At 31.5% G+C, this 137,635-nt stretch overlaps 14 protein-coding genes and 1 non-coding gene across 37 annotated transcripts; 8 read left to right on the plus strand and 7 right to left on the minus strand.

The window, feature by feature from the left end:
* The first annotated feature begins 8,256 nt into the window (after positions 1–8,256).
* LOC106720771 (glutamate-gated chloride channel) lies at positions 8,257–38,866 on the plus strand. Of its 13 annotated transcripts, XM_045679142.1 has the most exons (16): positions 8,257–8,381; positions 25,374–25,463; positions 28,565–28,663; positions 29,788–29,876; positions 30,856–30,920; positions 31,031–31,183; positions 31,347–31,497; positions 31,923–32,063; positions 32,552–32,626; positions 33,211–33,363; positions 33,601–33,753; positions 34,616–34,830; positions 35,574–35,624; positions 37,364–37,426; positions 37,733–37,855; positions 38,107–38,866. In XM_045679142.1, exons 1-16 carry the CDS (start codon positions 8,263–8,265, stop codon positions 38,251–38,253), a joined length of 1,887 nt encoding a protein of 628 aa, XP_045535098.1. In that variant the 5' UTR covers positions 8,257–8,262; the 3' UTR covers positions 38,254–38,866. The 13 variants fall into 13 exon arrangements, with proteins under 13 accessions (XP_045535098.1, XP_045535099.1, XP_045535100.1 ...); XM_045679143.1 differs by lacking the exons at positions 32,552–32,626; positions 33,601–33,753 and having other exon boundaries at positions 37,745–37,855; XM_045679144.1 differs by lacking the exons at positions 32,552–32,626; positions 33,601–33,753; positions 37,364–37,426.
* A 5,352-nt stretch (positions 38,867–44,218) lies between these two features.
* Positions 44,219–44,328, minus strand: LOC123721213. The gene has a single exon (XR_006756180.1). It is a non-coding gene; the product is annotated as a U6 spliceosomal RNA (small nuclear RNA).
* A 396-nt stretch (positions 44,329–44,724) lies between these two features.
* On the plus strand, positions 44,725–45,949 carry LOC106720701 (ELMO domain-containing protein 2). The gene is made up of 2 exons (XM_014515449.2): positions 44,725–45,347; positions 45,428–45,949. The coding sequence occupies exons 1-2, from the start codon at positions 44,829–44,831 to the stop codon at positions 45,848–45,850; spliced, it is 942 nt and encodes a 313-aa protein (XP_014370935.2). The 5' UTR covers positions 44,725–44,828; the 3' UTR covers positions 45,851–45,949.
* Positions 45,950–46,812: 863 nt separating this feature from the next.
* LOC106720681 (thioredoxin domain-containing protein) lies at positions 46,813–51,659 on the minus strand. Its single transcript, XM_014515426.2, has 6 exons — positions 51,392–51,659; positions 50,981–51,166; positions 50,710–50,848; positions 50,032–50,193; positions 47,322–47,447; positions 46,813–47,167 (listed from the first exon to the last, which is right to left on the minus strand). Exons 1-6 carry the CDS (start codon positions 51,516–51,518, stop codon positions 46,969–46,971), a joined length of 939 nt encoding a protein of 312 aa, XP_014370912.2. The 5' UTR covers positions 51,519–51,659; the 3' UTR covers positions 46,813–46,968.
* A 472-nt stretch (positions 51,660–52,131) lies between these two features.
* Positions 52,132–71,121, plus strand: LOC106717692. Of its 3 annotated transcripts, none has more exons than XM_045679157.1 (14): positions 52,132–52,156; positions 53,292–53,491; positions 53,981–54,175; positions 54,433–54,543; positions 54,825–54,878; positions 56,044–56,155; positions 56,424–56,541; positions 57,031–57,166; positions 63,999–64,138; positions 68,054–68,172; positions 69,292–69,446; positions 69,526–69,655; positions 70,217–70,389; positions 70,889–71,121. In XM_045679157.1, exons 2-14 carry the CDS (start codon positions 53,326–53,328, stop codon positions 71,002–71,004), a joined length of 1,725 nt encoding a protein of 574 aa, XP_045535113.1. In that variant the 5' UTR covers positions 52,132–52,156; positions 53,292–53,325; the 3' UTR covers positions 71,005–71,121. The 3 variants fall into 3 exon arrangements, with proteins under 3 accessions (XP_045535113.1, XP_045535112.1, XP_045535114.1); XM_045679156.1 differs by lacking the exon at positions 52,132–52,156 and adding an exon at positions 52,897–53,017; XM_045679158.1 differs by lacking the exons at positions 52,132–52,156; positions 54,825–54,878 and adding an exon at positions 52,897–53,017.
* On the minus strand, positions 58,497–65,223 carry LOC106719059. Of its 7 annotated transcripts, none has more exons than XM_014513345.2 (4): positions 65,122–65,223; positions 59,644–59,820; positions 59,190–59,377; positions 58,497–58,862 (listed from the first exon to the last, which is right to left on the minus strand). In XM_014513345.2, the coding sequence occupies exons 2-4, from the start codon at positions 59,778–59,780 to the stop codon at positions 58,672–58,674; spliced, it is 516 nt and encodes a 171-aa protein (XP_014368831.2). In that variant the 5' UTR covers positions 59,781–59,820; positions 65,122–65,223; the 3' UTR covers positions 58,497–58,671. The 7 variants fall into 7 exon arrangements, with proteins under 7 accessions (XP_014368831.2, XP_014368840.2, XP_014368824.2 ...); XM_014513354.2 differs by lacking the exon at positions 65,122–65,223 and adding an exon at positions 61,030–61,094; XM_014513338.2 differs by lacking the exon at positions 65,122–65,223 and adding an exon at positions 60,718–60,867.
* A 6,156-nt stretch (positions 71,122–77,277) lies between the features above and the next one.
* LOC106718461 lies at positions 77,278–79,349 on the minus strand. Its single transcript, XM_014512553.2, has 3 exons — positions 78,829–79,349; positions 77,975–78,114; positions 77,278–77,661 (listed from the first exon to the last, which is right to left on the minus strand). Exons 1-3 carry the CDS (start codon positions 78,987–78,989, stop codon positions 77,471–77,473), a joined length of 492 nt encoding a protein of 163 aa, XP_014368039.2. The 5' UTR covers positions 78,990–79,349; the 3' UTR covers positions 77,278–77,470.
* A 3,181-nt stretch (positions 79,350–82,530) lies between these two features.
* Positions 82,531–87,345, minus strand: LOC106718296 (transcription initiation factor TFIID subunit 13). 3 transcript variants are annotated; one of them, XM_045678989.1, is made up of 5 exons: positions 87,176–87,345; positions 86,910–87,088; positions 85,065–85,222; positions 83,466–83,483; positions 82,531–82,606 (listed from the first exon to the last, which is right to left on the minus strand). In XM_045678989.1, exons 1-4 carry the CDS (start codon positions 87,215–87,217, stop codon positions 83,479–83,481), a joined length of 384 nt encoding a protein of 127 aa, XP_045534945.1. In that variant the 5' UTR covers positions 87,218–87,345; the 3' UTR covers positions 82,531–82,606; positions 83,466–83,478. The 3 variants fall into 3 exon arrangements, with proteins under 3 accessions (XP_045534945.1, XP_045534944.1, XP_014367849.2); XM_045678988.1 differs by lacking the exon at positions 83,466–83,483 and adding an exon at positions 84,701–84,751; XM_014512363.2 differs by lacking the exons at positions 82,531–82,606; positions 83,466–83,483 and adding an exon at positions 84,588–84,751.
* A 135-nt stretch (positions 87,346–87,480) lies between these two features.
* LOC106718482 (RNA-binding motif protein, X-linked 2) lies at positions 87,481–88,702 on the plus strand. Its single transcript, XM_045679013.1, has 5 exons — positions 87,481–87,670; positions 87,809–87,961; positions 88,089–88,218; positions 88,326–88,481; positions 88,580–88,702. Exons 1-5 carry the CDS (start codon positions 87,657–87,659, stop codon positions 88,685–88,687), a joined length of 561 nt encoding a protein of 186 aa, XP_045534969.1. The 5' UTR covers positions 87,481–87,656; the 3' UTR covers positions 88,688–88,702.
* Positions 88,703–89,306: 604 nt separating this feature from the next.
* On the minus strand, positions 89,307–90,928 carry LOC106718335 (inositol polyphosphate 1-phosphatase). The gene is made up of 4 exons (XM_014512395.2): positions 90,342–90,928; positions 90,128–90,272; positions 89,797–89,999; positions 89,307–89,593 (listed from the first exon to the last, which is right to left on the minus strand). The coding sequence occupies exons 1-4, from the start codon at positions 90,781–90,783 to the stop codon at positions 89,361–89,363; spliced, it is 1,023 nt and encodes a 340-aa protein (XP_014367881.2). The 5' UTR covers positions 90,784–90,928; the 3' UTR covers positions 89,307–89,360.
* A 6,781-nt stretch (positions 90,929–97,709) lies between these two features.
* Positions 97,710–106,396, plus strand: LOC106718139 (arylsulfatase B). Its single transcript, XM_014512154.2, has 8 exons — positions 97,710–97,897; positions 102,411–102,516; positions 102,677–102,836; positions 103,406–103,632; positions 104,724–104,832; positions 105,004–105,156; positions 105,237–105,905; positions 105,983–106,396. Exons 1-8 carry the CDS (start codon positions 97,872–97,874, stop codon positions 106,357–106,359), a joined length of 1,827 nt encoding a protein of 608 aa, XP_014367640.2. The 5' UTR covers positions 97,710–97,871; the 3' UTR covers positions 106,360–106,396.
* Positions 106,397–110,205: 3,809 nt separating this feature from the next.
* Positions 110,206–113,167, plus strand: LOC106717960 (arylsulfatase B). Its single transcript, XM_014511955.2, has 8 exons — positions 110,206–110,281; positions 110,478–110,592; positions 110,773–110,932; positions 111,095–111,321; positions 111,418–111,523; positions 111,730–111,882; positions 111,983–112,651; positions 112,872–113,167. The coding sequence occupies exons 1-8, from the start codon at positions 110,244–110,246 to the stop codon at positions 113,096–113,098; spliced, it is 1,695 nt and encodes a 564-aa protein (XP_014367441.2). The 5' UTR covers positions 110,206–110,243; the 3' UTR covers positions 113,099–113,167.
* Positions 113,168–113,780: 613 nt separating this feature from the next.
* LOC106718383 lies at positions 113,781–115,711 on the plus strand. Its single transcript, XM_014512458.2, has 5 exons — positions 113,781–114,807; positions 114,876–114,975; positions 115,068–115,172; positions 115,409–115,564; positions 115,641–115,711. The coding sequence occupies exons 1-5, from the start codon at positions 114,038–114,040 to the stop codon at positions 115,692–115,694; spliced, it is 1,185 nt and encodes a 394-aa protein (XP_014367944.2). The 5' UTR covers positions 113,781–114,037; the 3' UTR covers positions 115,695–115,711.
* Positions 115,712–119,167: 3,456 nt separating this feature from the next.
* LOC106707244 lies at positions 119,168–120,442 on the plus strand. Its single transcript, XM_014502128.2, has one exon. It carries the CDS (start codon positions 119,168–119,170, stop codon positions 120,440–120,442), a length of 1,275 nt encoding a protein of 424 aa, XP_014357614.2.
* A 7,617-nt stretch (positions 120,443–128,059) lies between these two features.
* LOC106717710 (odorant receptor 10a-like) lies at positions 128,060–130,082 on the minus strand. The gene is made up of 5 exons (XM_014511628.2): positions 129,319–130,082; positions 128,976–129,075; positions 128,702–128,806; positions 128,407–128,562; positions 128,060–128,113 (listed from the first exon to the last, which is right to left on the minus strand). Exons 1-5 carry the CDS (start codon positions 130,080–130,082, stop codon positions 128,060–128,062), a joined length of 1,179 nt encoding a protein of 392 aa, XP_014367114.2.
* Positions 130,083–137,635: the final 7,553 nt, after the last annotated feature.

Genomic DNA, 137,635 nt, shown 5'->3' on the forward strand with positions numbered 1-137,635 from the left:
GATACCTTCAAGCGTCCATCTATCCATCCATCCATCGAAACTTTCGCATTTATAATATTAGTAAGATGAAGTTTCTCATAAAACTTCAAGTATAAAGTACTTTTTATTTGTGAATATTTCGAGAGTTAATTATTATTTAATAAGATAATTATGAATAAAAGTGTCAAGACTAATACACTGACGAATAATTAAACAGCATCATCTAAAAGCAGACTGCTCGTTGAAATTCCGTTTTAAATTTCAAAGCTAAAATATATTACACAGTCTAAGGTTATGTTAAATAATATAAAATTATCTACTTGATTAAAGAAATTAATTTCGGGTATATCGCTTATTATTTTGTTAGTACTTATCTAATAAATTAACGATTTTTAGCTAAATTGATACATAAAATTAAAACTATGGTTCATTACCAAAAGTTTATTGCATTTTTATATTAATTTCGGGAAAATTCTGTACTAAAATTTTTCCTGACTTCGGCCCACTCGTTAAAGTTTTCATGTTTTTATCTCGCGGTTCTAGCGGTCAAGTTCTCTACTGCCGAGTCGAGAGTTGTGGCCTATTTGCAAAGCAAATTATTTGCACTTCTAGCTTTAATTGTTAGCTCCAACAACTCTGAGCTTTAGCTATGTATAATATACGCTTCAAAGTTGTTGTGTTTTTATAAAAAAACATTGTTTTGTTTCCGTTGTTTCCTTTCGACGCAGAGGTTACGAGCGGCAGCCAAACGACCTATTGGCCGGGGATTGCGTTCTAATTTCAGTTACGACACTTCCCGAACACCCATTTGTCTAATTGGCTAGTTAGCGAACTACTTCTACTGTTTAATTATTCAATAAAATGTTTGATTGAGCATTCCCAAACTTCCAGTAGCAGTAATCAAATGTAATAACACTTGTATACTTAGAATTTACTGAAATATAAAATGTTCATTGACTTGCACACATCTCACTGGCATTTTAACTTCTTATGACCGACACTGATATAGTAAGCACTACTCTTTACTTTAATTTTCGTACCTAACAAAAATGTTTCAGTGTCGCTAACAGTCCTTGCGTATGCGCATGTTATTTAATTCATAAACATTCAAACTTTAGTTTCGATTACATTACATAACTTAAACATTATCGCTAAAATACCATTATAAGAACTTGGCACACGTAAATGAAACGCAAACACGAAGGAAAAGTATCTCAAAGTATTATAAATAAGCACATTAGTCATTGACAAAGATTATACGACACACGTTGCAAACAATATAACAACGGCCGAGTGCATCGCAGCCGCACCTCACTCGTCACAGAATGTCAAACTGTTATAATTAGACGAGAAGTGGCCACCAACCTCGCCCTTGAATAATTGTATAGGCTACTACGTTATATAAAAAAAGAATGAACCGATGTTCAACCTTTCTCAACTCTGTGGGTTGTTAGTAAACTTATATAATCAATGAAATTTTCTTTCTAAATATTGTGTAACGCTTCAGTAGGCCGGAACGTAATCATACTGATACACTTCCCACAATGTCATATTGATCGAAGACGACGTTTGACAACTATATCGACAGCTGGCAATAAATCATTATTTTTTTCAATATCCACAGCCAAAATGAATATTGCTTTATAAAGCGTATTCAGTAATATTTCAACAGTTCATCAATTAGAACAATATTACATTTTATTTTCCTCACCTTTCAATAAAATAAAGTTTTACATACATCTATATATATAAAAGAAAGTTGTGTTAGTTACGCTATTTATAACTCAAGAACGGCTGAATCGATTTGACTGAAAATTGGTGGGCAGGTAGCTTAGGACCAGGAAAAGGACATAGGATAATCTTTACCCCGTTTTCTATTTTTTTTTATTCCGCGCGGACGGAGTCGCGGGTAAAAGCTAGTTTTAAATAACCAAATTAAGTAACGTTCACAAGCTCATTTTAGGATGGATTTAACACTGTTCTCTTTCTAATATTACTGAAGTGCTATTATTTGTAAGTTACTTTAATTAAAATACGAGTACTACATTTAAATTATATCAACACGATAAAAACTGTAATGCCAATCGTATCCAGAACCGTAGCTTAACATGATTCTTGAATTTGCAGTGGAGCGTATTTATTCAACGATAATTTATGAAGTTGTTTTTGTGACCTATTTTCTTAGCTCTTACATAAACTCTTGTTGAAAATGACCCTTGTCTATACCAAGATAACTTCCAACCTCGTTTGAGAACAGAAATGTAAGCTTAAGTTTATTGTAATGTTACACATAACTTGCCTTTGTAATATTATCATCGTGATTTATCGTTCCTTTATATGTAGTTACTTTGTAATGAAAACGTACGTTTTTATTAATAACTAGCGGTTGCCCGCAACTTCAGCGTAGAATTTAAAAAAAAGTAGCCAAGAATAAAAGCGGCCTTGCGTACAGACAGACAAAAAATTTTAAAAGTTGGTTCTTCGTTATCAGCAACGCAAACACAAAGTTTACGAAATATATATTTTTAATATTGTATTTTCCATATATAGATGAGAAATCGTAAATTGAGAAATAAATCTATAATGTTACTATGATATACATTATGTTTACAAAGTTTAGATATATAGCTTTATTAATTCCTTGTGTAGCTTCGAAGCCTGAGGAATTTCTAAATTAGTACACGAAACCCTGAGACGAATCTCTATTACTATGACAGGTATTTGCAGTATCTAATAAGACGCAATTAAGGACACAATTTTAATCAGACTCTATGTTAATATTTGTAGATAAATTTGGAATAAGGCTTTATCAAACATGTTAATGATAATTATCAAAACTAAATTCAAAGTAATAGATAATTTATGGTATGTTACATATCTAAAATCAATAACAACAAATTTTACTTTTTTCTAAAGGGAATTAATAGCCAAATATACTATCACAATGAAATAAAACTGGAACATAGTATATGTTAAACTAGAAACTTTACGTTTTTATGTATGTTAAACTAGAAACTAAACCATTCTCATAATCAAGCAAAAACATTAGTTGTGCATAAAAACGAGTTCACAATTTTCTGGGTTAACACAACACATTTGATGATAGAAAAAGTTTTTTTTTTATTATATATTCATAAATCAGATAAAAGCAGAACTGATGTTTTTATATGTGCACACTACTTTGTCCGTGTAATTAAGAGTTTGTTTTAAAAAACTATGACCTTTTATACAAGTAATTTAAATTCGAGGAGGTTTTTCCTACGGACAAAATTTACTCGTCTATTATCTCGAGTAGACGATGTAAAACGCGTTGCAATCAACCAATAGAAGGCGTTCGTGTATAGCGTGTTCTCAACTCATTATCTTTCATTCTACGCAGCTAACATGTGTAGAATTTTGCAAACATGTAACGATCTTTCGATTACGTATAATTGAAGTTGACATTTAGTTATTCACCATTATAGTCAAAAAAGGATATGTGGCACTGTAACTGAGGCACTGCTGTCGCGGTTAATATTATCTCAATATATATAAAACCTACTTAGGCACAGAAAGTACGATAAAAGAAAAATGCAGGACAGCTATTAACCGACAAGGTTATTTGAATCGGTGGGCATAAGTCAAACTAAATTATGACAGCTCACTAGCGACCCTCTGACAACGTCAAAAAATGTTACAAGATCATTTGCCAGTCTCTTTAATACAAGAATAAAACTATAAACACTTAACACTGGCTCAATCCGCTAAGGGAGAGCCATAATCAAGAAACTGTTACAAGATCATCTTTGTACTATAGCTGTTATGTCGTTTTCTTCTTTTATGTCATTTTTTATGCCTGAGTCAGTCTTATATATTTATATTGTGACAGAACCAACCGCGATTGCAGCGCCTCACTCACCGGTTCAAATATCTTTGTCTGACTATACAATACAACAAGGATCTTGTGACACCTTATTGACTTTGACAGAGTGTCGCTAGTGAGCAGTCATAATTTCGTATGACACGCGACACTGGCGAAACAATCGGTGCCCAGTTGGTACACCTAAAAGCCACTGCTTGGAAATTGAATTGAATTCGTATGACTTATGCCTACCGGGTTAGATATACTTTTCGGTCTGAAGTAAAAGAGAAGCGTGACAATATTATAGTTATACGGGTGTTACAGTGGAAAGTCTTTAAAGAAACAAAAAATGATTTAATAACAAAGATTTAAAATTTTACAAGAATGCCTCTATCCTATCATTATCTAGAGTAAACTGAAATATAAAAAAAAACATAAAAAAAATTGAATTACAACAACAAAAATCATACATCAAAACCAATAATAAAATGTTATTTTAATTGTTCGACACAATTTCTACAGAATACTATTGATACAAAGCAAACTTTATTATTTGTTAATGTAATGAAAATGTGCGAACCCACAAACAATTCATGGACATAACAAATGACAAACGAATTCAGTAAAATAAATGTTAATTTTAATCGAAGTAACTTTTATAAAAGCTTCGTTAATAGTATATTCATTAAATAAATTTTTACATATTAAATACAATCAAAAAATTTTATAGATGGTTGGTATTTAACCTGTAAGTAAATTAATAACGAGTTTATTAAGTAAATAAAATTATTTTTTATTAAAGATAAACATCGATAGCTGATAAAATATAAAAAAAGAAAATTTGTATAAATTCCTCTATCACTCCGTCACTTTAAAATGTTAAAGTGTGTAATCTTAATATACTAATATTTTAAATGCAAATGTTTAGATGGATGGATGTTTGTTTGAAGGTGTCTCCGGAAGGGCTCAGCGGATCTTGATGAAATTAAGCACAGATGTAGAACATAGTCTGGAAGAACACATAGGCTACTTATTACGTTTTTTATAATTGCGCGCGGACAGAGTCCCGGGCTATATCTAGTATTATATAATTAAAACTTTAGCTTACTAATAATACATGATAATTATGATTCAGATTCAATTCATAATAGACAAAGAGATTATTAATTCAATTAACAAGTTGGTTAATAATACACAAATGGGATCCCTTCGTTAACTGTATCGTTCTCACGCATAATTATGTCATCAACGAAAATAATAGTACACATATAACATCATAAATTCTTAGGCCAATCCACTTGTTATTCTTTCCGAGAAACAATATCTTAAACAAGCTTAAGATTTTAATTCACTTTAATCTTCTAAAACGATCCTCAAGGCGACAAGAGATGATTCAAGCGACAATTTAAATGTTGTTGTTTCGGAAATGGACCTAAATATAGACAAAGAAGATTAAGAAGATTTGTCTTTTTACGGTGAACAATATAAAATAAATTACTTTTAATTTACACAGATACTAGCCAACATTTGTCTTGTTTAGTACATTTTTATAACTATATCTGTTAATTTATTTGGAGCCCCAAAATATGTAGCCTCAGTGTTTATAATAAACATATTTATGTTAATATTTTTCAAGATTAAGGCTACATTTTCGTCTGTAAAATACGATAAAAAAAATTGTAATGTCACACCCATTTCTCAGCAAACATTTCGTACTTTTATTAAAATATACGGCATTTGGCTGAATAACACATAACGAGACAAATCGGGCTTATGATGAAAGGGCCAGCTCCAGACTCGCGTAATGAATGATAATTATTATTACTAGTATATATTAGAAATTGTACAGTACAAAATGTAAGTAACCCATCTTCACCTCTAACATACTTTGTATAATCAAATTACAAAAAATATTCACTAAAAAACAATTTAATTTTTTTACAAGAAACTATGAATATATCACACATTTAGCCATTTTTCTTTGTTCACAAACCTTGAGCAATGGTCAAATAGGGATTGTAAGTGAGTTGTAACGAATTCAAAGCTATTCAGCACATGCGAAGCGCTGTGTGCGGTCGATACCTGCCTCTACGAAAACCGTAGACCCGCACAGCTTTTTGCTTTGCTACGCCATTTGCTACGGTGAGTAGGCCTCTTTGTTATCTAATTTAACAAACATGAAGAGGATTTTGGTTTTATTCAATAATAATTTAAAACGAAATTGATGAGAAATTTTTATGATTTGATTTAATGTATATTATTTTAAATATAACTTCTCTAATTAGCACTATATATAACTGTTTCTTTATCCGCAAGTAAGTACTACATAACTATATTTCATCCCATCATTATAAGTTTACTGTAAATGTATCAAGTATATAGCTTTTTATTTTTATTACTAGTTCACTTTACAAAGAAGCTCGTTGTACACTTGTAATCGATTAGTTACTCTATCATTAGTCTCTTCATTACTGATGCAATCGATAAAGTAGACGACCTCGTTTATACTTTATTAAAAATAAAAGTAGATTAATTTGAGTCTTTTAATCTAACATGACTAGTGACGATTAGGTTTATGATATATAGTATGTATATGTATATAAGCGGATACATTTATCATCCCCACCTCCATATGTGAGTGAAAAAAGAGTCTCTATTCAATTGACAACAGGATCTGTGACTTTCAAGACAAATAAGGAAAATACACTCTCTGAGGCGACTAAAAAACTTAGCTTAAATAAAGAAAATAATAATTTCCATTCCGTATCACACTGAGTTTTTTTTAATGTTCAGAACAAAGAATTTATCTATCTAGAAACTTGAACTTAATAAAAATAAACCAGTTTACAACATCTAAAATAAAATCTCCAGAAACACGCCAAAATAAAGATGAAAAAACTGCCTCAACCTAACAGTTCCCCGGAGGAAAAGTAACGGAAACATTCGACGTCGCAGATTTATCTCATGCGAAGTTGAGTTTTGTTTTAAAAATTAAGAAACATCCCAAACGCAAAATTATACAATAGCAAATATTTTTTTGTTATTACATCTATATTTTTATCTTATTCAATTTTGGGAAGACACAAAAATTCCTTCACATATTGAATCTGTATTGAATTCATTAATCTTAACACCAATTTTCATTGATTTGAAAATCAAGTTATAAAACATATTAGCTAAAAGATTGACTCTTACTAATTAAATTATAAATGCGAATGTTTGGATGGATGGGGCATAGGCTACTAATTATGTTTTTTTTATTGTGCGCGGACGAAGTCACGTTCGACAGCTAGTATTTAATAAGTATACACAACATAGGTAATCAAAAATTAACAACTGCTATCAAACTATATGTAATTATATCACCGGTTTAGGCATAATTAATCATCACATTTGGTTAGTTAACAAATGTGTTTGAATTAGTGGTCATTCCGCGGATTGCCGGTAATAACTGCTAACAAAACAACCGGACTTCTCTCTAACAATGAATAAATTAATCAGCACTGTTGAAACGCAACCAACTGTTTCCGTTTTAATTAAATCTGATTTTAGCTAAACCTAATTACATTGACAGATATTTTGAGCGAGAATAATTGTAATGAAAACAACGATTAGATCCTAATAGTTTTATTACTATATTAATTTCTAATTTATTTTCAGAATTGTAAAAATTAAATGCTTTTAATAATCTTATTTGTTTGCCAAGTAGGGTTGGCGATAGGCAGACGACCGGTCGTAAAAAACTTAAGGCAAAACTTTAAGGTTTATAAAGCCTTGAGTGAAAAGGGCAGGAAGATGATGATGATGAATCTTATTTTTTTTAAAAACCATGAAACTTACTTCTGCAGTACCGCTATGACCTAATATAGTAACGCTATGAAAATGTATAACTAATTAATTATTTAACTTTATTTTAATTCTCCAAAATTAACTTTTTATTATTTCAAACGTATTTTTTTAATATTGAAAAACATTTTTTAAATCCATGATTGCATTTTCCAATTATCTTACAAACTGCATCAATGGAACACAAAATAGACTACGAAGTTAAATCTCTTAATCAATATGTGTGCATCAAATTATCGTTTTTCCAGCTACTGAGTTCAAATCCTAGTGTAATCGTATTAACTCGAACCTCTGTCGATTAATCTCTGACCTAACGTATTAACGTAGGATTTAGTTGTACAATGAATAAATTTTATCAAATTGTGCTTATATTATACGAAAATAACAAAATTATTAATATTTACTTGTTGATTTTGCTAATGATATTACAAACTATTTCAATTTATAAATATCAGATTAATGAAAAAGATTGAAAAAGATATGTTATAATTAAAATGGCCAAATTTCCTTTCAATAAACAAAAGTAAATTTTTCAAATAAGAGAGAAATGAAGACGAATTTTAAAAATATGGATAACATTACAAGATAACATAACAATGGATATGTGGAATGTTGAGTGTACCCATTCAAAAGACTACGTGCTTTGTATGGTATGCAATCGCTCGCTTCCCACGCCGACGTCTCACGAACACTCCCCAACAATAAGCACCACAATGTAAGCTCCCTTTGATGTTTACATAAATGTTGAAGTGTTACACAAGTTTGAACCTTATTAACTATATGATGCACCAGATTTTGTTATACACTAGGTTATTAAAAAAATTGATAAAGAATATTTAGGTTATGTGTCTTGAATAAAACCTTAGTAAGTACTTAAACATATCTAATAGCATCGAAACTTACTTTTACCTTAAAAAAACATCCCTTTATAAATGCACTAATATCGAAATAGCTTGCTTATAAAATAAATAAATAAATACCCACTTTTGCTTGTACTGAGAATACTGTCCTATCCTGTGCCCTAATAACATAGTAAAATATATTTTGACTATTTTGGTTTCCGTTACCAATCGTTCTGGATACAAAAACCTATATTATTTTAAAATATCAAATTCGCTATTGTGTAGATAACCTAAATAAATCCACGATTCACTGATCAAAGTGATATTGGTCGCAAAAATTTGGCCCAAACGTGACCCCGATTTGTTCACATTATGTTCTTTTTACAACCGACGATGGCACATTCGACTTCCATTCTTCATGAATAGTAATAAAGTAACCGATATATATCACATATAGAAGAATTTATTTCTGAAACGAACACAAATCTTAATAACCAATTGAATATGTATTAAAAAGAAAAGTAAACTATGAAAACATAAATACGGGTTTTAAACATTTTTAAGTAATTTAATTGAACAATTAAAAATGAATTTTGATAAATCGTCAATATCGTACATTCGATGTCAATTAAAATGTTTTCTGATGTACAAGCAATGACCTTTATACATGGACAGGCGGTAAATAGTGTTTTTTGTGCCTATTTGATTTTCGCTATTTTGGCGCTGATGGTTGTGGTTGTTAGCGGTGGTAAGAATTTGAACTAACAATAGAGATGGAATTACTACCAGGAACAACAACAGGCGCGTTTAAGTCATCCATGTCATTCTGTTCATCCATAGAGATCAGTGTATTCAAAAAGTTATTAAGGATAATAAGTGTACACCACACTATCACAAAACTAATAAAAATCCAAGTAATATATAAGTATCACATTCTCATTATATTTGTAAATTATATTTTTTTGGCCTATATCACAGTATCGCATCACAAACAACTCGAATAAAAACGAATAGCGAATAAAGTACAAAAAAAATTGGCACAAAAGAATAGAACTGGAACAGTCTAAGTTAAGTCTGAATGTGACGGATACGCCGCCTAGACGTCTAGAATTTGGGTCGATATGTGAGCACTTAATTTCTTATTCTATCTTAAACGTTATTCACGTTCTCGATACTGAGTTTCATTAAGTAACATGCTCGAATCCAACGCAATAAAAATAAGTTAATTTGCTGTGTATATATCCTGCTAACAAAATACTAGGCGACATAAAATCCTTCCTGAAGATTAACTGAAGAAAGTTTACTACCTTTGTAAATATTATATTGTTTAGAACTTAAAAAAATACGCTTTCAAACAATAATGATTAAGGCAAACGTCGATAAGAAATAACATATTTAAAAAATTACAAGTCAAAAGCCATTGTGAAAACAAAATATACGGATATTAACTTGTAATAACATTGTCATAAAGCCAGTGCCATTTGTCTGCGTCATACAATAATGTGTCGGCTTTGCCAACAATAGGTTGCAGACTTCCATTACATCTTGCGACGCGAACACGTTTCACATTAGAGAAAAGAAATACAATAATGATCTGGTAACTGCAGAATAACACAAAAATGAAATAATTTATAGCTAAACAACTTTATATATATCTTTATTTTTATAAATAGTATATGTCGGATAAGCACCGCCCGAAGTGTTTGAAAAACACACAACGTCAGTGGTGTAGCACCACTAACATTATTTTTAGCATTGCTCATCCTTAAATGAAACGCAGCCTTTGATGAATATCCTTATATTTCTCAGCAGAGTTTTTGCCTCCTTAAAGAGCTCTGAACACTCCGGCGGTCGTACTGAGACTGCCTCTGTGCCGCCGGAACATTCTTATTTATACCTTTATACCTTGTATGACCTGTAATTTATATATTACCAATAAAATTGTAATTGTAATTGTACCCTCATGAGACTTACAATAAAGTGTTTGAATTTAGTAATCATTTGTAAATTAATCTAAAAATTACAATAAATGAAGTTTTAATCAATTAATCGATTGTAAGAACGTATTTACAAGAGTTATTTAATTGATAATGACAATGAGATAATTTATTAGGGATGTTCACGCCGATATATACATTTTATCACTATTTCAGATAGCTGCATTGTTTTAATCACTGCACATGACATAGTTTACTTTAATAGTTGATGGAATTGTTACTCGTAATATCGATAAAATTACACTGATCCGATGCTTTATCTGCGGAAGGCATTGGAGAAGACCTATGTTCAGTATTGGGCTGACAAAGGCTGATGATGCTTTAATATACCGATTTAAGCATTTTACTTGATATTTAAAGGAGAGTAAATTTATAAAAATAATTAGGAAAACTTACAACGAAAAATATTAATTAAGGTTTATCGCTTATATATCTGTAATAAAAGGCAAATACAGTTGAACCTAGATATGCGAGAAACCTCTATAAGCAAGAGTCATTGTCCGGTCTCGACGGACGACCTCCATTAGCGTGAAACTCAAGTTAGGTTAAGCGAAAAAAATGTTGCGGTCTTTTGAACTCTCGCTTATCCAGGTTCGACTGTATAAAACATATAAAAACAGGGAAGTTAATACTTACGTTTGTTATAAATCCGTGTTTCGGTTAAGAAGCCGCAATACAACCACATAAGCTCCAATTACCTCCCGCAGCGTTCGCTCGTAAAAACCAATTTAGAGTATTGTTCTTGGTATGTATTTGCACAAAAAATCTGATTTACTCCATTGTGTAGGCTTTATACTTATTGTAAAGACTCTGAAGTGTATTTCAAATCAAGGCGTTGTAAGCTAGTAAGCGTTTTATGTTACTTGCATAACTATGACATTTCTTAATAATTTGTATAATTCAATTATGTTGGCTTTCATAAGCTACCTCATTTTTGCACGTTTGTTTTAACGTTTGACAATGGTTTGAAAAATATATAGATTGAATAAGACAAGTGAAAGTTTAATTTGAATTAAGTGGAACTTAAGTGACGTGTTTTCGCCTACATTTTCGTACATAATTTATGATTCGTCAATTAGAAGATATCTAGCCAATCTTATATCTCAGGGTGAAGAACAAGAACAATGTACAGCAATGTAAGACTATATATAGTTTAATTACAGTAATGCGTCTTATATAGGAAGACTTATAACTTGTACCTAAACAAACTTATGTGATAAAATATAGACTGGTGTAAAAATAGTTAAGTACTACTATCTTGCACGTATCTAATAACGTGTTTAATTTAAATGATAAAGTGTGTTTTAAACACGTGCACGAACTTAGCGAAAGACTGTTTTGTAAAATAATTATTAAATGACATTAGAACTTTCATTGCGGGTGGTACACGGACGATGGAAGTGAAATTTCTTAATGTCATAATTAGAATAAAGAAATACAATTTACATTTTAAAACAGTCACTATTTATTATGTATTGTGAATTATATAATTTGTGTTACATAATTCGCAATAGCAGTTTCACTAAGTAATATTGATGCAGATATTTTTAAAAAATGAAAAGTAAAATATGTTCGAGCAATCACTTAAAAGCTTTTGAAATGATTACTTAAAAAATCAATACTGATCTTCTAATGTTTAATGCAAAACCGTACCGATATATATAACGTACCTTTTTACCGAAATAATTTGTTACTAATATTATAAATGCGAATGTTTGTATGTTTGTTTGAAGATATCTCCAGAACAGCTCCACTTATCTCGAGGAAATTTGGCACAGATGTAGATCATAGTCTGAAAGAACACATAGACTACTTATTATGATTTTCTTAAATTCCGCGTGGACGAAGTCACGTGCGACAGCTATTAAGTTATATAAACAACTTAAGAATTTACAATCGTTTAAAAATGCAATTATCGGAGGAATATTCAAACACTTATCAAAAATAAATTTTATATATCTTTATGAAATCTACTCTAAAATATAGAAAAAAATATTTAGCATTGTAAATAAGTTTTGGCGAGTGTGATTCGTCGTTTATATTCGTTTTGCTAAGATGTAATAACCTTATGGCACTCCGAGGAACAAGACGAATCGAATGATACGTCAGTCGTTTAGGCTCTGTGCCGTCATAATGGAATTTGTATTCATAAAAACCATAATACATAAAACAAACATACTCGAGAAAAACATTACACTCTTGTCAGTCGGGTAAAAAGAAAAATTAACATCATATTATAAAACAACCGACACTTCACAAAGACCTCGGAATACAAAGCGGCCATCGGAACTCGATCGACTTTAACGTCTATTTTTAAATTGGTCGGACGTGTGCCAAAACATGTGTCCACTTCCGAAACTATAAATACATCTAATCCTATCTAGATCTCATTTCTTTGTAATTTTGTCAGTAGATCAGAAAAAAGACTTGCGGATAAGATATTTTACCCTAGATAAGGTTACAAAATAAATCTTAAATTATAAGAGAGGGAGAGATTTGACCCTCGAAATATAAAATATTCAAACCCAAATAACACACTAAAACTCGGATCTTCAAATTGAAGACTCCATTGAAGTGAGATTTGTTTACTTTTGTTTTTATTTCATACTAGCTTTTACCCGCGACTACGTCCGCGCGGAATAAAAAATAGAAAACGGGGTAAAAATTATCCTATGTCCGTTTCCTGGTTCTAAGCTACCTGCCCACCAAAATTCAGTCAAATCGATTCAGCCGTTCTTGAGTTATAAATAGTGTAATTAACACGACTTTCTTTTATATATATACTAGCTTTTACCCGCGACTCCGTCCGCGCGGAATAAAAAAAAAAGAAAAGAAAACGGGGTAAAAATTATCCTATGTCCGTTTCCTGGTTCTAAGCTACCTGCCCACCAATTTTCAATCAATTCGATTCAGCCGTTCTTGAGTTTTAAATAGTGTAACTAACACGACTTTCTTTTATATATATAATACTAGCTTTTACCCGCGACTCCGTCCGCGCGGAATAAAAAAAAAGAAAAGAAAACGGGGTAAAAATTATCCTATGTCCTATTCCTGGTTCTAAGCTACCTGCCCACCAATTTTCAGTCAAATCGATTCAGCCGTTCTTGAGTTATAAATGGTGTAACTAACACAACTTTCTTTTATATATATAGATAGATAGAGAAGATTGTCATCCCTGTCATTCTTTTCGACAAAAAACCTACAATATGTATCAATACAAGCGTTGGTGCAGTTGAAACACAGTTACAACTATCCATGTTAGAAAAAAAAAAATTGTATCTTGCTTATTTATTAAATGAGTTAGTGACCCACAAACAATTAAATGTTTAAATTACTGCGAACAATTGCCGTATTTTTTAAATCTACGTTCAAAGCCCCGTAACCTACATAACCAGCCGGCGTTAAACTGATTGAAGCAGAAAAACAAGCTTAAATTTTTATTCCTTTGCTAAAATTTTATAAATCAAAAATTTTACCAAATTAAAAGTAAACTGGTGAAAAAGGTCTAATTGACGGTATAAAATAATGGGTTTATAGATCGATAAAATTAACTAAGCCGGCTTGCCAAGTTGGCTAGGGCGCCCGTGACCGCCGGCGCGACCATGCACTGTACTCACGCTATTATTCTTCGACTTGGACAAGGGCTTCTGCTTTTATATCTTTTCCAATTATTACTTATAACTATAAACCATCCACAACCGTGCCAAGCAAAACTAACAAAAAACTACATTTTGGTCAAATACATGGTTCGAATATATATTACCCTCGCATGGTGCTCTTTAAATGGAGGTAACTATGCTTTTAAAATATCTATGCCTAAGAGAATAAACTTCTTTTATGCTAGTCACAGCAAATTAGATGGTTACACATCCCAAAAAAAATAACTCTTTGGTACATACTATAGTTAACTTTTTCTACTTTTTCTCTAAACCCAACTAACTTTTTACTTCTAGTCAAAACTAACAATAGATTTTAAATATCTAGTTTTTTCTTTCAAGTCCTATAGCAGTTGGATTGTATAAAGCACTTAAAGTTGCAAACAAGAGTTATAGCAGTAAGCCAAGTCTAGATGTAACTTTGATGCCAGAATTTTGTTTAGTTTGTTTTAATTGATATAGGTCAAGTTGAGAAACTCTATTCAACATTCAATTGGAAACACTATTTTAACCAAGTTGATATACCGACGTGTTTAAAAATATATTAATAATGTGTGTGAAATATACAAAATTTGATTTAAAACACGGCGATACAATCGGACGTTAACGTACAGTATAAATGGTAAGAAAATAAGACTTTGCCACTACAACGCATGCCAAGTTCAGATAGACTTAGATAGGCGCTAGCAACAACAACATCTGTTGCTCGAATGGGCCAGCTCACGACCACACAGAAGGCGGGCTTGAAGTGGAAGTAATTCCGCGTTTCTTCTAATAAATGTGGTGCCGAAGGTCTAATTTTGGTCTTCTTTCCCTTTCCATCCTTTTCTTATGAAGAAAGGATCGGAAGGGGACGTCAATTTGATGGAGGAGGAGATGGACAGGAAAGGGAAATATTCTCTCTCTCTTGTCTCGTCCTCCGTCGATTAAAGGTAAACAACGCATCTGTAATTCCGGATATCTATGGATAGCGGTCGCTTCGCCATTTCGGTGAATTCAGGTAGCCGCTTTCTCGTTTGCCACCTTGAATCTCCCCAACAAACGCATACCTACAAAGTGCCTGACATTTCCACTATTCATTGAAAGGGCGTTTAATGCGAACGTTCAAAAGGTTATAATCGATCAAAGCGATGACGCTTTGAGCAGAAAAATAACATTTACCGCTCATTCACACGGGCGCTTTTTTATCGTCGCGATAAAACTCCTGCTGGCGGCTCTCGAAAGACGAACGCTTTACATCTCCATTGTTCCGTTCACCCAACGCTCAAAGTAGAACACTAGGCGGTAAAAAAGCGTCGCGTTATAAAAGCGCTGCCATGGAAATGCATTTGTATTATTTGAACGCCTTTTTATCGTACAATATACATATACACTTACTACATGTTTTAGTAAAATTTTCGATTTTTTGTAAATTTGGTCACGGGAGCTGATTTTATATAATTAAACAACAGTTACATAAATTATCCTTTTATCTATTTTCACCAAAGCTCGAAAAAATATTAAAACATCATTAAAAAAATTTAATGGTTCAACGAAATTTTATTATACAACTTATAACAAACAAACAAACTGCCTGTTTGAAAATATGTAGAATAAAAATATTTTACTGTAACAAATGAAAATTTAAAAAGAGGTAAATACAAACCAGCAGTTCTTTGTGTGGAAACATAAGTTGTTGTTTTCTGGGTTAATTTAAGGCCGCACAAAACAAGCTCGGGTCGACGATTTGTATTCATTTTATCGCCATACTGACCAACGAGTAGACATTTTGTTTCGTTTGTGTTAAATGCTCGCAAAAAAGGTATCACTTTTTTCATACATTGAAAATGTTGTCATGAAGAAATTTAATACTCTTTTTTATGCCACTAGGAAATGAGTACCCAAACAACACCTAAATATTGACAAAAGTATACTAACTTGTATAAATCAAAGAAGCTGCAGTGTACAGTTATAAAGATTATATAAAGATTCTGAGAAAGCCAAAACTAGAGCTCCGGCAAGCACGATCATGAGAGGAAACGCAGAGTTGCTTCCACTTTAAACCTGTCTTCTGTGTGGTTGTGGTATTTCACTGATCGAGCCGGCCAATTCGTGAAACTGATGTTGTTGTATTGATTGATTGTGGTGTATAATTTTATAAACATCTGGTTTATCCCATACCTCACTAATAAAAAAAATCCAATTAATCCAAGCACAAACTCGTTAAAGTCATTCGCGTATTGACACGGGGAATGTTTTTCATCTGCGTATTCTCTCTCCGGGGATTGCACCGGCTGAATTGAAAATCTCTTCATCAAGGTCGAAGGGCTGAAAACAAAGTATTGCCGACTGAATTATTTAGTATTTAGAAGATCTCTACTCAACTCTTACAATATTCACAACTACTCTCCTTTTTTTTGTTATCTTTTATTTAGAATTACAATATTTTTTATACAGGTGATACAAATACAGATTTTGTACGATGTTTTGTATAAATTACAGAATTAAATAAATATTCTCCACATGGGAGCATAATAATTGGCACCATCTAAATGGCGCATATTAATACAATAGCGGAGCGCGTGATCTCATCCATAATATCAACATATCACACGACAAATCGATTGTTAGCGAGTATTTAGCTGTCTATTAAAAGGGCGGCTCGTGTTTAGGCAACCTTTGCCAGGGGAAATGGATATTCATATGCCCATTTTTATACACTATAGAGAACCTTCTTTTGGATAACTGAAGTATGCCAAATAAATTAAGATGTAACGTTGTACTACAAGCCATTTTTATCGAATTAAAATAGCATCTTTAAATTATTTTTAATATCATCAGTAATTATCGGTGGTTAGTTCGAAGCACGTTACAGCTAAATCTACCCTAACTAATCAAACATATTCCGGTACTAATAAAAGTAAATTAAAAAGGACTTGCATCGTTAAATAATTGTTTCGTTAATATTACAGAACGTAATCTCCATTCAAAGGAAATAGAGCACGATCTAACAATGTGTGATAATCCTTAAAGTCTCTACTTACCGCTCTTACATCGATCCGATCCTGAGATACGGAACGGAGTAGAGCTTAAGTACGTCCAGACTTATCACATTATCGCACTGCAAGTAACCTTAGTAACGATACGATAACAGACCAGGATATTCTGAAAATATGCTAAAACAAAAATGTATTTTTAATTTGTAAAAAACTTTAATCCGTGATGTTTACATTTTATTGTAATATTAAATTACATATCATGTAATCATCAATAACTCCCTTCTTACGCATATAGTGCAAATCTTATGATCATATTTAGCAATACTAGCTGTCGCCCGTGACCCCATTCGCACGCTATTAAAAAAACGTAGTATTTAAGTAGGCTATGTGTTCTTCCAGACTATATTGTATATCTGTGCCAAATTTCATCAAGATCCTTTAAACCGTTCTGGAGATACCTTGTAACAAACATCCATTCAAACATTCGCATTTATAATATTAGTAAAATAGAACGGTTTCTGATAAATTATTTTAAAATTGTAATTTTGATTCTATTATTAATTTATTTTCTCTTTATATCTATTTCTCGAGTATACTTAATTAAGCTTAACCAGAATAAATGCGACACGGTGCAACACTGCGTAGCATAGATTAATTCGCGTCCGACAAGTTCCGACAGAGAGCCGCCGCCGCTCTCTACTAATGTGTTAGCTGTCCTTGGCATACATTCCCTTTGATTTACAATATTTTTACAATTGCATTTCAATAGCAACGATTTGAAATTACGTACACTACGAGATACCTACTTGTTTTAATTATTCGCCCAAATTCGATTGTTATTTTGAAACAACACCATCGAAAATTTAATAATAGAACCGCCGGAACCACGCGGCTCACCCATAAAAAATATTACCTATTTTCGGGTAGAGAGTACAGATTCTAAAAATGGCATTAAACTTGTATATATTTAATACATAAAAAGATACTTGTGAATCGCGGCTTCGAATGCTGGAGCACATTATTATGATACATTAAAACAGAAATGTGTTCAAGCACTTAGCGTTGTTTGTCGATTTTTATACTACGACTTTTTCCATCTAAACAGCGCCTTATGATATTTAAGTCAAAATTTTATTCTATTTTCCCATCAAGAATACTTTTTAAATAGTTTGAAGGTGAAGCTGAATTGGGAATTGTTACGGCAGATAAATGGAAGTGGTGATCTTAAATTTTATTATTATCAAATTTATTTCAAATTATAGTTAATAATGACGCCTATTAATCCTTCCTCGAAAAGGCAGAATTTGTAACACCAAAGAACTTTGGCACTATGGTAAAACGTTTGTGCTTGACTTTGGTAGTAGTAGTTGAATATTTCATATGTACGAGTACGTGGAGCGTTTTATTACGTAGTCGATTCACCCGCTCCTTCGATACTCATGAATGTTACATGAAGAGCTATGACATCGCAACACACGTTCAAAATAAACCCTTTGTATATCTCCATCAACGCTATTTGAAATAAATTACTGAGGGATGCACAGATTACTGACCTAAACACCGCAGGATTTAACTACATACACACTATATACACTCATCTTTTTCCTATTAAAAGATTTTCAAAACTTTTTAACATTTCTTTTGTTTTTGATGCATAAATTTACTGAGTGTTGTCATTTGCGTATGTTATATCTAAGGCTTTAAATTATTTTTTCTTCAGATTATTTATATGTAAGTTTAGTATATAATATAACAAAAAGTAACATTTAGAATAGTAGGGTAAACAAACTAATCACATCGTCTACATAAGTACACAAGACTGCTTCACTTAAAAGCCAACGCGCCCATCGGTCGGCCGCACAAAATAAATCACAAGCTTCATTTAACCCACTTTCAGCGCTTAAGCTATAGACGTAACACATATTAAAACAATATTTCTCATACAGTATTCAAACAACTACAAAACACTAATTTATTTAGTTAAAAGGAGTATCTTTTTCTTTTGAAATAACACTTCATGTTTGTAACCACAGCATTATTGTTATTTTATTCCAAGAAAGTTAAAACATTTCAGAGCACGCATATCTGCTTAATTAATGCAAAATAAAATACCATTTTTCATGAATCAAGCTCATTAAAGAACTTTATAACTAAGTTGTCTTGAAAGTTAAAATTATTACAGTCATTATAACGAAACTAAAACGATTTCAACTTCATGTCGAAGACAGTTAATGTTAAACGGCAAAATTATTCAGAATTTATTATAAATCTTTTTTCTTGGTTTACAGTATTTTTTGTAGTAATAGCTCGTAGCATGTAGCTATTAGCACGTAGCTCGTAGCATATAGCATATAGCTACGAAGCCAAACATTTCTATCATATCTTTACCAAAATTCCAAATGCAAAATATACAAATAAAGAATTTCCTTGTAATGTTTAACACCGATTTTTTTGTACATTTTAAACAAGAAATTGAAGAAAACCCTCTTTTTTTTAAAAAGAAGTGCATGTAATTTATGTTTTATACAACGACCTCTACGACTGAAAACAAATGTTTGCTGTAATTACTTAAACAAAAGTTGTATGCCTCTGACAATGATCAACGATGTTTAATTATTTTTAATAACCCCGGTGGCCATTGTTAAGGAATAGTTTTATTTCTAAATTTACATTTCCCTTGTCTTTCTTGCACCAACTATAATTAGAAAATAATAAAGAAAATAATTTTTGATATCCAAAAATACAGTGAATTAAATTACTTTAAAATAAAACTACGCAAATCTTATAGATGAAAAATAATATTATATCATACTCTATAAACATAATATTTAATAAACCTTAACCACATTTCCTCATTATTAAGTCAAAAAAATCACAACCGAAATAATTACCCAAATCTAATATGTAACTCGTAAACAAGTGTAATTATTTCTAAAGCTGTTATATATTTTGAACCTTGAGAAGTTGATAAAGTTTTACCGGTCACGACATTCTATTAAATTGCCATGATATTAATGGCAAACTTTGTGATGCAATCTGCCACGGAGTTTGCTGCAAGCTGGCGGCAGATAAATAGATAGCTCGATATTAGTAAGTTGTCGTTTACTTTAACTTTAACGTCATGTATTGTATATTATTAGTGATATAAATGAACATAAAGTTCACAAGGCATATTGAGTTAACTTAGAATAGTGGAAATTACTATCTCTTTTTATCCTAAAAATTGGAAAAGAAATAACTACTGCTACTACTATTAATATTAACAATAATAAGTATGACACTGTTAGCTACTATATTATTTATTGACCAAGTTATTGAATGAAGAATTTTAAATCATCGTTCCTCGTATGTATTGCAAAGGATTGGAACAAGTTCACAATGTCAGTTTTTCCGTCCAAGTTTGACATGGGAGAGCCTGAATAGAGTAAATAGGCATTTATTAAGCGAGCGTGTACCATCTTTCGACAACGTCATCACTTAACATCAGGTGACATCGTGGTCAAGCGCTGGATTATTAAATTAAAATAAAATTGCCTTGCTTTAATACTTCCAATTCCATAAATACGCGGTCGCCAATTTGATATTCTTCTCCCTTTCCTTTTTCTACGACTGTTTAGTGACCTAGTTCCTTTCAATCAGACCAATCATTTCGTGCTTAAATTTACTTCAGATAAATAAATCTACCATTTTATGAGAAATAAAACGCACGCAAACGCCGCCACTTCTTTCAATAAAAATGCCTTGTTACCAATGACATTGCTATGTAGGTTAACTTAGGATAATCTAATGAAGCCATTGTAAACTCAAGAAAAGTCTATCTCGATATGATTAAGACGTTATGCACAAGTTTTATTTACACTCCAGCGCGTTCTACTTTTATTGGATTCAACCTTGAAAATAAGTTAATCCGCCCTTGTAGGCATTGTGTCACCTTAACTAGAAAAAGAAGCGGCCTGGAACAAACTTGTAAGAAACTTTTATTTGAATTATTAAATTGTATAAAAAGTTACAGAGGTTGTTTAAGTTATACAAGTAAGGAAATTAATTTGCTTAAACTTTCGTGAGAAATTATCATAATACTAATTAACTAATTATGAATGTCGGTGCCATCACCAGACGATCGATCATACATGAGTTAAGCCGTTCTTAATTAATTTTAGCGAAGAAAACATTTAACTCTAGACTCAACGAAATGCATTTTTCATTATATCGTTCAGCTTAAAGCTAAAAACTAATGTACTTTCTAAACAACTATAATTGACATTTTAAAACGAAATTCTAAAACAAAGCACTTTTACTTATTCATTTTAATACCAGAAAAAAGAGCTTACAAATTTAAAAACTAAGATATAATAAGTACGGCTTATTCCCATGAGAATTAAGACACGAATATTATTTGCTTTTACAATGGCGTCAGGGAGTAGAATATCGAATGATAATTTAAATTTACGCTTTAACGTGTATTAACGTCATTGTATATCAATTTTATTCTTTAATTAAGCAAAGGCAAATTTAAATATCTTAACGTATGATTAAAATAAATTTGAATTGAAATGCGTTGAATATAAATGTTATCATTTCAAGAATCCTTATTAAATTTTAATTAATTTTATAGCATTTTGATCACAAGTTTCGTTAACACCGAATTCGTGTAAAATTAAATGTAGAACAAATGTTATCCTAAGCTTTACGGAGTGCGCAAACGTTTTATTATATTTGCTGAAGCTTAAAGCGTTCGAATGTTGTTTCGGAATAATTGCGGTCTGCCTGTTTTTTTAAAAAGTTTAACGGAGCATAAATTTTTGGGTTTAGTAATTTCCGAGAAATTTACATTGCGAGCAACGAAACGTGTTTTATATTGAGATGTTTTTTAGAAATAAAAATATTTAATTACTATATATAACCAATAAATGTTGAAATGTAAATATGAAGACCATATAAAAAAGATCATAATATACTTTGCTAGATTTTTTATAAACAATAATACCATTTAAGGGTAAATTCAAAGAAATAATATCATGAAAGAAAATATTAGCGGTTCACGCTTACTAATAGCTGACAGACGCCCCATTTTCAGGGTTATTTAGATCGCGGAAACACTAAATGAGCAGAAACATCAGGAACAAATGAACGTCGACACGCAACATAACATAAATATAAACATATCAAGTTCCTGACCAAAAGAAACATAGGATAGCATTCTGCAAGTCACTGTTAGTTTTATTCTGCTTACTTTGTAGGTCGTACTATTTAATTCCAAGAAAGGATAATATAATCCTTCAATTTATCTTAAACATAAGTTTAATATTTTTTTCGTTTGTTGTTGAGTGTTGGTCGTAGTACGAAATCCTAGTCAGGCAACATCCAAAAGTGAACAGAACTTGCGAGTGCTGTCTAATTGTTCCACCTCGCAAAAATCGGTTAAAATAGGGAGAACTGACCGCCAACGTTCGCTTATTGGAGAGGCACCGCAAGAAGAAGAAGAAGAATCTTTATTTTAATTCAATATAATTATCATGATGATATTAGATAAAAGTTGTCTACGCGCATACGTGAATAATGATAGAATTATGGAAAATACGTTTCGTAGTACGTTAGTTAGTTCGTACGGTAGTTTCGTAGCACGTACGTTACTACGCCACAAGTTTCATTTCTTCGGAATAGACATATTTTATGAAAATAAATTTTGTTTTTTGAAACTAAACAATATACAAAGGTTAAAATTTTATGACTTATAGAAGATCAGTATTATGTGAGTAATTGGTCAAGCTCCAGCGAATTGGCTATACTAGTTCTTGAGAATTTAGTATTCTAATAGGTTGATTATTATAGTATAACGTAATATGAGCATGTTTTATACACTAATATAGAAAATAAAATATAATACAACACAAAACATAATGTTAGCGTTGAAATATAAAATGTTCATGTTGTATAAACCGTATATTTCATAGAAGCCTAGGTAGATAGTTAAATTGTATATTTCTAAAGCAATGTTAGTTAAAGTCAGTGTGTCATTGCGGACTTATAAAAGTCAAGCATACAATGGACGTTCATTAGCAACGTTATGAAGGTAATTGACCCAATACAGTTTAATTCAACATATGAGTATAGTCACGTTACTATCAAAATAACATTAATATTTTAATATTTAATATAAATTTGCAAGATTTTGTATATAATGTCTATGAATTTTGCTTGACTTTCGCTATAAAATAATGTTGATGTTGTGAAAACTGTCACGTCATAGAAGTTATTTGCGGGGTGTCAAAACTTGTTCCTTTCGGCTTTACGACAGACGTAAAAACAAAGTTTTAGGCGCCTCTGAGAGCGTGACAAGCAATGTAAACGTGATAGAAGTCTCTAATGCCTGTTAACTAAGAACTTTAATTTACTTTCTGCCTCACTTAGAGTCATATAAACAGGCCTTAATTAAAAATTTTCATACTAAATCTACATTAAATTTCGCCCCTAATGACCATTGAACTACGGTTCTGTTACAACACAAAATGGTACATGGAACCAAATAGTTTAACGCCTCTGAAGTGTCAATAAAATCGAAATCCAGTTAGAGTTATCAAGTACAGTCGAGTCTGGACAATCGAGAAACCTCTGAAAGCGATAATCATTGTCTAGTTCCTACGGAAGACCACCTAAAGCGAGAAAAAAGGGTTAGAGAAAAACCTTTATATCGCGGTCACTTGGAGCCTCACATATCTAGGTTCGACTGTACTTAATTAGATACACGAAATTATTATAAAACAATGGTATACGTATTTATTTTTATGAACAAAAAAAATTGTATCCTAAGGTTTTGTATATTTTTTCCGGTATTACATTGCATAGGATAAACTCGTGAGAGTTTACTTAAGGCAATATATTTTAACTGTTCACTCCAAAATACAGCTATAATTCAGCCTTCTTTGTTACAGCAAAGAGTTTTATGACCGTTGTAGGAATGTATCTAGGTAGAGGAAAACATTGCAGAAAATAAAAATCACCGAACCGTACTATAATTTTCTGTATACATATTTTATAATTGAAATTTGTACGTCAAATTCAGCCTTTTGTAAAATAAATTCAGACGTATCCATTTCCACTTGATTGGATGAAGAAAGACAACATTGAGATCATTTTTTTTAAAATTATGAGTCTTAGAAGTCTTGGAATTGGTATTTACTATTGTAGGTGTCTTAAATAAGTTGGCAAAATTGGCGATTGAAATTGATTCTTAGATTTGTACGAAAATTAATTATTTATAAATTTAAAACAATGGATTTCGAAAAGTTTTAATTGTTACAAAGCTTTCATTGTTTAAGAAGCTTAAAAGTATAATGGAAACAGACTTAATCACATTTCAACCTCATTTGTACAAGTTATTGTTCTTAAAAACGAGGACAATTTTCCAAAGGTTTCAAACAAAACCGACATTAGCATAACCGTCTTAGGGTGGCAGCGAACCGCCCGCAACCTTTTATTTCCTCGCATAAACATTTTTGTTTAATAACAGAAGCGACGGAAATTTTATGAACTCAATCTCCCGCGTAGCAAAAAAGAAAAGCAAAATATTTTATATTTATATTACATAATATTCCAAAGTATTCTTACTGACTTATTAACCCTTATAAGTTCGTGACTTACATACATAGCTACATTTTGAAACAATACTTAGTTTTTATTAGACATAATTATGAGAAATAAACATGGATGTAATTTAAATATAATACATAAAAACAAAAAAAATTGTCATTAAAAGGTGTCCCTTTAGGCAAGGCTCTGAAGATACTGGTAACGTTCCCCCTTTGAATGGCTAGACTAATTCTTTGTCCGAGTTAGCTGTCAGCTCTTCGGTCTCCTGTGATGTCGACTAACCTTTTATTTCATTTTACTATGCATAAAGTATAATAAGTTCTGATAACTTGGGTGGTCTAGAATTTTTAAAAATAATGTGCTTTTAAATTCTGTCGTTGTCTTAAAAGAAAACATTGAGGACGGAGGACGAAAACATCCTACGATCATCGAGATCGATTCTAAAATTAATTTAAGTACTTTGTTTAAAACGGAGTACAAAAGATATTCGATTAATAGAAAAGATAATTTTCCCTGTCACTGCTTTCTTTAGATCGGTCAAATTTTAACCAAATAAATGTAAATTAATAACACTGCAGATAAATAAAAAATGTTTGGTGATTGAATAATGATTTCGGCAGATAACGTGTTAACTTACTTTGCAGAACGCTGCGACATGTGGCGGCGGATGCTGAGGTCGTGGACGAGTTAATCATCTCTCCACATGCCGACAACACTCTGCAGTCAGCAGAAAGGTACCTACGTACACAATCATAATTATTCCAATTTATATCATTTCTTAGAGCTGTAAACGTCTACAACTACGAATTAAGTAACATTGGATCGATTAAAATGTTAACGAGTTTGTTATCTTTACTTACACTTATTAATAGTGCGAAAGTTAATAAATATATTTCAACTAACTTTAAACTTACAAAATTTATTTAATTTCAATGAAGAATAATAATTTTTATTTATGCTCTTATATTTATTAAACTTGAATTTACAGAATAGAAATACAATACTTGTAGTATATCTCTGTTATTTTGCTGTTTTATAAAATTCACTTAGGCATGAGGCAAGTTTCCATTCAATTGTTAAAGTTGATAAAGTGGTTCGAGTCGGCGAGGTCCCCAGGGCCGGTCGCATGCGAATTGACCCCTACTACCCGTCAATCTAATAACAATGGTTTATATATGAGATCATATCAACTACGACGTAAACAGTATTCTAAAACTAACAAACTTATTATTATTTCAGTGTCTTTTACCGTTGAAATAATTTTTTCCTCCCCATAGAAAATTAGTGGCTGCCAACAATAACATAGAAAATAATAAAAAAGATATATATTAGGTCCTTACATATGAAATTGGCGTTTTGTATGGGAGGAACAAAAAGTCGAATATTTTTTAATATAATATATTTAATTAATCAAAGTATGAACCATTATTTTCTATGCACTTTTGCCATCTCATAGGTAGTTCATTGATCCCTTTACTAAAAAAACCAGTCGGACGGGAATCAATAAAATCTTTGAAGGCGATTTGGACTGCCCCATCGGAGTTGAATTTTTTCCCTTGCAAGAAGTTATCCAAATTTCGAAAAAAATGGTAATCTGTTGGAGTAAGGTCCGGGGAGTACGGAGGATGTCTTAGACTTTCCAATTGAAGCTCTTCTAATTTAGTAGCCGTCTGTTGCGCAGTGTGTGGTCTAGCGTTGTCGTGAAGCAGCAGTGGCGTGGAGCGATTGACCAGCCTAGGTTGTTTAGCCGCTAGCTTTTCCATCATGGTTTGCAATTGCTGACAATAGACATCAGCCGTAATAGTCTGGCCAGATTTGAGAAAACTGTAATGAACAATACCGGCACTAGTCCACCAAACGCTTACAAGTAACTTTTTTGGGGTTAATTTTCGCTTGGGGCAGGATTTGGCTGGCTGGCCAGGATCCAACCATTGCGCTGAGCGCTTCCGATTATCGTAAAGAACCCATTTTTCATCACAGGTAATGATTCGGTTTAAAATACCTTCATTATTGTGCCGGTTTAGTAATGTAACGCAACAGTCGACGCGCGTTTGCCGGTTTGCTTCAGTCAATTCGTGAGGTACCCACCTTTCAAGCTTTTTAATCTTCCCAATTTGCTTCAAGTGAATTAAAACAGTTTTATCACTAACATCGCAGCCTGCAGCTAACTCGGACGTGGTTTGCGATGGATCCGCTTCCACAATAGCAACTCTTCATTATCAACTTGAGTCTCAGGCCGTCCACGGCGCTTGTTCTGCAGATCGAAATTTCCAGAACGAAAACGTTGGAACCAAAAACGAACTGTTTTCTTTTGCAACACGACCGCCATACACATCATTCACCCTTCGAGTCGTTTCCGCAGCACTAGTGCCACGGCGGAACTCGTACTCGTAAATAATGCGATATTTTAAGTTTTCCATTTTGTAAAATGAGTGACGCAAACAGAAAAAAACAGAAGAAAAAAAAACAAATGAATGACGGTCATCGAACCACAAATACATGAGTCTATAGCTGTACAAATTTGAATTTGGAATTCCTTACCAAAGAGGAGAAATTCGTGATTAAAGTGGCCAGTACGAAAAACGCCAATTTCATATGTAAGGACCTAATATATATATATTTACCATCTCTTCGGTATGTTTGATATTGTGAAGATGGAATAGCGCAGCACTAGTTTATAACTTTATTGACGTCATAAAAATTAGATTGGTTAGAAAAAAACTAGGCCATGTTTTCAGTTGAACAGCAAAAAGTATCATGTTCCAAGCTGTCCTTGCCTCACGCCATACATTCGTGTATTACTCTGTTTTACCACTAAAACAGAACTTTTTAAAAATTACCTATGCATTCTAACTCGACATTGACTAAAACACGCTAAACTTGTGTTGTTATAAAAATATTTATAATTCGTAATTACAATTACCGTTTTTATGAATTGCAGGATTTTACAATTAAATATTTAACTTACACAACGATTTTAACTACACTAATATATCGTTGTACTAATATACACTAATGTAACGTTGAAAAATTGTATTAATTGGTTTATTTTATATTTATACCATCAAGAGATGGTATATGTTTCTCACACCATTGGATTTGACACAATGTTGCTACTTTATTAAATAATAAATAACCATGGTGTAAATTGTACATTCCAATTTACAATTATATATATTTTTATTTTTATTTTTTATTTTATTTATTTTTTATTTTTAACTATATATATACATATATATAGTTTGTATTTGCAGATCTACGTTCAAAATATAATTTAATAATATTTTTAAATAAAGTCGAAGGAAAACAAAACACAGTCATAACTTTTACGAAATACATTAATAATTGTCATTTTTAAGTCAAGGCAGAACCTTTTTCCCGGGATCTGCAGGGAATATTGGATATTTTCATAGTTGATCGGTTTGGGCTTTACCGTCGGAATTCCGTTTTTATCAGCGGTATCGTACTTTTCGGTTAAAATCTTATATAACATAGCCAGAATCGACGTAAGACGTAAGACGGATGGCATTATTATAATAATGAAGTCGCTTCTTTGAAATTTTCATTTTAAATTATAGGTAACCACAAAAAAAAGTTATGAAATTGGGATAGATAAATCACACATAGGTATATATAATGTTTTCAAAAATGAACGACGGAATATTAAACTACATTTGATTTGATTGTGAATAACTAGACATCAATGTGTATGGGTTATTGAACTTTTTGGTCATTAAGCGAGACGATTTATTTTACAAACATGCCATAGTAAGGAGTATGGCATACTTCATTGTATAACGTCTGTAAGTTAATAAGAGGCCTTATTATTTTTCAGATGTCCTAATATGGGTTGGTCATGCGTGGTGGCACGCGCCGTGGCCTTTGTACTGATGCTGAGCGGCGCGTCTCAAGTCTCCGCGCTCACCTCCGACATGTAAGCATGTAATCACAGATTAAATAATAGACAAGACAAGACAATTATGGATTTGCGTGTATCATAATATAGCAACATAGTTCATCATAGACGTAACTTTTGTAAATTTCAAATATTTTGAATTAAGAACATGATGCTCAAATATATAGACGTGCGATTATTATGTCATGTTAGCTGGACTAGGGACGCGCCTTGCCATTCTCGGAATATCCTACTAAAATTTCAGTCAAAATCTGAGGAACATACCACCAATGTATATTATATAGAGTTTCAGATTGTTGGTTAAAATATAAGTAATTTAAGTGAAACATTTTTAGAAGTGTTATCCAACAGTGGCAATAGATAACAAAGCGGGCGATGAATCAGGTGCGGGGTGCGCTGGTGCGGCGACGCGCATGTAACACGACTTTAGCCCGTAGCTTCTAGCCTTTTGTACCCGCGCTGCCTGACCATTAACCACCTTGCTTACTCAGTCATCATGTTGAAAAACAGTCACATCGGTTAAGACTTACTACTCAACCTTACTAGATTATCGGGTTGGCACCTTTTGACCATTTTTTAAAATATTATTGTTTTTTGACTGTCTGTCATAATTAATACGCAGGTTCCGAACCTCGGTTGTAAATGTCAAACGGTTGCACACCATTTTGACTTTGTTAAATTTTACCAGTTCCCAGCTCATTAAATACTCGATTAGCTAATTGATATTTGATCTAATAATCAACTAAAATAGCTAACTATAAATATAAACTAATATTAAAATTAATTAATTCATTCAAATTTCAGTATTTTCGTACTTCACTGAAACTAAAATAGTAATTTTTAAAAGTATATTAAGACTGTAACACTGATTGTACAACAAATTTGCAAGATTTGTAACAACATGTGTGCTCATAATCTGTCGAATGTTGTCATAAAATCTTTTATCGTATTTCGATATAGTTCTAACACCAGCGAGCGTTATTAAGTCTTGGCTCTGAGATATTATTTCTATATCTCTATTTAATCTCTAATCTAATACGAGCAATCAACACTCTTGAATTTAATAGTTTCCATAAAAGAGATAAAGATATTTTCTAAAAATATTATTAACAAATAAAAACATAATTATGTTACTATTGCAGCTTTGCAGCGGGCAAGTCGGACAAAGAGATACTGGACAATCTACTGAAAAACTCCCGCTATGACAAAAGACTGCTTCCACCAGTAGATGGTAAATATAGTAACAATATCGCTTATAACGTATCGTGTAGAAAAACAACAACATAAATACATTAGTAAAGTTTGTAAGATCTCTGTGAGTGCAGGAAAAAGTTCGAAGTATTTATGTGTGGTATTAGAATTTGGGATATAACATTGCAGATCCAGATTTTTGTTGTGGTTTGACATCGCCCAATGACAGTTTGACGAACGATAAAGTCGGACTGTCGTCGCTCCGGCCGCGGTCACACAATCGCGGTGTGTTGTGTTTTATGTTTTTGAAAAGAGAAATTCTTTTAGTGTTTACTATCACTGCAACTTTTACTGCACATAACTCGAATGATACTTGTTACGAATATTTTATAGCAACTGTAGATACAGATATCTTGCTTTTGATAATTCTTGCATAATCCACAATCACTTGTCTTTTTGTCAGCACTATTTTGATGTTGTATGTAGACGCAGCACACTTTTATTATTTCATTTCTAATAACGTTTGATATCTTAAAAACAAAAACGAAACGTACCTTTTCAATTTGCGAATAAAAAAGTTTTTTTTTTTTTAATAAAATAAGTTTGTGTTTTTTATAAACGCTTTACAAACATGTGATTTTCTCTTTTCATAAACAAAAACGCAAATTAAAAAATTGTTTGAATTTACAAATGTCGAATTCAATTATTTTCTTACATTATCAATTCAACAAAAAGAATATATTGCATTATCTTGAAAGTGCTCGCAATTTGAGCAATTTTTGACCTTCTCACCAACATTTTTTTCTTATTTTCAGTTTGTATAATCTTCAATAAAGCATGAATAAAAAAACATTTCAACGCTATGTGTGACTCTTTTTAAAGCCAATTATTATTTCAACATTGTGTTGCATTTAATTTTAATTAATCCCTTCTTAATTCCCTCTTTATTTTGTTAAAAGATTGGTAAGGTAAAGTAAAATATTATGAAGTCTGTACCATATTTCTATGTTCATTTTCAGGTGTCCTCACCGTTAATGTTAGCGTGCTACTTCTTAGTTTAGCATCTCCAGACGAATCTAGCCTTGTAAGTTGATTATCTCCCCCTTAATCTTTCTGCAGAAACTTTTTGCTTAGCTTTGTTTGTGACCTGTTTTCATTTTTAGTTATTATTAATGACATGTTTGATACTTTCAGAAATACGAAGTTGAGTTCCTTCTTCAACAGCAGTGGTACGATCCCCGACTGCGATACTCAAACCAGTCTCACTACGACTTTTTAAATGCCATCCATCACCATGAAGACATCTGGTTGCCGGACACTTATTTTATAATGCACGGTGACTTCAAGGTTAGAAAACACAATAAAATTAAGGATGACAAATAGTTTACTAGATTATTCAGTGTCATGAATGTAAACTAAAGTAGTTTAATATACGCTTATAAATCAATGATATTGTTTCGTAATACATCAATGTTTAAACATATCATTTTAGTGTTTTATTATATTTCAGGATCCAATAATACCCATGCACTTCGCATTGAGAATTTACCGCAATGGTACAATCAACTATTTAATGCGACGGCATCTTATTTTGTCCTGTCAGGGGCGGCTCAACATATTTCCATTTGATGACCCATTGTGTTCATTTGCTTTAGAAAGTAGTGAGTAAAATTTCATGATTATTATCAAGTAAAATGTGCATGTAAAATGTACATGAATTAACAAACTTAGCAGGTAGTTAGTGATAATTTTAAATTTAAAAATGATTGTAACTCTATGAATAAAATACTGCAAATATATTTAGATACAAAGCCTAAACTTAACTAAATGTATAACTGAATAATAAAGAATGTTGTTAGTATAACGCCATCTTATTACATTTGATAACAGATTATATTTAATATACGCGTAGTCTTAGAATTAGGTTTAGATAAGATAGTTAAAAAGGTAAACACAGGAGCACGAATATCTTGAAATGAATTTAGATTGATATATTTCCAACTGAAGATCCAAGAATTTAAATCGTAAAATTATCTAAACATAACGCTTTGAAGTCATCATTTTTAAATGTTTACTTTAATTCCAGTATCGTACGAGCAATCTGCCATCACTTACGTGTGGAAGAATGATGAAGATACTTTAAGAAAGTCTCCGTCGCTAACAACCCTCAATGCGTATCTCATTCAAAACCAAACCATTCCCTGTCCTATTAAGGCGAGCTGGAGAGGTAAAGTACCGTTTTTAAGCTTTAATAACAAAAACAGTTGCTTACACAACATCCTAAATTTTATTTTTTATTATTTTTATCTCCTAGTAATTTAGTATATTCATCCCATGACCTTTTACTTTTGTTTAAAGCACACACTTATACTTTGCACAAGGAAGGAGAAAAGGATAATTTGTTAACTTAGACATTCTAATTAACTCTTTTCAGCTTGGTCTTGATTTGTGTCACAGGTTGATTTGTTAACTTCATTATTTGTTTGAGTAGTAACGTGAGAGCTAGTTGTGTGTTAGGCGTTTGATTGTTTAACGGCTTTACCATAAAGTTTATTGAGGAATCAGCTAAAAGAATTGTTATTTCATCCGCATGGTAGCAAGTTATCGTAGTAATTTTCATCAGTAACACTAGTCTAGTGTCTTGTTGCTATTTAATTGTTTCAAAATAATAATGTAGAATAGATTGTAAGAATCTGTTAACGTCTTTGCAAGCAGCTGACGGTATTTCACTTTACGAGGACGATGAAGAGCTGACATGTAATCTTTGCCAGAGACGCTTTGAGGAGCAAGGTACTTGAACAGCATTGGACAAAACACATTCTGTCCGATGCGGAAATTTTAAAAAATAATCTTTTCACCGCTTATGTGTGAGTAAATGCGCTGTTGTGTGATTTAAAAATAAATAGCGTAAAACTAAAACTGGCAAAAAGATTATACTTCAGTATGTACCAGTGCTGTTCCATTAATCACTCTCATGGACATTCCAACTTATTAAAAAAAATTATCATCTGTCTTAGTGATTCCTATGCACGATGTTGTGTCATTGCACGTGGTATAGTTTGTCTGTTTGTTTATTAAAAGGTAAAATTGACACTTAGGAGTATGCGCTCGAGAATACTGAAGAAACACAACACGCGTTACTCTTACATACGGAATGTTGATTATTTGATTTTAATATCTATTAGTTTTTGTGTAGTTTTTGTACATAGCAATAACTTTCCGTTGTACAAGGCCACTGAACGGAGTTATTTGGAATTAGTTTCTTTGACTACGATAAATATTTTTTTAAATACACCACTATAATTTCTAAATTTAGCAATTTTTTGACAACATTAGCCCGTTTTCCAACTTTACGTTAAATTATAACTTCACAGGTAACTACAGCTGTCTAAAGGTGGATCTAATTTTCACCAGAGACCGAGCGTTCTACTTTACCACAGTGTTTATTCCTGGAATAATTCTGGTGACCTCCTCTTTCATCACATTCTGGCTGGAATGGAACGCTGTGCCGGCCCGTTCCATGATAGGTAAAATGGCCGGCGATATCAATGTTCTCGGTCTTGCATATTGAATCTCTACTCTCTGTCTGTCGCTCTCTTTCTGTTTAGATGTGGCTGGGGCTGTAAACATGACACGCTAATCCTTTCCTTTTGCAGGTTATCCTCACCTTACTATTGACAGTATACGTTCACTGTCAACGATCACTCGCGGCGTAGTTTTACTATATTTTCACATTTTATTTAGATAATGCTTAATATTTTTAGGTAATTACAGCTGTCTGAAAGTGGATCTCATCTTCACGCGAGATAGATCATTTTACTTTACCACAGTTTTCATTCCGGGAATTATTTTGGTGACATCATCCTTTATCACTTTTTGGCTGGAATGGAATGCAGTGCCCGCTAGAGTAATGATAGGTTGGTCTATCTTTTTTGTTGCGAGTTTTTTGTTTTACTCATAAGAATAGTATAAAATTCATCAAATTCCATTATTATTAATGATACGTTAAATTACTTCAACGTATCATTATGCCCATAATAATTATTCTAACTTGACATAATCATGATCTACTTGTTACTTTCTTTAACGCTTCCTTGTTGTTAGTTTTAATACTATTTTTGTAAATGCAAAAATTTCAAATAATCTTCTTGCATGGATTTTAAATGTCAGCACATTTTAACAAGTTTAATAGGTTCGTTATAATCTTAAATCAATAACCGTGGGATTCTGATACCTAAATCTCCATTTATAACATACTAGCTTTTACCCGCGACTCCGTCCGCGCGGAATAAAAAATAGAAAACGGGGTAAAAATTATCCTATGTCCGTTTCCTGGTTTTAAGCTACCTGTCCACCAATTTTCAGTCAAATTGATTCAGCCGTTCTTGAGTTATAAATAGTGTAACTAACACGACTTTCTTTTATATATATAGATTGTTATGGCTGTTTTGTCAAAGATAATGACAGGTATGACGATATGTTTTATATAGAGCTTTTGGTTTTAGAAACCCACGGTTAAACGTGCAAAACTTTCCGTCTAATAAAAGATCCAGCATATTACTTTCAATTGTTTAAGTTTTTTCTCGTGAATATAAAAAAAAATCAAATACTTTAAACGATATTTAAGTATAACACCACCGTTACCCATAAGTTTTCTTTATATCCTTATGAGTTACTTGGTCCTTCAACTAGTTGAATGTAATTATTAGGTGAAAAGTTCGGCATTTTTTTTTCGAACGCTTTAAAATGGTATTATAAAAATGTTTATCCGGAACACAGGCGTCACCACAATGTTGAACTTTTTCACAACGTCCAACGGTTTCCGATCAACATTGCCCGTCGTATCAAATCTCACAGCGATGAATGTGTGGGATGGAGTGTGTATGTGCTTCATCTACGCATCGCTACTAGAGTTTGTCTGCGTCAACTACGTAGGAAGAAAAAGGCCCCTACACAACGTCGTGTACCGACCCGGAGAAAATCCTGTCACCCAGGTAATACCTCTCGATGTCTTCTTATGTCTTTGTTAAATGTCTTATGGCAGTGCACTCTCTCAGCATTTGAAATAAAAAATCCCTAAACGGCTTAATTTAATCTGCAATCGATTAAACTTAATGTGCATATAATTTAACTGCTTTAAAATATTTTTAAAATGTTTAAAACCTTTGTAAATGTTCCTTTTCTTTTTGTCTTGTACATTTTAATTGTAATTTAAAATATCAATGTTATATGTTTTATGTTACATAATTTTTAAGGATACAACACTTTTAATGTTGCCAAAAAAAATAAGAGATTTAACTTAACTTGCATATTTTTTTCTCGGTGATCATTTATTACTTCTACTCTTTGCAATGTTTTCTCTTTATCACAAATTAGCATGTAACTAAATTTTCTTATTCACTTATTTAAAGCATGATCTGAATTATTTTTAAATGTGCATGATTTAATATTTACCTCCTCCTTGTCACAATACATCAGAAAGGAATCTGTTTTCATTAAAACACGTCACTAAAAATCTCTGACTATTTTGTGTGGCCATTTTTTTTTATTATTTTTTTTTTTGGGTTTTGAAAACAGAAAACATTGCAAAGAATTCGAGAAAAGAAAAAAATATTTTTTTTTAACGTTACATTTGTTGTATCTGGCCACAACAATATAGTCTGTGTTCACTGGAGTGCACCGGTATGGTAGAGCATTTGTCACGAGTGAACAAATCGTCTGTATAATGTGTTCACAGCGACTGCCCGCAGTTCTGAGCAGAATTGGCATTATACTGGCCAGCCCTTTGGTAAGAAACATTCGCCATTCTCGTTGGCACATTCCAGACTTGACACTGTTATATTTCTTATCTGTTATTATACTTTGTATATTTTTCTTAATCTGTATATTCGAGCGAATGGATCATTAAATCAATTAACAGATTATTTTATTTAATTAAATATTTTATTTATATATTACTAATATCAAATTAATGCACACCTTTATGTTATTTGTTTTCTAAAATGTCATTATCTTATAATGAATCTAAAAAAGCTTTATACGCCGATTTTTCAGGTTTTATGGTATTTCATATCGTTATTAATTAAAAACAGATTAGTATAGATAAGGACCTACTATTACATACCAAAAACAAAAGTTTTTTTTTATAGTATAAGGTGGCAAAACGAGCAAGTGGTCACCTGAATTCGCCAAAATGACGAAGTCTCCGCTGCCTATAAATATCCACATTTGTCGATGCGTTGCTTACTGTAATTCGACAGATTTTTATTAAATGACTTAACATTTATTCGTCTAGTTTCCTTCATAAATATTGTCGTTTAAAGAAACATAATTCTCTAACTAAATTTATAATAAGCATGCTCAATTTAAATTAAAAAACACTATTAAATTAAAGAAATAAAACAAACAAAACATATTATATAGTGCCCATCGCAAATATACAGATATAGCGAAACCCGAAATAACAATAAAGAAATATAACAGATTTCAGTATTTCAGTACCACATTCTTAAAATAACAAATATTGTATCTAGCATGCTGTAGTTTCGAGAACATGGATAGTTTTATTAACCAATGCCTTTAATTGGTGCAAGGTTACAGTGTATTGTAAAATTTTAAGTAGCGAAGATATTTTTAACTATTTGCTTTAACCGCACTGACAATTATACAATTTATTTTACGTTACATCAGGAATTTCGTCGTATTTTTGTCTATGCGATTGTTTAATTTTTTTATTTTTTTCTTCTAAATTATTGTTAACGTAAGTACTTAATTATTGGATATAAGTTCTTGCAGTTAAATTGTTTATCACAAAAATGTATTGTCCGACTGTAAACATAAGTAAGGGTAAGTTAAGGATAGTGGTTGTGCAAATCACCACCTTAACCAATTATTGAAATTATATTTAGTAATTATATTTAGTTTTATTCCCTAGTTTTACACTTGGACAATACAAATTAAACCTAATTTAGATATTTTTGCCAATCATCACGAGCTGTTCAAGAAAACTTGAAACTTTTTTGTACAGTATTTCCACATTTCTGTCTAACCCTACGTAACCATTGTTTTAATTTTATTCCCGTACTCCAATTGCATATAGTGCATGTTTAAATCAATACAAAACATCAAATATATATCATTAAATACGTCACTTCGGAAGACGCAAAGAGTTCCAGAAGTAAATACTAAATAAATACTACTATGTGTGAGTTAGTATTAACTTTAGGTAATAGTGGCACTACTGTACAAATCTATTATTATAGTAGTAGCATTTTAATATAGATTTTTAGCTTTAGCTTTAACTACAGTTTCTAAAAAAGCCGCCATAATAATACGTCTCAGTACTTCTTTGTTCATTTGTCAACGCCAAAACAAATTATAACTAATTGATTAGAGAATAACTCTTAGTTACTATGGATATTGAAGAGCTTAAGTCGTAACTCAGCGAAGCTTCTGCAGATCACGACAAAAAAAATAATTTTAAAAGTTGAGCTTCGCGTATATTATAGTATTATTTTCATTGATTAGGAGGCGATGGCATTCCTCCATTGGGCAAAGTCCGATCCGCCCGAGCCGGAGCCCGGCGGCGCTGTAAGTGACGTCACTGACTCTGACCACTCGCCCCGAGCATTAGCCAACTGCATTCCATCTTTGTTCTGTATCACAATAAACTAACGCATCATTTTCATTTCAATGCCTCTTCGGATCGTCACAGCCTGTAAGTAGCACATATTCTCACTACCATTAGACTATAAATGAATTTATAAGTACAACTGTTCTACAAAAATATCTAAATTTTTACATTACCATAGAAAAGTAGACTTCATTCCTCCCATTATAGAATTCACTAGATTTCTTAAAATTTTACAAACAATAGAAAAATTAATTTTACTGTAGCCGTTATCTCAGGGTGACAAAAAGCGTGAATCGACGGGCGCCGCTGACCTGGTGTCGTGCGCGACGTGCGCAGGCCCGCCCGGCTCCTGCACGCACGCCGCTAACAACGGCGGAGTGGCCGAGGTAAGACCACTTGCATTCAGTTATCACCAACACTAAAACCCACATAAAAACGCTTTAGTCACAAAAAATCTTTTCATTTCCCGTCTCATCGGCTTCTTACAAAGAGATTCAGTTCAACATTCGAATAACAATCGTAATTTCAGATTACACAACTCACACCAGTAATAGTTTTGTTATGTAGATTTCGTATTCGGATAGGAAGTATTTTTTGTTTCGCGGCCATCATTCATTTTCAAATTAATTTCTTTCAGCCATGTTTCGTCCAGGTCCGCAAAAAAGAGCCTCCGCACCCGATTCGCGTGGCGAAGACCATCGACGTGATCGCTCGCATCACCTTCCCCACTGCCTACGCGGTCTTTCTTATCTTCTTCTTCATTCACTACAAAGCCTTCTCTTAATGCCGCCTCTTCCGCTGCCCGCTGCAACTTGCTTTTATAAAGTGGACAATTTATAGTATCTACATATTTTGTATTTATTACTTTCGACACGGCTACGTAAGTATGAAGATAAGTTAAACCACACGCGATACCTAACCAGATATTTTTGATGAATTTCAATATTAAATAAGAAATTGTGATTGAACTCGTTTAAGATATGATATTTAAGTTAATAATATAGATTTAAGTGAAAATAATTTAGTGCAAAAGACTACAGTTGCAGCTTGTGTTGATGGATATGAAAATGCCTGAGATTTTTCTACGAGTTTTGAAATAGGTTTTAAATGTTCTTATCGATGGACGTTAAAAAAAAGGTGACGCTATGTGAATATGATTTAAGATAGACTAAAGAGGGATCAAAGACAAATATTAATGTATTATCAATTACATTGTGATGAATTAGACAAAGATAGACCAATAAGTCCAGAATGCGATAAAACCGTCATCGTAAATAACATTTAAAAAGAAATCTATTTCAAATCTTAAAACAGTCCAATTTTTATGAAAAATCTCTCATGCTCATAGATTTGAATAAAGAGTAGAAATATTACGTTATAAATTTTATATGCCATAGACAAATCACTTTAGATGTAGTAATTCATTCGATTTATAATCACGTTCGTTGTGATCTATCATTTCGTGTATTATTTAAAAGTTGTTTTATAGAAGTGAAGCTATATTTCAGAATGTATTCAATTAGTTGTAGTTTATAAAGCTCAAATGTAATAATATCTGTAAAGTCTTATATACATCTAATAGGACACAAGTTGATAAAGATTGCCACACAATTAATTTGTTATTCCCGTACTGTGTTGTTTAAACCAGAAATATCTACAATGCAAACGTTTTTTGTTACTAGATAAAAGTAGTTTTGACAAAGCAGTCCAAAGTTCATATCAAGCAAATTTCAATAACAATTTATAAGAGTTGAGTATTCAAAGAAGTAACAATTTATAAGTGTCATGTACGGTACAGCATCATATTGGATTGTGGATGTGAAACCAATGTAACTGCCAACACATACCTAATGTCCTGATATATTATATATAATTTTAGGTACTGTAGTTTGTAAGGGCCTTTCAAATGTAAAGATTTTTTTAGCAAGAATTATAATTCTACAGTATTTCACTTAGTATTGCGAATAAAAAAATCATCTCTTTTGAAGGTTTGGTTTTTTTTTTAATTATTTTGGTTTTTAATTAGTATATGAAATAACAATTGGTCTCATATATGGTTTATAAAATATTAACTTTGACTCATTAATGTATTATTTAAAAGAAGAACACAGATTTAATTATCAATGGAAACCTTACAAAATGTTTTATGTGGCTTTTAAGATGTTATAATCAGCAAAGACGTGTATGTTGTTATTAAAATTTATAATTTAGCATATGATTAAATTTAAGTGCATAACCTTAAAAAACCTCAAAAAAGGTTTTGTTTTGTTTCGTTTCAAACTTTTGTTAAGCAACTCTATCTCTGGATTACCTGTCAAAGGTTTGTTCTTTTATTTATTCATATATTCTACAAGTTACTATGATTTTATTAGATAAACATCATAATTTGTATAAGTCATAGCAAATAATAATATAGTGTTCAAAGCATTTGGAATTGCCGCTAAGGATGTCATAAACTGTTAAGATAAATACTTAGAATTACAACGTAAAGTACACATACAATCGGCATAAATCGGTATTTCTCTAGACACATGTGGTATGTGTTAACATATTATAAATAAAATCAAAAGAGCCGAAAACACACTTTGTAAACAGTTGGAAGTATTATGCCAACGAAATGCTGCGCAGAAAACGCCCCTGCAACTGTTTTCACCTTCCAACTCAGCCCTCGATTAGCAATAACAACTATTGGTATTGCTAATCGAAGATCTGCGCAGACAAGTGTTCGCAGCTTACGACGAACCGAAGCAAAGTTTGAATGTTTACATTTTTAGGGCACGATCGTAAATCTTTTTGTAATTAATTGTACTAACAACAATGAAATAAAAATTATTAAAGTGTTTGGCCTAAAAAGGCATTGTCATGAAATGTGGTAAGTGTGTTATTCCGAGTTAGCATCTCTATATGGGCAAACAGTTCATATTGCCAGTATCGTATTATAACTATATGTATTCATGTATTTATAATTCACATAAAACCATCGACTTATGCCTTTTGCTTAATACGCGGACCAAAGAGTCAACTGTTTCGGAAAGTAAAATTTATATTTAATAATAAATATATAGTATAGTTAATGGTATTATGTAAGAATACAACACGTCTTGGCTGTGCTTTGAACATAAATTGTATACCTTATGTATCGTAATTATGAATATGTATGTACCAATGATTTTGTTATGTACTTGTGTTAAGTGATTTATGTGTACGTATCTAATATACCGCTTTAATATATAATATTAAGTAATATGTATTTATATGCTTAGCTTTTTGTACGAAGAATGTCAGTAAAGTTATAAAGTACAAAAAAATATTCACATTTATAATAGAAAATATTAAAAACATCTCTTTGCGCGGAAATAAAAGAGAACTTTGAGATTCAAATTAAATTTATATTCTATAAGTGTAACTATTTTGAGTACAAAAAAATGCATGTATTGTTCACAAAATGAAAATGTTATGGTAAGTACAATGTTAAAACAAATCGTCATATAAATTCATCGAACAATTTAAAACTAATTCAGATTTATTTTAAAATTTTATCATCAGAAAAAGTATTATCTAGTAGAGCGAAGCTCCAGCGCAGCGCCAAACATTATTTATTAAATCTTACGTTTAACGAGCTATGTTCAGAATCTATTTCAAAGTTTATCATATTATATTGTTACCTTTAATAGAATAGAAATCATTCCCTTATGTTAAAAAAGTGATAATATACTTTAATCGATGTTGTTTTATATATTATCTATGTATTCGAGAGTAAGATTATAAACATATCATTCGCTTTATAAGAAATAAATAACAAAATTATATTGCTATAATATGTTGAAATTCTCTTAAATATATTTAAGTTCTATATTAAATTGTTATTCTAGTTAAAGTATACATGAATACACCATAAACATCTCCTTAAAGACAAAAAATATAGCAAAATTAATATGAATATGTATTTGTGATACATTTTTGAATGTTAACAACAGAAGGTAAGTTTGCTTACCTTTTAAAACCTTATGCCTGGTTTACATTATACAAGTACAGTAGGATAGTAGCGCTGGCCTGCCATGGACTGTACTAGCGTCAGTTTTTATACCACCGCTGATATTGAGGATACTGTTACTGTACTGGCATGATTTAAACCAGGCATTATGTTAAAATGTTTAATTCTGTTTTTTCAAAATGAATACATATAACATAATATAATGTAAATAGTCATAACATAGGCGAAATGTTTTTCAGTTTTTTTTATATGTATATTGTTTTAAATTCATAAGCTAATTTGAGTAATTTTTTGAATCCTAAAAATTGCCTTAAAATTTTTATATAGTGTTCATATTATAAGATTTTAGGAATTTATGTAATTATTTTAATTCACATTATTAAATTGATAAGATAAAACATTTTAAATAACTTAATATTGTTACTTTTTTGTTATTAGACAATTTAATTATTGTTTAATTCAGAACATTTGAGTGAATTGTTAGGCGAGGGACACAAAACGTAATTTTCGTATCAAATTTGTTTGGCTGTCCGTCCCGTAGTAAATAATGTTAACCATTGAATTTTCTATAAAATTACAATAGACTGTTTTAATTCCAGCGTATGGCTTACATTTTTAATAAAAGAAGTTAACAAAAGTAAAATTATAAAGCTTTTACGCCTTGTAAAACTTTTGTAAACGTTTTTGCTTATGTTTTAAATTAGTATATAATATATTAAAACGATAATATATTATTATGTACCGATTCATATTTCAGACGTATTACCTCACACAGATTCGATTAAGAGATCACTAAAAAAGCCCCTTAGTGTAGATTACGTATCGATGAGCTAATATTTAACTGATTGTTTAAGTGATTGAGTACACTATTAAAAACGCAAGTTATTTAACTAGATCTCACTGAATATTAGTAGAAAAGAAAACTATTTGTTACATTAGTCAAGACAATTTTCATTTACATCTACCGTATCCTAATATATATCGTGATTAACGTTTATAGCATAAGCTGATGCAATCACGCGTGTTTTCTATGGTTTCTTAGATTATAGTTATAGGTTTGTACTGAGCTCACGGTTCCTTAGAAAAAATGAATTCAAAAGAAAAACATACTAAATGTTAATTTATGACAGTTATTGTAATTTTTTGATCAATAACATTCCCTTCGGACCTGTATTTAAGTCCGATAAGACAGTATTATGTGAAGTGTAGCCCCTTAAATGCCTAAACTTCTGTTTATTTGACTCAGCGAAAACTTCGTTAACATAGAAAAAAATTTAAAACTCAATTAAACTTTGTAAAAGTAAATATGTTTTTATCCCTTGGCTTGAAACTATTTACAAGCAGTAAAATATGACACGCGTGGTTTATGACGCACTCACCTATGCTCTCGTTTTTGGTACTACATCTCATGTTATTGTGCACGAGTAATACAATACTAGAGTGTTTTTCAGAATGAAATGGTTCAGTGAGCGTTATTATAATTCATAGCATAAGTAAAATAAGTACATTAAGCATCATTTAGATAAAACTTGAAAAGACATTAGTGAGATAGTATACACGCAGTAAAATCCTTAGAATCAATACCTACATTTGTTTTCTCAAACTTTCACATTTAATAATTGAGTTTCTATCTTTTTTTTGTATCTAAATCATGTTATCGGCACATACTTAGAAAGATTCCGTTATACAATTTTGTCATTTAGTGCAGCAAATTATCGCTGTTTCTATCAGCTTTTCATATAACATCAAAAACGAGTGTGGTTACCCTAGTATGTTGAAAACTAGTCTATATATTTTTTTATATAAATATTATAAAAGCAATGTATTATTATAAATTATAAATGAGCTAAGGAAATATGCGACAAGTAGAGCTTGCAATAGGATTCGTTATGTTATTTATGTAAAACATAACTATGCATAAAATTTCGATATATTGGAGTATAGCGGAAAACATTTTTGTTTAAATAATCCACGTTAATATGCCTAAGCAATGTAGTTTCGAGTGACCAAAGAAAAATGGGTGCAATGTGAAATTTAAAATTAATATGTTCTCATTTAATTTTTATTGGCACGCGTCGCCACTGTAAATAAAATTCGTAGGTAATGCGATCAAACGTTTGTATTACGGCATTGTAAATATTTTTATTGTAAAATTTATTAATTACAATTTTCAAATAATACACAAATTTTAACCATACGATATGTGTCTATTATTGACCCTCAATTTACCTTTTAAAACAACCAAAGGGGAACCAATTGACAAATTATTATTTGGAATGGAAAGTATATAGGTACAGTTATATCCTTTACAGTTCATACAATTTATTTAACTATAAATAAATGTAAGATTTCGGCGTTCATTTAGAATGAATCATATACTTCGGAATCGACTAGAAATTTAATCTTAGACTTGTTATGGTTCCCGTGCGTTCCTTGGAGATCCCGGAATCCTCTTCTATTGCACGTGAATTTAGCAACCAAGGTGGTTTAGTGGAACTAATCCCACGCAACCCTGCCCTGCCCCGAATTATGTCACTCAGCGCCCTCTCACGCCAAGGAAAATATTTTTAATTTGCCAATACCGAGGTTCTTTTTGTTTTTTTTTTTTGTATCGGGGAGAAATTGCTAACAAATTTATCCTGATCCTAAGAGGAACAAGATTATGTTGGGTTTACCCACTAAAACCCCCATCATAGGTGGCCATCCTCTAGTGTCACTACTTCGGCTGGGTATCACTGGTGGAACGCACCGGTGCAAAAATATGGAACGCTTCATGATTTTTGCGTGTCATCCTTGCGAAGTAGCCATGCTAATCTTCTCTGTATCGTTCCAAATGTAGTACATATATGTAATGCCGAAGCAAGTAATCTTTGTTATAACCAAAAGGAGGTGATGCATTAAGGTATGTATTGTTGATGATCCTATACTATGATGTAATAGAACAAACCTTGCCTAAAGGGACACCCTTTAATGACATATCTTAGTTTTTATGTATTATATTTAAATTAAATCCATTGAACAAATCTGTCATCTTGCATTTTTTTATCTTAGCTCAAGATTTTAAAAGCTGTATTTTGGCCGAAGGACATTTCAGTAAGACCGCGTTTGCTCTTTGGTTTGACCTAAGGAGATTTATGGGTTATGGTTATTTACGCCATTGTTATTTGGATTAAAGGCTTCGTAACCAGGCCATCAAAAACAAACTTTGTCATTATGACAGATTTTACTCTACAGTTTGACGTTTGATTTTTCCAATAAATTTCAAATTGCAATAAATTTCTTTTTTTATTTATTGTTATTATTTGCAACGGATTTTGAAAATTCACATAAAAGACACAAAGGCATGTTAAATAGTGGCTATAGAAATGATATTTTTAAATCTGTGGTCGATATTAGAATGGTATCTGAGACCTTTCATCAAATGGTTTTTTCGCAAAACAACGCGATTGTGTGAATTACAAAGAATTTGTTATGGAGATACATCAGGAGCTGCAAGAACGTGCAATATTGAAAAGTCTTTAATGCTATCACGAACACAAAATGTAAAGGAAGTAGTTTCCTATTTGGATTCCACAGTTTTAGAGAAAACGTTCGTTCCAGCCAACTTTCGAGATATTTTAGACCCCTCTATATCGATTATATTGAGGGTTAAAAAAATAAACCCGAAGCTTCATACAACCTTTGTCTCCTCCTTTAGACGATGTTTAGAACAAATTTGGAGTTACAGAAGTCTACTTAATGATGTGGAGGATCTTCGAACACTTCAGTTTGATAGTAACAATGAATTGCATGAAGAAAAGCTGTTGAAGTTATGGTCTCTTTTGGTGCCTGATACACCACTAGAAAGTAGAATAACTAAACAATGGCAGCATATAGGATTTCAGGTTAGTTAAACTAATTTTCTTATAACTGTGCTAAACAACGTCTAACATCTGTGGTAATGACTGTTTTTCTCTTTTTTTAGGGTGATGATCCCAAGACTGATTTTCGTGGTATGGGAATGTTAGGACTTGACAATCTTCTATTTTTTGCTTCTGAGTATCCAGAAATATCAAGTCATGTTCTGAGTCATTCACTCCATCCTACTTATGGCTATACTTTTGCAATTGTCGGTATTAATATAACATCAATGGCTTACTATCTTTTAAAAGATGGGTCTGCTAAGACTTACATGTTTAATGCTAAGCGATGTTTACCTAACATAGACTTATTTCACAGGTTTTATTGCTATTTATTTTATGAGTTTGATAAGATGTGGATTGAATCTAAACCAGAAAATATTATGGAGTTTTCAATGATTTTTAGAAAATTTGAAAATGCAGTTCGCAGTGAACTAGCTGACCCTGCCTCAGTTTTTAGAATAAAAGTTGAAGTTGACACTATATAATTATCTTTCTAGTCTTATTTATTATTTGCATCTTAAATTTTAGTGAAATTTACATGTGACATTAAGTACAAGGTAAAATTATCTTTACACCTATCTAGACAAGCACTTTTTTGAGTGATATAAATGTGCATAACATATTACTTTTTCCTTCGTTATTTATTATGGAATACATAAAACACTGTAAAACTAAGGGTACTTATATAAAAAATATCTATGTGTGAAGCTTGTATTTCTTAAACATTTCATAGCTTTAAACATTTTTTTATCAAGAAAGGTTTCTTTTACTAGTATAAATAACTTCCCAGTTCAATTCAAATTTATTTCACCTCTTTGTATTAACTTTGTGATCAGAACAATAATAGAAAATATTATAGATAATATTTTTAGCACAATTTAATAAAGGTCTGCGATAATTTACTACTTATGAAAATGCACACTGATTTTAAAATATATACTTAATACAATGTTGTTTTTATTTTACATCAAATAAACCACCATCCTTGCAAAATAACCTACAAAGTGCCCCTTCCTAGATTGGTTCAAATTCTTACTAATAACTCAAACATATTCTAGACTTAATAGCTAACTTAATCTGACTTATGTTAGAATGCTTAAGAAATCATTAAACATTATACCATTATGGAGTGATTTATTGCTGGTTTCTGAGACCAATATATATTGTTATCCCTTTCATTATCTTTGACAAAACAGGGATAAAAATATGTTTTATCAAGTATTTTGGTCTCAGAAACCAAAAATTAGTGTTTTACTGGGTTTTGACTGTGCTTTTCAATAGCATATATTATACTAGAAGTAATGCTTCATAATAATCTTAGATTACGGTAGCAGTAAATGCTGTTGTCAAAATTAATAATAATATTTAAAACTAAATAAAAAAGAAGATATTTGTAGATATTTTATTTTTATATAAAATTACAAAATATATATCATCCTATAAATGAAAGCACCATTGACAAAAAGTCATTTCAAAAGCTAGGACGGATATCTTATACAAATTAGAAATTATAAGGAATGTTTGCAAATTATTTTTTCCTATTGTTTAAAAAAATAAGAGAGATCAATAGGAATCATATAAAGCAAGAAGTTATATACAACATTTATTTACTCTTTTTGTCTTTTTTAACACCCATTGGCTTTGGTTTTCTGGCCTTTACAAGAGCTATTAACGCTGTAATAGCAACCAAACCAAATCCAGCTAATCCAATTTGCCAAATCCATGGGTATTTTATTAATATATCCAATCCATAAGCAATGCTGAATTTCAACATATCAACTGACCAATCCACAACTTCATCACTGTAACAAAGATTAATGTTATATATATGAAAATATATTAAATAATTGACAGAAAGTTTAGTAAATTTATTACTAGCATTAACTCTAATGCTAACTTTGTAATGAAAATTCGCTAAATTGAGATTATGGCTAAAAATGTAATTTCTATACTTACAAAGGTGATGCTAGAAGAGGCACAATTTCAGCTTTAGAGTTTTTGTACCAATCTTGTGCAAATGATACAAATGATTTAACATCATTCTTTGGTAAATCATATCTGTAGACTTTTCCTAATCGGAATCTAGATCAAAAACAATAAAACATTAGTTAAAAAATATATGCCTCATGATTGGTTGGGTTTTAAGACATTAGTTAACACATTGTTGACCGGCAATTTTACTGAAAATCAATCAAATAAAGAATCCGCGTAAAATTCATTGAAAAATTCTTAATTACGTTCCATCGTCGTTTTTTAAAATTTGCATAATTATTAACACAGGTGGGCACAGTTAATCGAAAAGTTAACTTCGTTAATCGTTAATTCGTTAATTAAAAAATTAACTTCGTTAATCGTTAAAGCGTTAAATTCTCGAAAATTTAACGCAAGTTAAAGTTAATCGTTAACAGTTAACCATACCAAAATTATACATACTAATTTCACACTTATGTAGCGACACTTGTTTAAAATAGTAATTTGACTATACATTTATAGAATATACACATTAGTATTAGAGACAAGTATGAATGCATTATTATATTTCATTACGAGTGCGGAAAGACTGACATTGCAAAGAGTTCCAACAAATGTCTACCCGAGCCGAGGCGCAGCCGAAGGTGAGGGTTGACAGTTGTAACAAGTTGTAATGACAGTTTCGCACGTGTACTAAACAACTATTTTTGATAAGGTTGCGAAAAAATGAAGCAATTTAATAGAATAATAAAAACACAATAAACTCAACTAACTATAAAGAAAAAAGAATACACCTAAGTCTGTTTTTACACGGTCTTTTTGTACACGGTTTTGATATAACACGGTTTGAAAATTGAATATTTTTAATTTTTTTACACGATTTTATTCCATTTAGCACGATTTGAAATTTTATGTACTTAAATTTTTTTTGTCAAATTTAATTTTTGCGAAGTATGTTCATATCACAAAAAAGTATTTATGAAAGAAAAAAGTCTGAAACCATCGATAGTATCGATAGTTTGCGAACACTAGCTTAAAGATTTAAGTGAATTCCCCTTTAGCGCGTACAAACAATTTTTACTGGTCAAAGCAAATGTGAATAGCACTAATTTAGGGGAATTCCCTTTATGTGCATACAATAAAATTTACTGGTCAGAGCAATTGAAACGTGTTAATATTTTGTGAACTGTCAATGCAATAAGACGTGTTTGGTAAAGAAATTTTTTGCAGGCAAATTTGATTTTCCATTAAATTTAATAAAATAAACATGAATTCTTCTTCTTAAAAATTCTTGTTTTTCACTAATTTTAATAGGTTTTAGAGATTAGGAACAAATCACCCATTTTTGTATCAGATCAATGTCTTTTTTTACACGGTTTTTTTTTACACGGCTTCTTCTGGAACCAATCTACCGTGTAAAAACAGATTTAGGTGTACAGAGATTTTTTTTGTTTTCTTCACCCATTCTGGGTAGGCAAAGGGAACTATGCCATACAACCAAGTCTTCAGTAGATTATTTTTATTGATATGAAATGAAAATGAAATTTAATGAGATGAAATAAAATGAAAACTAACCTAATTCATTGAATCAAATCATTAAATCTGATATTGTAACAAATTAGGAGCTTCTTTTTAGAAATATTTGCATGAATCATAAAAACTTCAATGATTTTTTTTTTGTAAAAACTTTGTGGTTGGTTTTTCTTTTTAGCCGACTTAAAAAAGAAGGAGGTTATCAATTCGACTGTATTTTTTAACAGACATTATTTTGACAGTTGGGAAAGAGAACGCACGAATTTGGAAAAGCTAAAGTAAAAGCACAAGTAAAAAAGTGTTATAATACAGTTGCTCAAAAAGTGGCCTATTGCAGGGACGAAGATCGTTCGGAATGTGGGCTATTACATACTCGTAATGAAATATACTATTTCGAACCTTCTTTTGATTTTGTTCTGTTGGTTACGTCTTTCCCGGACGCTCTAATGCATCACACTTGCACGCGAACTTCACATATATCAATTATCAACTCTTTCGTTCACCATTCGAGTCGCCGACAGTCGCCCAGCATATTTGAACTTACGAGCGTGGCGTGGCGCGTAATTTAAACAAAATGACAGCACGTCTCCAAGTTTATAATTTAACGATTAACGGACTTTTATTAACGGAAATTGAGTTTAACGGAAGTTAACAAAAGCGTTAACACTTTTTGAAGTTAAGTTAAAAGTTAATCCGTTAAGCAAAATGTTAACTTCGTTAATTAACGATTAACGGATTAACGAGTTAATGCCCAGCTCTGATTATTAAATATTTTTTACAACAAAAGATTTGGCGGGTGTTATATAAGCGAGAGAAACAGCTTGTGTTTTACTAACAATTGCACTGTATGGTAGCCAACAGAGAAAAAAACAGCGATGCGAAAAAAAGCGCATCACGAGCTAATCGTGGCCAGTCAGCAACGTTCGGCCATAAAATCAAGAGTTAACTCATGACCGGTCAACAATGTGTAAACATCAATATTTATGTTACAATACCATTATCATTTCTTAAACTTTCCGATGATTGGTCAAAATAAGATATGCATATCAATGTAATATAAACAAAAACTTATATTGATGACTAGGTAAAGAAAGTTATATTTTAATTTATTTAAACACATGTTAGAAATTATCTGCAGTTAGGTACATAAAAAAACACTCACAATAAGAATGATGGCAACTTGGAGATTTTGAACCGTTTTGCAGTATTCACACCGGGCAAGTTAGCATCTATGCGGGCTACATTTATGCGGTTGCGTAAAGTAGCACCCACACTCTCCCATACTGCATGCAACCTTTGACACTCCACACATGAAGCACCATAACTGAAACAATTATGCATTATTTTAAAACACACATGTTTTTTTTTTTCCCCGTGATCCCCCGACATGTTTTGGTCGGAGACTTTGTTCATCCAGTTTTACATTTTTACCTGACATTTTACTATTTTATTAAGTTTGTTAATACTAAATTGTAATGGTGCAAATGTTGTGTGTGGTGCGGTGTGCGGCATTCACTCTGCGTATGTAGAAACACACATGTTAAAAAGATGTAAAGAGAAGTGATTCTTGTGAAACTAATGGTTATATCTTGATTGTCTACTAACATAATATAGACCTCCTAGGGACTACAGAAAACCAGGCAGGCGTGGGATTGGTGAGAAATAAAGATTTATAACTTGCAAAGAACTGTAGCAAGGATTACTAACACCGGTATAAATTTTAAAAGAAGCCTAAGATATTTTTTTTAAGTATATCTGTAATAGTTACACTTCATAAGGTGCTGTAGATTTTTTTTTTCCAATAAGGACATTTATTTAAAAGAAATTAAACATGACTTACAACATGACAAACCAATCACCAGTAGTTGCTCCGGTAGCTGCTTGAGTCATATGCTCAAATATTTTATCAGTAAGCTCTTTGACAGCAGGAGACTGATTCTTTTCAAAGAACCCATATATTTCATTTTCATCTGGTTCTCCTGTAATTATATATGTATTTTATAAAAAAACAACTGAACACTTAAATATCCTGTTTAAGATATACTTATTTTGCAAATATGATATATATTTCAAAGGTAATTTTATAATATTCAAAATAAGCAACTACATACCGCTGTATAACAAAGGAACACCATGTCTAAAGAATACCACAGCGGGTTCTTTACTAGGACTGTACAAACGTACCAAGTGACTATTTTCTGTTTTCACTGTCAAAGCATCAAGGTGCTTTTTAAAGTCTACATTTAAACTCTCTAACTGTTGATCAAATTTATCACACAAAGGACAATTTGCTTTTGCTGAAACAAAAAAGGTAGGAATGAGAGATCTTAAGACTTGAAAGTTTAAATAGATTTTTTTTTTTTACGTTTTAAAGCAAGGAAAAGAGGACAAGTAATTACTTTACATTGCAATGAAAGTCGTAATTATTTTTACGATTATTGTTGTTAAAGAGAATTAACCTAATATCTAGGGTCTTTGGTTACTTATTAAAATTGATTGAAAATAAAGTTTTATGTACTTACAAAATAACACAATAAGCTTCTCTTTTTCTTTAATTAATGAAAGTAACTCTTCGTCGCTTACATTCTGTAAATCGGCGTGAACAAACCAAGTACACAAAAATAGAACGAATAAAATTTTTAATCCCATTTTCAAAAGTCTTGTGTATTGTATTCTAAACTCTTGAAACCCAATACTTTAAAACTTAGTTCTAAATATAAACATGATAAATTTGTACAAAGGTACAAAAATGAAGTGTTAATATAAATATAACTGTAAAATAAATTAAAAGATGATGAATGATGATGACAGATGACGCTTAGTTTACAACACCACAGTAGTGTCAAAGTCAAGTCAAATAGGTGTAACTTGTGAAAGAAACACCTTAAATTCTTGTATTAATAAATGTCGAGTGTATGTATGTAATATCGAGAAAAAAATAATATTTCTATACATCCAGTATTTACGTTACTGATAACGAAAAACCATTTTTTAAAATTTTTGTATCTCTACTGCATGGTCTGTAGACAGAGAAATCATTTGTCTACGTTAGGGCTGCATTTGTTCCTGGTAACTACAAAACGGCTAGGGGATTTTTGACGGGAAGGTAGGTGATGAACGGGCATATTTAAGGCTACTTTTTAAATTCTGCGTTGCCCGAGCCACCGCTAGTCGCTAGTACAGAATAGAGATAATTAATTGTCATTAACATTATCAGCAGGCGCTTTTAAGTTGGAACGAAGGAAACACTATCATTTTCAAGTAGTAACCTGTCCATATGTCTAGAGGTCAGTGATTAGTGATTCTTATTCGATTTTTAAAAGTAAAGTAGTAGGTCTATGAGCAATATTTATTAAGGGTGTGTTCCGATATGCACTGCGACCACTGTAGAGTGTGACGTCAATTCAGTATACTGTGAAGCCGTTCCTTTATAGCCAGTTGTACTGGTTACGAGTTAAAACGGAACGTAATCTCGTATACTGTCAGCCGCATTTTTTGACGCGACATTCAAATGAGTGTATTCAAGTTTTCTAGTACATTAAAAAAAACTGTTTTGGAGTACTGTCAAATTAAAAATATTTTAATTAATATTAATTATAAATTGAATTTATAATGTAATAAAAATAAGTACTTTTTTAAAAAAAGAATATGTTTTTCATTATCAACACAGTCTAATAAGGTTAATTTTTGCAATTCTTTCATTGTTTTATTTATTAATCCAAACTAATTACAGAACTTTAACATTTCTGATTAAACTGTAGTTTTGTTTATAAGATGTCAGGCACTCGGGTGGTATTGACTGATCACGTGATCAAAGTACTGCGAGTACCTTACCTCGAAAACGCCAGTGCTCACAGTAGAATATGGCGGAGATTTATGACGTCATATATTTCCCTAGGGTACTGCGGCAGTGTACTGGCAGTCCATAACGGAACGAATTTTTCTACAGTGATAGCACTGTGCAGTGCTCGCAGTGTAAATCGGAACATACCCTAAGCAATGATTTTGATTTGATTTGATTGTGGTTTATGGTTTTTATTTTGTGGCAAGTTGATATCCTGAATCTTGATGTTGGATTTATTTATGAAAGTTGTTTACCTTTTCGCGTTACCTTGTTATATTTGTTTATGTTACAAACATCTATATTGGTAAGTTCATAAAATTAATGTATAAAATAATAACGCTTATAGGCTTTATTTATATTTAATAATCTCTGTCTAAGCCTCACACATTCTTATTCATTTACTACAACGATAAATTCTTTAGATTTGACTGTAGTTTTAAAAGAAATAACTGTGTCGTAAGTGCATATTTATAAAGCATTTAATGCAAAGTGGGCAAAATAAAAAAAAGCAAGGGCACTCTGTGACTCATTCTATTCAAACAGGAATTAGTGACTGATAAATGACGTGATTGTTTTAGTTAATACAGTGACTGTTGAAATTAAATTATAAAAATGGAAAACTTAGAAGAAAAAGTGATTATGACACCGAAATGTAAAACACCCACATCAACCACTATAGTTGTGGAAAGAAAGGTGGTTGATGCTGCACCTAGTGACAAAATACATGTCGCAGGGGGAGACCATACTGGTATCATAATAAACAAGGAAAAAGTATATGGTAAGTTCAATCCTAACATGTCATTTAAAATAACCAAATAAATTATTCAGTAGTCAGTAATTCTTTCAATTTATTGATGAAAAATGAATCTTTTTTGATGAATCATTTGAATTTTCATATTCCTTCAAAAGGACACATATTAGCTGAATATCTAACAATTCTTGTCAATTTAAAAAACGATAATGATTGATTGTGAAGTAAAAATAGTTTAATTTATTAGTGTATAGATACTACTTTTACTTCAGTAGTGATATAATTAGTGTCTATAAAAAAAATTGCGGACATGATGTATTTGCTTTGCCTGTAACGAAAATGTAATTTTAAATATTTTTACTGTCTGCAAATCCGTTTGTTCCACATATGGTAAAGTAGCCAATGTGTGCGAGTAGAACTTAGGCTATTTATTTTACTTCATACCGCACTGACGAAGTTGCTGACTTGCTGCAAGTTTGCTGACTGCAAGTTTATTTAATAAAAATATGATTTCAGAGAATGGAGTAACAGAGCCATGCCATGCACAATTAGAGTTCTGTGTCTACTTGGTGTCAGCTGCCACTGGTTCACATACACGCGAGGCGAGAGCACTAAGGTTCTGGTTCAAACCTGAAGTTCCACGGGATGAATGTCCTCATGAGGCACAAAGCTTCTTCCGTGAACTTGTTAGTCCACAAGACTTTCCTAAAGGTAATTCAATTTTGATTTTTCATAGAACTGTGTAATTTAATTATATTTTGGATAAATAATGAATTATAAGTAGGCTATTCTACTTTGATTGCATGGATTTTATTTTCATTAGATTTCATGTACATACAAGCAAATTTAATAAAAAAAAATCAAAAAGGCAAATTGTGGTAAGAATCTTGTTTCTTACAAACTATATGTGATAAAATTATTCTACAATAGTAGGGTTCTTATATAATTTATATGAAGATTGGTTTCAGATTATGTTGGTTTCATTAAAAAAATCATGAAACTAATGCAGCATAAATATCATCAACTTAAAATATTGGAAGTTGAACTCAGACAAGAGGTTTGTGGACCACCACCACAAGGTATGTACAAAATATTTAATTACATTAGAGTTTATTATTAATGCAAAGGTGAAATGATTCAAAACATTTTTCTACTCAGTAATAGAAACAACAGATTTGATTAAATGTTGTTTTGTCCCCACATTGAAATATTTAAATATCTACCTAACAGACCTAAATAGGTTCCAAAACAAAAATTTTAAAGTATCTCTTTGTCACTAACAATGTATTATTTATATATACATAGTATATATGTTATTCATGTTTTATTACAATAATTTTACTCTTCAATTTGATGACAGAATCAAATGGCGTTATTTCCAGTAAAGGCCTTATATACAAGTATTCTAATGGATGTATGTATGGTAACAACTACATACAGCATGTAGTTTGTTTATTGTTTTTATTTTATATACTTCACTAATATATTGTGAGTTTGTATTATAATTTCATTTGCACATATTAACTGTATATAATATCCCAATCACTTCTATATGTTTATTTCATCATTTTAATAATAAATATATCCTTTTTTTTATACCTTTTAATTTTTTTTTTAATGACTGCATGTAAAAGACGTGAATGTAAGAGTAAATTATATTTAATTTAAAAATACCATCAACTTTTTTATTTGTTTTTTTTTTATTTATACCAATGTTTATTATGTTATTACATGTTATGTGCTTGTATATAAGCTTATTGTTGAATTGAATGAATGTCTATTTCACAATATAGTAAAGGAAACACTTGTATACACTTGAACATAAAAATGTTAACAAAATTAGTCCTCAAAACAATATTACTTTTAATAAATACATTAAGAATGACCTGTCATATGAAGATTACATAGCTAATTATTTATAGGCACAGCCATTCACATAATTTTATAAATACTATTTTTTATAATAACAATAAACTTAAAAACTAAACATTGTGTACATTTTCCCAAACACACATTGAGAGTGCATCAAGAATACATATACATAAATGAATTTGCTTTTGTAGTTACCTATCGTAAATTGTAATTTTGTCACAGAAATATTTTATAATATACTAGCTTTTACCCGCGACTTCGTCCGCGCGGAATAAAAAATAGAAAACAGGGTAAAATTTATCCTATGTCCGTTTCCTAGTTCTAAGCTACCTGCCCACCAATTTTTCAGTCAAATCGATTCAGCCGTTCTTGAGTTATAAATAGTGTAACTAACACGACTTTCTTTTATATATATAGATAGATTAATTGTTAAAATTACAATTTTTACTTGTATCAAAATTTGCTAGTGTTTTATTTTAGATTCCATTAGATTTTTTTAAAGTATAGATAGATATAGAGAATATTTTTATTCACTAGTTATTGTTTAGCTAGATTTCATTTCATCTAGATTCTGGATAGCATAAATTATTAATGCAACATTAGTACACCTATTATAGTCATAAAACAAAAAAAATACATATGTAGGTGCATGTTTAACTTAGAAAAATATTGTACAACAGACAAACTCAAATAAATTTATGTTTCAGCTTTCATTGAAGACAGTGTTTTGAATCAAACACAATTTATATCTGAACAAAGAGTGTTGGATATGATTGAAAATGCATATCCCAATCCATTGACTGTAGAAGATTTTGTAACGTAAGTTTCAATGTCAAATCTATATTAAATTTCATATGGGTATGGGATCCAATAATTGATTATTGCCTATGTAAGGAATGTTTATCTAGAATTATTCGTAGTTAATTCAAATCAATGAAGCAAAATAATTGAAGTACCTGACCTAATGATTAAAGGCGTGATTATTTTATGTACTTCTGCCCATGCTAAGTGGTTAAATTCTATCCAATTTATACAAAAATGTATATTAAAACATTTTTTAATTAATAATGTCATTATATTGCTACAGTGTTGGAAAATGGTCAAAAGCAGAGGTCAAAGATGCTTTGGAAGCTTTGGAAGAAAAAGGTCTGACAAGAGCAATGTCGGAAGGTCTATATATACGACAACATAGCATTGATACACAGGTAATAAAAATCATAAAATTTAATTAAAATGTATTATTATTTTCAAAATGTGAAATTACAAGAAAGGAAAGAAGTCTACTTGGAAATTCGTGTTCATAGCATATGTTTGACCCTTGACCGCATGAGATTAATTTCGGTCTCGTTAATTTAATAATCCAAAGTCCTTCACATTGGAATAGACGTCATAAAGGAATTAGAAGTTTTAGTTCTATGTTACTGTTCACAAAATCTCTAAAATATACTATAATATTGACCCACATAGCAAAAAAAAACTGAGTGAGATTTATGTCAAAAAATCATGTTTCTTTTTGGTGTAACCTACAAAAATACAAACTGGTCCTTTTCATTCAAACTTCGGCTGTTGGTAAATATATCTCAGTATTTTATCTACCAACACTTTCCATCAATTGTGCTATTATTTTTTATGCTATATTTATAATATTAATTGCAGAGCAATGAAAATTTTTGAATTGTGTTTGTTGTATGTAGGTAGTGAAACAAATGCCCACGCTGTGCTCATCTCGGCAGCCAAGCATCGCTATCATCACAGCATTGTACTGTGAAAAGCAAGCCGTCGACGCCATGATGGATAACCAAGAGACATATGTCCGTTATACCACTGTTGGTGAGTAAAATCACACTTAATTATTACTTGCCTATCTTACGCCTTATGAATTTAAAATTGCTATCTCTGACTGCTCCAAAATAATATAACGTGTTGACATTTTCGTCAAATGAATAGCTTCAAAGTTACAGAATTATTGGACATACTTGAGTGTTAACCATTGCTTTCTATTAATAGCATGAAAATTTACATTGTGTTCATGCTTTTTGTAGAAAGTCATAGGACTGAAACCCAAATTCATTGACTTAAGTGTGAATAAATACATCCTGATTGTTCTTTATTTCTTCCTATAGATTTATGCAGCTGTTTGTTCTAACTATAAAATATACACTATTGATTTAATTTACCTGTAATACTTGTGTAATATTGTAATAAGATGTGAAGGTTGCAGTGCAAACTATATGGGCTATAATGTTTCATAATATAAATTATATTAATATATTTCTGAATTAAAACTTATTATATTAGTGACATGTTATAAATGATACCACATATTCTGATCGTAAAACTGCATATATAATAGGGCTCCAGTGAATATAATTTTGTTTCAAATTTTATATAGTTTCTGATTAAAATTGCATGTGGTTTATTTAATAGATTCTATCTTCTGCTTGTCTTATTTATTATTATATATCTTTCTTCTGACTAATATTATAAATGTGAAAGTTTGAATGTTTGGTAGAAGTTATCTCCAGAACAGCTGCATGGATCTGGATGAAATTTTTTAGTCATGGAACATTGTCTGGAAGAACACATAGACTACTTAAAATTTTTTTTTTTAAAAAAAGTGGAGCAAAAGCTAGTTAATAATAAAATCCAGTTGATAATATCCATTTATTCAATATGAAATAAATAATTAGTCACAATAATTTAAAAAGTGATGTAAACACAATATCTAATTTGTTACACACAAATATTCATCAAGAGAAAACAAAAATAGCTGCACAAATATTCAACTAAATAATACTGAAAATACAATAAACTCAGTAAGTTCTACTTTAAATCGGAATATAGTTTCTTAAATGCATAAATAAAAAGCTTAAATGTTTTTACTGTGGGTGGGATAAACGAAACTTAACACTAGCTGTCTTATCCAAATACATAACAATTAAATGGAAAATATAAAAGGCAATACAACAATGTGGTACATTAAAATAAATACATAATCCTATACCTTATACATAGTCATGAAACAAAGATTAAATAAATTATTATGGCCAGCATTAAAACTAAATAAATGAATTTTCAAAAAATTATTATCAGAATTTAAGTATCTTTTGTGAGAATCAAAATTAACATTTCAGTAGAGCAATTTTTAATTTCAAATGTTATTGGTGACTACAATTTGTTTTGCATCAACACAACTCATCTGAGTTTCCATCTTTGTGGAAGGCATATAAATACATTCTATAACTTATACATTATTAATTATCATAAGTTTAAAATATTGTGTACTTTGAGTACTTACTCATGAAGTAGAATATATTCACCGTGTAGACCAGTTTTCATGCAAACTTAAATTCTAACACTTCAACTTTAGCAACATCACCACTCAATGATAGGAATCTTATATCATCTATATTATGTTTTAATGTAATTTGTTCCAAAAATGATTCGCCAACATAAATATCTATTATGTGTTCACTTTGATAACTTCTACTTACTCTTATAGAGAAACCAAATTTGAAGCTCAAATCTGAAATATAAAAGAAAATGAAACTATGATAATTATGTTTAATTATGTGTTATACTATTGTTTTAATACTTTACACATAAAATACCCAAAATATCTTTATATTTATTTTATAATTTACATTAAAATTCCTAAATTTCCAAAGTTAACATGATCAGTGCAACCGACTTACATAATGATTCCCTCACATACTCAAAATTTATACAAAAATCTTTGCTACATTTTGATTTTTTGTGTAAATTATGTTTTTTTCCATGTGTTAAATGTAAAAATATTTTTGTTGTTTGATTGTTATTTTTCAAATCGAATTGAATGGTAAAGCATACATACCTGTGAATAATTCTGTAGCAAGAAAGGATTGATAGTCTCCAAGAACTGCTTCATCATTTCCATTTTGAATAACTTTCAATAACAAGCGGTTTGGATTTGTTGGATTAGCCGGAAATGATGCTTCTAGTTGGCATGCAATATTTTGATAGTCAGGTGACATACTGCCTGTTAGTAAACTTACTGTCAATCTGTAATACAAAATACAAAATTTTTGATTCTAATGAAAAGACAAATTACCACTTTTGAAATTTAATTAGATTTCTCTCCATTAAAATGGTATTAGTTAAAACTAATACCAGCAAAATTGAATGACATTTACAGAACCAAATAAGCCACACTTTAATACACAGACAATGTGTAACTTAAAATAATAACAGGTTACATAGAAGTTTAAATTGAAATGTTAATCTATTCAATATTTGTGCTTTTTTAACTAATTAATATATATACTCACACTTGTGGGTTATCAATCATATTACCAGCAACAGTGATCTCATCACCTGCACTCAATTGCTTCGGTAAGACGAACATGATTTCGTTTTTTAACTGGGTTACTGGCCAAGGCGGAGCTCTCTGACTGCTACCATTCATGCGTCTGCTAACATCCACTTCTTCATTGTCAACGCGAGATCTATTAAAGTCGATGAGTTTTAATACAATTTTAAAAATTATGTAACCTATTTTTCATTCGCGAAGATAATGCATAAATTATACCGTGAAAATAAATACGAGAATCAGTGCTCGTACTTCTACTTCTAACTATAACCTAACATAATAGTAGCGTAGCGACACCTTTATCATTTAAAAAAAAAAACAATATTAACAGCGCCTAAATTGCTAAATGTAAAGTAAGTAATGTATTTTAATATAATTTAAATTATGCACTTGACATTGTTTTGAATAAATAGTAATAGTAAACAATAACTATGTCGCTGCGTACACGGAGTACGCTTGACATTGACATTTAAATTGACGTCTAGGAATTTTGAAAGTATAGCAAAAATTGTATTACGACATATTTTAAATTGAAAGTTATTTTATTAATGTTTCGAAACAAATTATTATTTCATACCCAGCGATGCATTCCAAACATGCTTTCAGCATCTTCAACTATTTCTGGATATAGATACGATTCCACAAAAAACTATGCGTCTTTTCAATCGAAAGCCGTGATTTAAATGACCAAATCAAAGGTGCATCTTGGATTTATGGTGACGTAACATAAAAAACAAACACGGTGTCACTACACAAACCTCCGGTTTAACGGCTAGCATGTCACTGTACGTGTAGTTAGCTGCGAGACTTCAGTTTGAATTGCGGAGCAGATTGTTCATTCATACATACACTACTGTTATGTGGCTGTCGTTGCACTGCCACTGAGAAAACTTGTTCTTACACATTATCGCTAGTTCCGTATCAAGTAATATTGATACTACGTATGAAAGAGGCGCTTGCGCCGGCGCGCCGATCTTACGGTCTTATGATACGCGCGATCAAGAGAATTTTCATAATCCTGTTGTTTACTTACTTCAACAAACAATGTAGGTAATATATAACTGTCGACTACGAGATAACACGGTTTCGTTAACAAGGACAAGTTTTTTTAAAAGTTACACCAGGATTTTACAAACGATCTATCGCTTGATACAGTTGATTGAATTTAAGTTTAGAGCGCTTATAAATAGTTATTAAATCTATAGATTATTAGGGTACCGCTGAGATTACCTGAAACCATCTACCTTAAATGTATGTAGTTTGTTAAAACCATAAAGGGAAAACAATATCTCATTCTATCGCCTACCATAAAGTAGGCGCCTATTATAATGTCAATGTTTATTACCGTTAACTGGAGAAACTACTGTGAACCATGCCTCGTGTTTTTGTTTCTTCTTTCGTTCGGAATGAATTAACAAGTTCGACGAATCGTGACATGAAAACAAACTAGCCTTGTGACAGAGGTTATACACGGTGTATACACAGCAATGGCTTGTTAAATCAATCGTGAAATAATAAAATTAGCATATTTGTGATACTTTATAATAAAACATGGACTATGTTTTTATGAAATTTACAAATACTTAAGAATCGCATAATAACCACTTCTCTTGTTTGCGGTAGATAGACATAGCAAATTTTCCTCGTTTTTCTGGGACTTCAGTCTCATGTTTTCTATGAAAAAGGTGATAATTGAACCGCCAGACAATAGATTTTAAATTTACAAAGGTAAATTATAACTTTATAGGGCTAATTTGGGTTGCCTTTACGTAATCTATTTCAAGGTTGGATAAACTCTTTGTTTAGAATAAAAAAATATTTAAGACTTACGAAAATGAAAAGGTCAGCATGCGGAACCCTTGATACGCAGCGGTATATTCACTTCTATTACGACGATCAAATTCTTCTAACCCGTTTTACTAACCTAAAAAGATACAAAGACCTCCATGGGTGCGTGGAATAACCAGATTTAAGATAAGAATGTCAGGGTCATAAACATACAATTGTTATATTTTTATACTATGTCATATTTTAGGCGCCAATCTTAATTGCGTATACATATATAGGTATAGTGTGTGAGTAACCTGTGAGTTCTTTTAATCGTATAAACTATAATATGAGTCATTTTCTGTTATTAGTAATAGTAAGTTTTAACTTCTAAGCTATTTCTAAATAAGTAATGATGGGAGATTTTCGTTTAGGTGTCCTATCCTTGTATTAATTAGCATGAAATAGTAATTCTAGTGATTTGTAGGAAATGCAATGGTTTCTTGTGCTGTTTTATTTATTCTACAGATAAAGAACTAAGCGATGACTAAATTATGTCCAAATTACCTAGAGCGGATATCAAAAAATAAAGCAAGTATAGTAGGTACTATCGGGGAATCTGGCGGTATTTCACTTTAAAAGCTCGTTTGAACGTTTCATAAATATTTAGACGACGACGATGCGCAAACAATAGCCAACAGTACTAAACTGTAAAATGTGTATGTACGAAAAAAGGTCGGTCGGTGTTATACGACTAATTGCTTTTTACTATTAATACGTCGTTTGCGCAACTCACTACTACCTAAATGGTTATTTTTTAAGAAAGGACAGAGTATGTCGCGAAAGACTCTGACTGTACAATATCCTTGATGATAAGTGATAATCACGGAAAGGAATTCATATCAAATTATACCATGGTGTTAAAGTTATAAAACTTTACGAAGTGAAAATATTTTTTACATATGTTAACGCATAAACCGATTTCATTATGTCTTTCACAATTTAGTAGGGTTGCATAATAATAATTTTTACTATTTATTAATGTAGACGTTAAAATTTACTCGAATGACTTAACTAATCTATCGACTATTGAAAACGACAAATCTCATAAAAGCAGTGAAATAATGAAATAAAATATAATTACGAAGGGCAGATATTGTAATGTCCAATCGGAACTAAAAAGTTTTTGCTTACCAATGTTTTAACTTTTATGATAAATCGCTGTGAAGTAATTAAACCAAGACACTTTTTAGCTTTTTAAGCACTTCTATATTGTTGATGTAACACGTCCTGCGCCAATTGTTATACTGATACATTGTTACTCTTTGTTAAATAATAAATATGTAATTTCAAATTAAAGGATCCATACTCTACAATTAGTCATATTTAACTTAAAACAGACATTGACGTCATGATTACCTTCCTTAATAATTAAAATACGTACATGGAATAAATAATTTCAGATAAAATAAAACAAATGATTCAGTTATTCTAACACAATGCAATTCATGTAGTAATCACCTATAGGAGTCGAATAAATAATCGATTTTCATATGGTTTATAGACGACAAAATACATAATATGTATATTATACTATATATCAATGCAGTACCTGTATTCCAGATAACATAAAAAGTATTTTATGCATGTACATATATAATTATAACTACTAATTAGTATCAACCTACCTGTGAATACTGAGATACTTATTCATTTTAAGTTCTTGATATAGTTAATTTAACATCAATTTTAATAACACACAGTTATAAACATAAAACATACAAAAAATATTTGAAACCGTCTTCGATATTTATACGCAAAAAGTTTGTTTACATATCCACACTAGATTAGCAAAAAAGGGTAAGAGACAAGAGGTTTAAATCTATTTGCTTACTTTATCTGTGTGTTCCCTTCAAATAAATACACCCTAATATTAACGTCGTAGGACACTAGGTCAAGGTTGTGTTCTTATAAATCATAAAAAATATGTACTGCAGTATCAACATTTAAACCTTTGAAATTATACACAAATGAGATTCAAATTTCTTAATTCTTCTTAATTAGCTTCAAAGATAACAGGATATGCCTAAATAACTATAATTACATACACTATATAATTCAAATACAATGAATTCTACAAGACAAGAAAATTAGCTAAAATCCAAGGTATGTATGGTGAAAAATTCTTCACTAATCAGCTGCTAATTTAACCGTACTCAGTACAAATATATCAAGGAACGTAGACTGAATTTACAGAGTTTGTTCAGACTTCACACATACAATGTTTTCTAGTGTAAGGTGATCCCTGGTTTAATATGGATAAGAGTTTCTGTAATTTTCTGAAATAAACTGTCGCGATTCGATGGTGATCATTTTTAATAACTGTTGGTAGTTGAAGAACTAAAATGGTGGCCATAAAAAGATCAACAAAACTGCATATATATTAACATAGTCCGTACACGCAAATTTTATGTGTTTGCGACCTCGAGTCGACCCTTATCGTTTTCTGAGATTATTGGCCAATTCAATAAATGTTGCTTGTTTTAGGCGAGTCTAACGTGTATACCCTGGGTACGATCGGCACGCATCGAGTGGTGACCACAAAGCTGCCGTCAGTGGGTCGAACCAGGGAAGCGATGACCGCAGCTGGCAACACTACAACAAGACTGCTTGGAATATTCCAGAAGGTAAATACAGTCAAAGAATTAAATTCGCTTACCATTCGTAATCGAATGTCGTACAGCAAATAATAAACATAAGAACTATAACTAAGCAAATATCACATTTTTAATATCTAATGAGGATATGACAACTTTTTGGCTGGCTTAATTATATTGTGAGCGTCATATGACATTTTAACGAAATGGGTAGGAAATAAACATCCTCGACAGTATTTTGTGAATACGTTTTATTGTGTAGTGGGCTGAAATAAACGTCCTTTATATCCTTCTTTTACTTTTTTGATTTCGTAATAAAGCTATTTATATTTTAGTGGCTATAATATACCAGTATGTTAGCGCACCTTCGTAAGAAATAACTATATTTATAGGAATGGACTGAATAAACAACGGTGAAGATAATCGGTACTGTGAAAGTGTGTGGTTGCTCTCAGATTTTTTTAACATAAACACTGTGAAGTTATTGAAATAGGTTGCAATATGTTGTTTAATTATGTGTAAATACATATAACAGGTTAAATATATGTACAACGTAAACTTCATACCGATAGATATGATGTCATACATTTAAATTTCTAGTTGAGTGTTATCACGATGCTATTTATATAGATTTGCTGCGCTGGACACTTATATAAGCTGTAGCTATATACTTAAAAATGTCATACTTTTCCACCTGTGACCAAATTACTTAAGATTTGCAAGTTCTAATAGAAGACCGATGATTGATTAACAATATATAGAAGATTTCCAAGTTATACAATAGTTAAAGAAAGAGATGTAGTAACTAGAATCTAGACTATTTATTATTATTTGATTAATATTGTACCAATCTGATTTATGCTTCTGTAACGCACAAAGGAGTAATAAACATTTGATTATTATAGAGTTACGATAGGCTTTATTAAGAAGTTAAGTGGATGAAAATCGTTTAATTTAAAACGAAATCTCTTTTATGATATGTACTAAGTAAGATATTGAGAAATAATACTTACATTTTATTTTTTAATTAGACGTCTGTTGAATAGTAGAAAATATAAGAAGGTCGTGTTTTAAGTAAAACTGTTGTGATTAAGGAGACCGTGAGACCAAACTTTGCAATGCGGTTCTTTTATCTGAATATTCATTCATGTATTAATATATATTTTCACGCTGAATGACTATTACTCCCGCGTATGCGTCTGGAATTTTATGACGTCATTAAATGCTGTAATCTCTACTTCGATAAAGTAATAGATTAAATTTTTTGATGAGAAATTTATCTGGAGAATTAACTGTAAATGTAAGCTTTACTCAGTCGTCCAAGGAAGTAACGGTTTTGGTGGTCTTTCCAAATTTGGATCTTAAAGATTCAACAACCTACTATTGTCGTTTAAAACCCTATTTTGTTTTTGTTAATATTTTGATTATTTTGGTATTTAGATATTTCTCTCGCAGGAGTGAAGAATCGTGTTAAATTGGGTGATAAATTCGGTATCTACTTACATACGATTTTACTGTTACTTTAAATGTCTACGAACGAGGTTCGTAGACATGAATATGTGTCATAAATGTATTTTTGATATTTATAAATTTGCCATTCGTTTTGTCAGGAAAACCGGATTTCATTATGGCTTATTACATTATACCTCTGCAAAATTTTACTCACACGAGTCAGTCTACGTAGGTTAGGAAGTACATTGTTGCTGTCTGGCGAACAACGTTCGCAGAATTACGTCATCAAAGATTTAAATTGTTCAGTGAATGCTAATTTGATGGGAAAATCATACTAATGTTAAATGCGAATGTTTAGATGGATGGATGGATGTTTGTTTGAAGGTATCTCCGGAACGGCTCAGCGGATCTTGATGAAATTTGGCATAGATGTAGAGCATAGAACACGTAGGTTTAGGTTTAGGTTTAAAGAATTTATTCTCAAAAAGACAAACAAAAAGTCACTTACATGAGAACAATATAGCTATACATAATAGGTTACTTATTACATTTTTTTTAATACCGCGCGGACAGAGTCGCGGGCGACAGCTAGTGCATAATGTTTAGAAGACGAAGTTTGGAGATACTGTATATTTGCAATTATTTTGGTCATCTTGGTAACATTCCACTGTCAACTTAGAGAGTAGCAACTTGAAATGTATTGTCTGTATTTATTTTGTAATCAGAAATTCGCTTCTACTGGCGACAGTTAATGTCCCTGACTGTCAATTCGGGACACATATATAAGTATTCATGTACATACTTGTGTCTATTAAGACAAGTTGCGCATATGTGATTAACACTTGTGTACAATTTATCTAAATAGTTTCGCTTCAACACAACTACGATGTATTACATGTGTCTGGAAAATGGCAGTAAAATATGTAGTATTGTAAATCAAACGTAATTAATACATTGAAAGAAACCAAAACATTTTGTATTTTTACGACTTAGTTTCGGTACATATATTAGTCAGAAATAAATATGGCAACATAAAGTGCCTCAGGCGATTTGTTCCACAGCAGAGAAGACGCGCTCTTGACCCCGTTTTATTTCATCCGCACAGCGCCACTATGGAGATTTTATTTGATTACATACTTAGGTCTTGAACACACTAGCGTCCAGTTTTGTAACTAATTGCAAAATATACAATTTATTTTATATAACCTTTGAGCACTAGAAAAGAAAATACAGAGGGAGTGGGAGAAAGGGTGAAAAGGGTCCCACATATTGTGCGGCTAAGCTTTTTTTAAACTTGATACTTTGGGCAATCCTTCCGTAAATAGACACTAATGCTTGATGAAGCTTCAAGTTATTAATTCAAGTTTAAATTACTTTTCTATATTTTTCGATATGTGTATGTATATTCCACTTCGATAGTTCTCTATAAAATCGAAAACTACCAAACGTTTATACAATACATATTAAAGCTGGCACTCGAAATATGCTAATTCTATATGAGCCGGGTTAAAATAGCCGTGCGTAATTGAATGCCAAAGATACGCTCGCTCTCTCGCATTATTTAAATGGAATGTATTGCAATTGGAAATTTATAGTAACAAAATTATTATCGGAACATACGTCATATATGCCAATTATATTATACAGTGTAACCGCAAATTAGACAATTATGAATCAGTTAACGACTTTGAACATTATTTTCTGTTAGTTACTAGGTAGGTACTTGATCTTATTTTAGACTTAATAACAGTGATATGGTTAATTGTCAGTTATAGTTGTACAGTTTTTTTTTTGTAGTACAGTTTAGTTTAGTAATAGTCAATTTGCATGGTGCTTAAGGAAATAATAGAGTCACAAAGTTGCAAGGGAAAAAAACGCGACGACATTGTCGAGTGGACCAAATGTTGAAATGCAGACTTTACTGAATGTAATAAACTCACCCTGCCCCAATCTGACGCGCTTCAGTATTTATTACGACCCATTTATTTTACTTAATATTATGACCGGCTACCCTAAAGTGTTTCATTTCTGGTAAGAGAACTCGATTGTGTGTAAGATGAGGGACCTTATATTTTTCCGCCACGTTTGAGTAAATACAAAAATCCTCGCTTCGCTCTACTAAAAGATTCATGTGCATTGTTTTCCCTCGGAGACGACCCATATATCATCATCATTTGAACGTTTCACAAGCGACGTGGAAACAATAACGGTAGAACGTAGCCTTTAAATGATACAGTACGAAAAAAGTCGGTTTAGTTGTACACAGCGAAGGGCCCTGGCTGTACTATTCTAGTTTATTCTTTTTTCTCGTAGATCTCTTTTAAAATTTTAATCATTTCTTCAACTTATGTATGTACTTTTTACTGTGCGCCATCGTGCATCTCGGCCGGGTTTTACATGGACCTTAGGGGACCATATACAATTTTGGGACTTACTTCCTCAGGCTTATACAATTGATTTATATCTTGCTAATAGTACTTTGTAAAATTTCAGGTAGAATACGTGTTTTTAGTAGGCGTGGGCGGCGGCGTGCCACACTACACAGACTACTCGCGCCACGTGCGCCTCGGTGACGTAGTTGTCTCCACGCCAGCGACAGATTTGAAAGACAAGTTAGTATATCAATTTATAACCCCTAGGATTTTCTACAAAATGATTTAAGAACCATATATTATTTAATTTAACACACTCGTCAACTGATGCATACTAAACTGTTTATTCTGTTAATATTTTATACTTAACCTACACTAAGGATCATAGTAATAATTAGTAGCCTATGTGTTCTTCTGGACTATGCTCTACATCTATACCAAATTTCATCGAAAATGTTGATCCATTTTGCTTCTATCAATCATCCATCCATCTATCTAAACATTCGCATTTATAATATAAAAAAAATCGAGTACATCACTTTAGTCGAATTTTAAAACACTTCTGACCTTTAGAGTCAAAGACTATTCGTTCGATGAGCTAAATTGACAATAATTAGTTTGAACCTACACGACTCTGCAGTAATCAAATTTAGTGATACCATGACTTCAGTATTAACACATCAATTCTGTCGAAATATATTAATTATATCACTATTTAAATTATGTAGTCAATTAAATATAAAGATTACGTAATCATTAGTTTAATGTAAGTATTTTTTTTAATTTTATTAATATTTTTAGCCGACGTCAAAAAGAAGGAGGTTACAATTCGACTGTATATTTTTTATATAAACTTAATGTAAACATTTTAAGACATTTATGTACAAATTTAGTTAAATTGTTTTGTTATTCTATGAGCTAACTTCCTCCCAGAAACAAAATTAAAAACATACTTATTAATTTAATCTTGATAAAATAAAACAAAAATAAGTAAAATGTTTTCCAAAACTCATTTCCATTTATTAAACTTCTCATTTCAATTCTTAAAAACTTAACCTAGATACAATTTTTTTTACAAGTTGGTCAATAGATCGTCTGATAACACCGATTTTATTTAACTAATTTATATATGATACCAACGATTTTAATTAATTAATAGCTATAAAGCCATTTTGACTTAAATCTTTACCTGGACTAGGATATTACTCATAACAATAGTGTAATTATAAACAACGATTATGTCATTGGATGTCCATTTCGTTATCCATTGGAATATTTAAATATGGCGATCGACAGTTACAATTAAATAATTACAACATATTGAGAATAGGTTGTTGATATATTTTATTGTATTTGCAGGTATGTTTACATTTTCTGTGAGAAGGCTGAACGTAATGACAAAGGCGGATGGGACTATGAAGTGAAACCGTACAAACCTGCCAACTTTTTGTTACAAGACATCGCGTTACGTCTAATGAAGACTGAAGCATCTTGGAACTTATATGTTAACGAAGGTAAGTTCGTTTAGATGATCTATAGTAATATTATATTTTTTTATTTTTAATCTGTTTTTGTTTATATTTGTGGTACCAGGTCTGCAGCGCCTGTGCGGTGTGCCAGGACGCTGGGAGGCTCCGGAGGACGCCACCGACCGCCTCAGTGTTGACGTTGGCGACGGAGTCTTCATTGAGGTGTCGCATCCCGCACCACAGGGACATCACAGGTATCACATCTATCATATATTATTACTTAAACATTAATTATAATTCAATTCATATAAGATTCCCTGATTATTACCATATACTTATATAATTTAAGTCAGTGATTGGTCATCTAATGTCAATAGAGACAACATCTTTAACTCATGTATATTTACGGAACTTTTTTGCGTAAACATTGGTATAACTATTTTCAAATATCTTGGCGGCTCAAGGTAATATGCGTGCGCCCGTACAACTTAAAGTGATGTATTGTGCAGCGACTCGTGTGAAGTTAACGAGCCGCCAAGATATCTGACAACTATCTTATATACATAAAAATCTTGTGTCACGATGTATGTTGCCATAGATGGCGGTGTACGTTGACTCATCTATAAAATTCTTCAATATTGTTTGACATCTATGTTGCCAATACACTCTAGATGGCGCTGTGTTCTGTTTCTTAGAATATAAATTCTATTATTACTTTATTTCACGTAATATTTATTTACTTAATAATTTTTTTTAATTCCGCGCGGACGGAGTCGCGGACGACAGCTAGTAATACTATATGTGTGTGTGTGTAGCCGCAGTCGCGTGCACTGCGCGCCTGTGTGTGGGGGGCGCGCGGTGGCGGGCGGGGGGGAGGTGCGCGCGGCGTTCGCTGCGCACGCGCACGCACGCGCATACGACTGCGAGCTGGACGCTGTGCTCGACAGTGTCGTCGGCAACTGCAAGGACTGCTTCATATCCATCAGAGGTATGGATCTAACTATTCATATTTCACAACAGTAAATAAATAATAATTTTATTTAGCTTTTACCACATTAGTCTTGTTCTTCAATTTGATTACTGTGACGCTGGGGAGAAAAACTACTCTTTGCTTACTGTAGTTATCGCAAATTGACTATAAATTTAACTCAATACACTCAAAATTCTGAACCGGTGGGCATAAGTTAAATGAAATTGTGACTTACCACTAACATCCACTCGAAGACGTCCAAAAATGTCACAACATCCTCTTTCTATGTCTGTATTTGTCATATTTTTTGGCTAAGTAGATTTTATATATATTCTGACAGAATCAACAGCGATAGCAGCGCCTCTCACGAATTCAGATATCCTTGTTTGACTATAAATATTGATAAATGTCATATTTATGTGTATTCCTGCATCCTATTTCCACTGACGTGACAGCCATTGCTTAAGACTGTTAAGTGGAAATAGATACTTATAGCCTTTACACGTGATATCTCCAGGTATATCAGATTACCGTGATGGCACTCGCGGCAAAGAGTGGCAAGCACACGCCGCGCTCGCCGCCGCTGCCGTCATGAAGGCCATCATTGTCGCCATGGACCCCCCCGCAGACTAAAACACCCCGTAAACACATGTCATTAGCACCCCCTAGTTACACCACACGGCACTACACCTGGTTCCTCCATTTACAAATTAGTTTTAGGATTTTTCAATAGAAAATTTAAAAGAACGTTCAAACGTACATAGAACTCTATTGGTTATGAGTTCAATTTTGACATTTAAAATACTAATTGTTTATGTTTTTAATTTTATACAATATTTAAAAATATACATTTTACATATTTATATATTCGCCTTTTACATGTATATCCTATTGTGTTACATTATACATTGTTGTAATATTTAAAATATATTTATAAAAATGTATGACGCGAAAGTTGATTCTAAAGAATCATTGAGATAAATGAAATTTTAAAACAAGATTAATTTTTTGTTAAATATTTTTTATTACTTTAAATTATTATGAGTGCTATTTAATTCAGTTTTCAAACTGAAATTTTACTAGCAGAATTTGTGGCACGCCCTAAGACCACTTTTCCACTAGCGCGACCAGCCACGCGACTAGTCGCCTAATTTTATATTTTACAGTTATAATTATCACAATATAAAGATTTTTTCTAAGTCGGTTAAAAAGATAACATATTTTATTATTAATTTAAATATAAATAAATTGAAGGCTGCAAACTTATTTCAGTTTTTTTTTTGTACCAACTATTTAGTTAAAATAATCAAGGGCCCAATATCATTGATAAATGTTTTTCATCCTTACATGTTAGTGTGACTTATTCAATTTAACAGTGAACTCTGTATAACGTCATTTAAGTATCCGGTCATTTTGCGACGTTATAACGAGTGGGCGTTATAAAGAGTTAACGCTGTAATTAGGGTGTTAGACATACATATAAATGGACGCGAATTCACTTGCCTTATTGATGGCTGTTACAGCGTATTGTTATAGAAAATGTTCATTATTAATAAGATTTATTTACAACACTTAGATTGTAGTCGACTTTAAACATAGTGAGACATTTAATGCTTTTTTAATGTTGCTGTTTTTTTACACTTTTATGTATAGTAAGTACATTTTGGTATGGAATTCTACAAATATTTGCATATGTGATGACTAAAATAGTCAATTTATATGTAACATTTTCACAGATTTTTATATGTTGTGGTTTGACAGTTGAGATATTTTTCAAAAACTTTTAACGAGTTTTTTATTCTTTATTGCAGTGAAAATAATGTTTTATGAAACATAATTACATGCTCTACAAATATTGTTTCACATTTTGTTAGAATTTGGTCAACGCAGCGAATAACACACTTTAAACTATTTAAATAATGTTTATTATAAAACTAATACATATTAATGGTACAACAGCGTACAAAATACTAAATAATATTCTATCTCAAGAACATATTTTTTTCCTTTTTTTTTTTCATATTCGAATATAAGAATGAATACAAAAACATGTCATATTTTAAACTATCTTGCTTAAACAGCCAGTCTTATAATGTAACAATCTCTTTGGATCTCCAAGAAGATCCTATTCACAATAACATTTAATATTATAATATCGGTGTAATTTCGTATAGAAAAAACTTTTTGAAAGTAAACCACAATGTTTGTCATAGTCAATACGGGCTCAAATCAGTCTTCCTATAAATCGTTTTACATAACTATCAGATAACGTTCAGTTACAATTTTTTTTTAACTAGGTTGTGATGTTAACATTTGTACATCCATATTAAGTTTGCATCTCGACCAATAGTCGAAAATCCTATTTTACTCCTTGTTATTCAAAACTTAAATACTAGTAGGTTTTTCTAAGTTAAATTTTAAATGTTATTACATTAATTCCACTGCTGAAATGAAATTTATTGAAAATGTTTCGGCAGTGTAAATGGTATCTTAACATGTCATAAACCGTTTGTGCCTTTGCCCTTTTAATATGTTTCAGTCTGATTTTCGATTTTTTTTTTCAATAAATCAAATGAATTTTACCTTACAAATGTGACTGATATAACAATATTGTTCCAGGAATTGACTAATTTAAGCATAATTATATTTTATTATGTTACACTATAATATTTAAATTGTTTCCGTATAACCTAAGTATGTTTGTTATTTGACCAATATTAATAGAAAAGTACCAACTTAAAAAAAAAAAAACAATTATCACGTAAGTTGATTTGATATTTTAATCTGTGGTAATTAATGCCATATTTGATGATATTAGATTTCGTAAAAAAAGTTACCAAATATTAATGCGTAAGATATGGCAACTCAAAAAATGTTGCCATGTCAATAGACCAGTGATCCTTATATACAGAATTGAGTTGTTGAGGGTATTTATTATTAACAATTTATTCGCTTTAGAAGCATTTTATTATAGTAATTATTTATAGTAAAATATTATTCACTGCCATTGACGGCCTATTTTATAGATCACTCTAGTATTTTAAACCAAAGTTAAAAAAAAGTTAAAAAGTTTATGGAGGCCTAGACGCCTTAGATTAACAGTTTATAATGCACATACTCAAATAATCTGGCATAAAACAAAATATACCTTTTATAAAACATTATCTAAAAACCAAATAACTATTTGTAAGTTTTTAAACTACAAATCCCCCTGATTATATGACCCCTATGACATTCAAGGACAGAATCATTCGATACGTATGACACCTCAGTGACCAAAATCGGTTTAGTCGTTTAGGCACCAGGCAGTCCCAATGTAACTTACAAACCTACGTATACAAAAACTTACCCTCCTGAGTAAGTCGGTTAAACAAGGTAATCCCCAGACGAGGTATTTTATCTCGCGAGAGCACTGCCAAACAGAAGTGACTGAACACGATATGATTCAGCTATCGGTCCAGTAACCTCAAAAACTCGGTTGTTTAATCAACTTCCGCGGAATGCCTATTAGTAGCCTTTTTTTTATTAATTACCTTAGGGCATTCTAGAATATATAAAAGTTGGTACTACAATATCAAAAGTTTCTTTTTTTAGTTTGCACCATGTTCGCATTTGTTTCCGGGACTTCCCCGTAATTTTGTTGAAACGTTAGTTACCCATTCTAATGAATAATTTTGAGATTCATGAACCTCTAGTGAGTGAGTGTTCAAGTTGGAGATCTAATGAATGTACTTTAAGATATAATTAATGAATGAGTGAATGATGAAGTACAACACCCAATAAATCTAATTTGAGATTCGTGAATCCCTGGTGATTGAATGATAAAAAAGTAATTAATTTATTTTGAGGTACATAAATTCCACACGAGGGGTTAGTATCAATAAACCACAATTAATTGAGGTTTGTAAATGTAAAAAAAAAGTTTTTATTGCCAGCCAGTTTATTTGAGTATGAGCATTAAATAGTGTTTTTGATACATTGTAGTTTCCTTGGATTACTAGAAAACGGATGATAAAGATTTTGAAATTCATTTAAATTATTTCTTAGTAATTATCGCAGATTATTTATAAATACATTTAAATATAGTTATTTTACATGTCATGTATTTGTAGTTTATATCGTATTTACACTAAAAGGGGAAACCCTGTGGAACGAATCATAATTCATGTGATCTTTCCTTATTTGCTTTTATAAGTTTAGAGCTTTGTTTTTTAATGGCACATGTGTATTGCGTTTTTCATATCTATTTAATTGCGAGTTGAAATAAATTATTATCCTCATAAACACTTTTGTTTTATTTATGACTATCCCACGATTGCTGAATAAGCTTGTTCTTGATTTGTATAAATGTAGAATTTCATTGTCGTGACATATATGTTTGTGCAAACACTCCATAGAGCGATGCCAAATTTTTTTTTAATGATTAAGTATTTAATGCGAGCTACACACCTTCAGTTTTAACTGAACAGACTGTTCTGTTAAAATGTATATGTAGGCAAAAAAGACTAACAGAACAGTCCGACTGGACAATTAAAACTGATGGTGTTTAGTCGACTTAACGATATTCAGTATATGGAATATGTACTATATTTTTCATATCGAATACAAGTTTTACGACATTTATGGACAAAATCTGGGCGTAAAATTTTTCTCAACAGCGAAAAAAAAATGTGTACAGTGAGGTTTTAGGGCTACCAACGCCCTAGCCGAAATTTCGCCCTGTATTTTTGAGGGAGTGGGGGCGTTAGCAGCGTTACGTATGACTGTGTTATTCGCGGTCGCTCTAACCTAACCTAACGCTGTACTGTGTGCATTGAAGTATGAAACCTATGGAAATGAAACGTCAACAAAAAATGCGTGCCACTGTGACGTCATCTGGCCGCTAAACATGGCGGTTTAGTGCTGCTCAGAAGATTTTAAGGTTATTAGGTTTTATCGATAAACGTTCTTGGCTCATTTTATTTTAAATATTATTAAGTATTAATTATTTGTAGAATTTATACTTTAATCGGAAATAAATATATTGTTATCTTACTAATATTCTAAATACGAATGTTTGGACGGATGGATGGATGAATGGATGTTTGTTTGAAGGTATCTCCGGAATGGCTCAACGGATCTTGATGAAATTTGGCATAGATGTAGAGCATAGTCTGGAAGAACACATAGTCTACTAATAGTCGATAGCGACAGCTAGTATATCATAAGTGAGAGTGATTCAAAATATGAACATATCAAGGGACCGCGTGATAAAAAAAGCACCTTCAGAACATTTATTTAATTACAAACGTCATTCCTTATGCATATTTGCGACGTAATTATTTACATTTGGCTTCAATTATTTTAAATCACAAGCAAAATATTGATAATTGGTTATTTTGATTTATATCACGACTTTTCGACAACACAAGTACGGCTCTAAAAATGACATTTGGTGCGCTAAACATGGCGGATTTTTCGGCCTCATTAGGTATTTACGTATTTTCATGTTTCACTTTATGTCCGCACTGAAATACTGTTATCTTGTTTTCTTGCGAGTTATAGTGCTGAGTAAGAACGAGATAGATATATGTTTATGTGTGTTCCTTCAAAATGGATGCTATTTGTATAAGTAATTGTACGTATAGAACAATATGTCGCGTCCCTATTATAAAGGTCTATGACTGTGTGTCAATACAAGTGTCATTCTGGAATATTACAGTTACTATGTCAATGACTGTCCTTCTGAACTATGACTTCTAACATTTTTTGCAGAAATCATGATTAATTGAACGGATCCCTGTGGTGTTGACAAATAAAACCCAGTTTTTATCGTGTAGCTTCGAACGCCACCTAGATTTTTATACTTACCTACTTTTGATATCAATATGGTCATGAAATACGTCAATGATTGACGTTGATCCGTTGAATGCGTAGTAAGTTTTCATCTTAAATTTTAACGATTCATTTTGAGTTAAATAAGTTTTTATTGTTCTTACCTTTTCTAATTGCAGTAAGCACCTAATTCTTAAAATGATTTTTTTTAATTACGTTCAAATTATATTTTTACATTACATTATGTAATATCGAAAAAAGGTGTAATTTTTATGATGGTTTTAGATTAAATTAAAAATACAAAAATAACAAATAAACATTTTATTACAGCATTACTTAAATATAAAATAATTTACTTAAAGTACAAATATAAATAACGGACCAGCCGCAGATTGAAGCTTAAATGTTACTTGACTAGAATACATTTACTGTGTGTTTCCATTGCCTGTAAAAAAAGATTATTTTCATCCTTCGCCATTTAGTTCAAAGAACTTGCGCTTTAGTTATTGTTATCTACGACTTCAGAAAGTAAAATATTTTTATTCGGATGTTTTAGCAATGGAAACACACGATACCTTTATATACAAAATGCTAAGAAAATAAGTTTTTAACCACTAAATTACAAGATATTTACCGTCGGTTTCCGCGATCAAAATCTGTATAAAAATATATCGTAGGGGTTACGTCATTATCTTTGACAAAACACAGATAACAATATGTTTTATACGGGGACTCTAGTCTCAGAAACCCTCGATTATTGTCACATTTACTAAATTATATCATTAATGACTAGTACGTAAAAGGCGTAGGTTAAAATTGCGAGAGAAACTTTTATAAAGTATACGGTTTTACAGTTTTCTACGATTTCAGTCGTCGAGTACTAAACTATGACTTCAATAGCCTATTAGTATTTGTAAAAATTAACCCTGCACGATTTACATAGCAAAGATAACTTTTAATGTATTATATTAGATTGTAAAAAATGTGAGCCAGGCACTTTTAAACAAAATCTTAAAATTTGAATATGTGATCGACACACAATTGTGAGCTTAAAACTGGTATTCAAATCTTAATTGAAATATAATTGTTGATAAGTAAACGATGCAAACAATTAATAATTGTTCTTTTTAAACGACTCTTGGAATGTAGAGGAGTTTTTACTCCTAGTACAATTGACGAAATGAGAAATGTAAAAAGGGTTAAATGCCCTTAGTTTACTTGGTGTTCTTAAACGATATATCGTTCGTTAATCTTCGAATTTGTCGTCGTAATAATGAGTCCCTTTTCAATCTTTGTATTGGAAGAGCAGACTGCTTATGCTTTCTGCCCCTTTCACTATAATTTTGTTAACGGTTTCAAAGTTTCCCGACAAACATTGTATAGGCAGTGGACCGGAATCGTTAATGTTTAATTCGAAGTTTATCGAATATTCCGAGTAAAACCTCGGTTCTATATGCAGTACAAATTTTACGGGCCCTGAAATATAAAAGAGGTTTTAGTTATTTGTTTATCATTAAAAAAAGATTTACATTTTAATATCAGTTTTTTAAATTTAAATACTTTTATGAATAACTTTACGATGCGTAACTTTTTTTGAGCAGTTTGAATAACAATGAACATTCTTAAAGAAACTATGTGCTGGTAGGCAAAAAGTTGCCAATTCGAAAAGAGAAAAACACAGATTAAATTAGTACTCTCTCTTCTCCAGACTCCACAAGCTTAGATTTTGTTGTCTTTCTTATAACTTTCAACATCAAGTTTATGAAATAAAACATCATAAATTACTTACTTATAGATTCTGAAACTTCATAAGTCTCGGTATTTACAGTTGGGTCCTTTGACTGTCTCATAGAAATTAATTTTGCAGATGTGTTGTACCTTAACTCACATATGTGACTTCCTCCTTTTTCCGCCAACGTCACCGTTAACCTAAAAATACATATTAAATACAAAAAATGTCTCAAAATACAACATGAGTAACTAAACACTATGTGATTAGACATTACATACTGTTTTTATTTCATCTGTCGTAGAAAAAGAATAGTGCACTATTTTGGGGAGTTAATCTGTTTGTTAAATTTATTCCAGTTACTTGTGCATTTATAAACATCAATAAACGGGCTTTTGTTTAACGTTAGTTACTGAAGCTGAAGGAAAAATAACTGCGTGAAGTTGCCATGGTTACCATATTTACCGGTATTTGAGATATCTCTTAACATTTAATTATCGTGTAAGAGGGTACATTTAATTTTTTTTTCTTCTTCTTCTAGTAAATAAAACATGTAGTGTTAGATAATGTAACAACGTGCTTGTCGTTAAGGACGTGACCATTGGCCAATTATTTAATACAAACAAATACTTTTTTTATTATTTGTTTTAACACAAGTATTTAGGTATTACAATATTTATATTCGTCCGCATTCCCCTAATATAAGAGACCTCACTTAATGGTAATTTATCAATACACAAAACTCTAAACCTAACTATTCATGACTATGTTATATGAAGTATGTTACAGTGCATGTTAATTAAGACAAATTCTAAGAGTAGTTTTATGAAATAAAAATTGGAAAAAATCAAGATACTATTGTAATTTAATAAAATAATATGTCTTCTTAATTATTAGCAATTAACTATACTTACAAATTGTTCTTTGTTATCATAGTTCCATTAATAGTTATCGCTGTGTCACTTGTGAGAGGTTTTGGGAGCTTAAATTCTTTTCTACCCTTTATTGGTAGGGTAACACTTTCACGGTGACAATTTAATAGCACAACAAAAAATATTGAACACGAAAACTTCATTTTGTCACGAAAAATAAACTTTAAATATGCCAGTCACAACACAAAAACACACGACAAATCCAAATGATCGTTTGATTCAAACGATCGTCTTGCGCTACCTAACAGTAGCGAACTAAACGCACTTCTGATTGAATTCATACTTGTAAATCCTTTTTAATCAATAAACTGAGTCATTATAATGACATAAATTGTTACAAAATCACACGTCACAACACTTTACAAGGATTATACATGGCTCGCGCACATAAATTTCCTTGTCTAGATGTTATACGTGTGAGGTCGTTTTAGTCCTTTGAGTTTCTTTCATTTTATAAAACACCGATATTATATATACGTATAAAGAACTTTAAGCAATCTATGATACAATACACAAAAATATTAGGGATACTTGAGAATCTAAAAATCATTTAGCTCGTTGCTTCAGTTCCCTTTAAGACAACTTAAAATCTCTTTTAAAACCTAAATTGATCATTGTAACTTATCTCTGTTGAAATGAATTCGTATTATTTTTTTAGTTAAATAAAAGTAAAGTACCGTATAATAATGAGGTTGTTACATATTTGCACATGTAAATGATTTTAATAAAGTACCTGTCGGACCATATTTACGTGTGCAATCCACGCGAGAAGCTTGTTTTCCACATAATTTATTTAATCAATTGCTATATTTATTTCCCTAATTACTTCGAAAAAACAATTACAATAAGTAGCAGATTACACGTTTATTTAATTTTGAACATTTTGAAAGTTTTATTATTGATACGATTGGGTGGTTTAAATTTTAAATTTGCGCCAATTTTAATCCCAAAGATTGTTTGTATAAAATATTATTCTATCGTATCTATGAGAGATAATGAGTGATCACCATATAAAAAAGATGAGCCATCACAGGTCTGAATACAAAACTAAGAAAAACAAAAGCTTGTAAATAGTGTTGTAGACACAATAGAAAAATCCAATCTTTCAGACAGCTAGACAGACGGAGAGCTAAGAATAGAAATATTTTTATTCAATCCTTTTATACATACAACCGATGAGCAACCTACGATATAATAATAGCTCGATAAATCTAAAAGATTAAATTCATTTGACTCTTATATTATGTTGCTAGTTTTCAGTACAATCTTCTTCCAACTCTTGTTTAGAATGTTATATGTATACGTTTTTTACATTCCATTGCTGATTTTGATATATGGACTGGAATAATGTAATCCGGATATTAACTGAAGCATAGATTGTCGATACACATGAACAAAACATTTTGTCTTTGTTAATCTTAAACAGGTGTTTTGGCAGTGGAAACTCATGCTTATTAACATCAAAATGACATTTGAATTTATCCAGATACCATTTGAACGTAATTACTGATAAGACGCAAGACGTTTGTTAGTGGTCACATTTATAACCTAGAATATCTAATCTTACTAATATTTTAAAAGCGAATGTTTGGATGGATGTTTGTTTGAAGATACCTTCAAGAACGGCTCAACGGATCTAGATCAAATATGGCATTAATGTAGATCATAGATAGGAGAACATAAAGGCTACTTATTATGTTTTTTTTTTGCGCGCGGGCGGATTCGCGGGCGACAGCTAGTAATATATATATATATATATATATATATATATATAAAAAAAAAGGTGCAACAGCGATATTGCAAAAAAAAAAATTTGAATATTTTCAAAAATTGCATGAATACGTATCACAATATTTCCGTTTTAAACAATGTCATCATGTTTAAAATTAATTAACCGGTTTCACTGGAGATTTTTAATCGAAAAAGGTTCACAAAGACCTACTGCAACATAAATCGACGTGCGGTTAGACACGTCACTTGGCGCTTAAGGACCTTATACGGAAAATATATAATTATATATGTTTACTTCTCGTAAAATACTATGTGCAAATGATTTATCAAAAGGTTCATTCATTCAATGAATTTGAGTTATTAATATAGCATTTAGCGTAACACGTCTATAAACAATACCAATACGTTTATCCCTGTTCATCTGAAATTTGTTAACATTTATGAGAAATATGTTTATCATATTTAATTAACTTTTTAACTATACAAATAACATTTTGGTTACAAAATATATCAATATACTAAAGTGTAAACACGCACTTCTTGTAACGTATGTTAACAATCACGGCATATTTTTGTAATAATTAAAAAAAAAAAAAATGGGACCCACCTGCAACTTCCTTTCGATTAAAATATTTTTCATCAAAATCGGACCACCAGGGGCGGAGTTTCGCGGTAACACACATAAAAAAAAAAAAAAAACAGTCGAATTGATAACCTCCTTCTTTTTGAAGTCGGCTAAAAATCCCTAAACTTACGACACTCTTTAGGCTATATATTTTCAAGCTATTAAATTTAGGGGATTAAATTAAAAAAAATATGCAAGAAAGGGATAAAAAATTAGAAAGCCAATAACAGCAAAGATGGATGGTTGCTATGCTAACGGTAATTATCAGCCAATGGCCTTCATAGTCATTTCAGAATTAGCAATTGCATAAATTTTCAATTGAAAGTTTTACGCAATGTAAACAATAAAAAAAAGTTTTTCGGTGTAACAAAAATTATGAAGCCGTATGGGGAACAGCTAGTTAGGTAAAATGATTTTGTGCTACATGAGGTAGTTATTAATGAACATTTCATCAACAATCTATTTAAACTAAAGATTAATTACTAGTAGTCGCTCTTTTGAATCATTCACAAACAAATAAAATTTTGTTTTAATTATTATCCATGGGTTTCTGAGTAAAGCTATCTCTGTGTTGTCAAAGATAATGACAGGGAAGAATATGCATTTTATACGGAGATTTTGGACTCATAAACCCATTGTGATTGAAGTAAAATTAAGCACTTCTCTAAGTTAAGGAATAACATATTTTGTCATAATATAATTTTGTGATAATTTACAATAGGGCTGATAGTCTATTTGCTACGATTTTTATATAAGATATTTTGGTAATGAAGTGTAATGTGAAATTAATCAAAGTCTTAAATAATTTCTGAGTCATGAGAATTTCAACTTCGACTAATATGAACATACCCAGACATAATAAACGTGTGGTTATTACTAACACGGACAAAGGTCAAAATTGTATTTTAAAAAAAGAAAAACCCAGTTAATAAACCTGTGTGTGCTACTCACCTTTATGTTGGTCATATTTCTACAAGTAGTGTAATAAGTTTAGTCCCCTTATGGATAGAAATAAATTCAATCTATGCGACCTATACATAAGTAAGTATATGTCATACCCCTGTTTAATTTTTCCATCATCTAATCTTTACAAAAATAACTTTTTTTGTAAATTAATTTTAGAATTGATTTTTTTATAGACGGTTAAATAGAAAAGAAAGCAACGGCACGAGATCTGCACATAGTACCTTAAATAAAATATTTGTATATTAAAATATATTTTATCAAAAACATTACGAAACAAAATAATAAAACAAGTAATAGTAAATGAACGATATATATTTAAACAGGAATGTTTTCAATGATTTAATGTTTGCAATGCTTTTTTCGGTTATGGTTCCTTCATTTGTCCATGCAACTTCTGAGGATAATGTTTTGTACACCATCTTACTAAAATTCTCCATACTAAAGAAATAACAAAAAACATTTAATAAATAAAATGAACAAACTAAAATAATAATAAGCAACAAATGAACATTTTCTTATTATTGTTAGTAACACCATGAATTGTTAGTAGGTTTGAAAGAATGTTGAGCATTCATTAAAAAACTATTACATCGTAATATCACAATCTATATATATAAAAGAAAGTCGTGTTAGTTACACTATTTATAACTCATGATCGGTCGAACTGATTTAGCTGAAAATTGATGGGGAGGTAGCTTAGAACTAGGAGACGGACATAGGAACTTTTTTTATCTTCTGTGCATTTTTTTTATTCCGCGCGGACGGAGTCGCGGGGAAAAGCTACTCTTTTATATAACATAAGGTGGCAAATGAGCAAGCGGTCAGCTGAATACGTCGAAATACGGAATCAACCGCTGCCCATAGATATTCGCAATTGCAGATGCGTTGCCTACCGACAAAGGAAGGGTTGCACAGAAAAAGTATATATCCCTATGCGTCCCCTCCTATGTCAAATCCACTTCCCTTTCCTATCCTTACTTTGTAAAATTCGGTAGGAAGGGAAGGGGGACTAAAATTAGACTTCCGACATTCACAATCATCAAATAAAACGCGGGATTGCTTCCACTTTACGCCCGTTTTCTGTGTGGCCGTGGTAGTTCACCTGGTAAGCCGACCAATCAGTGCAACAGACGTTGTTGCTGGTGTCTACCACTGTTAAGACATTATCACACAATCCTATTATTTAAGACTATTATTTGCGATTAGCGAATCTATAAACTTTTTTTTAAAAGGGTCTTGTATGACAACAAGCCAAAAATATGTTTAGCATATACATGTGAAAATCTTGAGTACTTACATTTTTAAGATGTTCATTCTGAAAAAACATAAGATACAAAATTAAGTAACACTTGTAATAATAAGAGTTTTTTAATTGTGATAAATTAAAAATAGGTCAAAGGCAAAGGTATTCCCCGTAAATGTATAAAATGTGTGTTAGAAATCTACAAAATGGTAGTTTTATAAAATTAAGAAATAGCGAAACAAATTCTCAAGGTTTCTCAAGGACAAATGTACGAGTGTTTTAGCCGTTTTCTATATTATTCAATGATAATGTCATACGAAAATTTGAATAATTTGAATTCTCAAGGGTTTGAAATTTGGATTGTTTATGTAGTAATAAAACTAATATTTATTATAGACATTTCTTTATTTATAACTAGTGTATGAAATTTTCTAATTGTTATCAATGGATGGTCCTACAGTTATATAAATTGTTACTTTACATTAGAACATTCAATACTTTGAATAAACATATGACCAACATATTTTTGTAATCTTAATCAGATACATGTATTGTTAAAGATATTAGATACCAAATATTTGACAATGTTAGCAAATGTGCACATCTAGCGATAGCCATATTTAAGTGCATTATTGATGTAACAAATATTGTTATTTACCTAAGAATTTATTGCTTTTATTCAGTTTAATCTGAACTAGGTTGGTATTGTTAGTACCTCAAGTTTTTTTATACCCATCTAATCTGATTTGACTGGTCTTTTATTACATTCAAGCTAAACAAGATTACACATTACATTTTTTTTAATCCAAACAATTTGTGCATTATTATAATTATTAGATATTTTTAAGTCAATATTGGAACGAAGTTCCTTATCCCGCGTTGTGAAAGGGGGCTAGACGGAAAAAATTCTTACGAAAAGTTGTCACGACACTTTTTGCTATAGTAAGTATGTTAACGACGCGAATGAGCGCTACTTCACCATGGCAACGACGTGACAATATATAACGAAAATTCATAGAAATAAAATGTACTTCTTGTGAAGACTTAAGTAAGTTTTTTATTCATAGAATAAACATTGGTTTCTTCACTAATTAATCGAAAGGAACTTCGTTCCATCCGGGTGTCCCTTGACACCTCTCAAGTTTTTTATGTTACAATATTTGTTACATCATTAAATTATATGACAACACTAATTGGTTAGTATTACAAATTGTTGACAAAAAAGCATAAACAATTATAATTAGTACAAAGTACAAACACAAAAGCTAATGTTTAAAATTGTTACTTGCATCAGTCTTAGATGTGTTGGATGCTTGGCCACATATGCTATTGTTGGTCTTCTACAAGTTTATAAAAAAACAATGTCACAAACATCAGTAATTAAAAATTCAACCAAGCCAATGAAAAGTGTTACATCTCTAATGAGATCTGTTAAGACATATAACCTTTTTCATCAGATGGGTTGTTGTTTACTTTTAGTTATTAACTTATTAAGTATTATGTTTAATTAAACTTTATAATAATTAGTTTTTTTTATAATTTATTTATGAGCAAATAAAATCACATTATTCATGCTTATAGTTAAAAAAATTACATATTTCATTAATTTAGCAAATTCAATCATATTAATTAAATTAAGACCTCATTACTCACCAACATATTTAACTTCGTCAAAGGCCTTTCTAGCTTTCTTTAACTCTTCATTCATAGTAAGTAAGTCTTTAACCCTAGCATATTTCCTAGGGTCTTTACGCACTAAGAATATTATATCTTCAACTTGAACTCTGCCTGGTCTACCAACTTCCATTGCTCTGAAAATTTAGTTGATTTACATGTTACATTTTTGTTGTTTAAATCTGTCAAACCACAGAAAAATGGCTGCTGCATGGTAATTTAGTGGTTAATACAAACAAGTTTAGAACATGAAGTAATAGTAGAGATAAAGTAATTTTCTCTCTTCTAAAATCTCAAGGTAGATTGGTGTAGGATAGTCATAAACCTTATGAGGACACCGCGCAACACACCCTTCAGGTATGTACAGCGTGGTCCGAAGAGCGCCGCACTCTGGTAGCGGCGATTGGTGATGACCTCTCACTCCCAGGCGTAATTCGCGCCATGCTGGGCAGTGAGGGGTCAAGGGAGGCGGTTTCGCGGAAATTACAATTTCGCAGAAGGAGGAAAGGGAGCGAGAGCGCGAGGATAATCCCCTCGCGCCCCCGCTCAGACGCAGGAGAGTGGGGAGAAGGAGGCGGGGTTTCGCCGCCGTACTTCTCCCCACAAACCATGCGTGAGAGGGAGGCCCCTTCAGGGCGATAACGCAGGCGGGGCCACGGAAGAAAGCTAAAGCGTTCCCGTGGCGCCCGCCATAATGCGTTAGAGGGCAGTCAGGTTTTAGTGGGTATTCCGGTCACCTGTGGCCGGCGAGTCCCACACTCCCTACGCCATTGCACAGCCCGGCGTAGGCGTGCGTAAACGCATTTCCTGACTTTAAAAAAAAAAAAAAAAAGGATAGTCATAAACCTAAATATGATATGATAAACAAAATATTAAATAAAAATACCCCACTTTCATAAACTTGTTTCATTTTTGCACGATAGATATGTGGCTATCGTTTTTCATGTATCCATTCTAATAATTGTGGTAATACTTTACAAAAGCGAATCATGCCGAATTTGAATAAAATTGATCTTAAATTATGGGGAATGATCTCATTAACATTGTTTCGATGTTGTATTTGGAGGTTGTAATGTATTTTGGAGAAAAAACAAAATACCGTAAAAAACTGCAGAGGTCAGATAATTTTGATTTGGAACATAATAAAATAAATATTTTTTGGATGCACAAATGGGCTGGGTCGATTGGTGAAATGCCACAATCACAGAGAAGACAGGCATGAAATGGAAGCAAATCCGCATTTCGTCAGATGATGCGTGTTGGTGGCCTAATTTTAGTCCTCATTCCCTTCCCACCCATTTCTCATTAGGAAAAGATGGGCAGAGGAAGAAGATTTGGCAGAAGAGGGGACGCATTGGAAGGGGAAATATCCTGTTTCTCCGTTTTATTAAAGGTAGGCAACACATCTGCAATTGTGGATGTCTATGGGAAGTGCTCCCTTCACTTTTTTGGCAAATTCAGGTTGCCGTTTGCTAGTTTGCCACCTTTGATATAAAGAAAAAAATATAGGTTTAAATAACATAAAATAAACAAACTAGATAAGTTAGGTTAGGTTTGAAACATTTTAAATTGAATGGAAAAAACTATGAGATTATTATAAAATTATCACTGACTAAACTGACTGAACTAATCAGAGATCACAAAAAAACAACTTTAAAACAGTGTACAAGAGATCATTTCCTCGATTCGTCTTGAATCGCTATTGTAAAGTTTTATCTTAATTGCTAGAGAGTAACTATGCATGTAATTTTTTATTTTTTGATTACATTGTGGAAATCTGATAGGTATAAAAATAATGAAAAATATGCATAATGCAATGCTTACTTATGTGTGGTTTCCGTAATGAATTCAATTACAAGATCTTCTAAGAAATCTACACTCTCTGTATAAGGATTCTGGTCATCTCCAAATCCATACATCATACAACGTAGTTCTTTACTAAACAACCTTTTCCTGCCCGACGCAGTTGCCCCAAGCTGTTGCTCATTCTCTTCGTCTTCAAACTGTAAAATAATAAATAGCATTATTTTCTTTCGTAATCATGGGTAACACTATAAGTAGAGATCGATTCAATCTCTATTAAATATTACTTGATCAAACTGATCCGGAGTATCCGGTGTCGGAGTGACCATTATTTTATGTTACTGTAGTTTCTATTCTCTAATAAACGAAGTGCACTTATTTGTTCTGGAATTTTCACAATCACAATGCAATATAAACAAAAACAAAGGCGATTTTTCAACGTGACAGCTGAAAGTTATAATAGAGCAGATAGAGTAACACAGATAATAAAATTAAAACATTGTATTATTTGTGGATATCTTTAGTTATGTACTCTTTGAAATTTTAGACATTAACTGTCAAATGTAAATTTATTAATTGGCGTTTGACGTTATTTGTCAATTATTGTTTTGATTCGGTTTAGTATTTGGTTATTTAGTTCTTTATTTATACTATAAATAGCCATGTTCGTATACTAAAAGTCCGGTTTGAATAAGTATAACATGCAGGATTTTGTAAGGTTTTGCTTCCAAAGAACTTAAAAAAAACAGGTTAAGACGATATATCACCATGAATCCCATGACGTAAGTTTATACAACAGTTAATATAATATAAATTTATTTTTACTGCTCATCTAATTTTATCCTAAATATTAATTTTGTAATGTTTACACGAACCAAGAAACGTTCTGTGTCATTCTTGCGTTAAATTGTTTATTTCAGAAATGTTAAGAATGTGTTGAAGTTGAGCGAGAGGGAATTAACTGGGAACTCTAAGACATCATGGCATGATCAATACAAGGACAGTGCCTGGATATTTATTGGCGGTATGCCTTATGATCTGACAGAGGGTGATGTCATTTGTGTATTCTCTCAGTAAGTGTAACTCAAAAACTTAACAATATTTCTTTTATTCTCATCCAATTTATCCTAAGGTAAGGTTATACTATTTTATGTTTTCAATATTTATTTTTACTATTAATTCTTAAAATATATTTTACAGATATGGTGAAATAGTTAATATTAATTTAGTAAGAGATAAGGCTACTGGTCGATCGAGAGGATTTGCTTTTCTATGTTATGAAGATCAGCGCTCAACTATTTTAGCTGTGGATAATCTCAATGGAATTAAGGTACAGCAAATTGCTAAACTGATGCCAAGAAATATTTAATGCCACCATCTAAGTAGCTATTTTTGGTTCTAATTAAATAATACTTTCATGTTAAAATTCTATTGCAGATTCTTAATAGGACAATTCGTGTTGACCATTGTGAGCAATATAGGGCTCCTAATGCTGATATGTCAAAAGTTGATGAATTGACAGCTGCCGTGAGGGCTGAAGGGTGTGCTCCTGTAGCACCTAAGTTAGAGGTGGATACTAAAATTATTAAGCAGGTAGCATATTCATGCCCAATATTCTCTGATCTCCAATGTTGTAGTTGAAGCAGTTTCCCAGAAAAAAAATTGAAATTATTAAAATTTTTATGTTTTAGGAAAAAGAACACAAAGAGAAGAAAAGGAAGCATAAAGAAAAAAAGAGCAAAAAGAAAAAGAAGAAGAAAAGTAAGAAGTCTGAAAGTGATAGTGAATCAAGTGACTAAATCATTAATTATTGGTAATTTGTATAAATAAAAAATAATTATTGACATATATATTTTTTTATTTTAGATTAAATCTATAATGACTAGCAAGTTTAAAATTTAAAAATATAACATAAGAAAAATAGTTTAATTCAAAATTATTACATTGAGAACCTTATAGAATTAAAATATGATTAATTGATAAAGATATAATAGCATTTAATTGTAGACAAGAGATCAAGATCAGGTACACATGACAATATACAACAGGAATTGAAGTTATTAATTGCATAAAATCAATAAAATCTTTAACGTGTTCCAATTAGAAAACAATTATAGGACAATAAATCTTACTAATATCACAATAGCAAATGTTTAGATGGATTGATGGATGTTTGCTAGACGGTATCTCCAGAACAGCACAACAGATATAGCTGTAATTTGGAATAGATCTAGAACATAATCTAGAAGAACACATAGGCTACTATTTAAGATTTTTATGCCGCGCGGAGGGAGTCGCGGGCGATAGCTAGCATGAAATAAAAATGGAAAATAGATTTTTTTTTAAAATATAACAATACAATCTAACACTGTTCTTATGGATTTCACATCACAATAAGTATATTTTGTGTGCAAAAAAAATAATAATTAGTGTATTTGCTATTATTTTAGTTAAACTACTGCAATAATTATTTTAACTTAGAGTATTCAGTATCTTTTGAAGAGTATCATTATCAGCATAAGCAATAATGCCTTCAGAGTTGCAATATCCTTTTGGCTCAAGACCACCATCATCATTGTATGTTATTGGTTTGTGGGTGGTATAACTGATTAGTCCTCCGCCTCTTGCATTTAATATTGCATGTGGTCCGCATGTGTCCCAACGGAAAGTTGTCCCTTTTGAAACTATGTAACCTGCTGCTTCACCTGAAACACCAAAACTATTGATATTAAAGAATTGAGCTGGTTTAAAATAAAACAGATATTGCCTTTACCTGGTGCTCAGTGAAATTGGTCTACTCTACAATGACACTTTAAATAGATGTGGTTGCTGTTAAAGTAGGTACATCACTTTAACTTTCTTTTTGGTTTTTGTTAGCTTTGGTAAATTAAAAGCAAGTTCTACATACCTAATGCAATTTTTAGTAGTTTATGACCTGCACCTGGAACTGAAATCACTTCAAACCCAGAATTTTTAATTTTTTCCACAATATCTGGTTTCTCAGCTCCACTTATAAGTATAGTGTTATGTCCAGAGACAACTTCTTTGTCACCAACATAAAATTTCTTGACGCCTTCATAGTTAACTCCCCATATTATTCTGCCTTTCCCACTGAAACAAGCAATATAAGATGTACTTGTGTATGTTAATAGAATATTTTATGACTTTCACTTTGTAGAATCTAAGAAATTTGAGAATAAATAACTAAAATACATAAAGGAGAGATAAATTACACTCACCCATTATAAAATGGCTGATTGATAACACCAACAACTGGTTCACCTGATGATCTCAAATAAGCTCCGATTAAAACTGTGACACAAGGAAGACCGCGGCTAGCTTCTGCCTCTCCTCGCACACCAGCTATGAACTCAGCTGTAGCATCTAACAAAAAAAAAATCAATTGTGAGTTTCAATTTTAATCAAGCTTGGTTGTGTTGAATAAAAGGTTACCTATTGGATCAATCCATACACCTAAATTGTCTGTATCCAATGTAGGTATTTCAGGTAAATCATAACATGTAGTACAGTGTATTTCATCATGAACAGATTTAGCCATTCGGTTTGCAGTTGACATTGGTATTATAGAACTGAGTAACTTGGCCGTCTCTTCTTCAGATTCCTGAATTCCAATGGTCACTCCATTAATCTCATTACATTCTTCACCTCTTACATATTCTGCAAGTCTAGGTAAACATGAGGCTATTTCAACTTTAGCACATTCCTGAGCTAAAACATCGGCAATTGTTTTAAAATCTCGTTCGAAGCGAACGTTCGCATCGGTTTCACCTTTTTCAGCAACTAGCAGTGTATCCCCAGTGGATTCAGTACAGGATCGGGCAATGCAAGCAGCTCTCTCCGAAGCATTTATAAGTGCTTCCAAAATTTTCGACATTTCTATTCGAATTATTAGTTTTATTAAAAAATAATGTGGAACTTAAGTTTAAGAAAATGATGAGAGCTATTATATTATTAGTGAAAAACTGCCATACTTATAAGTACTATAGTAAAACAACGGATAATTCAATTAAACAATAATTACATGCACTGTTTACTTTAAAACTAAGTTCAGGTTTCTGCATTTTGCCATTGACGTTGACATGACGTCTGACAACAAAGAGTATACATATCTACCTAAGCAATGCTTTTGACAAGTAGAATGGCATTATTTTTTCTTGGCAATCTTCCACTAAGTTTAAATTTTATTTTTATTTAATTTAATCTTATTAAGTCAACTTAAAAAGTATTCTCGTTTCTATTTCTTTTAACTACCTTTATATAATTTAAACATCTTTAAATATTAACTCGATCTTCATTTTTCCAATTCCAAACAGGTTTGAGATTTTTAGTTTTTTTTGTGTGCTCTGGCAACTCTGTTATACTAAAATTGGCGCAAAATTTCGAACGAGGTCTGTAGTGCCTATAGTTGGTTTTTACTGTCTACTGTATTTCTTGTACTGTTCGTTTCATAATTTCCTATGACATCTAGTTGTGAAAATAGGTAGATGATTTTCACACTATTAGGTATCATTTGTTTTTAAAACTTTAATATTGATGCAAAAAGTTAGCCAAGACTGGCGTCAGGATCTTAAAAAAAGATGTTAGGATTATTATAGTAATAAAAACATAAATAATTGTTAATCGTTCAATTTGCAATCTATTGATAAAATAGTATATGACCATGAGGTATTCACGTGTAATATTAACGGTCACATGAATCATGGTGACATCGGTAAAGGGGCATGAAACAATAAAGGATAAAGTAAAAATTATAAGCCATGGTAATGCACAGATGCGTTGTTATTAAAACATTTTTGTGTCATAACGCTTTCACGGAATATTTAATCTTGACGACCCCCACCCTTACGCCTAATTATTTACCCATTTTATTTGAATATTTTTTAATAGTTTTTAGCACTGTAATAAACGCAACAAAATCTAACCTTATCCACCAGACCTTTTTTCAACTATGTTTTTACTATGTTTGTTTTTTATATATGTATTTGGAAACATATATTTTGTAACATATGTACTAATCTTGCACTTTGTAACCTAATTACAATACAAGATTTGTACAATATATGTTTGTATAAAACGCATTTGTATAAGAAATTTCGTACACACCTTTAGTCCTGAAGACAATGTAATTTTTTTCATTGTTATTGTGAGAACTTATTTTTACAGTATCCCGCCGACGTGACTATTAAATGAAAGGCCTTCACGAAGTCATTTTGGTAAACTATGAAAAATCTGAGATGGCCACAAAATCGTAAAAAATAGTCAGGCCTACCTTACCCTCAATCCTAGCTATCACTGTGTCTTAATAGCGAAATTATAGTTTTTCATTCCAACAGTACATGTATTGCAATTTGTCGAGGTTTACATGATTTGTAAGAACCTTTATAAGAGTAATTTAGGTTGCAATTCACAAACCTCTAGTAATACAAAAAGTATCAATAGGTTACGGAAATCTCGGCGAAGGAGAATGCAAGCGGCGGACGTAATCTTTTGTTGTGAAGCCTTGCTCAATCCTCTGTTACGGAACTGAGCGATACGTGATGTGATTGCAAGTCCCACGTTTTTATCTCTTGCTTGATTCGTACTTCAATTATTTTTCTTATCAAGGTGCATTTCAAAATGTGAATTAAAATTAATAAACCTTAAGTATTTGACCTTCTTGAAAGACAGGAAAGGAATGTTTATCCCATTGTTACCTCCTTTAGCCTAAACAGATTGAGGTTGAGAAGAGTAGGAACTCATACGATTTTAATTCTTTCCTGGGGTAACATAGGGGTAAGGGTAAGGCATAAATACATAAATGATAGTCATTTGTTATAAGAATTAATCTGTACAAAACATTATTAAGAATATTGGTACTATGTCTAAAATATTATGCGATCGAGTCACCCGGCGAATGTGCGGAAGTGAATTGACATAAAGTTATATAGACCTTTAGTGCTTTTTTTTGTGCATATTAATACTATTATTGTGTGAGTCAATAAGATTGGTTTTACTAAATTAATTGTATTACAAAAAAAAAACAATTAGACCAAAAATCCTGCTAACTATAGAATGTCGATATAGCGACCGTAGCGAGATCTAAAGATTGTTTTTTTATAATAATTAGTATATGTTTAAAAAGGTCCAGACATGTTAACATTAAAAATGTGGCATTCTTGTGTTTAACATTTACAGCTTTAATAAACAGATAAATAAAAAGGCGACCTTCATAATATTACGTTAAATCAGTTATTAAATCCAATCCAATCTTATGTATTTACTTGTTTTACGAACAAAATGTCTTCCTTCTTAAAAGGTAAGGTAAAACAGAATGTACCGTAACCACACAAGATATTATATGTAATCGATTTAGTGTTACGCGTAGAGTACTGTTTCTTCTTCTTATAAGCTTTCTTGGCCTTTTTTTTTTTTGTGACTGAGTAGTCACTGTTTGCCTTGAGGAGGCATTTACAGTTTCACCGGGCTTGAGGTGGCCGGGCGCAGATGGCGCTTAGCCTAAACCTCGTTTAAGAGTAACTAGGCTCGAGGGCTCCCTCAGGAGCCTCGGCTCGGGCTGTTACTTCGTTATTATTACCGGATTGGGTTTCTTGGCCTTGTCTTATCAACTACTTTTATATGAGCCTATGCGTGACATCAGTCAGTCTCTACAATTTGGTTTTCCTACTTTCTTGGCATTCCAATTCAGATTGTCAAACCGACGGAGCTTCGGTCTATCTCGACTTCGACAGCCAAGGTTGCTTGTAATAACACACTATCTAACAATTTCCTCATTTCTGTAATTTACTTTCCTAGCATACATTAGGCGATAGATTCAGCGTTACTAACAAAATATAAGGAGGGTAGCGAAAATCATATCTTTTATCTATATGTATATGTATAAAAGAAAGTCGTGTTAGTTACACTATTTATAACTCTAGAACGGGTGAATCAATTTGACTGAAAATTGGTGGGCAGGTAGCTTAGAACCAGGAAACGGACATAGGATAATTTTTACCCCGTTTTCTATTTTTTATTCCGCGCGGACGGAGTCGCGGGTAAAAGCTAGTTTACACTAAAAATAATACACTACACACACATATTACACTAAAATCACGGTTGACATAATCCGACGCATGGCAATGTGTGAAATAGTTTAGAAATTGTCTCAATGGTAACATGACTCTTTTTCTTAACCTTAAACTCAAGGACACGGAGATATCTCTAAAGTAGTTTTACCATAAAATCGATTTTTCACGGATTGGTTTTAAATGCATCTATTGTTATTATCTTTTCCATTTCATAACGAATGAACAGATTGAACATATTTTTGCTAAAATCCTTAAAGATATAGAAATAAAAAAATCCGTAATAAAAATTTATAAACTTTCTAAAAATATAGTCATTTGTTAATTTAATAACATCCTTTCTACCACTGTCAATCTACTCAAAAGATTACGTTGAAAATTTAATTAGTTATTGCTATCTCTGTCAAAGGGATGATGATATATTTTATAAGAGATTTTGGACTCAGAAACCCACGGTTAGACTAATACACCATGCAACACTCCATGAAAGAATAACAATCGAATTTTACTCGTATGGTATGCCTTGCTCTTAAAGATCAGTCAAGTCGTTTGAGCAATAATCCACAATGGAACTGGGGCACACAAACGTAACATCGAAAATTAAGAATCTGTCCTGTATTTTCTTGAACCTTTGTTGTCTATGAGATATTTGTCGTGCGATACGCGTGTTCGGCCTCGTTATAGCGTGCTAAATCTTATTTTACGTTACCGTAAAGTGTTTTAGGTAATAGTTTTACATTGATACCTTTCCCATTAGGATTTCATAATAGCTTTACATTTAGAAATCAAAAGTCAATTAGAGGAGCGGGAACTACGGTTATGATTGCCGAGTAATTGTTTTAAATTGCCCCAGTTATAGACGCAATCCTTTGTAAGAGTAATAAGTATGGTTACAAAAAAAAAATTATTTCATTCCAACCAATAAGCAAATTTTAAAGTTTTGTCAACCGTTTGGTACAGAGAAGATGGGAAACTCTTTTAATAAAAACATAGTTTTTTTCTCTTGCGTTTAGATTACAAATTGTGTTACTAATGTTATATACAGATGCAATTGTATAAAAGTAGAGTTTAGTAATGTTTTTCAGTGTATAATAAAAATGTAGGTCAGCATTAGCATACCTCTAATTAAGATTGTCTAACTTGTCTAACGCCGCAGTATTAAGCGTTAGACAAGGCCTTCTATTGTTGTCTTTAACTGCAGAGATAACTCACATATACTTAGATGTATACGAATTGATAATAATTATGAAAGAAAAATTCATCTGTGTCATGTAATTATAATTTTATAAGCAAACTTGAAGTTATGAGAGCTGTAAACTAGAACTGATTCTGAGAATTTCTCAATATGTCTGTCGTTACTGTATCCTAGAATCAAAAGGATATCCTGCCATCATCATCATATCATCATTAACCATGAAATAGTTAATTTCTTTGTGTACTTTTTTGTGTCTTGTATTTTACCGATTTTGTTGATACTTTGTCAGAAATATAAAACAACGTTTTGCCTCAGTGACATATGACCTTGACAACAATATTTCTTAAGCGGCGTTACGATTTTGCTGGCTGTTATCAACCGTTTTGTAAACCATTAAATAACGATGTCAAGAATTAAAAGTAATTAGGTAAAACTGGATCTACGGATGCAATAGATAATAGTCGTATCTTTAATGCATAAACTCAATAAATATATTAACGTTTTTTTATATAACAAGTCTCTACAATCAAACTTAAAACTATACATCTGTTTTTGATCAATAATTTTTTCTAAGAAATAATCTAAATCTTTAAGATCATTTAATTTATAGACCAATAGAATATTATCATTTACCTATCTTTCAAATTGTTTTAACAATAGCAATATGCTGTTAACATTGATAGTACATTTCCAAAACCATTGTTGTTGATGACTGTTCATTATTTATGCAACGATTAAAAAATGATAACCACATTTATTTTATGACATTAGAAAAAACTCGGCTTATGACAGTAGGTTTTTAAAATGCTTTTATTATTGACAATTTTTTTAAATACATATTTAGCTGTAGTCGTATGATTAAACATCATTCACATCTAAAGAACAGAATGTTTCATTTAACATTTAAAACAATATTACTTTTAAACGTATTCATAGGTCGTCTTGAACATCACAAACTATTCGTTAAGTACATATACCTAAGACATAGGTTTTCACCTTTCCATACATCTTTAACCTTATTAATTATAATATTCAACACACGAAAAATACATTCACATAATTTAAATATCCTTTTCCTGTGCCAAATAACGCATTTCTGGTAAACTGATGAATCAAATTTAATTAAATATTGGATTTGTGGTAAACATTAGTAGTAATGTTAAAGTAGCAGCAGAAGCAAAGCGTTAGAAGTAATAGTAGTAGAGGTATACTTCCTATGGTTTCTGCAACTTCAAGACTGGCGCGTATTTTACATGTTTGTCATGGTAAAAATTTACAATCTTCCTTAGCATAATATTTTTTATTATTTACTTCATTATGCAAAAAATTAAAAATGATAAGAGTATTAAATTATATAAAACTGTAATAATTTTAAAATTACATATTATACGTTTTTCATTGTTCGATTCGCACTTATGTCAACAATAATGTAATTTATGGTTTTTAAGTAAAACTTTCGAAAACATTTCGTATCATGTGTGAAAATTCTATTGTTCGATTGTTTAACAGAAATTAAATGTTGTTTGAATCGGCGACAGTCGCTATTATCACGAAGTATACATAAGTAAATTATTTGGCATGATTACAATAAAAATTCAACACTATATGGCGTCATCTATTATTTTAATAAAATATAAAAATATACACTTATATTATGAAGAGGAAACGTTTGTATTTTTGTCCGACTTGAAAAATTCTTTCACCGTTAGAATGCTTAATTATCCCTGAGTAACTTAGGCTATATTTATTTTTGTTATAAAATGTCTAAAAAATAAGTGTTTATACATGTAAACCTGAGACTGGTTGCTAGTATTTTATTTTACAATGTTGAGACAAATCGTGACAAATGAACATGTAAGACGCCTTAAATAATAACCAGTTAAGAAATGTGTAAAAACAAAAGTGCACGATTAGGACGTTAATCACATCTCACACACGGATGGAAAGATCGAATAGCGTTTTCAGGCAAGGTCATTGTGTCTAAGTAGATCATTACCTTAAAAAAAACCTTTGAATGTGTCACATTCAACTTTAAGTTTAACTAATTACTACGACATGGTTTGAGGACCAATTGGTTAAGTGGAAATAGTGTGCTTATTATTTACTTAAAAACGAACTTATGTACTTTAAAAAATTAAATGTATATATTTTAGTTCCTATGCTAAATTAAAACGACTCGAATGCGGTAGTAAATTTAAAGTTTATTCAAATTCCTGCTATGTTAGTAATGAGAAATTAATGGAAATTAGAGATAATAGTATGCGAAAAAAAAATCTTTTCTAATCAAGGATGGATGTTTATTTAGTCTTCAAATTAATAAATATTACTTGTGGGTTGGGACTGATGTATCTTCAATTAATTATTTCGTAGGTTTTTGAATACTAAAATAAGAATATTGACAATCATTGTCTCAAGTTCATTCTATCTTTATCCTTTGTATATACCTCCAAAATAGTTGTCAATATTAATACGTGAAATATTAACCAATAGTTAATACAACTTTTTGGCGCCTTTGGCGTCTTGTGTTAGTTCAGCGCTCGGGTAGGACGGTGCTGTTTAGATGTAATAAGGTTTCGCTTGCTTTTTTATTATTTTATATTGAAATGAAAAATAATTAAAATAGTACTATGGGTGTCATATACTGTGCGTGAAATTAATACAGTGTTTTCTTATTATCAAGTTATTTGGACTTAAGTTTTAATCATGTTCGCGAATCTTATTTTTAATTGGTAAGTTTTTTTGCACGAATTAAAAACAAATATATTTTTTTTTATTTAATGGCTGATAAAAATGTTACTTTTATAAATCTACAATTTTAATATTTTGTATAAATTACATTAACTGTATTTGTCGTAGCATGGATAGTGATCATATTACATTCATAGTTAATTAGTTACAGGTTCAGTTCCAAGACAATTTTTTTTAAATAATTTTTTTAAAGGCTTTTTAATTGGTTTTTAAAGGGTTTGAGCTCGGATATAAAATAATTTATGCGTTTTTAATTGCACCATGTTTACTTGGTCTGTAACATTGGGATAACAGATGCTTGCTGCATCTGCTGCAGGATGATTAAAAGACGAGAGGAGTTATTTCCATACAAAAGAATTTTGAGTGTGAATGTTTTGTGTAAAAATATGGTGCTTTCTAATTAGTTTATAATGTCTCACGAAAGTTGAAATAGTTTAATATTTTTTCTTTATTATATTTTTGTAACTTAAGTTAAATATGGAGAACTGATCGCCAACCTTCGCTAGTCGAAGAGGCACTACAAGAAGAAGAAGAACTTAAGTTTATTATATGTATTAAGATATTTTAAGATAGGTATTCAATCCATGGATCCATGGTTCTAATTGGTTTATCTAAGTACACAGCCATCGTGGCTTTCGTTGGCCATGACATTGTATGCGCAAAAAATATTAACAATGACAATTAAATAGAAAAACATCTCGACCGCAAATCCCCTACTCGTGAGTTCAGCGTTACGACGACGATTATTCACAAAAATAACAAATAAATATTTTGAGAAATTATAAATCTAATCAAGCAACCCACCCATAATTTCCTCGAAAAGATAAACAATGTAGCTCTCAAATTACTCGCTGACAAGTTGTTACTCATATATTGTTGTTATAGTTAAAAATTGTTTCAGTAGTTTTTGAGTTTAATCGAATGTTTTTTTTTTTAAATAAAATATTTCTTACTCTTCTCTTCGTAATAATTGTACAGATGTACTATACTTTTAGACGTATACAAAAAATATACTAAGTATTACGTTATTTTTAAACTCCAGTTTGATTAATTTTTGACTGAAAAAAATGCTTTTCATTATTATTATTACATTAACATTTCTACAAGACATTCCATTATTTCAGTTTAGTTTCATTCATCACTAAATGTGATAGTTGACAATATTCTTATTTGAATGTTACGGCAGTGGACACCGACGGTTAACTACAAGCAATGTTTGTCTATAGATCTGCTTTTTTGGCGTGTCTTCCAAATTATTGATTTTTTACTAATAACTGTTCCAATGTCATGACCAAAAAGTTAGAAACACTTAATAAAAATAGAATTATGGAGAACGGAGAGATTGCGAGTTGTAAACAGACTTAAGATTCACGCTTCGAATCTGACCCTGACACGATACAATTCGGTCTCGCGGCATGCAAATAATATTCACATAAAAATTACTATTCCATCTAAAATTTACCTCTTTAATATTTTAAAATTTTCTTAATCCTTTTGATATTTGGATCCAATTATCTACGTCCTTGGCATTTGGACACTGTTGGCATTCTAAATACTTTACAAGCTGTTATCCGAATCTGTAACGGCCTGTTGTTTCCTCGATAAATTTTCAATTATTTGATTAATGAATGGTATAAGAGTTTATCTAATAAATCAATTAAAAATAAACTCAAAACTTTTATTTTGTTACTTTTTAGTGAATTTTGTTTGAGATTGTTTTTTTATGAAGTCGGCTTTTTACTAGCTAAGGATCGGAAAGGGAAGTGGATTTGGCGGAGGAGGGACACATAGAAAGCGAAAATCTTTATATGCGTCCTTTGTAGATTTAAGGGAGACAGGTAAGAATTGCGAATGTCTACGAAAAGCGGTCTCTTCGATATTTCGGTTTATAAAATCCTCTTCTGGAATAAAGATATGTTGATATATTCATGCTGTATAAAATTAAATAAGAATGCATAAAATTGCATCTTAATGTTGTTTTTACGGTTGTTTTTGGAACGAATTCAACTTTAACATATCACGACGTCTAAAAAACACAGATTACCATGTACAAGTTTTTTTACTTGTAGTGTTTAAAAGCGGCTATCAGGAAAACACTTTAAACCGCACTGTTTTTACTTTACATCTCTGCAATAAATTATTTTCTATGAATCATCTCGAGTCATACATTTGATTGTTTTGCTTTTAATCTAGTTTAGTTAACCTTTCTCTAAAATTGATGCTCTCTCGTTGACTAAATATCAATAACAACATATCAGATACAAAACAGGAATTCTTACTAGACACAACTTTTATGAAATTTTAAACTTGAATTCGTTTTGGTTAATTTTTAAATATATTTTGATATCGTATAGTATATATAGTATTATATTTTGATTTAAGAAAATGTTCCTCGCGGATTTTTTAACATATAATATATGTCTACATATTATGTAGACGCCTAGACAAATAAAATTATGTACGCAGTAGTCTGAACGAAACTTTCTACAACGTAACATGCAACAAGTAAGAAATGAATTACCTTTGTCAACTCGAACTGACCTAGGCCTCAATACGAATAAAGTGTTGTCAGTTGTCATACTGACATGCTCATTTATATTTCATGTTTATCTTTTTAACCGTGGGTTTCTGAGATCAAAGTCTGCGTTTAAAACATATTGTTATCTCTGTTTTGTCAAAGATAATGACAGGGACGACGATATGTTTTATTTACACAGAAATGTTGGTCTCATAAACCCATGGTTATAGTCAAAGATATCTTAGGTCAATTATCTCAAAATTAGTATGAGATTTTTGGTACAGGTTTGCATGATCCTAATTTAAAGCTGACATTGACATTACATTCTTTAAAATATAACTTCTAGAAAGTTTAATTGAAACCAAGATCTTCTTAATTCCTCTCAAATGATAAAAGGTAAAATGATAATACATGTAAACTAAGGACCTCTTGAAAGTTAAAGAGATGTGAGAAGAGATATTTTCGGAGTTCGGAGATTTTCGGAGACATTATTTTAAAGTGCACTTAAATATATCGCATATTAAAGCTGTAATTACAATAAATAACCTGACGCAAAATGAAAATTGTCCATAATTGTTTATTCTACGTTATATTACTCGTTATATTACTAACATTATTTCGACAAATCCGGTATCACGCTTTTTGTAGATTTTTTTGTTTAAAAATTGCGCAAACTAAATTACAGGGTGTTACACAGAACAAGGATTTAAGTTTAAAATATAGGTTTAAATCATTCTTTGTCATAGTTTAATACAATTTTAATATACTAAAATAAAATATTCGAGTACATTGTCTTGACAAAGTATTATAAATGGTCTTATGTATGTAAAAACATATATTTGAAACTTTTATTTTTATTTAAAAATTTACATAGCTGTATCTATATATTTTTATTTTATTAAGTTAATGAATTTAAAATAAATATTGACTAATCATTTCATTATCACAATTAACGAATAGAAACATTATTTAAATAGAAGGAAAAAATTAAAAAAGGTCAATGACATTACAAAATGTAGCAAATTAATTCTTTATCAAGATACTCGTAATACAGGGTTTTGAATACCAATTTATGATTATTTTGTGCGCAAAAAGTACTTAATTAAAGATAAAAAAATTTGCATTGTAAATTTAGTTTTCGTTTATTTTTAACTTAACTTCAGCAGCAACTAATATAGGAACGGCTAAAACATAATGATAATGTCTCACGAAAGTTTAAATAATAATTTAACAGCAGCTTTTAACAATAGCTATTTGGATATTAATAAATTTCTTCTAAAACATTTAACGCTAAAGCTAAGCAAATTGACTAACGTATTATTCAATCTCTTTTTCTGTTCAAACAATATATTAATTTTGAGTTTCATTTTATACTAATAATTATTCATTTTAAACCTGAATACGCGTAACGCTAAATACTTTATTTAGCGACTTTGACGGAATTAGAAAAAATAAATAACTTACAAGACCCGATGATAGTGTAGCTACCCAACAATGAAAGAATTTTTCAAATCGATTCATTCGTTTAGGATATAAACAAAGAATCAAATATTTCTTCTTTATAATAGTAGTATAAATATCAACCGCTTGTTTTCTTAGTATAGTTTACATTTAGTAACTTTTTGCTCCGTAAACTTTTTGTTGTATAAGATTTCGTGGTCATTGTTACATCAACAACTCTGATGTTCGCTACGGATTTTTTTTAATTTAGATATTTGAAAATAGAATCGTTAAATGTTTAAAATATCTAGGTGTCGTTCTATATGTGTGATATGTTTATATCAAACAGACTTTTACCGATCAAGTTGGTGTGATACAAAGAAAGGTTGGAAGAGCAGCTGAAACAGATGAGCATGCATATGTAGATGTATGAATGTTAAAAGGCTAGAGAGGTGCCAGGATGTGTGGTAAAAAGAAATTTATAATCACTGTCTACAACTTCGGGTAGAATATAATCTTTTATAATTTTATTTTAGGCGATGCTGGTGCTTGATAGTATGTTCAATATCGTTGTCAGCAGCATATCGTAATCCGTATTTCCGTCGATCACCAAACATCCTTTTCTTTATGGTCGACGATATGGTATGTTTTTTTTTACACATTAATTTTATCGATACTATTTACTTATGTACTATTCCTTTAAAACCATTCTTCGATTAAGAAATCTGGTTTGACTATTTTGTTATTCCTTTTATTGTCCTTCGATAGTGGAAACCTTTTAAATGGTTTCAAATATTTTCAGGGATGGCGGGATTTATCATTGCACGGCTCGAATCAGATACTTACGCCGAACCTCGACCGTATGGCTTACCAGAGCGTAGTACTGCAGAGTTACTATAGCGAAGCCATATGCACGCCTGCGCGCACTGCCCTACTCACAGGAGTCTATCCTAGTAAACTCGGTGAGTATGGAAATGAACATCATCTCTCTGACCTTATCGCACTATACGTAGGTGCACCCGGTTTTCGTCGTCATTTTATTTTATATCGATATTATTCACCTGATGATATTCACCAGATTCTATATGTCACCGTTGTCGCAATCCATACATCCCTTGTTTGATCTGACCCTACCTATCCCTAAATAAATCCATTTAATTGTCACATGTAATTCTTCACACTGTAATGTGTATGTATGTATGTATCTAGTAATAATAACAAACTTAAACCACATTTTATTACATTACATTACATTTATACCTCAAGATTTATAAGTTTAGTTATGGATACGTTACCTATAAAAAACTGTTCCTTACTTTGGTTACAGTTACTTTAACTACTTAGTATTCAAACAAAACAGTATAAAATGTATTGGCATAAAGTATAAGAGCATTAAGATAAATATGTAAGTGTAGTGCTTGCCAAAAATAAAAGTCTATTTAATAAGTTTCAATCTATTTGTTATTTTATAGGTGAGATTCTATAAAATAATATACCTATATTGTATTCTAAATACACATGTTTGTTAAAGGAATGCACGGCATGCCGTTGTATAACTCCGAAGATAGAGGCATTCCGCTGACGGAGAGGCTTTTGCCCTCCTACCTGAAGGAGCTGGGCTATGCGACGCATTTGGTTGGAAAATGGCATGTGGGTATGTCGAAAAAAGAATATCTACCCACGTCTAGAGGATATGATTCTCACTACGGAATGAGAGGCGGATTCATCGATTATTACACTTACAATAAAGTAGAAACTGTGAGTAAAATGCTTATTTTTTTTATTTGTAATTACAAAATAAGTATAGCGATAACAATTTAAAAAATTATGTATTTATTCGTTAACTGATAAAATATCGGTCTTGTTTTTTAAATTATCCACTGCAAAAAAAAAAAAAACGGAATGACAGAACCTTAATTAGTCCAATAAAAAACAAAACTCGTTTTCTTTTTCTTTTTAATTCGTTACGTTAATTAAAAATCTATAGATCTATAGGCTTGTTGAAAGTACTTACGAGTTTTTGATCTCTTATTAAGGGAAACTTGTTGCTTGTGTATATTTAAGAGTTTTATGAAAGTTTTCTGACCAAATTGGTACAAGGTCATGGCCACTGGTTATATGAGTATTGCAAGTTTCCAGTTGCGTGTTTGTCGCACAATTAAAATGCACGTTATGCGCAGTGACATTATGATTTAAAATCATCCAATATCTAATTATCATATCAAAGGACAAATAAATGTATATTTAATTTAAAATAAACAAAAGATTTTTACAATAATAAAAAGTATTTCTATTCTATGTTTGTATTCTTTGCATTTTTAAATCACACATCTGGGCGAGTTGCAAATTTAATGAAACTAGCAAAAAAGGTTTTACTTTGTATTTATCTTCCGTTTTGACACATTTTACTGAACCATTACAGATAAAAAAACATATGTCTGGTATAGTGACTAGCTTAAAAACATAGTAGCTTAAAAACAATAAGTTCTGAAAAAAAATAACAAAGTCTGAACGATTTCTATGAAAATTTCTGATGATTTTCTTTTACTATGAACATTAAAACATAACTTGACAAATACTAGTTATATCGCTATACAACAATGTATGTTCAGAGGGGTTGTTAGATTTGATAACGAGATAAACAACGAACCGTGATTGCAGGAAATGGAATAACTGTTTACTATGGCAATCTCTCAATCGTGTAAAATACAATGGTGCAGTAATGCCAACGTTATTTCATGGTACACAGGCCGATATAGTGAAATGTAAATTTCAGTGAATTAAATGCCACCTCCAAGATGCATTAAATTCTGCTCTTGTATGTAACTTTTGCATATTTTTTATTTCAGTGGCCTAACGGACGTTTACTGTTTGGCTTAGATCTTTTTAACAACGACAAACCGCAGGAGGAAGAGCAACGTTATATCGTAGATGCACTCACAGACAGGGCTGTTAACGGTAATTTTAGTGACTACAAGATTAACTATAACTCTGATGACATTCAAACAATTTTTGGGCATCTCTAAATTGTAATCTAAAATAATTAAATTATTGTACAATGTCATCTATTAACCGATGCTAAAAGTTATTTTAAAAACAAATTTTTATACGTTTTAATAATACTTACAGTGATCAGACGGCACAACTCATCGAGTCCACTATTCCTTCACATCACACACAATGCACCACACGCTGGCAATGGAGGCGGCGCTCTCCAGCCCCCCTTGTATTCCTCAATCAAACATAGACACATTGCTAATTCCGATCGGCGTCTATATGCAGGTACCAATTTGTGAAATCGGTGGATAGTTTCATACGTCATAAATTATAGATTTTACATTACACGAAACATTTATTTACAGAAATAGTCTCACACATTGATCAAAGTTTTGGAGAAGTAGTGAGAGCTCTTTCAGAAAACGGTATGCTAGAGGATACCATTATTATATTCGCATCAGATAATGGCGCCCCAACTATAGGAGAATTTTCGAATTGGGGCATTAATTTACCTTTTAGAGGAAAGAAAAATACTCCTTGGGAAGGAGCAGTGAGAGTGCCAGCTTTCATTTGGCATTCGTCGTTCACACCTACGGTATGGAATGGTCTTATGCATATAACAGATTGGCTTCCCACTTTACTGGCAGCAGCTGGAGGAAAAGTCGATAAAAAGATTGACGGCGTCAACCAATGGGAATCGATCATTCGAAATTCAAATTCTCAAAGAAATGAGGTCTTAATAGCCGTCGAAGACAGTAGTAGAAATATCTACGGTGCATATAGATCAGGAGATTACAAAATTGTTATTGGTAACGTAACTGGCGTAAGTAACGACTATTATGGAGAAGAGTTTTTAGCTATTAAAGGAAAAGAGCCAGAATATTTACCAAGTTTAAGATCTTGCGTAGTTTCAAGAATATTTGATAGAATGGGAATATATAGACAAAAGGAGGATATATTGGCAATGAGAAGAGCTGCTACAATAAAGGCACAGGGTCCGTTTACAAACGTAACTTTGTGCATACCGACGCTGAGTGAGTAAATTTATTTATGGCAACGTTGATGTAATTTTATGATACAATTTTTTAACGACTAATTTACGTCTTTTTAGCCCGAGGATGCCTTTACAATGTTCGAGAAGATCCAGGTGAAAGGAATGATTTATGGCAGAGGGAAAACAGCATCGCTACAAGACTGATCAACAGGCTGAGAGAACTTTGGGCGATGCAGCTGAGAAGGGGCCCGCCCGCTTTGAGTGCAGCCTCTGATCCAGCTAATTTTAATTATATTTGGATGCCGTGGATTAAAAGTAACTGTACAACTGTAGCAACAACATCCGATTATTCTAATAAAAATACTATTTCTTATATAAGTTTAGATGACGGGAAAAGAACTGAAGTTAAAAATTTAACACTTTCAGCAGTAGTAAATTGCGAGGGTACAACTATACTTAAAAACTTTTTCTGTATCTTAAGAAGTGTTTTCTAGTTCAATTATTTTAAGTTTTTGTTGATTAGTACTGTATGTAAAACATAAATATCAATATATTGTTAGAGTTTTCTTAAAAATCCCTCACGATATTTACTTTGTTAAGTCAAGACTTGTTTATGAGATTAATACATAATCTATACAAAACCTCTCTCATAGTTTCCTTGTCGATAACCTAATACTTACTAACCTTCATATAATTATGCGAGAGACTAGCTTTGACCTCAGTATCCCAATTTATCAAAACTTTTCTTCTAAATGAAACAAAAGAAGGCATGGTTTCATTATGAATATGTCCAATAAGATGTAGTTTCATACAATATTTAATTTCAAATAATATTGTTTAATGCGAAGTAGATAACAATACATTTTCATCAATAACAACAATAGCAGTTGTAATAAGAAAATTTCCATTTTTTCCTCAAAGATTTCTGTGCTTTTATGGTGAATGTTAACTACAAAATAGCAGTACAAAATAATGTTTGACATTTTTATGTTTCTTTGACATTTAAATATTTATTGCATAAGAGAAAACTATAATTTACAAAGGTTTGTTACAATTTTTAATAAAAATTAAGACATATTCACCACGTTTCATTTCCATATCAAGTCAAGCACCAAGGCATGCAAATAATTCGATTTCTTAATTTTGAGTAATTTTGCTTTTACACACTAACGTTTTTCAAAAAAAAAAAGAAAATTGACGTCGTGACAACAGTTATTGTAATCAGTTGCAAAATAAATTAGATGTGAGCATCGAAAGTGGCTAATAGAGTCGTTGTTTGTTCTTTCTCTTATTTCAAAAGCTCCTGTCATGGAAATACATGCAATAAAAACATAACCGTTTTTAGCAGAAATTAATAGCAATTTTGTACATTTGACAATAGCCAAACGGCTTTAACGATGAAATTTTGTGTTTATGTAAGGTTTTTATTCTTAAACTAGCTGTCGCCACGCAACTCCATCCGCGCATTAAAAAAATAGCTTAATATTAAATTTAATTTAGCCTGTGGGTTCTTCCACACTATGCTCTACATCTGTGCCAAAGTTCATCAAGATCCGTTGACCCGTTCCGGATATACCTTCAAACAAACATCCATCCATCCATCCATCTAAACATTGGCATTTATAATATTTATAAGATTTAAAACAATCTTTTGCTTGAAAATTAAAATATCTTAGAGAACAATAACTCAAAGCTAAACTTGGTTCATAGGTTTTCTACTTTACTTTTTCCGAGAAAAAACAATACTAAGGTTTATCATATTCTGTATGCAAATGTAAATAAATAAATAAAATAAATCAGACGGAGATGGTTCCGAACGTAATTATTCATGCGTTTTGTTTATAAAATATAGATGAGTGGAGTCGCATTCTCAGCTGATGAAATGGTAATGAGATCCTGCGTAATAAAATAATCATAACAATGCATTTTCACAAGATATATTGAAGGGGAACAATGTGACCTCGGCACTACGCAAGGCTACCGTGGTCGTGACATCTTGACTACGCACAGGAACAACTAAATTCCCGCTTTCTGTAGATTTTTAAAATAAAAATTATCTTATGAATTATCAATTCAATTAAGGCGACTATAATGTAATGTAAGTAATTTTTTTGTTTTTATTTTTCCAATTTTAAAATTAACAATTTTAGAATAATTCTGCTATAACCAGTAAAATAACACTGCAATGTCTGTAATAGATGTAATGAAATAATTATTTTTTTTTTTCATTTAATTGACAAAATCGACAAATGTTGCTAAATGACAATTTTGTATTGGTGTATATTTAATCTTGATTTCAATCATAACTGTGCTAGCATCTTATATTAGTTCATATATACGTCGAAGATAGCGTTGTGTACGTTTTCTGAAGTCAGATTGTATCAACCGGTTAGACAGCTTGTGCGGTGGCATCTTGTTAGAAACAAATAAGAATCTAAATTTTCTAACCAGTATTGGACATTTTAAAATAAAATAAAGGTAAGTAATATAGCTTTTACTCAATCTCAGATAATTTATTATGTTAAAGGACGAAAGTCGTAAATTATTTATCTTATTTTTAATTCATCAATCATCTAGTTTAATTTGCCGAAATTTTTTCACAATAAAAAAATGTAATGATAAAGTTATGAAATGAACATCTGGTGGTTACGGAGAAATAAGGTTTCGTTAGATTTTTGTAGGAATTTTAATTAAAAAAAATTCATTTAAATTTCGGATTAGTTAAATCGGAAAATAACATTTGATGTACATTTTCAATATAAAATGTTTTTGTATCTCTATCTACCGATTCATCTCTACATAAACTGATGAGAGTCTAATTTTTACTAAACTTATTATTAAATCTGTCTTTACAATTTAAACAGTTGCTTTGTTGTAACTCGATAAAATAGATCGATATTACTGATGTCTCAAGTTGAATGGGTCAAACAATCAAAGTTACATGATTTATCGTCGGTTTCCAAGACCGTTTCCCGTTTTAAGCCATATTGTTATCTCTGTTTTGACAAAGATAATGAAAGGGATACCGATAAGTTTTATATTTTTTGGTCTCGGAAACCAAAGGTTAGAATGTTAGAACTCTATATCAATAGATGATTAAACTGAAGGGCATTGATTATTACGTTCTCTATCTCAATATAAATTTTTTATTATTATTTTTTAACTTTGACATGTAGAGGATAACATTTGGCACATTTATTCAAGAAATGATAGATTTTAATTCTACAAGTACATCAACATTTCTCGAAATAAAATAAAACGGAGATTGTTTTGTTTCAATTGTCTATTTATGAAATGTATGAAAATATGTATATATATTTATGAATGCATTTTTATTTATGAATTGTCTATTTATGTCGTATTCAAAGTAATACTTTGACCTGGGACATTGCATAGTATTAAAAAAAAATGCTTCGAAGCCGTCTTGTAATAAGCGCTCCGTGATAATAACACGGAAATGAAGCGTTACACGTATTTTTATACTTTTATATGTTCTTTTACAACAGCTATCACAGTAACTACCACAATAATGTCTGAATAATTAATGTCTTTTACGTATCGTCTCGTAATTGTTAATAAAAAATGTCCATATCATTACGGGTCAGGTCATTAACCGATATGCGTAATAATAACTAATAATATTATATTAATTTCTAATCTTACAATTGTATACGTTATCATTGTGGATGGCTATAAAGGTAGAGGAAGACCAAAGAAAATATGAATAGATTGTGTGAAAGAGGATATGCATAAGAAGCGGGTAAATTCAGATATGATGACTGATAGAGATGTATAGAGGAGTAGTACGAGTACATACTGTGCCGACCCTCCATAGGGATAAGGGCAGGTTGATGATGATGACAATTGTATACATTACCATGCTAATGTATACAATTGCTGTGACTGTTAGATGAAATACGCGTCAGTTTTATAAACGTGTGTAAAACAGATTTTAATCAAACAAGCTGCCGGTTATATCTCTCAGAAAATATGCATACAAGCAAAAAGCGTGACATTACAGCTACAGTACGAAAAGGACGATTCGACACTTTTTGGACATTGACAAGAGCACCTGTACAAATATTCTTGTCGGTTTATAGATTGTTTCATATCATGGCTAATGATTATCGAAAAACTATATAAAGCTATTGTAATCCCTTATACTCTCATTGAAACTGTGATAGAATCATCCAAATCTCCTTATTCGCGGTTTCACAATACGTGGGCACTAAAAATGTAGGCAATTGTAGGGTATTCACGCCCAAAATGTTTGGTAGCTATAACATACCGCTTAAAAATGCGGAGATTTGACTGTAGTGATATGTGTTTGTAGGAACCTTTCGGCAGTGGAAACTCAATTGAAATAATATGATGTATAATGATCACTGTCAAGAGTAATTTTGAAGTGCGAATAAAGTAAGTAGAAGAAGAAGAAACATGAGAAGGAAATAAGAATAAGAAAGAAAAGGCCCCGTATTTTTCATAACAATGACAGAAATAAAATACCTGCTTTTGTTTTTGTTTTCTAACTTCTTCGTTTTTGTTTAATTACATTCAAACAATTAATTTAATCAATATATACAGCTGGTTCTTACTGTATTTTTTATTTCAGAATGTGGTCAGGCAGCTTGTGTTTTGTACTCATAATTATATTATTGTCAGATGTACAAAAAGTTGAAGGAGAATGGAAGAGACCTAACATTGTCTTTATTATTGCGGATGATATGGTAATATTCTATTTTTGTATCAATCACTTACTTCAAGAATTCAAATTCACCTTAGTAAGGGCGCGAAATTGTGCCACGAAAACATCAAAATAGAGTGAACTATTACACGTCGTCTTCGTTTACGGGTTACTATTTTGTTATTCTAATTGATAAGTGCATTCAATACTACTTATACTTCAGGGTTACGATGATGTTAGCTTTCACGGTTCAGATCAGATTATGACGCCGAACATCGACCTGCTGGCTTACACGGGCGTTGCTTTGGAGAGATACTACAGTCATGCAGCATGTACGCCATCGCGATCTGCTCTACTCACTGGCAAATATGCTCACGTTACAGGTTTGTTACACAATTGCTTATGATAGATCAACAATCAGGAATATGGACCAAAATATACTAGGAGTAGAGGAGATAGTACAATAGAAACCGTTACTAGCAACTAACTTAAACATACCAAGAAGCGTATTCTATCATTATTTTGATCATTATGTCATGTTGTAGGTATGCAAGGATATCCTCTAACAAACAGCGAAGATAGGGGTCTGCCAGTTACTGAGAAAATTATGCCCCAATATTTCAAAGAGCTCGGTTACGCGACTCACTTGGTCGGCAAATGGCACGTCGGCCAATCCCGCACTGATTTCCTGCCAACGATGCGGGGATTTGATACTCATTTTGGTCACAGAGGAGGTTTTATAGATTATTATGAATATACACTTCAGGAAGAGGTATTTTATGAATACTCTTTGAAGTTTAAACAATTTCAATACTATGGAATAAAACAAGCAAATAGTTCACTTATCATATTAAAACCTTTTTAACAGAATGGTGTTGAGGAAGTGACTGGATTTGGACTATTCAGAAATTTAAGTGTGGCTTGGAATGACGAGGGTTACATCACAGATCTTTATACAAAGGAGGCGAAATCAAGTAATATGCATAGTATTTCCTAAATGCCCAGCCTACATTTTAAATCGTTTCCATTTTTTCTTCTAAATATGTTGAAGTTCGGTAGTCTATAAGAATCGAGCACCCTTACAGACCTTAACTATTAAGTAATTGGCACATTACCCCATCTTGTATTTGTATGGACCATAATGACAACCTGATTTACAAATAAATGTTTTCCATTTCAGTAATTATGTCACACAATGATTCCCAGCCGTTACTCCTAGTTGTAGCACACAACGCACCACATTCGGCTAACACAGCCGCTGTATTGCAAGCACCTCCTGATGCAGTTAGGTCCATGCGACATATTGAGTCACCTCAAAGGAGAATTTACGCAGGTAATACAGAGTACGCAGCTTAAACAGAGCGTAAAGATTTAGATGAAGTTCAATGAAAAGATTAATTAATAGTTTTAATCTCGCCATAAATCTTTTTCAGGAATGGTCAAAAGACTGGATGAAAGCGTTGGGGAAATAGTTAATACACTATTAGAAAAGAATATTATTAATAACACTATCATCGTGTTTGTATCTGACAATGGTGGCATGACATCGGGCGATTCAATGAATTATGCATCAAACTGGCCTTTGCGAGGTCTTAAAATGTCCCCTTTTGAAGGTGGTATTAGAGTGAACGGACTGATATGGTCTCAAAATTTGACCGAGAATAATCATTCTTGGAAAGGATACTTTCATGTATCTGATTGGTTACCGACATTGATGAGAGCCGTTGGTGCAGACCCGCCATTAGGAATTGATGGCTTTGATCTGTGGGATAACATTATTAAAAACAAACCCTCTAAAAGAACTGAAATGTATGAGTTTGATGATATTGGAGGGCACTATACAATTTTTTTTAACGAATACAAACTGGTGACAGGACATGTACCAACCGAGTTGGGAGATTATGAAGGTGGTGAAGAACTTAAATCTATTATAGGAAATGGGCCCGACTACAACGATACTCTACAAAACAGTGTCATGTATGACGTGCTTTGCAGTATAGGAAAACCATTTGATTTTGAAAAAGCTAAGCTTCGAGACAAATTAAAATTAACTTGCCACGAAGAAGTCGAGAAAAATCCTCACCTTTGCTTTCCACAAAACAGTAAGTTGCAATTATAACAAATTCTTTTCGAACATAGTTGTGTTGTTTTTAAATAAAATTGTTCAATAAAAATTAGTCTATGTTTTCTGAAAGTAATTGATTTTATGTTACGTTATATGAAATAAAGTTAGCTTAATATATTTTAATGAAATATTAATTGAAAAAAAAAATGTATTTGAATCAATCGTACATATACATAATTGTATAATTGTCTTTCTAGCTTTATGGTGCTTGTACAATGTTATAGAGGACCCATGTGAAACGGAAAACCTGAGCGAAAATAACCAAGGGTTTATTCGAAGCATGTTGAATAGACTACAAAAGGAGATAGCCAGAAGCATACCAAGACAAAAAGTAAAAAGGGACCCTAGATCTTCGCCACGCTTACATAACTACACTTGGGACGTCTGGGCTGACGACATTAACCCAAGTTTAGTTAGTAGTTAAGATAATAACGACGATTTACTTAAATATTATTAGGAAATTAACTGTTAAATTAAAATGGGTGAACAATTAGTACGGTAAAATATGTATAAGAAGTAAATGCACCCCATTAAAATAATATTATGCATAATACAATTACAAACAGTACAAATGTTTATAAATTTAGAAACTTATTATTCGTAAAGGAGTAGGTAAATTCAATGGATTTTAAAAATCCTTTGTTTTCAAAAGCAATGATTCTTCAATAAGTATTTGTTATGTTGTATTCATTAATATTTCAGGGAGTCGTCAACATATACTTTAAAAAATTATGAACCGTAAGATATAACTAGCTTGTATTTTAAATTATTGCAAATTAAAGGTTTTTACGTTAAAATTAAAGTAAAAGCTATACAACTGTTCCTAAATAATAAAACAAATAATTAAAGACTTGTCAAGAAATCACATTTAAGACGCCGTTGGTTTTTCCCTAAACGCATTTTTTAAATGTTTACGTACATGTGAAAATGTTACACCTATTTGTTTAATTACAATTGTATTTTGAACTTGTTACTGTATTATTTGTATAATATATATATATATATATATACATACATATAATGTTATCATATATGTTACTTTGATTATTTTAAAGATTATTTTAGAGTCATTGCGAGATATTTTACTGTAGATATTTATTTTTTTCTAAAGTATTCAAAACCTGTTGGACCATTCACTTCATTCAAAAAAAATATCACTTCGCCTTAAAAGTTATTTTGTAACAAAGCTTTTAAGTCCGCTACACACCTTCAGTTTTAACTATACCTATACCTTTGGAGTGTTCAGTTAAATCGTATGTGCGTAAAACTGAAAGTGTGTAACGGGCTTTAGAAATACTTATCAATTTCTGCCACATTCACTTTTATTTTCAACTTAAAAAGGTGTTTGTATTTGACAAACATAATGGAAATTGATTTTAATAAAATGTTTAGAATAATGATATTTGCAATGCGAGTGAATAGATCCCATCCAGATATAGCGAGAGATAGGAAATGGGTTCTGCAATTTATTTGTGTTCACGGAATATTTTTTATAATGTTCTGCGCTTTGGTTTACAGTATTGTTTTTTATGATATAAAAAGCAAAGATTTCACACAAGCGTGTTCGAATGGCGCTATATGCATTGTATTCATTGTTGTCACGTTTAAGTACAGCGTTATGTTATATTATCAAAACTTATTCAAAGATATGATACAAATAATGAAAAATGATTACAAATTATCTACAGAATTACCATTAGAGGAGCAACAAATTGTATTACACTTTGCTTTAAAAGGCAAAGGAGTTTTGAAACTGTGGCTTATAGTATCTATTTGTACAGCTTCTCTTTTTCCAGTAAAATCTATAGTTTTAATGATTTATTACAAGATTATAGGCGATTTCAAATTCGTTCTTCTTTACGATTTGACGTATCCTGCAGGATTAGAAGAGCATAAAAATGAACCGGGAACATTTGCTATTCTATACATAGCATTCTTATTTTATGATTTCTATTCAATGTTCATGTATATAGCATTTGCACCACTGGGTCCAATATTTATGCTTCATGTATGTGGTCAGTTAGAACTTGTTAGAAATAGACTGTTAATGATCTATCCTAATAATTCATTTGATAACGAGAAAGTATTGAATAATTTTAAAGATATTATAGTGCATTTGCAGAAAATTTACAGGTAAGTTGGAACAATCATATTTATTATTTACGTAAAATGTTATTCATATGCATTTTATTTTTTTACAGTTTTGTAGAAGATTTAAAGTCAAGCTTTAAATTATTGTATGAAATGACATTGAAAGCTACAATTTTAATACTTCCTATTACATTTTTTTTGGTAATACAGGTGCGTATTACGTTTATAATTTTTAAAGCAATAAAAAATATATTCCTTTTAAAGCTATAAGGTGTGCAATTTAAAATTAATTACTGTTACAGTCTTTTAAAGATGGTGAAGTTAGTTTAGAATTTATAACGATAATAATCGGAGCTATAACGTTAAGCGGTATTCCTTGCTACTATAGCGATTTATTAATGGAAACGGTAAGTTTTTAGGTTTTTTACTATTTAAATATTGGTTTTTTTAGGTTCTCTCCAAACTAATCTTAAGATTCAGATGTTTGTTTATTTTTAAATAACTCTTTTAAAACAAAATATAATTAAAATTCCATTTAATTTCTTGATTGTTTTAAAGAACTTTATTTTAATTAATAAATTATTCTCCATTATATGATACAGACGTACGAGTAGACTGTTTCCTTTATTTGTAACTTTTATAGGGAGAAAGTGTGCGTTTAGCTTTATACTCCTCTAAATGGGAAATATACTGGGATAAACGTGTGCGTTCAATACTTCTTGTTGCGCTGGTGCGCACGGAGAGACCGGTGGCCATTCGCTCTATGTTCGGACCTTTGTGTCTTGTCGCACTTACTGATGTGAGTTAAATTACGACCTGCTATAACCTTGATGTACTCGTAGTAATTAAAATTAATTTTTGTTTTTCATTTCCAGGTTTTTCATCATTCATACGCGATATTTAATCTAATGAATGCTGCATGGAATTAAAAAAAAACATGTTTCAATGCACACTTGTCTTTCTACATTATTTAAATTGCACTGTAAAAATAAAGAATACAATAAATTGAGTATTTTCATTATCAACTCAACGTAAGTTAATAAAATAGGAATATCTGTATGTGAACACTTTTCCCTATGTTATTTCTACAGTCCCTCAAGCCATGCTTAATTGGTTAAAATTATATGTAAAAGAGAATATCAAGCTTCAGTACCTAATGAGGCGTTTTGTGTCCACTCGGCCGTTCTTTGATCATGGCGTAGCAAAGGGGGAAATTTGGCGACAGTTGTTCATTCGGCTGACGTAGCATTACATTTAATTAACACTAAAATTTAATTTTAGCTTAAAATTATTATTTAAACTTCGTAATAATTTTTCAAAATATTATTACTTTTTCTGTCTCTATAATTAAACTGGTCATTACATTTAAATAATAAAAGTTTATATGGGAAAGATATAAAAGATGATAGATGTAAAATTTATAAAAGATAATCTACTTGACAAAAAGAAATGGCAAAATTTTATTGTACTGGTATTTTGGCAGTGAAAACCCACTGTAAGATATGCCAAAACGATTGGAAAGACAGTAAAATTTTGTGCCGATTCCAAATAGAGTGCATAGGACTGGGCGAATTTTAATCATGGAAAGGTATAGTAGTAATTAATCTGTGACGGCACCGACTGGTTTCGGACCCTTTGGGGGACCATCTTCAGGGCGAGTGTTTATTTTGAATTCTTCATGGTCGCCTCGCGTCTCGCACTAGCACATTTTGACATTATAGTACGTAATGTTTTATTACTTATTTACTTGTGCACAATATACTAGGTTAATTTTAGTGACCTATTAACCAGTTTTATGTTTCATATTATAACAATATAGGACATTTGGCAAGAGACGAGAATATAACACATTTAATAGAAGTGTGAAAAAATTGCAAGACTGCCAGCGCCTTTGATTTATAATGTACTTATATTTGCAGTTTTTTTTTAATGAACAATCTTTTATTTCTTATTAAATTCATGATCATTTAAACCAAATGTTATCATTTAAAAAATAATTTTGTTTCAACTGCAATTGTCGCTACAAATTCTAGCCATGGTAGAGAAACACGATTTTTTGGATTTCAATTCCAAATACCCGCAGTGTAACAGCCGTTGCTAAAATGCTATCGGAAATGCTTTTTACATTTTCCAATTTATCCGTGTTGTTTGAAATAATTTTTATTTAGCTAGAAATTTTTGTAAAAGGTATAGTGCGATTTAGAATAAGTTTGTAGCAGCTATCTCTTTTAAAGCATTTTAGGATTTTCTTTTTCCATTTCCTTTACTTTTCTCACTTCTTTAGTCATACATCTACGTAAACATGATTTTCAGTTACGTCTACTTAAATTGTAATAGAACAATGAACAAATTAGTATTTTTAACCATATTTTTGCTGTTGCGGAACAAATTTTTATTAATATTAAAATTCAATGACCGATAAGATACGAGAGTGAAATAAGAATTTAGGAACTCATGAAACTTTGACTATAAAAGTAATTTGCATAAGCAGAGGAACATCTGGCTCTTCTGAGTAATTTCACTTTAAAGGAATACGTTGTAAAATTCTAAAAAGGAACGTTATAGGAAGAAAATAGGATCTAAAGTTTGTACTTCTCTAAATGTTTTAATAAAGCAAATTGATTGAATAAATACATATTTCTATAGTCTAAACATAAAAGTCTGTTAAAAAAATATTAATCAGAAGTTAATCTTAAGTAACTTCGACCAAATAATTAAATTCACTGTGTTAACTTGTTTAATGTTCTTTGACAAAGTTTACTATTTAACTAGCAATCTTCGACATGCTTGGCAAATTAATTAAAACTTTATCTTGTAACTTGCCTGCTGCAAAACGCTCCTATTAGAAAAAAAAATCTAAAATCTCATCCGGTTAAAAATTTAAAATCAGACTAGCCGTCGTTCGCGACTCCGTCCGCGCGCAATTAAAAAACGAACAAACATCCATCCATTCATCTATCTAAATATTCGTATGATTTAATTTATATAATCAAACAAGGATATATGACCCGATGAGAGGCGATGCTATCGCGGTTTCTAATCTAGTTTGATTTAAAAACCGCGATAGCATCGCCTCTCATCGGGTTTTCTAATCTAGTTCTGATAACTAATATTTCTAATCTAGATTTGGTGTATTTGATGCTTAATAAAGAAATATATTTGTAAATTTGTTTTTTTTTTTTCATATTATTTACACTTCTGTTTCTGCTTCCGTTTCCGATTCCGTTTCTGCTAAAATTTACTTTTCACATCTGTTTCCGTTTCTGGTTCCGCTAAGACATTTCCGTTGCACCACTAATTATTATGTTAAATAAGTTTTAGAGAAACAGTTGTTATTATTGATTACCACCAAAGATACGATTTGTATGAATTCGAGTTTGTGATTTAGAAATTAATTGCTCAAATCAACATAATAAAAATATTGCACCTATTGATTTGTTATTTGTCAATCTTCAAACTTTTGTTACCGTCTTTTACATGGTACATTTTAATTTCAACTGTTACAAAAATTGTAACTTCAAAATGCAAACGTATTCCTGTTCAATTTATTTGTTCACCGCAAAAGTAATCTCTATTGTCATAAAATTAAGCAATAAAGCGTGATTTTATTAAAATTTACTGTCATATTAAATTTACACATTGCGCAGATATTCAAGACATCTATCGTGCAATTCGTAAATTACCTATCAGTTTTTAACACCAATATCCATATACTATATACGAATCGATTGACTCTTCAAAATCGGTTCATCCGTTTATGTTAAAGGCGGCCACAAGGGAACAGATATACAAATATTCAAATATACTTGTACTTTTATACCCGCGAAATATCTTGCTCTTGTCAGTTGCGTAAAAAGCAATGGCAACGAGAATATCCAAGAAAAAGGAATTAGAAGATTTTCCCGGCTCAGTTCATTTCCTTCTAAGAAACTCTTGTCGACAGAACCTTGTTATCTGTTAGAAACGAAGTTGTAGATAGATTTCCTTTCTTACGTTCCATTAATTTTACTAAGGCGAGCATATTCCTAGTTTTATTGCCTTCTTAAATATTAGACTTGTTACAAAGAACACTTGGTCTTTTATTGAGTTGGTCATGTAATGTTATTTTTTAATTAATGTTTTTTTAAGTCAATAATGTAATTTTTTCATACCAAGAAAGCATTTGTATACTTGTTTGCAGAGACATTAAAAATATCCAAAATTTATGCTATGTAAATTTAAAATTATGAATTAAAACATTCTACTAATCCATTTGTCGGTTACTCAAACCGACAAATTTGATTTGTAAAACAAACATCTTATTAAGTGACGTCACGTGACGTGTTACCGCTAACACGCATGAAATGTTGATGTACTAAAGAAAAAATAAAATAAAATGTCTTCCAATGTGATTAAGTGTAAAATGTGTAATATAGTGATAAATGAGGTGTTGGCGTACAGAATATACATACAGAATAAAATTGACGTAATGGACGAAGAAAGCCTCGTGAGATTATGCACTACGTCTTTTTCCGTTGAAGAAATTGAATCTGCCAAGTGCTTGCTTTTCGAAGCAGTATCGACAACTAAGCGCAACGTCACTAGAAGAAAAGCTGGGAAGCAACAACGAGATCTATATGATGTGATCACATTATTTAAAGAAACTGACCCCGAACAGGTGCCTACATTTGTGGCGAAAGAATTACACCGCTTGCCGCCTATTACGTTCGACCATGTAGACGCGAGTCGGCTGTTAAAGGACATACTTACTATCCAAAACGAAATCAAAAACATAAAACATAATTTCGTCACTGAATCACAACTCGGAGAACTTAGAAATGAAATTAATAATTTAAAGAAAATAACGAACGAAAACATCTTTGACAAGCACGTAAACCGAAAACGGGGGGTACGTCGGATCATCGATAGCTGCGGACTGGATAGTGGGCCAATCGGCCTACTGCATACAGATGTAAATACGACACCAATTAGCACTGCAAATAAAGACAGCACAAACATTAAAAACATCTTAGAATCAACGAGTCATTTATCTCCTTCTTCTCTAGAAGGTACGCATGATGCTATTTCAGCTTGCGCGCAACCAATAGCATGCGCGTGCGACAATGATGAGATAACAAGTGCAATAAGAACATGTGAAAAGAAGACAAAAGATGTGCAACATTCGAAATCAACCATTAGCGTGTGGCCCAAGTCAAAAACGATGGCGGAAGTTTTAAAAAGTGATGAAGGAGAGTGGGAAAAAAAGGATACTATGGACCAGGATTGGGTGACGGTGCAGAAAAGAAGGTCGAAAAATAAATTTATTGGTCGTAAAGGGAAGGCGCAAATACAGCCTGAATCTAATTTTAAGGTTGCGAACATACATATACCTTTATTTATCAACAAAGTGGATAAGGCGACAACGGAAAAAGATATCAGTGACTACATATTGCAAAAAACAGATATCTCTGTGTCTGTCAAGAAAATTAACATGGTCCGACAAAAACGCTACGACGCATACAAAATTTTTGTACCACACAACAAGCTATCAGTTTTTCTAAATGACGATTTATGGCCGGAAGGAATTCAATTCCGACGTTTTGTATTTCTTAACAGGACCACGTATGATCAAAGGCAAAATACTAAGCCTGACGTGAACTCAAATTCAAAGGCTTATGATGGACAACATAAAGAATAATATTAAAATGATTAGTTTTAACTGTAAATCGGTTATGCGTTCCCAAGAGTGTATTAGGCATTTATGCCGAGAGGCGGACATAATAGCACTGCAAGAAACATGGCTATTGCCTCACGACATACCTGCACTTGGCAATATTGATCCTGCCTTCGGGTACTTTGGGAGATCCGCAGTCGACACCAGCTTGGGTATTCTGCGCGGCCGGCCTTACGGAGGTGTCGCAATATTGTGGCGGAGGAGCATGTTTGCAGAAGTATCGGTCATAGAATGCAACAGTGTGCGCTTGGCGGCGGTTAAAATTAACTCAGCTGGTCGGTGTGCACTGGTGTTCTCGGTATACATGCCAACGGACTCACCTGAACATCTCACAGAATTTACGGAGTGTATGGGTGAGATCGCCGCCATTGTCGATGATAGCTGTGTAAGCTCAGTGTATATTTTAGGTGATTTTAACGCAAATCCATCTTCATCTTTCGGTAGTGAACTTATCAATTTTTGTACAGAACTTAACTGGCGATGTGCAGACATTGAATTATTAGGACTTAATTCTAACGCCTATACGTATGTCAGTGATGCCCACGGTTCTCACAGCTGGCTAGATCATTGTGTAGTGTCGGAAACGGCTTGGAAATCTATAACCGATGTTAGCATTATGTATGATGTATTTTGGTCAGACCACTTCCCGTTAAAAATTACTTGTAATTTAGAGGTATTTCAAAAAGAACTTGATGCTTGTGTGAATAAATGTAATAAAATTGTCTGGGGGAATAGAGACATTAATCAGATAGAATTATATAAAGAATTTTGTAATAATAGACTGAAGACAATTGACTTTCCACGCGACTATAGATTTTGTAGTGATAAGATTTGTAATAATTTAGACCATAGACGTGTTTTAGATCAAATGTATAACCAAATAACACAAGTTTTGAAGGATGCGGCATGCCATAGCTATAAAAGTACAACTAACCAGAGTAGAAAAAGAAATCTGTCCGGCTGGAATAAACACGTAAGGAAGGCTTACGAGGAGGCTCGGCTGGGCTTTAAGGTGTGGGTTTGGTATGGTAAGCCAAAAGTGGGTTTAGTTTATGACAATATGCAAAGTACCAAGAAATGTTTTAAAAACAAACTTAAATGGTGCAGCAACAATCAACAGCAGATAAGAATGGATAGTATAGCTTCATGTCATGATAAAAAAGATTTTTCCAACTTTTGGAGAAAAACCAATGCTTTAAATGTCAAGTCGAGCCTCCCCGTGAGTGTTGACGGAGTTAGTGAGCCCGCCTCGATCGCCAACCTCTTTAAAAATAGATTTTTTGTTAAATCTCCATTAAGTTCAGTCGACGACAAGACAGTGGCACAAACAACTGACCACTATCACATTAGATTTACAGCAAAAGAGGTAGCTGAAGTTATTAGAGGGATGAAACGCGGAAAGTCTCCTGGACATGACTCGCTGAGTATAGAACATCTCCAGAATGCCGGCATTCATCTACCCAGGGTACTTTCTATGTTTATCAATTTTTGTATTGGGCACTCATACCTGCCTGATGAATTGATGAGGACAATTGTAGTGCCAATAGTAAAAGACAGATCAGGTGATGCTTCTGATGCAAATAACTATAGGCCCATTTCATTGGCCACCGTAGTGTCGAAAGTACTTGACAGTTTGCTTGACAAACAACTCGGCAAACATATCTCCCTCAACGATGCTCAGTTCGGATTTAGAGCCGGCCTATCTACGGAAACGGCAATTCTTTGTGTCAAGCATACTGTAAGATATTATACTGATAGAAAGACTCCAGTATACGCGTGTTTCCTCGACCTGTCGAAGGCATTCGACTTGGTGTCCTATAGGGTTTTGTGGAAGAAGCTATACGAGGCAACCACGATGCCAGGAGAGTTGATCGAGTTGTTTAAATATTGGTACAATCACCAGAGCAACGTGGTGCGATGGGCGGGCGCTTTATCGGAACCATACGGGTTGGAGTGCGGGGTGAGACAGGGAGGGCTGACGTCACCGAAGCTCTTCAGTCTGTATGTTGATCGGCTGATTGGTGCGCTCAGCGGTGCGAAGGTCGGGTGCTCGGTCGATGGGATCTTTATGAATAATATAAATTATGCGGACGACATGGTGCTACTGGCCCCGTCGATCGGCGCGCTCCGAAAACTTCTCCATATATGCGAGAACTTTGCAATAGATCATGGTCTTAAATACAATGTGACCAAAACTGAATTGTTAGTTTTTCACGCTGGTAACAAATATTACTCAAATGTTCCGCCGGTTACCCTAAACGGAGTTTCTATTAAAATGGTCTCAAAATATAAGTATTTAGGTCACTGGCTAACAGCGACCCAAACAGATGAAAACGACATGGAGAGGGAACGTAGGGCGCTGTCCGTTAGGAGCAACATGCTGATTAGGAGGTTTGCTGCGTGCTCTAGGGATGTAAAATTAACCTTATTCAGAGCGTATTGCCAGTCGTTTTATACATGCAGCTTGTGGTTCAATTTTACCCAACGCGCGTACAACGCCCTACGCGTACAATATAACAACGCCTTCAGGGCACTGTTGGGGCTGCCGCGCCACTGCAGTGCGTCGGGGATGTTTGCAGAGGCGCGGGTTGATGGTTTCGCCGCGATTCGGCGCAAGCACATTGCCTCCCTGATGGAGCGGGTGCGCGGCAGCCGTAACACTATCCTGGAGGTGTTTGCGAGTCGCGTGGATAGCCCATTGTGGAAGCACTGGGTTAATGCCCATGTGCTGATATAAAATATATTGTATGTATAAGTTATTTTTTTAGATATAAGTTATTACTAACATAGTTTTTAAGTAAAACACTGTACTAACAATTAATGGATGTTTATCTGAAATAAATAAATTATTATTATTATTATTATTAATCATAATGTTATATGGTTAAAACGTTTTAGAAACTACAATAAAATTTTCTAGAGAATACGTAAGAGAGGAGAGTAGAGGAAAAGTTCTTAACAAAAGAGACCTTAATGAGCTCTAGCAAACGAGGCGCGTGACTGAAATCAAAATATGCCTACCACATTGCTTAGACTCAAGTACTAATATGGAATAAATTAATTATTAAGTTAAATGGAATTACCAGAGTTCTTTGAGTTAGAAAAGAAAAAAAAATTATACTTAAGAAGCCCATTTGTCCGAACTGTTAAATTACAGCTTGGTGTAAAATATAATATTCTTGTATAAGCAAAAAATCATAAATCAAATAGATTACATGAGATAGGGTCAGTGGAAATTTGTGATGATTCGAAAAGGATAGCGATAAAGAGTACGTGATAAGATAAAATAAAACGTGACCGCGTTTACAAATAAAAATATTTTTATGTAAATATAGTTTATAGTACTTTGTAGTAGGCAGTAATAATACTCCCTTGTTGACTTTGATCCTAGAAATATTAACTACTAGCTGTCGCCCGCTACTCCATCCGCGTGGAATTAAAAAAAACATAATAAGTAGCCTACGTGGTCTTCCAGACTGTGATCTATATCTGTGCCAAATTTCATCAAGATCCGTTGTGCCGTTTTGAAGATACCTTCAAACAAACATTCGCATTTATAATATTAGTAAGATTACAAATGAATCTTAATGCAAATATAGAAAACCCGGGTTGTATGTTAAATCAACAGTTCAAAGTAAAGGTGAAACTGTTTTATCATAATTAAAATGGTAAAGCTTTGACTATAAGAATTAAATTAAAACTGTTAAAATTAACTGAAATATTTTTACAACAAAATGCAACATTAAAGGCACGTAATAGGATTGAGGTAACCGAGCAAGGTTAGGGACTCGCAAACACTGTAATTGAGTTACTGCTAATGAATTTTGAGAGTCTACAGCTGGCATAATAATGTGTAAGTAATAAGAACTCATTGTTGGGATACTTGTACTGAATTTGTGAATGCGACTAATCAAACAAGCGAATGATTTCACTTATCTAGAATCTTTCTTCACTCTCTTTTCATCTTCACATTTTTTTTATATCAAGAGGTGGCAAACGAGCTAATGGCCACCTGGATTCGCCGAAATAGTGAGGCGACCGTTGCCGATAGACATGTGCAAATGCAGATGCGTTGCCTACCTTTAATTAACAGAGAAGGGGACGCACAGAAAGAGCATGTTTCTCCTTCCTATGCGTCCCCTCTTCCGCTAAATCCACTTCCCCTTCCCATCCTTTCATAATAAGAAAAGGGTGGGACTTAAATTAGGCCTTCTTTGAGCTGTTTAAGTAATAATTATAGAAATGTGTCAGATTATCAGTTAAATTATATTTGTTCTAATATGAAGTTTACCGCTTAAAACTAATTTACTGATTAATCTATTTATAAAATTATTATATAATATGTATAAATACTTTTTGTTTAGTAAGTAAATATATTTCCTAACAACATTCACAAATGGTCGGATAAATAAAAATATGAAAAATAAAAATGTACTTTAACTGATGTAGAGTTCTTATCTGTTGTTCTTTACGATGGCTCGCTCGCGAAGTATCAACAGATTTTTGTTTTGAAGCCACATGTTTGCCTCTGTTATCTGCAGCCCACCAACCGAATTAGTTATTATAAAAATTGTATACAAAGTTTATTTTAGAGATCAATGCGGTTACAAAAGAAAAGTGTAATGGTAATAAATAATATTATAAAAGTAAACTAAATTAACATATCTCGCGTATGTGTAATTATTACACGGTATAAATAAATGCAAACTTAGAAATGTTGATTACATATTATAATTACATCACATTGAAAATTACAAAAGTCAATGATGTAAAGTGAAAACTCCATCATCTTTTAATCACTCTACAATTCTACAATGTAGTTTGTTATAGTTGCAATTAACGGAAGCTGCAAACACAAATATTTTTTCTACAGCCTCTACTTAATATATTTGCAAGATTTGTCTCACATAAAAGTATTTCTATTATAACTTCTACAATACTTTTATGCTTTAGTTCCGCTCTACATTGTCTTTGGAATGTGTCACCGTGAACTTAGCAAATTGCATAGGAGGATCGGCAAGTCCTTAAGTTTTAAACTTCTCTAAGAGCAGTTTAAAGCCATTTACAAACTATGTTAAATTACTCTCACGAAGTTTGTCCTTATTCTTCTCGAATTATCTTTAAACTGCTATTATAGGTGTTAAACAATTGTTTACTCACATACTATGTAGTACCATACAGGAATTTTCCATTTCTTCTAGTCTTCAGTGATAATCGCCATCGTATCGATGATATTTCAGTCGCACATATTTTCATGTTATGTTGTATAAGTTACGATTGTAACAAAATAGCGAAAACTGTTGATGTGAGTTCGTTTTGCTTTAAATATGTTAAAGTTCGTATATTCGTATATCACTATTTCACCTTCTTACTGTATCTTTTATTGTAATTTAATTGAACTCTAATTGTAATTACAAACTGCAAACTTTATTTATCCAATTGTTTAAATTTTGATGACTATGTGCCATTTATTTAAATCGCGAATTTAGAAAGAGTCCTGCCGTTTACACAATTTATAATTACAACTACCCTCCCAACATATGAACAAAAATATATTTCTTTGTCGGCGTTGACACTCGTAAATTAATCCATTTTGCCATATTATTTTAAACGACATATAATTTTTAAACAGTGAACGAAAAAATGCGACGAAGGTTTTTCTATTTAATTTTTTTTGAAGATGTGATAATACTGAGTTTGATAGGCATAAAATGGCGGCGGTAATCGCGGATGATTTAATGACATTAAATGGGATTACGTTGTCTATATCCAGAAAATCCTTTGTCAGAAAATGGTACTTTTAAATCGTATTAACTAGACGATTGGAGCCGATAAATTTGACGTATTTTATTTGATATAGGTATGTATATAAGTCATGTTAGAATTCTTTAAAAAAAGTTAGTTTTATTTTTTTAATATAGTGTAACTTAATTCAAAATTATAAATTATGTGTATGTTGCGATACAAATAATACACTTGTTAAAAATAAAACTAAAGAAATAATCTATTACCCTCAGAAACACACTTTCCTGATTCTTTAGTACGGAGAAACGACGAAATGATGGGAAATCGTTTTATGTTGGAAAGCCGATAGTTAAGTTAGGGGAATTTCCTAACAACTTTTGTTGTAACTTGAACCCAAATCAAAAGTTAGAGCTGACAACTCCAACGAAAAATGTGCTGTTTCATTCTATTTAAAATGATGTACTTACTACTGCCACTTCATTTCAGAATAAGTTTGGAAAATAAATCAATCACAGTAATTAAGAGCTAAATAAATATAGAAATAAATAAATAACTACAGATGTACAATTTCGACACGCCCAATCAGAAAAGGGAGAGTCAAAATCAAACAATTGTATTGTATTGTTATGATGAAGTCTGCAAGTCGATAAAGGTAGCTTTGATTAACTTTGCCATTTCATCCTGATTATCTCTGAGAAGTTGTCAATATTAGTAGACTCTAGGGTACAGTTGTTTACTTCCTTTCGGCTTGTTTATGTTTACTAATTAAAGAGAAAAGATGAAACAAGAAAATCTCTATTATGTTTTTGTATAATTCCCCATTAAATTCCATTAATTCTGATCTAAAGTTTAATTTTCAATGTTGATTGATAGAAGACTAACACTATAGTAATATTGCTCACAAGTCGAGTGACATAATGTTCAACTTTTAGTAGCGACGATTGAACAAGTTTCACCCAATTTGTCTTGAATTCGAAATATTTATTGAAAAGTTCAAAGTTCAATACTTTATTGGACGTCTCTGGACGGAAATCGTTTGTTACGACGACGTTAAAATGGAAGTCAAAGTATTGTATTTGAAGAGACGATTTGTCTCGTTAAGGATGTTTTATTGCAGATTATGTAGTTGTAGAACTAAATATAATGTTATTTTTATACCTAAACATCATCAACAAAAATAAGACGGCTGAAATAATACAAAAATACTTTTTAATCCTTACTTAAAAATCATTGTGATCGACAAAAAATAATCTTTACATGTCGAACTTCACAATTTTGATCCTTTTAAGTCCTTCGTTTTTAAGGTTGGGAAAAATATATTTAAAAGACAAAATTTATAAGTTCTTAATTTGAATATTTTTATAAATTATAGATGTGAATAAAATTCGCAAAGACTAGTTCGTTTTCCTTTGACTTTCATTCATTTGTATGCAAGTTGATTGGGCAATCTCTAAGCTGCCTAGAATTTCTAATTTCGACTCAGCCACCTGTTCCAGTAAAGACATTTACATTTTAATATATACGCTGAATGCGAAACAATTTAAAATACATTAATTTAATTAAGTTCTTCTCTTTATCTTGAATTTATTGTGAACTTTAAATGAAATTAAAACAACTGTAAGTTTAAACTACATAACTTTATTATGAAAAATCAGTGTTGATTCAAGAAAATTATAGAAAAACTAATTTTAAACTAATTTATTATATTTCTATTTGTCTAGTTTACAATATCTTTGTCTTATTATATTATCGTTGTTAATATTGCAAGGGTGCACGTGTTAGTAATATTTTGAAATACCAACTGTCGGTAGCTAACTACAGAATATAAAAGGTAGATTATGACCATGCAGCATTCATAATATTGAATATGGTATAAGCTTGACGACACACCTGTAAATTAAAAAAATATTTCTGCATAGACTTTTATACTAACATAGAATTTTATACTAACTTGTACATAAAAAATGAATAAGCTTTGTCTTTAGTAAAGTGGTGCATAATGTGTTTTGTCGTGAAAATTAAATTGGTTTGATTTCTACAATTTGGTTTAGATTAACTAATACCATATTAAGCTAATATTAATTTTACTATACCCAAGGTAAACATGAAGCGGTCCAAATGATAAGCGAAATAGCGTAACAGAATAATAAGAAACAGATTTTTGATATTTAAATGAACGGTACCTCGGCAAATGTTGCGAGGTTAACTGGGTGGAATATAGTTCTCATGCTGAGCGGTATGACACATCTTGACAACATAAACAACACGGTCTTCCTTATTTGAATATTCGGCTGGTTCTCCCAACCGCACGAGTAAATTGCTTCTCTCAATTCGTAACTCTGAACCACAGATAATAATAATTATTAAATCTTTCTTTATTGTTATAATATTTATTCAGCGGTGGAAAAACACATTAATCTAAATACACAGTTTAGCTTTATAATCATATTTATGTATTAAGATGAGTCCTACTCATACCTTATCCATCAGTAGGTTGCTATAGTAGCATGGGATTAAAAAGTGAATTATGTATGACCCAAAGAAACATGTGAATTCTATATTAAGTTCCAAATTCTTCAGTGACTGAAATAAAAAGATGACATTTTAAAAGGGTACTAGTGCTTAATTGCGGCTATGGAATTTTGTGAATATATACTATAACTGTTCGTCTCGCAAAAAACAGGATTTAATATACAGAAGAGGTATTTTAAGCAGTAAAATTATATATAATACATAGTTATAGGGTACATACTTGAACGATTTGAAAAGCTGAGAATGGTAATAAAAACATTGTAGTTTTCATATTGAATTCAAATAATTCCAAAAAGTTCGATTGAACTGAATTATGGAAACTGTAAAAAGAAATATTTTTAAAACGATTGTAACTATATTTACGACAATATCTTACATTTTATAATTATATTTCATAGTTTAAAGGCATAGATTTTGAAGACGTAACTACGTACGAAATTAAAAAGTAAACCTTATTAAGCAATCTATACGAAGGTTGTGATGTTTTTCCCTTCTGCATTTCATTGTACGAGAAAAAATATATTATCCAATACTTGTCCAACAACAATAAATAATATACTTACATGTAAATTGCTTGCAGTCTTTTGTTGATATCTCTTAATTTTCTACAGATCTCATTATGATCTGTAACATCCGTCATTACGTTCTTCATTCGCAAACTCATTATTTCAATTTGACCACAAACGTGCAATAGAAATATAGAAGCCATAGGATCAAATCCCACGTACACAGATGTTGCATACATATCGAAAATTAGGCAATATAAAAATAAAATTAGATATACATAAATGATTTCTTTACGAGTTTCAATCAAGGCCGGGTAAGTCATATCGAATATTGGAACTAGTTTAAATTCACCGCGAAAAAATGAACAGATCATAAAAAATAAAGCTTTTAAAGGAAACATAGCACCGGTAGTATATGCTGCAACGAACCAATAAAAACAAACGTTGGTTCCCTTTTTTGAATACAGCTGAATTATTTGCTTCTCATCTTGTGTGTAATGTTCAACTGCGGCATAATCTTCATTGATAATTTCAATATATTTTCTCATTGAATTTGCAAAACGTAGCAGGACATAGTTTTTAAAGTAAAGAGTCAAGTACACGGTAGCTAGGCTGCCGTTTTTGATGGCTTCCGTATATTTCCCATCTGGAATATCATGAAAAACAATTGAATTGACAAGAAATACAAAAAACACTGTAGTAAAAATGACAAGTAAAATAAATTTTGCAATCCATTTTTTATCGCGCTGTAAAAAGGGATGGGCTCCATTGAAACGTAAAGCCCAAGTTGATGTCTTAAATTGATTTTCAAATTTTAACATCATTTAAAATAACTGTAAAATATATATTTTCCAGTGAACAACAACGATGAACTGAAGAAATTGAGAATAACGAATAAGGTAAGCCATTTTAAAAAAATGTAGTCAATTCTATGAGAATTACTTTATGTGTTTGACATAAAAACGATAAGCTCAGTGATTTACAATTTATAAAATGTTTTGTGCTATACTTAAAGACTTGCACACACTTGTTACCTTTGCCCTGGGTTTCCATAAGTGAAACATATGTACAAAAATATATTGTTATCTCCATATTTTCAACGATAAAGAGAAGATTAACAATATGATTTTGTATAAGTTTATTGTCAATGGAAACTCACGATCTATTTCATTCACTTTACACATCATCATTAGGCGGTGAAGTTGAAGAGTCGATAGATAGATAAGTGACTTGTTACAAAACATAACAAAAGCCATGTTATTAACGAGCGAGACATTTTGACATTAATTATAGTTAACTCGTGGGGTAGCTTATAGGAAATTAACAGTTATTTGTGAGAAATTTAAAGTGCACTTGACAGTAAACAATAAGCCTATGCAATAACCAGTCCAATAATCATATGAATAACTTCGACTCAGACAATTTTAACGTTACTAGTTGACAGAGATCTACTGCTAGTTCTCAAGATAGATTTTATGCAATAGAATGCTTTTATTACTCTTTATTTTTGAGAATGTAAACAATTTAAGCCAAAAAACAAGAGCTCTCTGTACTCTAACAAACTTTTTGTTCGTATGTGTACCTATATTTACTTAATAAGTAGATTTAAAAAAAAGGTAAAGTATTTTTTTAAACAAAGAAAAATGCCACTAATTCTTTATCTATCTCATAAATTCTTAAATACTATAAAACTTGTCTAAAAGCTTGAACATTTCTTGTAACGTTTCAGCGTTAAATCAGACAAATCGCGGACTGAAAGGATTTGTGAGCACAATAACATTAAGACTCTTTGTATGAGGAGAATAAAGACAGATTTTTACCATCCTATGTTATTTTGTAAGTAAATACGACGATAAATTTAAGAAGAAATGGTATTCAATTACAGTACAATTATAGTATTATCATAATTTGTATTTTTTCTGTACTTTTCCTTTTATTAATTAATTACATCTTATTATTTTGTCTTTCCTTGGAATTAGTTTTCTTTGTTTTATTTTTGTAGATGTGATGTTTATTGCAGCATTCAAACTCGTTCCACATTTACTTTAGTTGTCCCGAAGTGAAGATAGAGTGTAACGTTTGCTTTTAAAACCATAAACATTAGCTAAATTTTAGCATATCAAATAGATTTTAGTTCAGTCCTTTCATTTTTTTTAATTATTGTCGCAATATATGGCAATTACAGGGAATAACTGCAATACGCGAGGACATCGTGGCGATCGCCCACTTCGTCCTCACCTTGCTCCGTCTATGCATGAGTGTGAAGTTACTAAGCAAATAATGTTTGCCGCCAAAATAAATTGAACAAACATTAGATCCGTCAACTATCGTTACCCAACAACGGAACTTTGTCAGTAATTTAATAACTTCGAGTACGTAGTACTCCCGTACGTAGTCTTCAATAACATTGTAGTTTATATTTCATTAGTACGTTAAATTTTCGCCATATACCATATTAAACTGAAACAACATAATATTTTAATGAAGCACCATTATTGATTATATATTTAATAGCTTAGAATCTGTGCAATCAAGATTCATAATGAAATATGAACGCAAATGTATTTTTACACTGTATAAAATATTAAGAGATTATGTAGATAACTATTTAACAATAACAAAAGACACGCGTTATCAAGTTTCACTTTGGTTTTTAATTTTGTAAAAGGCATTTTTATATCATGACCTTAGATTTTGGTTTGGTAAATATTGGCTTTTGTTATCTCACCAATGCAAGCTGTTGCCTGTTTACGAGAGAATTGCGCTAAAATTCTCACCTTACACAAACAAAAAATATCAACAACTGGTACATTTTATGCAATACCGGAGGCGAGCGATTACCGGATTTTAAATCAATTTGTTAAGGTACTAGACTCTATATGTACCTAGTTCTAAATAAAAATTGTTACATTTTTATTTACCGTTATGCTGTTGTTTCGTTTAACTCAATTACAAAACAGTTCTATATTTATCTTATGTATAATTTTATTTAATACGTATTTTAGTGGAGTTAATTTTCGATTTTTGGATGTTAAATGTGTTTAATAATTAAATATCGAACTTAATACTCATCGTGTCAATCGAAAAATAAAACTCTATCAAGAGTAAGTTGGTGGAAAATCGTGTCGTACAAATCAATAAAATGGGTCACAGTAACAAGACAGAAACACCATTTATGTCTAAATCGCGGAAACGGAAGGAGGAAAAAACGTAATGTTCGGAAATCCTTTTATGTTCGAAAGCTTATGGTGAAGTTACAGAGGCCTGTAATCAAAATGTTACGCAATTTTGTTTTTGCAATATCTTTAATAATTCCTATTTGTATAACGAAACGAAATGACAAACGGGTCGATATTTAGTTTAATTCTTTGTGGCTTAATCACCATGAATTTTTATACAGTTCAAATCAAAACGTTATAGTATTTATTTGTTTAGACACTACAATCAGATTGCGGTTTTACTTACGAAAGTTGTCCTGTTACAGCATTTAACGTAGAAGAGTACAGCCTACCTAAATGAACTTTTTACTTAAATTTAAATTGCGATACTGACATATTTATTACAGTCCATTATAACATACGTAAACAGGATTAAATCCATAGCACAGGGATGACGAACCAATGGCACGCGACACAACATTTTGGTCACGTCAGTGATCATAAAAAGTATAGAAAATTTTGCTTTCGAAAAATGACTGTGAAACTAATAAACAATCTGTTAAAGCATATTTGAGACGTTTAAGAATTAGCGATGGTAATGTTTTGCAACAACTACGAAAACTTACAAAGGAACAACAAGAAAATATATTTAACTAATTCATGATACGTGCAGAGCGGCTGCAAGTAGCATAATTTACATATTTCTAGTTTACTAGAGGCTTACAAAGCCGTTTGAAACTCGACTAGCTCGCAGACTTCTCTAGCCCAATTTGCTTAAAGTCTAAACGACGTTTCGACGTTGGGTATTTTAGCATTTTTACAAACGCAACTATTTTTCTTTTAAACTAAATTGATATGATGAATTGTCTAAATGCCATTTGATATTTAAATCAGTATTATCAAAGTTCCTTTAAAATACTTAACACGATTGAATCAGTTCTAAATAAAACTATTTGCCTTAATGTTACTGTTGAGATTCACGGCCGTTTCCATGAAGTGGTAAGTATAATACTACAAACCAGTACCAGTTTAATGTACTAATATTTAAAGTGGCTATCAACACTCACGTATGTAACCTGAATAGGTTTTTCCCTTTGGGCTGATCGGCCCACCGATCAATCGAATTTTTATTCCCATTCTGCCGATCGAATACAACACTCACCTGAATTTACTCTACTATATATTCAAAATAGAAGTGATTGAAAAAAACAATTGTTAAAATATCATTAAACATACGTTATTTTAATACGTTAATTCTTTTCTAATTGTAATTCTTGATTGTAATGAGATGTATGTTTTTACAAATTGCCCTGCCTGGAACTAATAACAAGGGCACTGTGTTTGGCACATTTCACTTTACGGGCCGCCGTTAAGTGTTACACTCGCTCGGGGTAAATTAATTTACTTTAGTGCCGTGAATAATAAAATTCCCATCTCTCTTTTCTAGCTATGAACTTGTTTAAATTAATTTGATTTTAGTATTCTAATAACTTTTTTGTTACGCAAAGTACGTGCTTATTGTGGAATTTTGGAAAACTATGCTCCTAAACAAACTAGACTATAAATAAAAAATACATTGTTAAAATCTTTTTGCATACAATAAGGTATTTTTGCAATACCACATCTTAAAAGTTTCTCATCGTAAGCCAATTTCAAAATGTTTTTTAATGTCTACTATGTTAAGTATCTTATACAGATATGGAATGTATCTTTAAATAGACTTAAATAGGCAATATCTTTGTAAGACTTCACATAATGGCCTTGTTACGACTGTTCTGATCAATAGTTCCAACAAAAGTAGGCGTTTAGAAAAAGAGCTCTACATTCGACATATTGTTAACTAACAATTTGAAAATGAGAAAATACTAATCTAACATTTTTAATAATGTTGAAACTACTGGAAAACCGACATCTTTGATTTAAAACTAAATATTTGTACAAGGATGTGTATATTACTGTAAGAGGACTTCGCTCGTTTTACTTCGGAGTTTAGGCTTTTCAACTGTTAGCCATATTAAGGAAAATGCACCAACTTTTAGTTTTTAACTTAGATGTTTTTTTTATATTACAAGGTGGCAAACGAACAAGCAGCCACATGCATTCGGCGAAATGGCGAAGTGACCGCTGCCTATAGACATTCGCAATTGCAGATGCTTACACCCAATCGACGAAGGAGAAGACGCACAAAAAGAGAATAATCATTATATAATATGTATTTGTGTATACATCGTTATATTGTTGTTATATTACATTTATGACAGACTAGCTGACACCCGTGACTCCGTCCTCCGGATTTAATAAAAAACTTAATTAGTAGCCTTTGCGTTCTTTCAGGCTATGATCTATATCTGTGTCAAATTCCATCAAGATCCGTGGAGCCGGAGATACCTTCAAACAAACATCCATCCATCCATCCATCCATCTAAACTAAACTTTTGCATTTATAATATTACTAAGAAGCTAGTAAAAAGTATTGTTACTAAGATATCACCTACCAAAGACTTACGTACTACAGCACTTAAATTAAGTTATAATTTTTTTAGTTCACCCTAAGTTGTTCCCTAACGTGAAAATGATACAAATTCTCAGAAAATGTGACTGTCATACAAAATATGAATGAATTAAACATTCTTTTAAATGAATTCATGAAATTCTGTTCCGACTTCGTCGTGTCGAAAACATTTCCTGAGTTTATTCTTAGCGAGTGAACTTTGATATGACACAAATTAGGAGGAAAAATACTATGTTTAAAAATCAAATTATTTAAGCATAAACAGTCCTGTTTTTTAATAATATTAGGATCTGTATAGCTTGTTGATCAATCATTTTAGAAAATGAAAATACAGTTGTACTTGTATAGATGAAACTTCAAGGGATCACGAGATTTTTCTCGCTTTTAAAGGTTTCTCTCTAACCAGAGTTTCTCGCGTATAAAGGTTGACCGGAAAATAACACATGCTTTTAGAAATATTTCGGTTATCCAGATACGACTGTATAGGATAAACCCAATTGTCAAACTTAAACTTTTTAAACTTAATTAAAACCGCTTGCGTAATTGTAAATCACCACTAAAATATTAAATCTATTTGTTTTCAATAACGATAATCATGATAAATTAGTTCATAAGCGTCGTATAATGTGTGTAATAATTTTGTATTCTCTCCGGGAAGTTTCCTCGTGTTGTTTTTCACATAAATCTTTTCAAGATCTTATTTTCTAACACTGAAGCCAATGGAATACAAAGAAGTATCATGATTTGTCTCGGACATGCACAACTTCGCAACCTTTTAAGCTTTATTTAAGGATTAAACAAAAATACACTTAACATTATTTTTTACGAGCTGAAATGTAATGTAGCCATTTATTATTTAAGAAAAATCCTCTTTTTACCGTTTTACTGTAATATCAAATTTTAAATGTCCGACTTTTTTCTGACTAGAGTAGATTACGTTACACTATGAATAATCCAAGATGGCGGATGACAACGTATTGTACTACCCCAACATTGATATGAAATGAAGGGGCTTGACTATTAGAGTATAGTAGGTGTACAATTAATTATCCAGAATGGCCGCCATTAAACAATGACACATTTTTACTAGCCTCAAAATATGGGTATTAAATAATAGAACAACGTGGTAAAATTCAATTAAAAACATTAACAAAAAACCAAAAAATAAATGGCTAGAAGCTGGAACTGAATTAAAATATTTTTTTATATTATCCCTTTGAAATTATTACTTCATTTATAAGTTTTAATGACTTATTTTTCAATTAAAAATATGTTCAAATGTCCATTGAATAATCTTGATATATTTATAATGAAATAGCTTAATAAACATTTTAACTTTGAAATAAAAATGTTATTGAAAGCTGTTCCTTTGAAAGATTTTCCCTCTGTTTCTCTTTTCAACTCAGTTCAAAATCATTTTTAATTTATTAAATGCAGTGGAAAGATTTTAGTTTCCACTAATTTCGACTCTAAATAATATTGTTATTAGCGGAAATTTTATAGGGAATCTTTTTACATTGTCGATATTAAAGTTAAAATAAGATAAATTTAGTAGTTTCTATGACTACTAAAATATGAAATAAATGCTTAGGATGAATAATATAGTTCAGAAAATGTTACATCTATTTTTCTGCATTGAAAAAGTTAACATGAAGGTACTAAAACTTTCGGATTTTTTTTAATTATTCGACATTACAGTACTTAAATAAAACTATGTATTTCAATCGTTTCAAATTAGGGTTATTTCAAATGTGTAAAACTGATTTATATTCATTTAAAGATTGAATGTAACAGTTAATCAAATACATCTGTGTATTTTAATTACGAATCTGAGTTCCATTCACGGATTTATATTGTGTAATTCAAAATCGATTACTGATTATTGCAACACGCTGAACAAAATCATATCACGGGTCGGAACAACATCAATTCCGAATAAAACCGTCGACAGACAATCGGATGGAGCATCAGCGTAGGTATTTGTGGCAATATCGGATGGGATTTGAACTTCATAGTCGTGTCACGTCCCTCGCTTCCGGACATTTATTAAGCTCCACATTATTTCAAGAACATTCCGATTACATCACATGATGTTATTGTCTGACTGATTACTAGTTTTACTTGGTAACGTCTTTGATTTATTTAACCAATAAGAATTTATTATACTAATCTACTTTACTTATACTTCTACTATCTTAAAAGTTTTTGTTATTTAAAACTCTCCATATATATAATAGACTACACCTGGCGGTAAATCATAGACTTTTTGTTCTTTTCTTTATGCAAGTATCTAAACTACGGATGAAAGTTGTCAAGGTTTTTTTATCTTTTATGTACTCAATTTATTTTAATTGAAATTTCAGAAAAAAAAAGCAATTACTATAACAGTCAAACTTAATTTACATTTAATATTCGAGTTATTGTATCCCAAAGCATAAAAAATAACTCAATAATAAAAATAAAAAGAAATATTCTGCGCATAAAGTCCATATTGTACAATTAAAGTGATGTTTTAAATTGTGAAATGCAAAAAGGATTTTTGAAAATATTCAGGCTGCAGCTGTTTCAGTACGGATCTGCGGAATTTAAATTCAACAAGTGTGTCGGGAACATCGCTGCGGTGTAGAAATGTATTTATAACGACCGCCTTAAACATCAATTCTCTCTAACTACAAGAATAAATCTAAAAATAGGCACAGAGAGG

The sequence above is a fragment of the Papilio machaon genome, chromosome 8 (genome assembly GCF_912999745.1).
Source record: "Papilio machaon chromosome 8, ilPapMach1.1, whole genome shotgun sequence".
NCBI classification, from domain to species: Eukaryota; Metazoa; Arthropoda; class Insecta; order Lepidoptera; family Papilionidae; genus Papilio; species Papilio machaon.

Coding starts and splice junctions, on each gene's coding strand:
- LOC106720771 (XM_045679142.1), top strand. CDS start 8,263: ATGGATATGTGGAATGTTGAGTGTACCCATTCAAAAGACTACGTGCTT. Junction 25,464..28,564: donor ACTCTGCAGTCAGCAGAAAG/GTACCTACGTAC, acceptor ATTATTTTTCAG/ATGTCCTAATATGGGTTGGT. Junction 32,064..32,551: donor TATTAAGGCGAGCTGGAGAG/GTAAAGTACCGT, acceptor CTTTGCAAGCAG/CTGACGGTATTTCACTTTAC.
- LOC106720701 (XM_014515449.2), top strand. CDS start 44,829: ATGATATTTTTAAATCTGTGGTCGATATTAGAATGGTATCTGAGACCT. Junction 45,348..45,427: donor GGCAGCATATAGGATTTCAG/GTTAGTTAAACT, acceptor CTCTTTTTTTAG/GGTGATGATCCCAAGACTGA.
- LOC106720681 (XM_014515426.2), bottom strand. CDS start 51,518: ATGGGATTAAAAATTTTATTCGTTCTATTTTTGTGTACTTGGTTTGTT. Junction 51,167..51,391: donor GAAGCTTATTGTGTTATTTT/GTAAGTACATAA, acceptor TTTTTGTTTCAG/CAAAAGCAAATTGTCCTTTG. Junction 50,194..50,709: donor GGTGATTGGTTTGTCATGTT/GTAAGTCATGTT, acceptor TAATTGTTTCAG/TTATGGTGCTTCATGTGTGG.
- LOC106717692 (XM_045679157.1), top strand. CDS start 53,326: ATGGAAAACTTAGAAGAAAAAGTGATTATGACACCGAAATGTAAAACA. Junction 53,492..53,980: donor AAACAAGGAAAAAGTATATG/GTAAGTTCAATC, acceptor ATATGATTTCAG/AGAATGGAGTAACAGAGCCA. Junction 56,542..57,030: donor AACATAGCATTGATACACAG/GTAATAAAAATC, acceptor TGTTGTATGTAG/GTAGTGAAACAAATGCCCAC.
- LOC106719059 (XM_014513309.2), bottom strand. CDS start 60,293: ATGCTGAAAGCATGTTTGGAATGCATCGCTGG. Junction 59,821..60,261: donor TGTTTGGAATGCATCGCTGG/GTATGAAATAAT, acceptor CGACTTTAATAG/ATCTCGCGTTGACAATGAAG. Junction 58,863..59,189: donor TGCTACAGAATTATTCACAG/GTATGTATGCTT, acceptor TTTATATTTCAG/ATTTGAGCTTCAAATTTGGT.
- LOC106718461 (XM_014512553.2), bottom strand. CDS start 78,989: ATGAAGTTTTCGTGTTCAATATTTTTTGTTGTGCTATTAAATTGTCAC. Junction 78,115..78,828: donor ATGATAACAAAGAACAATTT/GTAAGTATAGTT, acceptor ATGTATTTTTAG/GTTAACGGTGACGTTGGCGG. Junction 77,662..77,974: donor TGAAGTTTCAGAATCTATAA/GTAAGTAATTTA, acceptor TTTATATTTCAG/GGCCCGTAAAATTTGTACTG.
- LOC106718296 (XM_045678988.1), bottom strand. CDS start 87,217: ATGGTCACTCCGACACCGGATACTCCGGATCAGTTTGATCAA. Junction 87,089..87,175: donor CTCCGGATCAGTTTGATCAA/GTAATATTTAAT, acceptor ATTATTTTACAG/TTTGAAGACGAAGAGAATGA. Junction 85,223..86,909: donor ATTACGGAAACCACACATAA/GTAAGCATTGCA, acceptor CTAAATTTTCAG/AGCAATGGAAGTTGGTAGAC.
- LOC106718482 (XM_045679013.1), top strand. Junction 87,962..88,088: donor GTCATTTGTGTATTCTCTCA/GTAAGTGTAACT, acceptor TATATTTTACAG/ATATGGTGAAATAGTTAATA. Junction 88,219..88,325: donor ATAATCTCAATGGAATTAAG/GTACAGCAAATT, acceptor ATTCTATTGCAG/ATTCTTAATAGGACAATTCG.
- LOC106718335 (XM_014512395.2), bottom strand. CDS start 90,783: ATGTCGAAAATTTTGGAAGCACTTATAAATGCTTCGGAGAGAGCTGCT. Junction 90,273..90,341: donor TGTATGGATTGATCCAATAG/GTAACCTTTTAT, acceptor TTTTTTTGTTAG/ATGCTACAGCTGAGTTCATA. Junction 90,000..90,127: donor AATCAGCCATTTTATAATGG/GTGAGTGTAATT, acceptor TGCTTGTTTCAG/TGGGAAAGGCAGAATAATAT.
- LOC106718139 (XM_014512154.2), top strand. CDS start 97,872: ATGTTCGCGAATCTTATTTTTAATTG. Junction 97,898..102,410: donor GCGAATCTTATTTTTAATTG/GTAAGTTTTTTT, acceptor ATTTTATTTTAG/GCGATGCTGGTGCTTGATAG. Junction 103,633..104,723: donor CTTACAATAAAGTAGAAACT/GTGAGTAAAATG, acceptor TTTTTATTTCAG/TGGCCTAACGGACGTTTACT.
- LOC106717960 (XM_014511955.2), top strand. CDS start 110,244: ATGATCACTGTCAAGAGTAATTTTGAAGTGCGAATAAA. Junction 111,322..111,417: donor AATATACACTTCAGGAAGAG/GTATTTTATGAA, acceptor CCTTTTTAACAG/AATGGTGTTGAGGAAGTGAC. Junction 112,652..112,871: donor CCTTTGCTTTCCACAAAACA/GTAAGTTGCAAT, acceptor TTGTCTTTCTAG/CTTTATGGTGCTTGTACAAT.
- LOC106718383 (XM_014512458.2), top strand. CDS start 114,038: ATGGAAATTGATTTTAATAAAATGTTTAGAATAATGATATTTGCAATG. Junction 114,808..114,875: donor CATTTGCAGAAAATTTACAG/GTAAGTTGGAAC, acceptor ATTTTTTTACAG/TTTTGTAGAAGATTTAAAGT. Junction 115,173..115,408: donor GCGATTTATTAATGGAAACG/GTAAGTTTTTAG, acceptor TAACTTTTATAG/GGAGAAAGTGTGCGTTTAGC.
- LOC106707244 (XM_014502128.2), top strand. CDS start 119,168: ATGTGTAATATAGTGATAAATGAGGTGTTGGCGTACAGAATATACATA.
- LOC106717710 (XM_014511628.2), bottom strand. CDS start 130,082: ATGTTAAAATTTGAAAATCAATTTAAGACATCAACTTGGGCTTTACGT. Junction 128,807..128,975: donor CAGCTTTTCAAATCGTTCAA/GTATGTACCCTA, acceptor TTTTTATTTCAG/TCACTGAAGAATTTGGAACT. Junction 128,114..128,406: donor ACCTCGCAACATTTGCCGAG/GTACCGTTCATT, acceptor TTTAATTTACAG/GTGTGTCGTCAAGCTTATAC.